The sequence below is a fragment of the Aotus nancymaae genome, unplaced genomic scaffold (assembly GCF_030222135.1).
Source record: "Aotus nancymaae isolate 86718 unplaced genomic scaffold, 86718_ANA_hifiasm-v0.15.2.pri h1tg000049l, whole genome shotgun sequence".
Taxonomy (NCBI): domain Eukaryota; kingdom Metazoa; phylum Chordata; class Mammalia; order Primates; family Aotidae; genus Aotus; species Aotus nancymaae.
The window spans coordinates 8,850,121-8,993,340 of record NW_026988463.1 but is presented as its reverse complement, the minus strand read 5'-3'; the positions used below and the strand labels follow the sequence as shown (position 1 = coordinate 8,993,340).

The 143,220-nt window shown below is 46.0% G+C and overlaps 1 protein-coding gene across 3 annotated transcripts; it reads left to right on the top strand.

The window, feature by feature from the left end:
- Positions 1-72,038: 72,038 nt before the first annotated feature.
- USP7 (ubiquitin specific peptidase 7) lies at positions 72,039-143,003 on the top strand. Of its 3 annotated transcripts, none has more exons than XM_012448285.3 (31): positions 72,039-72,732; positions 108,757-108,861; positions 114,949-115,147; positions 117,562-117,700; positions 118,744-118,832; positions 119,965-120,073; positions 121,675-121,805; positions 122,278-122,332; positions 123,324-123,404; positions 123,505-123,595; positions 126,586-126,668; positions 128,663-128,772; positions 130,797-130,953; positions 132,032-132,176; positions 132,463-132,593; positions 133,521-133,655; positions 134,122-134,223; positions 134,417-134,522; positions 135,345-135,437; positions 135,522-135,589; positions 135,937-136,037; positions 136,803-136,956; positions 137,381-137,448; positions 137,930-138,038; positions 138,132-138,209; positions 139,487-139,587; positions 141,010-141,109; positions 141,387-141,506; positions 141,681-141,752; positions 141,896-141,986; positions 142,391-143,003. In XM_012448285.3, exons 1-31 carry the CDS (start codon positions 72,657-72,659, stop codon positions 142,495-142,497), a joined length of 3,306 nt encoding a protein of 1,101 aa, XP_012303708.1. In that variant the 5' UTR covers positions 72,039-72,656; the 3' UTR covers positions 142,498-143,003. The 3 variants fall into 3 exon arrangements, with proteins under 3 accessions (XP_012303708.1, XP_064218519.1, XP_012303709.1); XM_064362449.1 differs by having other exon boundaries at positions 72,648-72,732; positions 123,324-123,401; XM_012448286.2 differs by lacking the exon at positions 72,039-72,732 and adding an exon at positions 109,605-109,779.
- Positions 143,004-143,220: the final 217 nt, after the last annotated feature.

The window sequence follows — 143,220 nt, the reverse complement described above, 5'->3', positions numbered from 1 at the left end:
CCGGACTGCCGTGAGTCTGCCTCAGTTTCTTCCTCTGCAGATTCTATTCCCCAAAGTATGCCACGGGATAGGGACTCCTCATCACCCACAGGCCTGGCTGGAAGAGGTTGCAATGCCAGCCCAGGTCACACGGTATGGCTGCAGGAGAGGTGAATTAGACCCCAGGCCCTCAGTACCCAGGAAGTCTCATGGGTCAGGGCTTCTAGAAGACTGTTTTTTTGTTGTTTTTTTGTTTTTCTTTTGAGATGGAGTTTCGCTCTTGTTGCCCAGGCTGGAGTGCAATGGCGTGATCTCAGCTCACCCAACTCCCGCCTCCCTGGTTCAGGGGATTCTCCTGCCTCTGCCCTCCGAGTAGCTGGGATTACAGGCATATTCCACCACCCCTGGCTAATTTTTGTATTTTTAGTGGAGATGGGGTTTCTCCATGTTCGTCAGGCTGGTCTCAAACTCCCAACCTCAGGTGACCCACCCACCTTGGCCTCCCAAAGTGCTGGGATTACAGGCATGAGCCACCATTTCCGGCCCTCAAAGGTGCTTTCTGTCCCAACTTTCCAGAAATGCTAAATATTGAAGCCATTCAAATATTAGCAAAAAGAGATGATTTAAGTAAACAATGGTGCGTTTATTAAATGCAATGTGATACAGCCAGAAAAAACTGTAGCAGCTGAGTTGGTTAACTACCGCCTGCAGGCTGAATGTAGCCCCTACCCCCATCTGCTTTTTTTTTTTTTTTTTTTTTTTTTTTTGAGACGAAGTTTCGCTCTTGTTACCCAGGCTGGAGTGCAATGGCGCGATCTCAGCTCACCGCAGCCTCCACCTCCTGGGTTCAGGCAATTCTCCTGCCTCAGCCTCCTGAGTAGCTGGGATTATAGGCGTGCGCCACCATGCCCAGCTAATTTTTTGTATTTTTAGTAGAGATGGGGTTTCACCTTGTTGACCAGGATGGTCTCGATCTCTTGACCTCGTGATCCACCCGCCTCAGCCTCCCAAAGTGCTGGGATTACAGGCGTGAGCCACCGTGCCCGGCCACCCCCACCTGTTTTTATTCAGTCTGTGAGCTAAGAATAGTTCCTACTTTTTTTAAATAGTTAAAAAAACAAAAGGTGTGAAAACTATATGAAATTCCAATTTCAGGGACTGTAAATAAAGTTTTATTGGAACACAGCCACACTTACTCATTTACATATTGTCTGTGGCTTTTTTCGCACTAAAAGAGCAGGGTTGTATAGCTGCTAAAAAGAACATGTGACCCGCAAAGCCAAATATATTTACTTTCTGGATCTTTACTGAAAAAGTTTGCTGACCCCTATCATAGACTATTGGAGGGCATGCAAATAAGACAATATCTTATGTACAGTCTACTATAGGAAAAGCAAATATCCAGTGCCATATTGTACAGAAAAAATGCTGGAATGAATACATGCTAACGTGAATACATATCTCTATGAGTGGAATCATAGACAATTTTTTTGTGAGACCAGAGCCTCACTCTGTCACCCAGGCTGGAGTGCAGTGGCGCGATTTTGGCTCACCGCAACCTCCATCTCCGGGGTAAAGCAATTCTACTTCAGCCTCCCAGGTAGCTGGGATTACAGGCGCCCGCCACCACGCCCAGCTAATTTTTGCATTTTTTTTTTTTAAGACTAGTCAAGTGCAGTAGTGAGAAGGGGGGAAAGAGCAGAATAAGGAGTTCAATCTGTAACTGACTGTGAACAATCAATTCAGATAACTCACTACCTTCGGACCAGCCTAATTTTTGCATTTTTAGTAGAGACAGGTTTTCACCACATTGGCCAGGCTGGTCTTGGACTCCTGACCTCAGGTGATCTGCCTGCCTTAGATAATTTTTATCTCTGATTTTTGCATGGTTGAATTTTTATACAATTTATGTACTGTACAAGTACAGGTTTTTAATAAGAAAAAAAGAGTCCTGTCCCTCTCCTCTGAACTCTGTAGTTCCTTGGCTGAACTGTGTTCACTTTGTCCTTCTTTGCCTTTCTTTTCCTTCCAGCTTCATCTTGCTCTCCACCCTTTTCCACTTTTTACTCATTATCTTATTTCTTCCTTCAAAATCAGCTCAGACCTCTTCACCTCCTCTAAGAAGCCTTCCTTGATTTCCCCAGGCCAGGTTAAGGGATCTCCTCCCCACTCTCATAGCGCCCTGGGTTATCTTGCTTGTTGCTCTTGAAGCAGGAAAGGCTGAGAAACAGACCTCCCAACACCAAACTGGGAAGGAAGGGGTGATTTATTCGGCTAAGAGCGAGGCAGCATAGTTGCCTAACAGCCAAGTTCCAGCTCACAGAGCAAGTCCCTGCCCTTTTAAAGGTTCACAACTCTAGAAATTACATGTGAAAGGGTCTTGGGCCATGGAGTAGGGTGGGGTATAGTGACTTAGGTGGGGATTTGATCCTGTTTAAAAACAAAGCCTTCCGGAAAGATTCCTCCACACCAAGCCTGCGATCTATAGGAGGGCGATTAAGGTGGCCCCTGGTCTACCAGCCTTTACTTCTCCTGTTGAAATGCAGTGTGGAAGTCAAGGCGGAGGTGGCCTTAGATGCTTAGGTCTCCCTCTTCACTCTCATTACACTACATTGTAGTGACTTACTTAAGAGTCTGTCTCCCTGACAAGACTGCAAGTTGTCGAGGGACACGTTCTTATTTATACCCAGCAAAGGCCTAGAACATGATAGGTTCTCAAATAATGGATGAATGAAAGACGATTTGAATGAATGAATAAATGAATGAATGGGACTGGTGCTGGAGATACAAGCAGATAGATTGGGAGAAGCTTTCTAGAAATGAGGCTCTTAAGCAAAGCCTCAACGGATGACCAAGAAGGCACCATGCCGACACACAAAGGAAGGAAGAGCATTCTTGACAGAGCTACAAAATTTTAATTTTTAAAACTTTATTTTTTATTTTACCTTATTTATTTTGAGCCAGGGTCTCACTCTGAGTGCAGAAGCAGTGTCTCAGCTTACTGGAAGCCTCTGCCTCCTGGGCTCCAGGTATGTTCCCACCTCAGCCTCCTGAGTAGCTGGGACTAGAGGCCAACATTTTTTGCATTTGCGTCAACGTCTTTGTAAATGCAGAGTAAAAAGGTCTGGTGAGATACAGGTCAGAGAAGCAGCAGCACAAGAAACACCCAGACATTAGCAGGCCATGAAGATTCAGCACTGTGGACAGGGATGTCTGTCTGTCTGTGTGTGTGTGTCTCTCTCTCTTTCTCTCTGTCACACACACACACCCCTACTCCTGGTGGTAAGTTAGTTCCATTTGTGGTAGAGACAGAGAGGACTAAGATAGATATTACCTTCAAGGAACCCACAGTCTAATGGGAGAGATCGCTATGTAGTTGAATAATAACTTCATAATGACATATGTGAATTACATTATTATAGCAAGAGGCCAGGCATGGTAGCTCACACCTGTAATCCCAGCACTTCGGGAGGCCAAGGAGGGTGGATCTACTTGATGCCAGGGGTTCGAGACCAGACTGGCCAAGATGGCAAAACCCCATCCTACTAAAAATGCCAAAAAATTAGCCAGATATGGTAGTGGGTGCCTGGAATCCCAGCTTCTCAGGAGGCTGAGGCAGGAGAACCCAGGAGGCAGAGATTGCAGTGAGCTGAGATCATGCCACTGCACTCCAGCTTGGGTGACAGAGAAAGACCTTGTCAAGAGAAGGAAAGAAGAGAAGAGGAAGGGGAAAAGGGGAAAGGGGAAGGGGGAAGGGAAGAAGGAAGGGAAGGAAGGAAAATAGCAATAATGGTCATCATTACCATTTGTTTATTTTTAGAAGCAAGGTCACATTCTGTCACTTGGGCTGGAGTACAATGGCACAATCATAACACTGCAGCCTCCAGCTACTGAGTTCAAGTGATGCTTCCACTTCAGCCTCCTGAGTCGCTAGGACTACAGGTGCACACCACCATGACTGGCTAATTATCCTTTATTCCTTTTTTTTTTTTTTTTTTGGAGAAATAAGGGTCTTGCTATGTTGCTTAGGCTGATCTTGAACTCCTGATCTCCAGTGATCCTCTCACCTGAGCCTCTCAAAGTCCTGAGATTACAGGTATGAGCCACCTTGCCTGGCCCATTAACATTTTTTCTTGTTTTTTTTTTTTTTTTTTGAGACGGACTCTTGCTGTGTCACCACGCTGGAATGCACTGGAACCTCCACCTCCTGGGTTCAAGCAATTCTCCTGGCCTCAGCCTTCCAAGTAGCTGGGACTACAAGTGTGCACCACCACACCCAGCTAAGTTTTGTATTTTTAGTAGAAGTGGGGTTTCACTATGTTGGCCAGGCTGGTCTTGAACTCCTGACCTCGTGATCTACCCACCTTGGCCTCCCAAAGTACTGGGATTACAGGCGTGCACCACCACGCTCAGCCCATAATCACATTTCATTGAGATACTCTTGTCATTCTGTTTTACAGATAGAGAAACGGAGGCTTAGAAAAGTGAATTAGCAGGAGTCAAAATTTCATGACCTTACAAATACATCTTACAAACTAAGAAAAACCCTAGTTGTGGTATATGGGTAGCAGATACCACGTTCAGCCCACTGATCTTGGGGGTTGAAGCATGTGTTCACACTAAATGTGCTTCTTGTTGGCTACTCGTTTATTCACGCCTCATTAAGGAACTGCTGCTGAAACTTACCTTCTACTCATTGCAGCACAGGAAAAATAAGCAGGTGTCGATTTATTAAAATAAAAAAAATAAACACAAAATGATGTGGCCGTGGTCCTCTAAGAAGTCATCAAGGGGTTGTGACTCCCTAGAGGACCATGGCCTCATCTTTTATTTTTATTTTTTATTTTTTGAGACCGAGTCTCTCTCTGTCACCAGGTTGGAGTGCAGTGGTGCGATCTTGGCTCACTGCAACCTCCGCCTCCCAGGCTCAAGCGATTCTCCTGCCTCAGCCCCCTGAGCACCTGTGATTACAGGCACCCACCGCATGTCCAGCTAATTTTTGTATTTTTTTTTTTTTTTAGTAAAGATAGGGTCTCACCATGTTGACCAGGGTGGTCTCAAACTACTGACCTCAAGTGACCTGCCCATCTTGGCCTCCCAACATGCTGAGATTATAGGTGTGAGCCACAGTGCCCGCCCTAATTTTATGGAGACAGGATGTTGCCCAGGCTGGTCTTGAACTCTTGGCCTCAAGCAATCTTCCTCCCTTGGCCTCCCAAAGTGCTGGGATTGTAGGCATGAGCCACCTTGAATGACCTATACTTGGTGGGCGGGGTGTGGGGGGGGCGTTGTTGTTTGTTGTTGTTGTTTTGAGACGGGGTTTCACTCTTGTTGCCCAGGCTGGAGTGCAATGGTGAGATCTTGGCTCACTGCAACCTGCGCCTCCCAGGTTCAAGAAATTCTCCTGCCTCAGTCTCCAGAGTAGCTGGGATTACAGGCACATGCCACCATGCCCGGCTAACTTTTCTATTTTTAGTAGAGGTGGGATTTCACCATGTTGGCCAGGGTGGTCTCGAACTCATGACCTCAGGTGTTCCACCCACCTCGGCCTTCCAAAGTGCTGGCATTACAAGCATGAGCCACCATGCCCAGACTTTGTTTTGTTTTTTGAGATGGAGTCTCTTTCTGTTGCCCAGGCTAGCATGCAGTGGCACAATCTCTGCTTACTGCAACCTCTGCCTCCCAGGTTCAAGCAATTCTCGAGCTTCAGCCTCCCAAGTAGCTAGGATTACAGGCACATGCCACCACATCCAGTTAATTTTTGTATTTTTAGTAGAAACGGGGTTTCACCATGTTGGCCAGGCTGGTCTTGAACTCCTGACCTCAAGTAACCTGCCCGCCTCAGTCTCCCAAAGTGCTGGCATTACAGGCATGAGCCACGGCACCCAGCTGGTCCTGTCTCTCAAACCTATACATATATATATGTGTGTGTTTGTATATATGTATATGCATATATGTGTATGTGTGTGTATATATATAAATAAACATATACGTGTATGGCATATGTATATATCATAGAAGTTAGGTCATTCTAGGCATGTGGTTCTGCAACTTGCTTTTCCAAACGGATGCATCTGGCAGACGGTTCTATTTAAGGGTGTTCTCTGCCTCATTCTTTATAAAGGCAGCATGACAATCTAGCCATAGTGCGGAAGTCTCGTGATTTATTTATCAAATGCCCAACTGATGGATTTGAACATTCTTTTCAGTTTTTTCAAATGACGCCGTTGGGAAAACTCAAGCTATTGTTGGACAAGGATTGCTTGTGAGAAATGAACTGAATCACAAGACTCCCGCTTTGGGTTTGGATAGGTATTGCCCTGCAAATAAGGGTGCCAAGTAACAGTCCCTTCTTCCAACACAAAATGAGATGGCCCTTTCCCTATAGCCCTCCTCCTGCCCCTGTACTCTGCATTATCAGAGTTTTTCATCTTTCTCCACTGATACAGTTTGGATATGTGTCCCTGCCCAAATCTCATGTTGAATTGTAATCCCCAGTGTTGGAGAAGGGACCTGGTGGGAGGTGAATGGATTATGGGGGTGAATTTCCCCGTTGCTGTTTTCGTGATGTGAATGAGTTCTCACAAGATCTAGTTGTTTAAAAGTGTGTGGCACCTCGGCTGGGCGCAGTGGCTCACACCCATAATCCCAGCACTTTGGGAGGCTGAGATGGGCGGATCACCTGAGGTCGGGAGTTCGAGACCAGCCTGGCCAACATGGCAAAACCCCGTCTCTACCAAAAATACAAAAATTAGCTGGGCATGGTGGTGGGCGCCTGTAGCCCCAGCTACTTTGGAGGCTGAGGCAGGAAAATCACTTGAACCTGAGTGGTGGAGATTGCAGTGAGCTGTGAGCTGAGATCGGGCCACTACCCTCCAGTCAGGGTGACAGAATGAGACTCCATCTAAAAAAAAAAGTGTGTGGCACCTCCCACTTTTCTGTATTCCTCCTGCTCTGGCTACGTAAGCCATGCTTCCTCCCCTTCATCTTCTGCCATGATTGTAAGTTTCCTGAGGCCTCCCCAGCCATGCTTCCTGTACAGCCTCTAGAACTGTGAGCCAATGAAACCTCTTTTCTTATCAATTACCCAGTTTCAGGTATTCGTTTATAGCAGTGTGACAACACACTAGTATACCAATCAAATAATAGGAATATGATTTCCTGTTACGGTATGTATATTTCCCTCCCTCCCTCCTTTCCTCTCTTCCTTCCTTCCCTCCTTCATTGTGTGTGTGTGTGTGTGTGTGTGTGTGTGTGTGTGTGTGTGTATCTGTGTATTTAGGTGGAGTCTCGCTCTGTCACCAGGCTGGAGTGCAGTGCAATGCACTGGTGCGATCTCAGCTCACTGCAACCTCTGCCTCCCAGGTCAAGCAGTTCTCCTGCCTCAGCCTTCTAAGTAGCTGGGACTACAGGCATGCCCCATCATGCCCAGCTAATTTTTGTATTTTTAGGAGGGAAGGGAGGGAAGGGAGAGAGGGAAATGAGGAAAGGACGGAGGGAGGGAGGGAGGGAGGGAAACCAGTGTCCCTGCCCCACCCAGATTTGGGAAGAAAACCACTTGAGAGATTCTAGAGACTCCCTTTCACCACCAGAGGGCACTTGTCTGATCTCTCAAGCCCAGGAAGCTCGGGAGACCAAAGACGATGCTTCCACAAGAAGGGAAACCAAAGGCATTTAAGGTCCTAGGGTTCAGGAGTCCGTAAAATCAAAAGCAAGTTAGTTATCTCGTAGATATAATGAGGGTACAGGCACTGGATAAATACACCCTTTTTAAATGGAAGAAATTGGCTGAAACGAAGGGGCTGCAGGTGCCATGCAAGTCTGAACTCCAACAGGGCAGTCAAAACTTTTTGTTGTTGTTGTTGAGATGTAGTCTTGCTCTGTTGCCAGGTTGGACTGCAGTGGCGTGATCCCAGCTCACTGCAACTTCCGTCTCCCGAGTTCAAGCAATTCTCCTACCTCAGCCTCCCAAGTAGCTAGGACTACAGGTGCGTGCCACCGCATCCAGCTAATTTTTGTATTTTTAGTAGAGATGGAGTTTCACCATGTTGGCCAGGATGGTCTCGATCTCCTGACCTCATCATGATCTGCCCATCTCGACCTCCTGAAGTGCTGGGTTTGCAGGCATGACGTGTCAAGTCTTAAAGCTCCAAAATGATCTCCTTTGATTCTATGTCTCACGTCCAGGTTGTGCTGATGCGAGAGGTGGGGTCCCGTGGTCTTGGGCAGCTCCTCCCCGGTGGCTTTGCAGGGTACAGCCTCCCTCCCTGCTGCTTTCACAGCTGGCATTGAGTGCCCGCAGTTTTTCCAGGTACATGGTGCGTGGTGGATCTGCCACGCTGGGGTCTGGAGGACAGTGGCCCTCTTCTCACAGCTGCACTAGACAGTGACCCAGTGGGAACTCTGTGTGGGCTTCAACCCCACATTTCCCTTTCATACTGCCCTGGGGATGTCATCCCTGAGACCTGAGAATTCTCCTGAGGCCCCTATGGCCACCGGAGGAGCCCATACCTGGGCTTCTTTTTCTTTTTTTTTTTTTGACAGAGCCTTGCCCTGTTCCCCAGGCTGGAGTGCAGTGGTACAGTCTCGGCTCACTGCAACCTCCGCCCCCAGATTCAAGAGATTCTCCTGCCTCAGCCTCCCGAGTAGCTGGGATATATATGCCCAGCTAATCTTGTATTTTTAGTAGAGACTGGGTTTCTCCATGTTGATCAGGCTGGTCTTGAACTCCCAACCTCAGGTTATCCGCCCATCTCAGCCTCCCAAAGTGCTGGGATTATAGGCATGAACTACCATGCCTGGCCTATTTTTGTATTTTTAGTAGAGATGGGGTTTCACCATGTAGTTCAGGCTGGTCTCAAACTCCTGGCCTCAGGCGGTCTTCCTGCCTTGGCTTCCCAAAGTGCTGGGACTACAGGCATGGGCCACCATGTCCGGCCTGCATTGGCTTCCCAGCTGTGGGTAGAATATAGGTAATAAGAGGAACAGCATTCCAGATGAGGACAAAAGCACACAAAGAAGTTACCGGAACCCAATAAAGAAAATAAATAAAAACAGAAGTTACCGGAACCCATCCCAATTCTAAGAAAGGCACTTTCACCTAGCAGTTTCACACAGACACTGTAGCGTAAGGAGAGGGACCACCAGTTAAACAGACAGGCCAGTGTTAGGGAAACTGAATATCCACATGCAAAGGAATGATGTTGGATTCCTACTTCACACCATATGCAAGAATTAATTTTAAAAGGGGCCAGGTGCAGTGGCTCACGCCTGTAATTCCAGCACTTTGGGAGGCCAAGGTGGGTGGATCACCTGAGGTCAGGAGTTCAAGACGAGCCTGACCAACATGGAGAAACCCCATCTCTACTAAAAGTACAGAATTAGCCGGGCATGGCAGTGCATTCCTGTAATCATCCCAGATAGTTGGGAGGCTGAGGCAGGAGAATCGCTTGAACCTTGGCGGTGGAGGTTGCAGTGAGCCAAGATCACACCGTTGCACTCCAGCCTGGGCAACAAGAGCAAAACTCCATCTCAAAAGAAAAAAAAGAATTAATTTAAAAAGGATTGATTACCCAGATGTAAGAACTAAAAACATAAAGCTCTTTTTTTCTTGTTGGAATTTTTTTTTTCTTAGACATTGTTTCGCTCTGACACCCAGATTGGAGTGCAATGGCGCAATCTCGGCTCACCGCAACCTCCACCTCCCAGGTTCAAGTCATTCTCGTGCCTCAGCCTTCCGAGTAGCTGGAATTACTGGCATGTGCCACTACATCCAGCTAATTTTTGTTTTTTTTAGTAGAGACGGTGTTTTACCATGTTGCCCAGGTTGTTTTAAACTCCTGACTGCTGGTGATCCACCTGCCTCAGCCTCCCAAAGTACTGGTATTACAGGTGTGAGCCACCGCGCCCAGTCAAAACAGGAAGTTCTTTTTTTTCTTTTTCTTTTTTTTTCTTCCTTTACTTATTTTTTTTAAAGACGGGGTTTCACCATGTTGGTCAGGCTGGTCAACATAAAGTTCTTAAAAGAAAGTATAGACATAGGCTGGGCCCAGTGGCTCATGCCTGTAATCCCAACATTTTGGGAGGCTGAGGTGGGTGGATCATTTGAAGTCAGAAGTTCAAGACCAGCCTGGCCAACATGGCGAAACCCCATCTCTACTAAAAATACAAAAACTGGTTGGGCATGGTGACATGCAACTGTAATCCCAACTGCTCAGAAGGCTGAGGCAGGAGAATTGCTTCAATCGATAGATGGAGGTTGCAGTAAGCCAGGATGGAACCACTGCACTCCAGCCTTGGCGACAGAGCAAAAAATAAAAAAAGAATTAATAGAACAAGTCAACAACAAAAAGACAAACTATCTGATTTTAAAATGGTCAACAGACTTGAGGAGACATCTCTCCGAGGAAAGTACACAGATCTTCAACAAAGCCCATGAAAATATGCTCAACACCAGTAGCCATTAGGGAAATGCAAAACGAAACCACAATGAGATACCACTTCACACCCACTAGAATGGTAATAATTTTAAAAATGAAGAATAGCAAGTGTGGGCGAGGATATGGACAAATTTAGAACCCTTGTGCATTGCTAGTGAGAATGTAAATGGTGCAGCTGCTGTGGAAAAGTTTGGCAGGTCCTCCAAAAGTTAAACATAGAGTTACCATATGACCCAGCAATTCCACTCCTAGGTACATGCCCAAAAGATTGAAAATAGATATTCAAACAAAAACTTGTATATGAGTGTTCCTAGTAGCAGTATTCATGATAGTGGATAAAAGTGGAGACAATCTTTATGTCCATCAATGGATGAATGAATAAACAAACTGTGATATACCCAAACAATGGAACATTATTCTGACATAGAAATGAACTACTGCCAGGCCCAGTGGCTCACACCTCTAATACCAGCACTTTGGGAGGCTGAGGCAGGCAGATCACATGAGGTCTGGATTTCAAGACCAGCCTGGCCAACAATAAAATACAAAAAATACTAAAAATACAAAATATCTACTAAAAATATAAAAATTAGCTGGATGTCATGGCAGGCACCTGTAATCCATCCCATCTACTTGGGAGGCTGAGGCAGGAGAATCACTTGAACCTGGGAGGTGGAGGTTGCAGTGAGCCGAGATTGCGCCATTGCACTCCAGCCTTGGCCACTCCATTGCCAAAAAAAAAAAAAAGTCTGTAATGTTAGTTAAATGAGTACATTCATCTATAACCATCCCCAGGTATTGACTGTAGCTTTGAAAACAAGGGGTTTGTTTTGTTTTGTTTTGTTTTTGAGATGGAGTCTCACTCTTACAGTCCAGCCAGAGTGCAGTGGTGCAATATCAGCTCACTGCAACTTCTACCTTCCAGGATCAGGCAGTTCTCCCGCCTCAGTCTCCCAAGTAGCTGGGATTACAGGTGCACATGACCATGCCCAGTGAATTTTTTGTGTTTTTAATAGAGATGGGGTTTCACTATGTTGGCCAAGCTGGTCTTGAACTCCTGACCTCGTGATCCACCTGCCTCAGCCTCCCAAAGTGCTGGGATTACAGGCATGAGCCACCATGCGTGGCCCCATCTCTATTTAAAAATAATAATAATTTAAAAATTAGCCAGGCATGGTGGTAGGCATCTGGAGTTCTAGCTACTCAAGAGGCTGAGGCAGGAGGATCACTTGAGCCCAGGAGTTCAAGGTTGCAATGAGGTATGATCATGCCACTGCACTCTAACCAGGGCAAAAGAGTGAGACCTCCATCTCTAAAATAAATACATAAATAATAAAGGAAAGAGGATTGCCAACTGAAGGTCTGAAAATCAGAATTTAACCCAGAAATGTGTTTTTGTTTGGCTGGCAAAACACTTTATTTAACAAATTGAGCCACCGGCCAGGCACGATGGCTCACCCTATAATCCCAGCAGTTTGGGTGGCCAAGGTGGGCGATCACCTGAGGTTGGAAGTTCGAGAGCAGCCTGACCAACATGGAGAAACCCTGTCTCTACTAAAAATGCAAAAATTAGCCGGGCATGGTGACACATACCTGTAATCCCAGCTACTCGGGAGGCTGAGGCAGTAGAATCACTTAAACCTGGGAGGCGGAGGTTGCAGTGAGACAAGATCTCACCATTGCACTCCAGCCTGGGCAACAAGAGGGAAACTCTGTTTCCAAAAAAAAAAAAAAAAATTGAGCCACCATTTAAAACTCAACAAACATCAACTGCAGATTTCCAATATCTCTTGAAAATTCCTAGAATGGGTGGGGCTGGTTGTTCATGCCTGTAATCCCAGCACTTTGGGAGGCAGAGGCAGGAGCATTGCTTGAGCTCAGGAGTTTGAGACCAGTCTGGGGCCCGTCTATTAAAAATAAAAAGACAAATAAAAATTTCTGGTCAGGTGTAGTGGCTCACACCTGTATTCCCAGCACTTTGGGAGGCTAAGGTGGGTGGATCACTTGAGGTCAGGAGTTCAAGACCAGACTGTCCAACATGGTGAAACCCCATCTCTACTAAAACTACAAAAAACAAACAAAAAAAACAACCTTAGCCTGGCATGGTGGGCAGGTGCCTATTATCTTAGCTGCTTAGGAGGCTGAGGAAGGAGAATTGCTTGAACCCAGAAGGCAGAGGTTGCAGTGAGCCAAGTTCACGTCACTGCACTCTAGCCTGGGGTGACAAAGCAAGACTCCATCTCAAAAAAAAAAAAAAAAAATTTAAGATATGGCAACCCTGTGCCCACACCTCTCCTGGCAACAAGCAGCCAGAATTCAATAGTAGCTGCCTCTTTAGAAAGGGCATGCAACCCCAGTTTGCCACAGTCTCCACCCCTCTCTACTGTTGCCCAAGGATGAGGCTGAAATTTGAATTTCAAATGGATTACCATAGCATTTGAACTGCTGTTTTTCTTTCAACAAAGCAATATTTCTAAGTATCCATTTCTCTATCAGAATTGAGAAAGAAAGTCAGGTGGAAAGGCATTTTGGCATTTGAAGAGTAACTGTAAGTACTGTGTTATGCAAAGAAAGATTACTCAAGGCTCCCTGGCATTTAGTTCCAGGAACTTTTGAACTTTAGATTCTTGCTGAAACCTGTCAGAAGCTGACAAGACAAAGAGGAAGGGGGCTGAGTGTGGGGGGAGTGGAGAGAACAGAAGCTTCTAGAACTTAGTTTGCAGCGTCCTGACTACAATCTTAGCTGTTAAGGAAAGAAATTGAATTCCTTGAGGCTCCGGGAAATGGGAGATGAACAAACTGCTGTTTTCTTATGATTCCTGAATAGGACCGTGGTTTTTGGCATGGCTTAATTATACAAGACAAGAGAGGGAATTTTGCAGCAGTTTGTGTTAAAAGGTGACTACAGTCATGCGCCACATAAAGACGTTTCAGTCAACAACAGACTGCAAACACAATGGTGGTCCCATAAGATTATAATATCAGGTTTTGGCTGGGCTCAGTGGCTCATGCCTGTAATCCCAGCACTTTTGGAGACCGAGGTGGACAGATGACTTGAAGTCAAAAGTTCGAGACCAGCCTGGCCAACATGGTGAAAACCTGTCTCTACCCAAAATACAAAAAATTAGCCAGGCATGGTGGTGGATGCCTGTAACCAGCTACTTGGGAGGCTGAGGCAGGAGAATCAGTTGAACCCTGGAGGTGGAGGCTGCAATGAGCCAAGACTGCACCATTGCACTCCAGCCTGGGTAACAAGAGCGAAACTCTGTCTAAAAAAAAAAAAAAAAAAAAAACTAATAAAGGCCAGGGGTTGTGGCTCATGCCTGTAATCCTAGCACTTTGGTAGGCCAAGGCAGGTGAATGACGAGGTCAGGAGTTTGAGACCAGCCTGGCCAACGTAGTGAAACCCTGTATCTACTAAAAAGAAATACAAAAAATTAGCTGGGTGTAGTGGTGGACGCCTATAATCCCAGCTACTCGGGAGGCTGAGGCAGGAGAATCACTTGAACCCAGAAGGTGGAGGTTGCAGTGAGCTGAGATTGTGCCACTGCACTCCAGCCCAGGCAACAGTGATACTCCATCTCAAATTAAACAAACAAACAAATAAATAATAAATAATGCCGGGTGCAGTGGCTCACACCTGTAATCCCAGCACTTTGGGAGGCTGAGCTGGGTGGATCATGAGGTCAGATCGAGACCATCCTGGCTAACACGGTGAAACCCCATCTCTACCAAAAATACAAAAAAATTAGCTAGGCGTGGTGGTGCGCGCCTGTAGTCCCAGCTACTTGGGAGGCTAAGGCAGGAGAATCGCTTGAACCTGGGAGGCAGAGGTTGCAGTGAGCAGAGATGGTGCCACTGCACTCCAGCCTGGGCAACAGAGCAAGACTCCGTCTCAAAAAACAATAATAATAATACCAGGTTTTTACTGTACCTTTTCTGTGTTTAACGGTGTTTAGATACTCAACTACTTCCTATTGCATTTCAATTGCCTCTAGTATTCAGCACAGTAACTGTAAGGTATATTGCCAAGGTAAAATGAGGAAACTGAGGCCAGTGTGAGAAAATGAGAATCCAATTTATTCAGCTCCCAGGCGAGGTTCTGTGGTCCGGGAAGAGGCCAGAGAAGTTGCACTGGGCTTCTCAGGGTGCGGGGTTTTATAGGGAGTGGAGGTAATTGATTGGTCTTTAGGGAAACAAAGAGCAGACAGTTTCATTGGTGAGGAGGGTTGAATGATCACTAGGGAAACAAAGAGCGGACAGTTTCATTGGTGAGGGGAAGTCAAGGTGTCAATGGGGCGAGCTGCCATTGGTTGCCAGGTGGGACTACTGGTGGGTTGACCGGCTGGGGAGGTCAATGTTAAGCTGCCGTTGGACAAATCTTTGGTGGGCTTTTTAAATTTTGAAGGGGTCGAGTGAGGAATGCAGGAGTGGGTGTGTGGAGCCTGCATAGAGAGACCAGATAGGAGTGGGTGTGGGGAGCCAGCATAGAGAGGCCGGCACGGGGAGAGATAAGTGTGTCAGCATGGAGAGGCCGGCATGGGGAGAGATAAGTGTGTCCATTTAGCTCCCGGTGAGGCAGCCGGCCTTACAGTAACATGTACGGGTTTGTAGCCTGGGAGCAATAGGCTAGGCCTACAGCCTCGCCGTGCAGTAGGCGATACTATCTAGGTTTGTGCAAGTGCAATCTATGATGCTTCCCCCAATGACAAAATTCCCTGAGGACTCCCTTCTCAGCACATGTCCCCATTGTTAAGCGATGCACGACTGTATTTGATTATATGCGTTTTTTGCTCTTCCATAAGTAGCATACTACCACTCTTTAAGAATTACTAGGACAGGCGCAGTGGCTCACACTTGTAATCCCAGCAGTTTGGGAGGTCGAGGCAGGAGGATCATTTGAGGTCAGGAGTTCGAGACCAGCCTGGCCAACATGGCGAGATCCCATCTCTACTAAAAAAATACAAAAGTTAGCTGAGTGTGGTGGTGTGTGCCTGTAATCCCAGCTGCTTGGCTGAGATAGGAGAATTGCTTGACTCTGGGAGACGGAGACTGCAGTGAGCGGAGATCGTGCCACTGCTGCTACAGCCTGGGTGACAGAGTGAGAAAAAGGAATTACTGGCCTGTGGCTCATGCCTGTAATCACAACACTTTGGGAGGCTGAGGTAGGCAGATCACTTGAGTCTGGGAGTTTGCAACCAACCTGGGAGACATGGCAAAACCCTGTCTCTACAAAACAATACAAAAAATGAGCTGGGCATGGTGGGACATGCCTATATTCCCAGCTGCTCAGAAGGCTGAGGTAGGAGAGTAACTTGAATCTGGGAGGTTGAGGCTGCAGTGAGCTTTGATCACACCACTGCGTTCTAACCTCGGCAACAGAGAGAGACCCTGTCTCAACAACAACAACAAAAAATTATTAAATTGAAAGGTATTTTTTTCTCTGCCTTTCTTTTTTTTTGAGACAGAGTCTCACTCTATTGCCCAGGCTGGAGTGCAGTGGGGTGATTTTGGCTCACTGCAACCTCTGCCTTCCAGGTTCAAGCCATTCTTCCGCCTCAGCCTCCCAGGTAGCTGGGACTACAGACACGTATCACCATGTCCAGCTAATTTTTGTATTTTTAGGAGAGACAGGGTTTTACCATATTGGCCAGGCTGGTCTTGAACTCCTGACCCTGTGATCCGCCTGCCTCAGCCTCCCAAAATGCTGGGATTATAGGCCTGAGCCACCGCACCCGGCGGAAAGGTATTTTTTTAAAGATATGACTGAAGAGTGATTAACGAAGATGGGATTATTGTTGATTCTCTAGGTAACAATCTAGCGTTCTGGGATTTTCCATCTGCTGAGTATTCTCTCTGTATCTCCTCTTCTTGTCTCTGAATTCAACCGTTCATCACCTCTGGGGAGAGGTACAGCAAGGGCTCCTATATCACAGAGATATTATCTTTTGAGCTCTTGTTTTCAAGTGTTCAAAGCACATATACGCAGTCATATCCAGGCCATATCATTAAGTAAAGTATGAGGCAGAAGAGCTTGTTTCACTTGCTAAAGTTCATGTGGAGGATAAAAAGAAAACCGTGGAGCCCCTGGACCCAAAGGGCTTTTTGGAGAAATGTTTCTGCTGTTGCTTTGTTTTTGTTTTTTTGAGACAGTCTCATTCTGTCGCCCAGGCTGGAGTGCAGTAGCGCCACCTCTGCTCACTGCAACCTCCTCCTCCTGAGTTCAAGCAATTCTTCTGCTTCAGCCTCCAGAGTAGCCGGAACTACAGGTGCCTGCCACCATGCCCAGGTAATTTTCGTATGTTTAGTAGAGACGGGGTTTCGCCCTGTTGGCCAGGATGGTCTTGAACTCCTGACCTCAGAATATCCACCCACCTTGGCCTCCCAAAGTGCGGAGATTACTGATGTGAGCCAGTGCACCTGGCTGGAGAAATGTTGGATTTAGGTCTGTGCAGGGAAAAGTACAAGGGGTGAGAGAAAGTTATCGGACTGCTAGCGTTGCATCCAGCAGACTTAGGTGGCAAGCTGAAGGGGCTCCTGCTGGCCTAAAAGGATCATTTGAGTATCTGTGAGGATGATAACTGAAATGAGTTAAAACATATCAAACATATTTTATCCATAAATTCATAATTACACTTTCTTTTTTTGAGATGGAGTCTCATTCTGTCGTCCAGGCTGGAGTGCGTGATCTCGGCTCACTGCAACCTTCACCTCCCAGGTTCAAGTGATTCTTGTGCCTCGGCCACCCACGTAGTTGAAATTATAGGCATGTGCCACCACACCCAGATAATTTTTATATTTTTAGTAGAGATGGGGTTTCACCATGTCAGTCATGCTGGTTTCTGACTTCTGGCTTCAAGTGATCCACCTGCCTCAGCTTCCCAAAGTGTTGGAATTTACAGGTGTATGCCACAATGCCCGGTTGAGGTTCTTTTTTTAAATGGAGTTTTGCTCTCGTTACCCAGGCTGGAGTGCAATGGTGCGATCTCAGCTCACTGCAACCTCTGCCTCCCAGGTTCAAGCAATTCTTCTCCCTCAGCCTCCCGAGTAGCTAGAATTACAGGTATTCGCCACCACGCCCAGCTAATTTTGTATTTTTAGTAGAGACAGGGTTTCTCCATGTTGGTCAGGCTCATCTCAAACTCCCAACCTCTGGTGATCTGCCTGCCTTGGCCTCCAAAAGTGCTAGGATTACAGACGTAAGCCACCACGCCCAGCCAGCTGAGGTTTTTTTAAAAGTATAATTACGAGGCCGAGATGCAGTGGCTCATGCCTGTAATCCCAGCGATTATAGACAGTATATATAATGCTTAGTACACTTAGCATATAGTAGATACATAGTAGTGCACATTAAAGCTACGATTAATTGTATGAGGTCAGTATTATAGACCCTATTTTACAGTAAGGGAAAATATAATTTCAGAGAACACAGTGAGCTTTTTAAGATCACCCTGAAAATAAGTGCCAAACGAAGGTTTTAATTTAGGATTATTGGTCTGCAGAGGCCACACAACTTGTGGTGTGCTACTAAACGTTTACAACTGGCCCGCCAGGTATAGTTTGGATAATTTTGGCTGATATTTAAATTTATATTAACAAGTCAGATGAAAGTGAAACAATGATTGGAACTTTGCTTTTTTTTTTTTTTTTTGAGACAGGGTTTTGATCTGTCACCCAGGCTGGAGTGCAGTGGTATACTCTCGGCTCACTGCAGCCTCAACCTCCTGGGTTCAGGTGATTCTCCCACCTCAGCCTCAAGAGTAACTAGGGCTACAGGCACGCACCACCACGCAGCTGATTTTTGTATTCTTTTTTAGAGACAGGGTTTTGCCATGTTGTCTAGGCTGGTCTTGAACTCCTGGGCTCAAGGGATCCACCGCCTTGGCCTCCCAAAGTGCTGAGATTACAGGGGTGAGACACTGCACTCAGCGAACTTTGCTCATTTCTCAATGCAAGCAACATTTTTCTTGAATTGGATCTTCAATGTTGCAAGATTTTTCTCAATTTGTTGTAATATTCATAATGTAATGGTTACAGATATGATATCCTTTTGAGTTTGACCTGCCTTATTAACATTCTCTCAGGCCAGGCCCAGTGGTTCACTCCTGTAATTCCATCACTTTGGGAGGCCAAGGCAGGTGGATCACCTGAGGTCATGAGTTGGAGACCAGCCTGGTCAACATGGTGAAACCCCATCTGTAGCTGGTGCAGCAGTACACGCCTGTAATCCCAGCTATGTGGGAGACTGACGCAGGAGAATCGCTTGAACCCAGGAGGTGGAGGTTGCAGTGAGCGAAGATCGTGCCGTTGCACTCCAGCCTGGGCAATAGAGCGAGACTCTATCTCAAAAAAAAAAAAAAAAATCCTATCACTTTCTCAAACCTGGACAATCAACTCAACAAATAAAGCCAGGATTTGTAGTGTCTGCTGATGGCTCTTGTGTAAATTCTCCCACCATGGTTGATTTTTTATTTTTATTTTTATTTTAAAGATAGGGTCTTGCTCTGTCACTCGGGCTGGAATGCAGTGGCCACTATATTGCCCAGACCAGCCTTGAACTCCTGGCCTCAAGCGATGCTCCAGCCTGGGCCCCCAAAGCACTGGGATTACAGGTATGAGCCACCGTGCCTTGTGGGCAGCCCTAGGTTAGTTATATCAACCTGGGCAATCTGATTCCTGGGCCCAGTTACTACTATGTATAGACCACAAACTCAGTTGTGCAAGCACATTACTTTCTTAGATTTCTAGAGTTCAAGTTCATTTATTTTATTTTATTTTATTTTATTTTATTTTATTTTATTTATTTATTTATTTTTGAGATAGAGTCTCACTCTGTCACCCAGGCTGGGTGCAATGGTGTGATCTCAGCTCACTGCAACCTCCGCCTCCTGGGTTCAAGCGATTCTCCTGCCTCAGCCTCCTGGGTAGCTGGGATTACACGTGTGCGCCACCACACCCAGCTAATTTTTTGTATTTTTAGTAGAAATGGGGTTTCTTCATGTTGGTCAGGCTGGTATCAAACTCCTGACCTTGTGATCTGCCTGCCTCAGCCTCCCAAAGTGCTGGGATTACAGGCATGAGCCACCATGCCTGGCCTTCCTTTTTTTTTTTTTTTTTTTTAAAGACAGGGTTTCACCATGTTGGCCAGGCTGGTCTTGAACTCCTGACCTCAGGTGATCCTCCTGCCTTGGCCTCCCAAAGTGCTGAGATTACAGGCGTGAACCACCATGGCTGGCCCCCTTTTTTTTTTTTTTTTTTCATGAGACAGTCTTGCTCTATTTCCCAGGCTGGAGTACAGTGGCACAATCTAGGCTCACTGCAATTTCCACCTCCTGGGTTCAAGCGATTCTCCTGCCTCAGCCTCCTGAGTAGCTGGGACTATAGGCATGTGCCACCATGCCCAGCTAGTTTTTGTATTTTTAGTAAAGACAGGGTTCTGCCATGTTTGTCAGGCTGGTCTTGAACTCCTGACCCCAGGTGATCCACAGGTGTGAGTCACCACGCTGGCCTCAAGTTCATTTCTATTTGAGTCATCATTGAGATAGGCCAAACCCAAGTCTTTTCTGGGACTCCCACCCCTCTCCACAGCTGTGCTATGGTCCTGGAGGATGACGTGGTACCAAAGTGCCCCTCTGTCATTTACCAACACAGGCTGCCCTGGAGACATCCACAATCTTGGTGCATATGGCCTTTTAGGTTCTAGAATATTCTGCTGATTCTATGTCTATTCAGGGCTCCAGGAAGCCTGGGTTCAGTCTTAGCTCTGCCATTTACAAGTCCCTTCACCTCTCTTGACTCTTTGCTTCCTCACCTGTAAAAGAGGGATGACAGAAGCTGTGGTCAAATCAGGCTGGTGTGGTGATGCTCGCCTGTAATCCCAGCTACTCGGGAGGCTGAGGCAGGAGACTCACTTGAACCTGGGAGGTAGAGGTTGCAACGAGCCAAGATTGTGCCACTGCACTCCAGCCTGGATGACAGAGCGAGACTCTGTCAAAAAAGAAATAAGAAAGAAAGAAAAAGAAATATTAGAGTACTGTGGAGAATGAGAAGTCTCCCTCCCTTGCCTGTCTCTCTTCCCCAGTTTCTCATCCCAGGTGCCAACATTGTCACTGGTTCCTTTTGTCCTTCCAGAAACCATCTACACATATCCTAGCAACTAGTTCTATATATTCTCTCCCTTCCTACATGCACACTGTTTTTTAATTTTCTTAAGAAAAATTCCAAACAGATGCCAAGATAGAGGGAATGGCATAACGATCCCACTTGGGGCCCCATCAGCCAGCTTGAGCCCCTGGCCACTCATTACCAGCCTCATGTCACCTCTACCCCCACCGAATTCCTACTCCCACTAGATTAATTTGAAGCAAATCTCAGACATCCTTATTATTTCAAACGTAAATATTTCAGAAGAGACCCCGAACACATAAAGACTGTTAAAAAGCGTGGTTACACCAGGCACAGTGGCTCACACCTGTAATCCCAGCACTTTGGGAGGCCGAGGGTGGGCAGATCACCTGAGGTTGGGAGTTCAAGACCAGCCTTACCAACATGGAGAAACCTCATCTTTACTAAAAATACAAAAATTAGCCGGGTATGGTGGTGGGTGCCTGTAGTCCCAGCTACTCAGGAGACTGAGGCAGGAGAATCGCTTGAACCCAGGAGGCAGAGGTTGCAGTGAGCCAAGATCGCGCCATTGTCCTCCAGCCTGGGCAACAAAAGTGAAAGTCCATCTCAAAAAAAAAAAAAAAAAATCCAGATAAGGTTCAAACATTACAACTGGTTGATGTTGCTAATCTCTTTAGTTTTTAGAGACAGGTTGTTACTGTGTCACCCCCGTGGGAATGCAGTCATGCAGTTATAGCCTCACTGCAGCCTCACACTCCAGAGGTCGTGCAATCTTCCTGCCTCGGCCTCCTCAGTGGCTGGGGCCACAGGTGTGCATCATCGTGTGCAGCTAATTTTTTTAAAAACGTTTTGTAGTGACAGGGTACTACTGTGTTGCCCAGACTGGTCTCAAACACCTGCCTCGAGCCATCCTCCCACATCGGCCTCACAAAGTGCTGGGATTATAGGTGTGTGCCACTGTGACCGGCCACCATGGCAGGTTTTTTTTTTTTTTTGAGACGGAGTTTCGCTCTTGTTACCCAGGCTGGAGTGCAATGGCGCGATCTCGGCTCACCGCAACCTCCGCCTCCTGGGTTCAGGCAATGCTCCTGCCTCAGCCTCCTGAGTAGCTGGGATTACAGACACGGGCCACCATGCCCAGCTAATTTTTTGTATTAGTAGAGACGGGGTTTCACCATGTTGACCAGGACGGTCTCGATCTCTTGACCTCGTGATCCACCTGACTCGGCCTCCCAAAGTGCTGGGATTACGGGCTTGAGCCACCGCGCCCGGCCCCTCACCATGGCTGGTTTTAAGTTACCAACATGAGATGATGGAAGGCTGAGGACGGGAAGAGATGTGCAGTGGCTCACCATGAACAGTGTCCCCATCATACAGACGAAACAGATATGAGTAACTTCAAACACAGAGATAATGCTAAAATGTAGTAGAATAATTGGAAAGTAATGAGTTTTAAGTACTTATGATCTTCACTTTTTTTTTTTTTTTTTGAGACAGAGTCTCACTCTCTCATCCCAGGCTGGATAGTGCAGTGGCGCTATCTCGGCCCACTGCAACCTCTGCCTCCCAGGTTCAAGCAATTCTCATACCTTAGCCTCCCTAGTAGCTGGGACTACAGGTGCGCACCACCACGCCTGGCTAATTTTTAGTATTTTTAGTAGAGATGGGATTTTGCCATGTTGGCCAGGCTGGTCTCGATCTCCCGACCTCAGGTGATCCACCCGCCTTGCCCTTCCAAAGTGCTAAGATTACAAGTGCAAGCCACTGCACCCAGCTTGGATATGCTGTATTTTTATCCATTTACCATCTCATGGGCATATCTTTTATTTCCACTTTTTGGCTGTTGTGAACAATACAACAAAATTTCTGAAAACTTAACAATCAGCTCTCACAAGCTGGGGGCTGGCTCCAGCACAACACAGCACACAGCAGCTGTTTCTGAATCAAGAAAAAACAGGCAGATTCATGTTAGGAAGAAAATGCCAAGAACAGTTTTCTCTCTTTTTTTTCTGAGATGTAGTCTTGCTGTGTTGCCCAGGCTGGAGGGCAGTGGCGTGATCTCAGCTCACTGAAGCCTCCACCTTCCAGGTTCTGTCAGTTCTCCTGCCTCAGCTTCCTCATTAGCTGGGACTACTGGCACCCACCACCATGCCCAGCTGATTTTTGTATTTTTAGTAGAGACAGGGTTTTGCCATGTTGGCCAGACTGGTCTCGAACTCCTGAGCTCAGGTGATCCACCTGCCTTGGCTTCCCAAATTGCTGGGATTATAGGCGTGAGCCACCGCACCTGGCCGCCAAGAACAATTCTCATGAGGCTAGAGAATCTCCCCAGCACTGAACACCAAGCTGTTGAAACCTGGAGATTTCTCTTCCAGGGCCTCAATGTGAATGGGTGAACAGAGGGATCTTGAAAGGCATCCACTGAAGACACAGAAGGGCACACACAGCAGGGTGGCCACTGGCGAGGGAGCCAGAGAAACCCAGGTCTGCCACGTTCTGGCTATAGAACTATGAGCAAGTAACTCCACTTTTCTGAGCCTCCACTTTCTCCTCTATAAAATGAGGCTAATTGGTTGGGTGCGGTGGCTCACGCCTGTAATCCCAGCACTTTGGGAGGCCAAGGCGGGTGGATCACGAGGTCAGGAGTTCAAGACCAGAGTGGCCAACATAGTGAAACCCCATCTCTACTAAAAATACGAAAATTAGCCCAGCATGGTGGTACATGCCTGTAATCCCAGCTACTCAGGAGGCTGAAGCAGGAGAATGGCTTGAACCCAGGAGGTGGAGGTTACAGTGAGTGGAGATCGCGCCACTTCACTCCAGCCTAGGCAACAGAGCGAGACTGTCTCAAAAAAAAAAAAAAGAAATGAGGCTGATTATAGTGCCTACCCTATAGGGTTGCTCTGTGCATTAACTGGAATACCATGCAGAAAGTACTGGGCACTTGTCTGAATTAGAGGAAGAACTTGATAAATACTAACTCCTAACATGGTCCTATCCTGTCCCTCCACTGATCCAGGACAGAATGATGGGGAACAACAGTGTCTCCCTTGATAGGTCCCATTCCATGTCATGGTGCATTCGAGTGCCACCCTGACCCCACAGTGTGGCCAAAATCGGGCACTGAGTAAATGAATGCACCAGAGGTAGTTGTGCTCACTGAAGTCTCCTGTCCAGGATGCCTCTGGGTTGCCAGCTATGGGGAAGGAAGTGGTGAGGCCACAGGCCATTCATTAGCTCATTCACTTTGCAGACTTGCCAGCCCCATGGATAAACATAGTTGATAAAGACAAACAATGGCCATTGTTATTTGAAACATCCAAGGCCGAGAGAGCAACACAATAATGTCTCTGAAAGCTTGGAGGGTTTCTGGAAAGAGCCCTGGATTTGGAGCCAAGATCTCCTATGACAGATCCTAGGCGACTTTCCTTTATTTTTTATTTTTTTCTTTTTTGGCTTTTATTATTTATTTATTTATTTATTTATTTATTTATTTTTTGAGACAGTGTCACTCTGTTGCCCAAGCTCGAGTACACTGGTGTGATCTTGGTTCATTGCAACCTCCGCCTCCCAGATTCAAGCAATTCTTCTGCCTCACTCTCCCAAGTAGCTGGGATTACAGGCATATGCCACCACACCTGGCTAATTTTTGTATTTTTAGTAGAGACAGGGTTTAACCGTGTTGGCCACGCTGGTCTTGATCTCTTGACCTCATGATCCACCCTCCTTGGCCTCCCAAAGTACTGGGATTACAGGCGTGAGCCACTGCGCCCAGCCATTTATTTATTTATTTATTTATTTACATTTATTTATTTATTTAAAAGAGATTGGGGTCTCCCTCTATCACCCAGGCTAGAGTGTAGAAGTGCAATCACAGGTCACTGCAGCCTCAAACTCCTGGGCTAAAGTGATCCTCCCACCTCAGCATCCCAAGTAGCTGGGATTACAGGTGTGAGCCACTATGCCGGCAGACTTGGTGATTTCTGGCAGTTCTCTCAGTAACAGGAATCTAGCATTTTAAGACTTCTTCCATGAGGGAGCCTCTCTTCACTCATTGATTCAAAATATATTGACTGGGTGCCCATGATGTGCCAGGCATTACACTAGGAGCTGGGGATTTCTTTTTCTTTTTTTTTCTTTTGAGAAAGTGTTGCTCTGTCACCCAGGCTGGAGTGCAGTGGCATGATCTCAACTCACTGCAGCCTCTGCCTCCTGGGTTTAAGTGATTCTCCTGCCTCAACCTCCCAAGTAGCTGGGACTACAGGTGCCCACCACCACACCCAGATAATTTTTTTGTATTTTTTTTAACTAGAGATGGGGTTTCACCATGTTGGCCAGGCTGGTCTTGAACTCCTGGCCCACCTTAGCCTCCAAAAGGGCTGGGATTACAAGTATGAGCCACCACACCTGGCCAAGCTGGGGATTCCATAGGGAAAAAGACACACATGGTCCCTGGCCACATAGTAAACAAACACATACAACTAGAATTACCAATTGTGGTAAGTACTATGAAGGTGTCAGAATGAAGAAAAACCTATTTTAGATGGGGAAATGTTAGCAAAGACCTCTCTGAGGAAGTGATACTTAGTATACTGAGCTTAAATGAATATGCAGGTGTTAGCGAATGAGGGTTGTTTGGCTGCTGTGACAAAGGTCAAACTACTAGGGGCTAAAATGAGATAAAGTTTTGTTATTCTCTTAAGTTACCTCAGTCCACAGTAGATAGGCCAGCTCCTCAGTGTCAGGGATCTAGGCTGCTACGTCCTAGTCCACAGTGGCTACTTCAGGCCGGGTATGGTGGCTCACACCTGTAATCCCAGCACTTTGGGAGGCCAAGGCGGGCAGATTACTTGAGATCAGGAGTTCGAGACCCGCCTGGCTAACATGACGAAACCCCATCTCTACTAAAAATGTAAAAACATCAGCCAGGCATGGTGGCAGGTGCCTGTAATCCCAGACACTAGGGAGGCTAAGGCCTGAGAATCACTTGAATCTGAGAGATAGAGGTTGCAGTGAGCTGAGATCACACCACTGCACTACAGCTTGGGTGACAGAGTAAGGCTCTGTCTCAAAAAAAATTTTTTAAAGGGCTACTTCAACTGGGCATGATGGCTCATGCCTCTAATCCCAGCACTTTGGGAGGCTGAGGCAGGTGGATCACTTGAGGTCAGGAGTTCAAGACCAGCCTGGCCAACACGGTGAAACCCCGTCTCTACTAAAAATACAAAAATTAGGCAGGCATGGTGGTGCACACCTGTAATCCCAGCTACTCAGAAGGCTAAGGCAGAATAATTGCTTGAACCAGGGAGGCAGAGGTTGCAGTGAGCCAAGATTATGCCACTGCACTCCCCCCTGGGCAACAGAGTGAGATTCCATCTCAAAAAAAAAAGGGCAGGGGGCTGCTTTAGCACTTACCATCACACTAACAATCCAGCCAGCAGGAAGTAAAAACAGAGAGCATGCTTGTTTCCTTTAAGGGCATGACCTAGAAGTTTGACATATCACTTTGCTCACATTCCATGAGCCAGAGCTTAATCAAGTGGCAAACACAGTCTCCTCTGAGTGGCGTGTGCTCAGGTAACACACAGGGACTTAGTACTGAAGAAAGAAAAGGAGAATGGCTATTAGGGGACAGTTAGTATTCATTGCCACAAGCTGGAGAAGGAAAATCTCAGGCAGAAGGAATTGCAACTACATGCACACAAAGGCTTTCAGAGCAAAAGATAATTGAGCTGGGTATTAAAGACATGTGGAGCAAGCTGGGTAGAAAGAGCAGCCTGGGTAGAAGCAAGGGGACCTGAAGGATGCCAGTGTCTGGAGACAAGAAGCCCAGTGTACCTGGAGCACTGATAGCAAGACAAGTCTTGAGATGATGCAGCTGCCACCCTCCCTGTGTTATAGGTAAATAAAGCTCAGGGAGGTTCAGAAACTTGGCCAGGATCACAGGCTGGACTCTGTGAAGCTCAGGTGAAGTCAGGACTCAACTGGTGAGGTCAAGAGTCAAACCTAGGCTCGTAGGTCGCCTACAGAATTATGGTTTTTGTCTGCTCAGTAGGGTTTTGGGTTTTGTTACCTGTGTTAAATCACTGTTTCTCAACCCTGAATCCATGTTAGAAACACCTGAGAAGTTTTTTTTTGTTTTTTTTTTTTTAGTGTCCCAGTTGGTAATAGTGGCTCATGCCTATGATCCTAGTGCTTTGGAAGGCTGAGTTTTGAGGATTGATTGAGGCCAGGAGTTTGAGACCAGCCTGGGCAACATAGTGAGACCCCAGTCTGTACAACTCTACAAAAAAAAAAAAAAAAAAAAAAAAAAAAAAACTAGGTATGGTGGCATGTCCTGGTAGTCCTAGTCACTCAGGAGACTGAAGCAAGAAAATCACTTGAGCCTAGGAGTTCAAGGCTGCAGTGAGCCATGATTGTGCCACTGCACTCCAGCCTGGGCAACAGAGTGAGAACTTGTCTCAAAAAAAAAGTCAGTGGGGCGGGCCACACCCCCCAGACCCATTGAACCTGGCTTTCTGGGCATGGGGCCCAGCCATCAGTATTTTTTTTTAAAGTTCTCCACCTGATGCCAACATGCAGTCAAGTTTGAGATCCTCCTATATCCCAGATCATGTTCTGGTGACATCGGTACTGTCCAGATGGATGTGATTTCATCATACTTCTTAATGTGAGTACCAGAAGATTCTAGAAGCAGGGAGAGGAGGGTTGCAGAATGCAAAGCAGAACAGCCAGCATTTGCTCTGCTCCAGCACGAGGCCTGGGTGATTTACTCCCACGTCCTGGCGTCCCATTTGCAAGAAAAGGAACTCAGAGTATCTCCCTCTGCTGTTTTGCTCACTATGACTCCCACCAGGTGAGAAACAGGAGCCATGCTTGGCATGGGGGCAGGCAGGCAGCTGCTGCCACCTCCTCCTCCCGGGAGCTGAGGCCCAAAGTGGTCCAGCCTCCTTCCCACCCACCCCTGCAGGCGGCAGATGGAGCTCGTGTCCTCCACATGCACAATCGCCCCAGCCAGCCCTGTGCTGGCAGAGAGGGGAGGGGGATACCAGTGGGAAGAACAGCTTCCCCACTGCTGGCTGTGCCCAGATTACTTCTGAATCCCAGGAACGCAAAGGGTCCCAAGGGCTCTCCTCACTTGGAGACACCTTTTTCCTTTAACATCCAAATCCCAGAGCTCCAGTCCCCATCTCAAGCCTACCACCTGAAATTGAAGGCCCAGTAGGCGGTGTGGTTCATGCCTGTAATCCCAGCACTTTGGGAAGCTGAGGTGGGAAGATCACTTAAGGCCAGGAGTTCGAGACCAGCCTGGGCAACACAGCGAGACCCCTGTCTCTCCAAAAATAAGTAAATACAATTTTTTTTAATGCAATTGAAAGTTTAACAGAATGCAGCCCGCTTTATCACTGTGGTCTGCTTCCATTGCTGGTGGCTCCTATACCTCTCCCACTAACCCAGGGACCTTGCCACTCTTGCCACATTCCCTTACCCCACCAGCGAGATGGAGTCTTGCTCTGTCACTAGGCTGGAGTGCAGTGGCCCAGTCTCAGCTTGCTGCAACCTCCACCTCCCAGGTTCAAGCGATTCTCCTGCCTCAGCCTCCTGACTAGCTAGGACTATAGGCGTGCACCACCATGCCCAGTTAATTTTTGGTAGAGACGGGGTTTCATCATGGTGGCCAGGATGGCCTTGAACTCCTGACCTTGTGATCCACCTGTCTCACCCTCCCAAAGTGCTGGGATTACAGGCGGGAGCCACCGTGCCCAGCCTGGAAACTTCCTAATCAACATTAGAAAGCACCCTGAAATACTCAGCACTCACTTGCCTCTGTATTTGCTGAGAAATTTTTGCTTACAAGTAAGAGAAACCCGCCGAGTGCAGTGGTTCATACCTGTAATCCCAGCACTTTGGGAGGCGGAGGCAGGCAGATCACTTGAGGTCAGGAGATTAAGACCAGCCTGGCCAACATGGTGAAACCCTGTCTCTACTAACAATACAAAAAAATTGGCTGGGCGTAGTGGTAGGCACCGGTAATCCCAGCTACTAGGGAGGCTGAGGCAGGAGAATCGCTTGAATCCGGGAACAGAAGGTTGCATTGAGCCGAGATCATGCCACTGCACTCCAGCGTGGGCAACAAACCGAGACTCCATCTCAAAATAAATAAAGTAAGTAATTAGGTAAGAAAGTAAGGAAACCTATCTGAAATGGGCTTAACCTATAAGGGGAAGCAATTGATTCATATAATTGAAAAGTCCAGGCTGGGCGTGGTGGCTCATGCCTGTAATCCAAGCACTTTGGAGGCCAAGGCGGGCGGATCACCTGGGGTTGGGAGTTCAAGACCAGCCTGACCAAGATGGTGAAACCCCGTCTTTAAAAATAAATAAATAAATAAAAGAAAAGTCCAAGAGAGATTTCAGGCCTGGCTGGATCCAGCACCCACATGAGGCTGGTTGCCTTTCCTCTCCTGTGGCCTCTCTCTTCCCTTGTTTTGTTTTGCATCTCCTCTTTCCCACTTCTATCTACATGTCCCTCCTCTACCGTTTTCCTGTGTGCGGGTTTAATTCTTAAACAGGCCCTTTCCACGAGGCAGGGAATACCACCCCTACAGCCCCAGATTCACACTGAGGGAAGAGACCTTTTTCTCCCTTGGCTCTGGAAGCAAAGCTCATAGTCCAGCCTGGATTCTGATTGGCTCAGTGATGAAGTGGGGTGGAGTCAACTGACTTACAGACAGGTGGAGACCACTGTCAGTGGGGAAGAAGTCCCCTAAAGGCAGTGATGCTGATCAAACAAACGATGCTTGTGCATTAACTCTTAATAGCTCATTTCTCTCTTCCTGCAACAGGCTTGCAATCTCAAGTTACTCCTTATGCACAGCCCTGTCCAAACCTGGCTACGGCCAGGGCACCTTACCTTTTATGACCAAGCCAAGTTTCTCCTTCTGTTTGAAAAAGTCAGTGGCCGGGCTTGGTGGCTCCCATCTGTAATCCCGGCACTTTGGGAGGCTGAGGCAGGTGGCGCACGTAAAGTCAGGAGTTTGAGACCAGCCTGGCCATCATGGTGAAATCCTGTCTCTACTAAAAATACAAAAATTAGCTGGGCATGGTGATGGGTGCCTGTAGTCCCAGCTACTGGGGAGGCTAAGGAAGCAGAATCGCTTGAACCTGGGAGGCAGAACTGCAGTGAGCCAGGATCATACTACTGTACTCCAGCCTGGGTGACAAAGCGAGACTCTGTCTCAAAAAATAAAAATAAATAATAATTTTTTAAAAAACGTTAACACATTCCCTAGTCTATGCCAATTGTCAAAAAAATTAAAATAGGCCTGGTGTGGTGGCTCATGCCTATAACCCCAACATTTTGGGGGGCTAAGGTGGGAGGATCAACTGAGCTCAGGAGTTCAAGACCAACCTGGACAACATAATGAGACCCAGCCTCTACAAAAAATTTAAAAATTAGCCAGGCATGGTGGCATGCATCTGTAGTCTCAGCTACTTGGGAGCCTAAGGTGGGAGAATCACTTGAGCCCAGGAGGTTGAGGCTTCAGTGAGCCATGTTTGTGCCACTTCACTCCAGCATGCATGACACAGCAAGACCATGTCTCAAAAAAATAAAATAAAAATAACAAATAAGAAAGTGTCAGCCAGTCATGGTGGCTTATGCCTGCAATCCCAACATTTTGGGAGGCTGAAGTGGGCGGATTGCTTGAGCTCAGAAGTTTGAGACCAGAGTGGGCAACACAGCGAGACCCTGTCTCAAATAATAACAATAATAATAATCAAGTGGCCAGGAATGGTGGCTCACACCTGTAATCCCAGCACTGTGGGAGGCCAAGATGGGCAGACCACCTGAGGTCAGGAGTTCAAGACTAGCCTGGCCAACATGGTGAAACCCCATCCCTATTAAAAATAAAAAATTAGCCAGGCATACTGGTGGGCGCCTGTAATCCCAGCTACTCAGGAGGCTGAGGCAGGAGAATCATTTGAACCCAGGAGGTAGAGGTTGCAGTGAGCCAAGATTGTGCCACTGCACTCCAGCCTGAGCAACAGAGCAAGACTCCATCTCAAAAAAATAAATATAAGTGTGACACAAAATTGATGAGATTTTTTGAGGTGAAACAAAGCAAGTAGCATTTAGTTTCCCTTCTGAGCTGAGCATTGCATGGCACGATCATGGGATCAGGATTTGGTTGTCACCTCTGCATCAAATTAGTGGCTTGGAAAGGTGCATTAAATTGTCCCTTTGATGCAATAATTGCCTTTTGCTATGGTGATGCCTCTGCTGGAACTGAAAGCCACTCACTGTTAACTCCTCCAGCCTAAAGAAAAATGTCATTTTGTCAGAACCGAAGTTCAGGAGATGATGACTCCCTGAGACTTTAAGTGCTAACCTGGTCATTGTTTTCCCAGATGTGGGCGGAGGATAACATCTGGATCCCCTTCTCAACTTAGTTCCTTTTATCTGACACTAAAGTACACTCTCGTATTTCCATTTCACCTTGAATTCCTGGAAACAACTAAACACAAGCTCAATTACTATCAAATGCATTGATTGGCTGGGCATAGTGGCTCGCAACTGTAATCCTAGCACTTTGGGAAGCCAAGGCAGGTGGATCACCTGAGGTCAGGAGTTGGAGACCAGCCTGGCCAACATGGTGAAACCCCATCTCCACTAAAAAGATACAAATTAGCCAGGTGTGGTAGCACATGCCTGTAATCCCAGCTACTCGGGAGGCTGAGGCAGGAGAATCATTTGAACCTGGGAGGCAGAGGTTGCAGTGAGCTGAGATCATGCCCACTGCCCTCCAGCCTGGGAGACGGAACAAGAGTCCATCTCGAAAAAAAAAAATGCATTGATTGTCTCTGTTTTGGCTCCTGGTGCAATTGTCCTGTCTTCCTTTCTAGTGGTTTGAAGTGATTCTTTTTTATTTATTTTAAGTTGCTTGCTCTGGGTCATTGTATTTCAAGAAGAAATCTGTGGATCCCTTTGGGGAATGTGAGTAAGCATGTGAATTGTTGAAATTTAGGCTGAACCATATGAAATTAACTTTTTATGGATCAAAAATAGCTGAATACAGCTTGGGCAACACTTCAGTGAAACCCTGTCTCTAAAAAAAAAAATTTTTTTTAATTAGCTTGAACCCAGCTCTTCCATCAACCTGGCGTGGTGGCGAGTGCCTGTAGTCCCAGCTACTCCGGAGGCTAAAGGTAGAAGAATGGCTTAAGTCCAGGAGTTTAAGACTTCAATGAATCATGATCATGCCATTGCACTCCGGCCTAGGTGACAAAGCCGGACTCTGTTTCAAAAAATAAATAAATAAATAACTGAATATCAGCCAGGTGCAGTGACTCACACCATCCTAGCACTTATAGGAAGCTGAAGTGGAAAGATAACTTGAGCGCAGGAGTTGGAGACCAGCCTGGGTAACATAGCAAGATCCCATATCTACAACAAAAGTTTAAAAATTAGCCTGGTGTGGTGGTGCTTCTGTAGTCCCAGCTACTTGGGAGACTGGAGTGGGAGGATCTAGCTCGGGAATTAGAGGTTGCAGTGAGCTACAGTAGCGCCCCTGCACTCCAGCCAGGGCAACAAAGTGAGACCCTATCTCAAGGGAAAAAAGAAAAAAAGATTTATTTTAGAGCTAATAAGGCTGGACACATGTAATTGATAAGATCGTGGACCCCTGTGCTTATTCAGCGCCAACATGCTCTAGAAAGAGACATATGAGGGAGTCATCTATTCTTTTGGGTTCTCTGTCCTGTTTGCCGGGTGGGCCCAGTGCCTACCCGGACCCAGCTCTCGAATCTCTCTGGTGAGCTACTTTTTTTTATCCCCCGTGGCCACGAGAGGGCGCAAGGACCGCAAGAAGGGGCTGAATCTGAGCCCAGCCCGGGGAGCCGGGGTCAGGGCCCCGAGCTATGGCTGGTGATTTGGCGCTGGAAGGCCCTCCCTGCGCCCCTGCAGAAGGAAGAACAGGCTCGGGAACCCAGGACTGCGGTGGACACACCCACCTCTAAGCTAGCCGCACGCACGGGGGCGCGTGCATGGGATGGCAGGAGTCCCGTGGGAGTGAGCACACTCCGCGGTGGGGCTTTGCTCCCCCTCAGCTCTGCATTCCTGAGCCTTGACCCCACTGCCCCGTTGAAACCCTCTCGGCCCCTCTCCAGACAGTCTGGCTGTGCCTGAAAGCGCACAGGTACATTACAGGCTAGAATAACCCTGTAATGGATCGGGCCGTGCTTCCTGTACAAGTCTTGGTTTTCATTTACTGTAAGCAATCCTGCTTCCCCGATGGGGGAAGAGGGAAGGAGCATAGCTATGAGTTTGCTTAAGCCAGCACAGTAGTGGGCAAGGGGGCCAAAGCTGCGACTGGACCAGCCAAGGCCTCTGAGAAGTGATATAATGAACCTGGGGGAGAGATGGCAGTGGGACATGCACAGGGCTTGAGGCTCCAGACTCAGATGTGGGCTCAAACCCAGCTCCTCCATCCACCAGCAGACTTAGAATCTCCCCTGTCAGAGCCTCCATTTCTTCATATTGATGGTACAGGCTCACACCTGTAATCCCAGGGCTTTGAGAGGCCAAGGCAGGAGGACTGCTTGACGCCAAGAGTTTGAGACCAATCTAGGCAACATAGTGAGATCACCCCCCACCTTTTCTCTACAAAATATTTAAAAATTGCCAAGTGTGGTGGTGCATGTCTGTCATTTCGGCTACTCAGGAGGCTCACAGGGAGAATGGCTTGAACCCAGGAGGTCCAAGGCTGAAGTGAGCTATGATCGCACCACTGCATGCTAGCCTGAGTGACAGAGCCAGATCCTCTCTCTAAAAAAAAAAAAAAAAGAAAGAAAAGAGGCTGGGCGCGGTGGCTTATACCTGTAGCCTGTAATCCAAGCACTTTGGGAGGCCAAGGCAGGTGGATCACAAGGTCAACAGATCAAGAAGACCATGCTGGCCCAACATGGTGAAAGCCCGTCTACTAAAAATAATAAATTAGCTGGGCGTGGTGGCACACGCCTGTAATCCCAGCTACTTGGGAGGCTGAGGCAGGAGAATTGCTTGAACCCGGGTGAGCCAAGATCACGCCACTGTACTCCAGCCTGACAACAGAGTGAGATTCCATCTCAAAAAAAAAAAAAGAAAAAAAGAAAAAGTGGGGGTGATATTGATGACAATGAGTGAGTTGAATGAGACAATAGTTCCCCAGCACCCACCATAGTAGCCCTCAACTCATGGCCGCTAAAATTGGACTGTGGCTTGGTTACAATGGTTGCAAAATAAATTCAGCTCCAACATGGAGTGGTTTGAAACAGCTATGTCATTATGTCTCTGGTTCTGCCAGTGCACTGGGCTCAGCCGGACCATTCCATCGCTGATCTCACCGGGGGTCTTTCATGCTGTTACAGGCTGGAGTCTCTGGAGGCTTCACGGGATGCTGGGAAGTCTGCCTCCTCTCACTCCTACGCTGCTGCAGGGCACTGCCTCCCCATGTGGCCTCTCCAGCAGGGTTGCTGAGCTTCATACACTGCATTTTGGGACTCCTAAAAGTACAAAAATGGATCTGCCCAGTCCTCTTAAATCTTGGGTCTGGAGCCGACACAGCACCACATCTGGCATCATGCGTTGAGGAGTTGCAGGCAGCTCCGATTCAGGGTGGGAGGGGATGACTCCAGAGAGCCAGCACCAGAGATGTGATTCCCAGGGGCCTATAGCTAGGGACTAGACAACCAGAGATGACATTTCACCGACCTAGGGCTGCTATAACCAACTACCACCAACTTGCTGGCTTAAAATAACAGACGTTTATTGTCTTACAGTTTGGGAGGTCAGAAATTCAAAACAGGATGAAATCAGGGCATAGAAAGGATGTGTTTCCTTTCTGGAGGCTCTAGAAGGAATTTTTTTTTTTTTTTTAGATGGAGTTTTGGTCTTGTTGCCCAGGCTGGAGTGCAATGGCACAATCTCGGGTCACTGCAACCTCTGCCTCCCAGGTTCAAGCAATTCTCCTGCCTCAGCCTCTCGAGTAGCTGGGATTACAAGTGCCCGCCACCACACCAGCTAAAATCTTTGTATTTTTAATAGAGACAGAGTTTCACCATGTCGGCCAGGCTGGTCTTGAACTCCTGACCTTGTGGTCTACCCGCCTCGGCCTCCCAGTGCTGGGATTACAAGCATGACTTTTTTTTTTTTTTTTAAAGACTGAGTCTAGCTCTGTCACCCAGGCTGGCGTGTAGTGGCACAGTCAAAGCTCATTGCAGCCTCAACATCCTGGGCTCAAGCAGTCCTCCCACCTTGGCCTCCCACAGTGATGGGATTACAGGGGCGAGCCACCACGCCTGGCCAGAAAATCATTTTTCTTGCCTTTTCCAGTTTCTGTTTTGTTTGTTTGTTTGTTTTTCAGTCAGGGTCTAGCTATGTCACCCAGACTGGAGTCCAGTGGTGCGATCTCAGCTCACTGCAACCTCCACCTCCTGGATTCAAGCAATTCTCCTGCCTTAGCCTCTTGAATAGCTGGGGCTACAGGCATGTGCCACCATGCCTGGCTAATTTTTGTATCTTTAGTAGAGATGGAGTTTCACCATGTTTCCTTGAACACCTGGCCTCAAATGATCTGACCTCAAGTGATCTGCCCACCTCAGCCTCCCAAAGTGTTGGGATTACAGGTGTGAACCACCACACCTGTCCAGTATTCAATATTCTAAGCCTGACATTCCACAGATCTAGTAGTTTTTTTTGTTTTTGTTTTTTTTTTGAGACAGAGTCTCACTGTGTCATCCAGGCTGGAGTGCAGTGGTGTAATCTTGGCTCACTGAAACCTCTGCCTCCTCAGTTCAAAGGATCCTTGTGCCTCAGCCTCTCAAATAGGTGGGATTACAGACATGTGTCACCACATCAGCTGATTTTTTTGTATTTTTAGTAGAGATGGGGTTTCACCATTTTGGCCAGGCTGACCTCGAATTCCTGGCCTCTAGTAACCTGCCCACCTGGACCTCCCAAAGTGCTGAAATTACAGGTGTGAGTTACCACCCTGGCATTTTTCGGTTTCTAGAGGCTCTCTGCATTCCTTGACTTCTGCCCCAGGCCCCACTTTCAAAGTATATCCCTCCATTCTCTGCTTGTGTCCTCACATCTTCTTTTTTCTTTTCTTTTCTTTTTTTTTTTAATCACATCAAAGGATACTTCAGTGCTATCTTTTCTTTCTTTTTTTTTTTTTTGAGACTCTATCACCCAGGATGGAGTGCAGTGGCACAACCTTGGCTCACTGCCACCTCTGCCTCCCGGGTTCAAGGGATTCTTATGCCTCTATCTCCCGAGTAGCTGGGATTACAGGTACCCACCACCATGCCCAGCTAATTTTTGTATTTTAGTAGAGATGGGGTTTTACCATGTTGCCCAGGCTGGTCTTGAACTCCTGACCTCAAGTGATCCACATGCCTCAGCCTCCCAAAGTGCTGGGAATACAGGTGTGAGCCACCATGCCCGGCCTTCTTTTTTCTCTTTTTCTTTTTATTTATTTATTTATTTAGAGACAGAGTTTCGCTCTCGTTGACCAGGCTGGAGTACAATGGTGTGATCTCAGCTCACCCCAACCTCTGCCACCCAAGATCATGCCACTGCACTTCCAACCCGGGTGACAGAGTAAGACTCTGACTCAAAAAAAAAAAAAAAGTTCCTAGGGCTGAGTATTGTCAGGCTTAGAATACGGAATCTTATTTGATGGCTCCTGCTATGTGAATTTCTTTGGGAAATTGACATATTTGCCAGTTTGGGTCAGGCTTGGTAATGAATTATACGAATTTAGAATCATGGCCGGGTGCAGTGGCCCATGCCTGTAATCCCAGCACTTTGGGAGGCTGAGGTGGGTGGATCACTTGAGCCCAGGAGTTCAAGACGAGCCTGCCCAAAGTGGCAAAACCCCATCTCTACTAAAATACAAAAATTAGTTGGGTGTGGAGGCACATGCCTATAATCCCAGCTACTCAGGAGGCTGAGGCACAAGAATTGCATGAGCCCAGGAGAAGGAGGTTGCAGTGAGCAGAGATGACACCACTGCACTCCAGCCTGGGTGACAGAGGGAAACTCTGTCTCAAAATAAATAAATAGACTGGGTGCAGTGTTTCATGCCTGTAACCTCAGCACTTTGGGAGGCTGAGGCAGGCGGATGACCTGAGTTCAGGAGTTTGAGACCAGCTTGGCCAACATAATGAAATCCTGTCTCTACTAAAAATACAAAAATTAGTCAGGCATGGTGGCATATGCCTGTAGTCCCAGCTACTTGGTAGGCTGAGGTGGGCAGATCACTTGAGCCCAAGGGGCAGAGGTTGCAGTGAGCTGAGATCATACCACTGCACTCCCGCCTGAGCAATAAGTGAGATCCTGTCTGAAAAAAAAATGAAAATGAAAATAAGGCCGGGTATGGTGGCTCACACCTATAATCCCAGCACTTTGGGAGGCCAAGGTGGGTGGATCACCTGACATCAAGAGCTGGAGACCAGCCTGGCCAAAATGGTGAAACCCCCACCTCTACTAAAAATACAAAAAAAATTAGCCAGGTGTGGTGGTGTGTACCTGTAATCCCAGCTACTTGGGAGGCTGAGGCAGGAGAATCGCTTGAACCTGGGAGGTGGAGGTTGCAGTGAGCTGAGGTCACATCATTGCATTCCAGCATGGGCAACAAGAGCAAAACTCCATCTCAAAAAAAAAAAAAGAAAAGAAGTTAATTAATTAAAACAAAATAATGCCAAGCTGGGCATGCTCACTCCTGTATTTCCAGTGAATCTAGAAGTTGGAGGAGGAGGATCACAAGCCCAAGAGCTCAAGTGCAATGAGCTATGATTGCACAACTGTACTCCAGCCTGGGAAACAGAGTCAGGCCCCATCTCAACAACAAATAACATAACATAACATAACATAACATAATAACATAATGCCAGGTCTTCAGGACAAATCCTAGAAATAAAGGGTAGCCCACCCTGTCCCTGCTCCCTGGAGCTTTCGTGACAAATGACAATGATGTGCTTAGAACTATGCCAGGACCAAGATCTATGTTAGACACAGCACCAACATCCCTCGATATTTGTAGGGGCCCAGGGAATTGCTTTAATTTATTTTAATACTAGAAGTAAAAAAGTAGGCCGTCACGATGGCTCACTCCCACAATCCCAGCACTTTGGGAGGCTGAATCAGGTGGATCACCTGAGGTCGGGAGTTTGAGAACAGCCTGGCCAACATGGAGAAACCCCATCCCTACTAAAAATACAAAATTAGCCAGGCGTAGTGGTACATGCCTGTCATCCCAGCTACTCAAGAGACTGAGGCAGGAGAATCACTTGAAGCTGGGAGGCAGAGGTTGCAGTGAGCCAAGATTGTACCGTTGCACTCCAGATTGGGCAACAAGAGCAAAACTCTATCTCAAATTTAAAAAAAAAAAAAAAAAAAAAGGAAGTAAAAAAATAGGCTGGGTGCGGTGGCTCACGCCTGTACTCCTAGCATTTTGGGAGGCTAAGTTGGGTGGATTGCTTTAGCTCAGGAGCTCGAGACCAGCCTGGGCAACATGATGAAAACCTGTCTCTACAAATAAAAAATAAAAAAATTAGCCAGATATGGTGGCTCTCACCTGTAGTTCCAGCTGATTGGGAGGCAAAGGTGAGAATTGCTTGAGCCCAGGAGGCATAGGTTGCAGTGAGCTGAGATCATGCCACTGCTGTCCACCCTGGGTAATAGGATAAGACTATCTCAAAAACAAATAAATAAGAAGTGAAAAATGAATATAATCCAGTCTGCCTTATATTTCTCTTTGTACCAATACAGTCATGAACAACGATATTTTTTCATGAAGGAAGGGCTCATGCAAGTTATAGTGTGGCTTTGACAGAGTCTGGCACAGAACAGACCTCAGTAGATGTGACTTGTTTGACTACTCTCACCTAGTTGCTATTATTGGCAAGAATGAGTCACTCCTTCTTAGACTATGGTCATCAGACCAGCCTAGCCAGCTGGGAGGGTAAATAGAACCAAGGTAATTATAAGGCTGGGCGCAGTAGCTCACACCTGTAGTTCCAGCTACTCCAGAGGCTGAGACAAGAAGGTTGCTTGCGCCCAGGAGTTATAAGCTACAGTAAGCTATGATTGCTATGATTGCAACACTGCACTCAAGCCTGGGACACAGAGCAAGACCCTATCTCTTTTTTTTTTTCTTTTTACTTTTTTCTTTTTCTTTTTTTTTTTTTATTTGTATTTTCTTTCTTTAAGACCCTATCTCTTAAAAAAAAATAAAAGCTGGGCAAGGTGGCTCACGCCTGTCATCCCAGCACTGTGGGATGCCGAGGCAGGTGGGTCACCTGAGGTCAGGAGTTTGAGACCAGCCTGGGCGACATGGTGAAACCTCATCTCTACTAAAAATACAAAAATTAGCCAGGTGTGGTGGTGGGCACCTATAATCCCAGCTACTCGGAAGGCTGAGGTAGGAGAATCACTTGAACCCAGGAGGCAGAGGTTGCAGTGAGCCGAGATCACACCACTGCACTCCAGCCTGGGCAACAAGAGCGAAACACTGTCTCCAAAAAAAAAAAAAAAAACAGATGAGGAAATGGAGGCCAGAACAGTGAAGCGACTTGCCTAGGATCACACACCTAGTAAGAGGGGGAGGCAGGACTTGAAACCAGGTCCCTGGGATGCCACAGCCACATCATCTATGTGCTAAGAGAGGTAATGCCCATCAGAAGGTCTTGCATGACAGTCTAGGGAATTTGGATCCACTCACGCAGAAGACAGTGCTGGCAGGTTTTTGGAAAGCAGCTAAGTGGTGCTTAGGGAGATGAGTTTGGCAGTGGTGCTTGGAGTCTCAGTGGGTTGTCATAATTCCAGGGAATATTCCAAGAGGTGTCTCAGATTGGCAAAGGGGCGGGGTGCAGTGGCTCACACCTATAATCCCAGCAATTGGGAAGCTGAAGCTGGTGGATCACTTGAGCCCAGGAGTTTGAGACAATGTAGAAAGACCTCGTCTCTACTAAAAATTTACCTTAAATAAAAGTAGCCAGGTATGGTGACACTTGCCTGTGGTCTCAGGTACTTAGGAAGCTGAGGTGGAAGGATCATTTGAGCCTGAGAGGCCAAGGATACAGTGAGCCATGATTGCACTGCAGCCTTGGTGACAGAGCAAGACTCTGTTTAAAAAAAAAAACAAAACTGGGTGCAGCGACTCACGTCTGTAATCCCAGCACTTTGGGAGGTCAAGGCGGGCAGATCACCTGAGGTCAGGAGTTCGAGACTAACCTGGCCAACATGGTGAAACCCCATCTCTACTAAAAATACAAAAATTAGCCAGACGTGGTGGCATGTGCCTGTAATCCCAGCTGCTCAGGAGACTGAGACAGGAGAATCGCTTGAATCCAGGAGGCAGAGGTTGCAGTGAGCTGAGATCATGCCATTGTACTCCAGCCTGGATGACAAGAGCTAAACTCTGTCTCAAAAAAAAAAAAAGAAAGAAGAAACAGGTGGAAATAATTTTCGCGACAAATTTTATTTAACCCAGTAGGTACAAAATATTATCATCTCAACTTAAAAAGTATTAACTAGACCCTGCAGGGGACTGAGGTGCTTTAACCAACATTTTGAAAGCTCCTTCTGGCAGGGCACGATGGCTTACACTTGTAATCCCAGCACTTTGGGAGGCCGAGCCTGGCCTCCATGAGGCCAGGACACCAGTCTGGCCAAAATGATGAAACTCCATCTCTACTCAAAGTAAAAATTTAAAAAATTAGCTGGGTGTGGTGGCTCCCTCCTGTAGTCCCAACCACTTGAGAGGCTGAGGCAGGAGAATCACTTGAAACAGAAAGCAGGGGTTGCAGTGAGCTGAGATCTCACCAATGCACTCCAGCCTGGGTGTCAGAGTCAGATTCCATCTCCAAAGAAAAATAATCATTCCTTTCTTCCCCTAGTAAGTGCTGGAGTTCACCACTGTGAGTGATTAGTCAGACTTCCTAGGTTGAAACCTCTGCTCTGTTTCATAATGCTGTATGACCTAAGACAAATTCCTTAATCTCTCTGTGCCTCAGGTTTTTCATCTATAAAGGGGGAATGATAATAATAGAACTTACCTTGGGGGTTGTTGCAAGGAGTATATGTTAATCACTTAGACAAGCAGTGAACAGGAGAATCCCTTGAACCCGGGAGGCAGAGGTTACAGTGAGCAAGATCATACCACTGTACGCCAGCCTGGGCCACAGAGCAAGACTCCATCTCAAAAAAAAAAAAAAAAAAAAAAACAGAAGAAACAAAGGCAATGCACAGTGGCTCATTCCTGTAGTTCCTGTAATCCCAACACTTTGAGAGGCCAAAGAGGTGAGATAGTTCGAGCCCAAGAGTTCAAGACCAGCGACCAGCCTGGGCAACATAGTGAGACTCCATCTCTAAAAAAATATTTAAAAGAAATGGCTGCACTCTCAGATCAAATGCTACAGTAAAAAAAAAAAAAAGAAAAAAGAAAGAAAAAGAAATGGCTGCAGTTGGTGGCTCAAGCCGGTAATCCTGGCATTTTGGGAGGCTAAGGCAGGTGGATCGCTTGAATCCAAAAGTTCAAGACCAGCCATGGCAACTCCCCACTTCGAGCCTCCCAGCCCATCTCTACAAAACGTACAAAAATTAGCGAAGCACGGTCAGGTGTTGTGGCTTATGCCTGTAATTCCAGCACTTTGGGAGACTGAAGTGGGTGGATCATCTAAGGTTGGGAGTTCGAGACCAGCCTGACCAACATGGAGAAACTCCTTCTACTCTAAATATACAAAATTAGCCGGCATGGTGGTACATGCCTATAATCCTAGCTACTTGGGAGGCTGAGGCAGGAGAATCGCTTGAACCCGGGAGGCCGAGGTTGCAGTGAGCCAAGATTATGCCATTGCACTCTAGCCTGGGCAACAGAGTGAAACTCCATCTCAAAATAATAATAATAATAATAATAATAGTTAGCCAGGTGGTATGGTGGTGCACACTTGTAGTGCCAGCTCCCAGCTAGTAGGGAGGCTGAATTGGAAGCATTGCTGGAGCCCAGGAGGTCAGGGCTGCAGGGAGCCATGATAGTGCCAATGTACTCTAGGTCAGGAAAATAGTCCTAGACCCTGTCTCAAAAAAAAAAAGGGCCGGGCGCGGTGGCTCAGGCCTATAATTCCAGCACTTTGGGAGGCCGAGGCGGGTGGATCACGAGGTCAAGAGATCGAGACCATCCTGGTCAGCAAGGTGAAAACTCTGTCTCTACTAAAAAATACAAAAATTAGGTGGGCATGGTGGTGCATGCTTGTAGTCCCAGCTACTCAGGAGGCTGAGGCAGGAGAATTGCTAGAACCTAGGAGGCAGAGGTTGCGGTGAGCCGAGATCGCGCCATTGCACTCCAGCCTGGGTAACAAGAGCGAAACTCCATCTCAAGTTCAAGACCATCCTGGCCAACAGGGTGAAACCCTGTCTCTACTGAAAATACAAAAATTAGCCAGGTGTGATGGCACATGCCTGTAATCCCAGCTACTTGGGAGGCTGAGGCAGGAGAATGGCTTGAACCCAGGAAACGAAGCTTGCAGTGAGCCGAAATCACACCACTGCACTCCAGCTTGGGCAACAGAGCAAGACTCCGTCTCAAAAAAATAAAAATAAAAATAGCCATGGTAACACATTCCTGTGTCTCAGCTAATTGGGAGGCTGAGACCGAGGGATTACTTGAGCCAGGGAAGTCAAGGCGGCAAGACTCTGTGTCAGAAAAAAAAGTAACTATTTTAAAGAATGAATGCAGGTTAGTCACTTAAACCAGTGCCTGATACATGATAGATATTCAACAATTATTCGCTCCCATTATTCTTGTTGTTGTTATGAGTTGTCTTGCAGAAATGGGGCTGATGGGGCATGGATGCTCCAAGCTAATCCTCATACTGGTGTGATTAAGGGCATTAGCCTGGAAGCCAGACAGACCCAGCTGTGCCATTTACTAGCTGAGTGACTCATTTTTATTACATAACTTCTTTGAGTTTAGTTTTCTCAAATGTGAAATGAGAGTACTATCTATGTATCCACCAGATGTTTTTGGCTGTAAGGAACAGAAATTTGTTTGAACCATAAGAGAATATATTATCTTACACAGCAAAAATTCCAAAAGTGGGGTGGCCTTCAGAAGTGGCTGATCCAAGGCTGGACATGGTGGCTCATGCATATAATTCCAGCTACTTGGGAGGCTGAGGCAGGAGAATCGCTTGAACCTGGGAGGCGGAAGTTACAGATAGTAGAGATCACGCCACTGCACTCCAGCCTAGGGGGCAAGAGACAAACTCAGTCTCAAAAAAAAAAAAAAAGAAAGAAAGAAATGGCTGATCAAGAAGCTGAACCTGGTCGCCAAGGACCCAGAAACTTTCCATCTCTATATCTAAGGTTCACCTTAAGTTTAAGGTTCATTTTGTTTTCGTTCTAGCTTTTGTTTAGAAACACGGTCTGCATATGTTACCCGGGCTGAAGCACCATGGCACTATGATAACTCACTGCAGCCTCAAATTCCTGGGCTCATTTGATCCTCCCACCTCAGCCTCCCCAGTGGCTGGACTCCAGGCATAAGCCTTCAGCCCAGCCTCAAAGTTTTGGATTTTTGTTTGTTTGGTTTTTTTTTTTTTTTTTTTTTTTTTTGTCCAAATGTAGCTCCTATAAGAAATGTGTTTCTAACCTGTGGTGGTTTGTTTTTTTCGTGGTTGCTACATGGCTTCTGGTGGTAATGGCCACATGTCTTGTTGTTCATATCCAGTGAGCAATAGAGAGTCTTCCCCCATCATGATATAAAATTCCTTCCTTTCAATGTAATTGGTCCAATATAAGTCTCATACTCACCCATAGACAGAACCCGTTTACAGGGTGGGATGCCTGAAGCTGATTGGCTTAGCACTATATACTTGAACCAATCACAGGCAGGGAGATGAGATAATCACGTTCAGTCCAATCAGAGCCCATCCCTGGAGCTGAGGGTGGGGCTGGCCCCCCTTAGTCACATGGACTACATGCAGGACTACATGCATTAAAAAATGCAAAGTGGATGCAGAGTCGTAATCCACAGTGCCCCTTACACTGTCTCCTGGGGTTCTCAACACGATTAAATAAGAAAATGTCTTTAAAGCACTTAGCACAGTGTTTCACACCTATTATTAAGCTTTTCTGTGTTGTTAGTAGGAGCTGAATTAAGTGCACGGAACTGCTAAATTGGTTACCAAAGGAGAGAACAGAGAATACCGGTGAGATTAATTTTTTTTGATACAGTTGACAGAGGAAGAGTATAAATATTCTTAACCATTTGCCAGCCTTCAGGAGCCTTATAGACAGAGGCAAATGCAGTCTGGACACAATGCTTTAGCTTAATCTGATATAATGTCCATAAGAAAGTAATAGCTGAAAACAAATGAAGTGACTGATTCTGGGGTGCAAACAGAGGTGTCTTCAGGGGAGGGTCATGAAGCTTGAGCTTTGGGATGCTAAATTGTCCCTTCCTAAGTCCTGGAAGAGATCCTAGGAATTTTTGTTGTTTTTTTCTTGTTGTTTTGTTTTGAGACAGAGTCTTGCTCTGTCACCCAGGCTGGAGTGCAATGGCGTGATCTCCACTCACTGCAACCTCCGCCTCCCGAGTTCAAATGATTACATTTCCTCAGCCTCCAGAGTAGCTGGGACTACAGGCGTGCACCACCATGCCAGGCTAGTTTTTGTATTTTTAGTAGAGATGGGGTTTCACCATGTTGGCCATGGCTGGTCTCAAACTCCTGATCTCAAATGAACCTCCCGCCTCAGCCTCCCATTACAGGCATGAGCCACCACACAGGCCAGTCCTAGAGAAGATTCTGATGGGTCCAGCCTGGGTCACATGCTTGTCTACTGAGCCAATCCAGTAGCCAGGGGCAGAAGCCACTCTGACCAGCCTTAGCTATATGAAGAGATGGGAAGAGATAGGACTACCTGAAGTTCTCCCAGAGGAACGTAGAGAAAAGGAGATGAAAATGCACATTGTGGCCAGGTGCGGTGGCTCATGCCTGTAATACCAGCACTTTGGGAGGCCAAAGCCAGCAGATCACAAAGCCAGGAGTTAGAGACCAGCCTGGCCAACACAGCAAAACCCTGTCTCTACTAAAAATATAAAAAAAATCAGCCAGGGCTGGTGGCGAGCGCCTGTAGTTCCAGCTACTCGGGAAGCTGACACACGAGAATCCTTGAACTCAGGAGGTGGAGATTGTAGTGAGCCAAGATCAGGCCATTGCACTCCAGCCTGGGTGACAGAGCAAGACTCTGTTTCAAAAAAAAAAAAAAAAAAAAGGAGTCCGGGTGTGGTAGTTTATGCCTGTAAACCCAGCACTTTGAGAGGCTGAGGCAGGCAGATCACTTGAGGTCAGGAGTTCGAAACCAGCTTGGCCAACATGATGAAACCCTATCACTACTAAAAATACAAAAAATTAGCCAGGTATGGTGTCCAGCCCCTGTAATCCCAGCTACTCGGGAGGCTGAGGCAGGAGAATCTCTTGAACCTGAAAGACAGAGGTTGCAGTGAGCCAAGATTGCACCATTGCACTCCAGCCTGGGTGACAAGAGCAAGACTTTATCTCAAAACAAAACAAACAAAAAACAAAAGAAAGAGAAAGAAAGGAAGAAAGAAAGAAGAAAGAAAGAAAAGAAAAGAGTGCACATTGTTCAGCTACACAGTCCCTGCACCAAAGGACTGCAACCACCTACTCTATGCTTGTCGTGTTATCTATCACTGAGGGTACTGTGACCTAGAGAGGCAACATTTAGATTTACACAAGATTATGCTGTATTTGCATAGTAGATCAATCCGTACTATGAAATCACGGACCTGGCCGGGATTACAGGGTGGCTCACACCTGTAATCACAGCACTTTGGGAGGCCAAGGCAGGCAGATCACCTGAGGTCAGGAGTTCAAGACCAGCCTGGCCAACATAGTAAACCCCTTCTCTACTAAAAATACAAAAATTAGCTGGGCAGGATGGCGGGTGCCTGTAATCCCAGGTACTCAGGAGGCTGAGGCAGGAAAATCGCTTGAACCTGGGAGAGGGAAGTTGTAGTGAACAGAGACGGCGCCACTGCACTCCCGCCTGTATGACAGTGAGACCCTGTCTCAAACAAACAAACAAAAAAATCATGGATCTGATATAAAATAATCCTACTCCCACACTCCCTGGTGTTTTACAGAGCAGGAAGAAATCACCATATTCACCGTGAAACTGATATGGATTCACTGTCCTGGGCATTGTGACCCAGAAAAATGGAAAAGATCTGTAGTCAAAGTGTCCAGCAGGACGCTTTTAGGGTTCATCAAAAGGACTTCTTTTAATATACTCACGGAGTCTTCTCCTTGTGGAAGCTACTTGCACTGATGCCAGAGCTGCTTCCTAGAATAGCTACAGTTCAGGGGGGTGGAGGTGGGATAGTCTCATTCGTCAACCACAAAGAGTCAAACGTCATGTTTCATCACTACCTCCAGGGACACCCAGCTGTACCACCACCAACTCTACACTGGGTGTAATCCCAATCTCACCTCCCCGGGGTTTTTGGCAAGTCTCTCCCTGTCAACAGAGGAGAATAATGGCTGTAACCAAATCCTCCATTGTTAGGCATCTGCTGAGGCAGGAATGCAGCTATCTAAAGCAAAAGAGAGGGTTTGCTATAAGGATACTGGGCATCTTGCAAAACCTAAAGGCCTCAGGAGGGCCCAGAAATTGAAGCCATCAGAAACACTGGCCAGGGGCTGGGTACAATGGCTCACATCTGTAATCCCAGCACTTTGGGAGGTCGAGGTAGGTGGATCACCTGAGTTCATGAGTTCGAGACCAGCCTGGGCAACATGTTGAAACCCCGTCACTACTAAAAATACAAAAATTAGTCAGGCATGGTGGCACATGCCTGTGGTTCCAACTAGTTGGGAGACTGAGGCAGAAGGATCACTTGAGCCGGGGGAAGTGAAAATTGCAGTCAGCAGAGATCATGCCAGTTCACTCCAATCTGAGCAACAGGGTGAGATCTTGTCTCATAAAAAGAAAGAAAGAAGGTCTGGGCACAGTGGCTCACACCTGTAATCCTAGCACTTTGGGAGGCTGAGGTAGGCAGGTAACTGGAGGTCAAGAGTTCAAGACCAGCCTGGCCAACATAGTGAAACCCCATTTCTACTAAAAATACAAAAAATTAGCTGGGCGTGGTGGCACGCACCTGTAAACCCAGCTACTCAGGAGGCTGAGGCAGGAGAATCATTTGAACCCTGGAGGCAGAGGCTGCAGTGAGCCAAATCCCGCCACTGCACTCCAGCCTGGGCAACAGAGCCAGAGCCAGAATCAGACTCAATCTCAAAAAAATATATAACAAAAAAAAAATAAAGTCAGATTGGGTCAGGCACAGTGGCTCACACCTATAATCCCAGCACTTTAGGAGGCCAAGGCAGGAAGATTACTTGGGGCCAGGAGTTCGAGACCAGCCTGGCCAACATGGTGAAATCCTGTCTCTACTAAAAAGACAAAAATTACCCGGCCATGGTGGCAGGTGCCTGTAATCACAGCTACTCTGGAGGCTGGGGCAGGAGAATTGCTTAAACCCTGGAAGTGGAGGTTGCAGTGAGCTGAGATCACGCCACTGCACTCCAGCCTGGGCAACAGAACAAGACACTGTCTTTAAAAAAAAAAAAAAAAGTTAAAAATAGTCAGCTGATTAGCAACCTTAATTTCTGCTCGCCATGTGAGGTAACATATGCACGGATTCTGGGGATTAGGGTGTGGACGTGTTTGGGAAGCCATGATTCTGCCCATCACAGCACCCCTCTGAGGAAATCAGTAACTGGAGCAGCTGCACACCAGGTCTCATTTTACATCTTACATAGAATCTGGCTCTGTTGGCTGCTGTCAGCCGGGGGCTACCCTGGGACACAGAGTGCATGTGGTTGTCACAAACTGGAAGAGACAAAAATAATCATGGTCTCTTAGAGGCATCCCTGACCTCTGCAGAGGAGACAGGGTCCACCAGGTACCAAACCTACTATGTGCTTTATCTTCCCACTGTGTTGATTTGCCTAGCGGTGTGGGGAGGTAATCATCAATGCTTATAGCAATAATATAAGAAGCAATGTTTATAGCCTGGGTGATGCCCTGCTTAAAAGAAGCAAAAGAAGTCTATTGTTTTGGGGAATTTTGTGTTTTTTGTTTGTTTTTTTCTTTTTTTTTTCCTGTGCCCCACCCCTTGTTTTGTTTTTTGAGACAGGGTCTTGTTCTGTTGCTCAGGCTGGAGTGCAGTGGCACAATCACAGCTGACTGCAACCTGGAACTCCTGGGCCCAAGCATCCTCCTACTTCAGCTTCCCAAGCAGCTACTAACTTATTTATTTATTTATTTTGTGTGGAGATGGGGGTCTCACTGTTTTGCCGAGACTGGTATGGAACTCCTGGCCTCAAGTGATGCCTGTCTCAGCTTCCCATAGTGCTGGGATTACAGGTGTGAGTCACCGAGCCTGACCAAGCCCAGTGCTATGCTCTCTGATCATCCCAGTCCCACACAAGAAATCCCACCCAATTCCCCTTTGCAGCCACCATCAATAATGTCTTTGGAATTGAAAGGGCTTCCAGTAAAAATCTCTGTTGAGCCTGGAGGTCAAGACAGAGGTCCCACCACCAACTCTCTGCTGGGAGAAACACCTCCCTGAGAGTGCCTGAGCTTCCTGGTCTTTTTTTTTTTTTTTGGCAGGCTCTTGCTCTGTCACCCAGGCTGCAGTGCAGTGGTACAATCATGGCACACTGCAACTTCAACCTTTTGGGCTCAGCGAGCCTCACACCTCAGCCTCCTGTAGCTGGAACTACAGGCACAGGCCACCATGCTCGGTTGGACTTTCTGTTCTTTGTGCTTACGGGAACCTGCCACCTGCTTAGGGTGACTAGTCGATGAAGGCACCATGGCCTGGAGGTTAAACACTCAGCCTTAAGTTCAAATCCCAGCTCTTCCACTTATCAGCTGGGACTGGCTCTTTCCTCTGAGAAATGGAGATGATCATTATAATCCTGTCTCCTGGGAGTGTTGCAAGGGTAAAAATGCAACTGCAGATGTAAACATCATGGAGATTTGCCTAGTGGGTCCTAAATAAATGTTTGCTCTTGATTTTACTATTATCTCAATAGGAGTGATTAGAAATTACAAGCTCAGGCCAGGGCTGCGCATGGTGGCTCATGCCTGTAATTCCAGCACTTTGGGAGGCAGAGGTGGACGGACCATGAGGTCAGGAGATCAAGACCATTCTGGCCAACATGATGAAACCCCATCTCTACTAAAAATACAGAGAAATTAGCCCGGCCTGGTGGTGCGTGCCTGTAGTCCCAGCTACTCAGGAGGCTAAGGCAGGAGAATTGCTTGAACCTGGGAGGCAGAGGCTGCAGTGAGCTGAGATTGAGCCATTGCACTCCAGCCTGGGCAACAGAGTGAGACTCTGTCTCAAAAAAAAAAAAAGAAATTAAGAGCTCGGACATTTTCCAGACCCAGGTGATTCTATCAGCTGTTACAAAGGTATATAAAGAGAGAAAAGACGAATGTCTTTTCTTGGGGGCCTCTGTTTCATTTCATTGCCTTATTCCATCTTCAGAGTAACTCCAGGGGGGACCATCAGTACCTCCATTGTTCCCAATTCAGACACTGAGACAGACGCAGAGGGGAGCCTCAGCCTGAGAAGCCTTGGCGCTGGCTGAGTTTAGCCATTCCCAGTAAAATTAGCCATGCCCAGTTTAGCCATTCCCATGTAAAATTAAAATAATCATTCTAAAAGCTGGACATGGCTGGAACCCAGGAGTTCAAGTACGGTCTGGGAAATAGAGGGAGACCTGTCTCTAGAAAAAATAAATTAATAAAATACCATACTGGCCGGGTGCGGTGGCTCACGCCTCTAATCCCAGCACTTTGGGAGGCTGAGGCGGGTGGATCACTTGAGGTAATTTTTGTATTTTTAGTAGAGACAGGCTTTTACCATGTTGGCCAGGCTGGTCTCAAAGTTCTGACCTCAAGTGATCCAACCCCTCTGGCCTCCCAAAATGCTGAGATCACAGGTGTGAGCCACCACGCTCGGCATACAGTTTTTAAAATCCAATAGGCAGCCAGGCACAGTGGCTCACACCTGTAATCCCTGGGAGGCCAAGGAGGGACAGATCACTTGAGGTTAGGAGTTTGAGACCAGCCTGGCCAACATGGCGAAACTCTGTCTCTACTAAAAATACAAAAATTAGCTGGGCGTGGTGGTGTGTGCCTGTAATCTTAACTATTCGGGAGGCTGAGGCAGGAGAATTGCTTGAACCTGGGAGGCAGAGGTTGCAGCGAGCTGAGATTGTGCCATTGCACTCCAGCCTGGACAAGAGCGAAACTGTGTCTCAAAAAAAAAAATCCAATAGAGCAGGAGCTACTGTGATCACCCCATGTTACAAATGACAAGCGGTGAAGTTCAAAGCGACCACATGCCTCACCCAGCCTGGGAGCTTGGAGTGGCTAAGCCTGGACTTTATCCTAGTGTGCCTGACACTGTTGTGAATGCAGAGACCTTTGTGTATTTATCCTTTTGTTCTCTCATTGAACAAACCTTGACTGGGAAAGGTGGCTCGCACCTGTAATCCCAGGATTTTGGGAAGCCAAGGCAGTCAGATTGCTTGAGTCTAGGAGTTTGAAAGCAGCCTGAGCAACACGGCAAAATCCCATCTCCACAAAAAATACAAAAATTAGTCAGGCATGGTGGTACATGCCTGTAGTCCTAGCTGCTAGGGAGGCTCAGGCGGGAGGACTGCTTGAGTCTGGGAGGTCAAGGCTGCAGTGAGCCGTGGTTGCATCAGTGTTCTCCAGCCTAAGCAACAGAGCAAGACCCTGTCTCGAAAACATAAAACAAAAAAAACCGAGTTGCATCCCTACTAAGTAGCAGGCCCCATATGAGATACAGAGGGTTCTGCAGATGACAAGAGAATGGGTTATTAATACAAAATGAGCCAGGAGTGGTGGTGCATACCTGTAATCCCAGGAGAATTGCTTGAACCCAGGAGGCAGAGGTTGCAGTGAGCCGATGGCATGGCATTGCACTCCAGCCTGGGCAACAAGAATGAAACAAAAAAGAGTCAGGGAGTGCATGAAGGGAGTTAGGAAGCAAAGAATTTCCCGGCCACAGGGAGCCACTTTTCCAAAGGCCCTGTGGCCTATGTGGCTGGTGAAGAGGGTTTGGGAGAGGTGGAAGTAGTTAAGGACTCACAGAAGTGCAGAGGCCAGATCACCACCTGGAAAGCTTCAGCTTCACCTTTGTCTCAAGAGTAATGGGGACACTTGAGGGTTAAAAGCCAGGCTGGGTGCGGTGGCTCATGCCTGTAATTCCAGCTGAAGCTGGAAGTTCAAGACCAGCCTGGCCAACATGGTGAAACCCCGTCTCTACTGAAAATACAAAAAATTAGCCAGGGTGGTGGTGGGCGCCTGTAATCCCAGCTACTCCGGAGACTGAGGCAGGAGAATCGCTTGAACCTAGAGGATGGAGGTTGCAGTGAGCCAAGATTGTACCACTGTACTCTAGCCTGGGTGATCTCAGCTCACTGCAACCTCCGCTACCCCGAGTTCAAGTGATTCTCCCTCCTCAGCCTCCAGAGTAGCTGGGATTATAGGCCCCCACCACCACGCCCGGCTAATTTTCTATTTTTAGTAGAGATGGGGTTTCACCCTTTTGCCCAGGTTGGTCTCGAACTCCTGACGTTAAGTGATCCGCCTGCCTCAGCCTCCCAAGGTGCTGGGATTATAGGCGTGAGCCACCTCACGCGGCCTATTATTATTTTGAGCATTCTGTATGGAGGTGAATGGACCTACTCCTCGGTCCCAGGCACAGCATCAGAATCAAGGCAGACGTCCTAGAAACAGGGCTTGCTGCCAGCACACTCAGGATAATTACAGTGCACACTTGGGGGCCTCTGCTTCATTTCATTGCCTTATTCCATCTTCAGAGTAACTCCAGGGGGGACCATCAGTACCTCCATTGTTCCCAATTCAGACACTGAGACAGATGCAGAGGGGAGCCTCAGCCTGAGAAGCCTTGGCGCTGGCTGTCAGTGAAGTCCAGGGCTGTCTGACTCTTGGTCCCAGTCACCTCCTACAAGATTGCCTTGGGCCCTGTCCTGGGAAGAGTGCCCTCCACCATACTGTCCTTCCTCTGCCTCCTGCTGCTCACAGATATGTTCATTTCTTCCCCACCAGAATGTAAGGCGAAAGGGACACTCAAAGATGAATTATCCCCTGCCGGCACAAATGAAAATAATTTGATTTAGGGAGAAATGAGTATAGCAGACTTGAATGAACTCTTTAAAATCATGCCACTTTTTTTTTTTTTTTAAGACAGGAGAGTCTTGCTCTCTCACTCAGGCTGGAGTGCAATGCCAATCTTGGCTCACTGCAACCTCTGCCTCCCAGGTTCAATTGATTCGCCTGCCTCAGCCTCCCAAGTAGCTGGGATTATAGGTGTGCACCACCATGCCCAGCTAATTTTTTTTTTTTTTAAAGAGACTATGTTGCTCAGGCTGGAGTGCAGTGGCTATTCACAGGCACAATCCCACTACTGATCAGCACAAGAGTTTTGTTTTCTTGTGTTCTTTTTTTAACATTTTTTTTTTTAAGACGGAGTTTCACCATGTTGGTCAGGTTGGTCTTGAACTCCTGACCTCAGATGATCTGCCCACCTTGGCCTCCAAAGTGCTTGAATTACAAGCGTGAGCCACCACGCCCAGCCTCAGCACAGGAGTTTTGACCTGCTCTGTTTCCAACCTGGGCCAGTTCACCCCTCCTTAGGCAACCTGGTGGTCCCCTGCTCCCGGGAGGTCATCATATTGATGCTGAACTTAGTGCAGATATCTGATCAGCATAGTGCTCTACAGCCGAGAACTCCTGGGCTCAAGTGATCCTCCCACCTCAGCCTCTTGAGTAGCTGGGACTGCAGAAACACCACCGTGCACAGCGCCAATTTTTGTATTTTTAGTAGAGACAGGGTTTCACCAGGTTGACCAGGCTGGTCTCAAACTCAAGTGATTCACCAGCTTTGGCCTCTCAAAGTGCTGGGATTACAGGTGTGAGCCACTGTACCCGCCAAACCATACCACTTCTGGCAGCTCTCATAGTTGCTGAGACGGTGGCTACACTTATTTTGTTCACACCTGTGTTCCCAGTGCCTAGTACAATGCCAGGTACATAGTAGGTGCTCAGTAAATGCCTGTTGAGGGATTTAATGAATGAATGGAATGATTTCAGTCTTTTCTTTCACTGCTAAATTATATCCATATTGTCCTTATCCCCTTCCCTCCTTCTTTCCTTTCTTCCTGCTGTTCACAGCTTTTGAGCCCCTACCAGATGTCATGCACCTTTATAGAGGCTGCTATAAAAAGCTAAAAGTGGGCCGGGCGTGGTGGTTCACGCCTGTAATCCCAGCACTTTGGGAGGCTGATGCGGGTGGATCACGAGGTGAAGAGATCGAGACCACCCTGGTCAACAAGGTGAAACCCGTCTCTACTAAAAATACAAAGAAAATTAGCTGGGCATGGTGGCGCGTGCCTGTAATCCCAGCTACTCAGGAGGCTGAGGCAGGAGAATTGCCTGAACCCAGGAGGCGGAGGTTGCGGTGAGCCGAGATCGCGCCATTGCACTCCAGCCTGGGTAAGGAGAACGAAACTCCGTCTCAAAAAAAAAAAAAAAAAAAAAAAAGCTAAAAGTGACATGAAGCACATGATAGTTGGTTCAATAGGTAGATATTTAAAAATTATCCCCCCTTTTTTTAAACTTTTATGTATTTATTTATTTATTTATTTTGAGATGAAGTCTCACTTTGTTGCCCAGGCTGGATGGCACGATCTCAGCTCCCTGCAACCTCCAGCCTATGGGTTCAAGCAATTATCATGCCTCAGCCTCCTGAGTAGCTGTGACTACAGGCGCAGGCCACCACGCCTAGCTAATTTTTGTATTTTTAGTGGAGACGGAGTTTCACCATGTTGGCCAGGCTTGTCTGGAACTTCTGACCTCAGGTAATCCACACTTCTCAGCCTCTGGAAGTGCTGGGATTACAGGAGTAAGCCACAGCACCTGGCCTAAAAATTCTCTTTAATATGATGTGAAGACTGGGTGCAATGGCTCATGCCTGTAATCCCAGCCCTTTGGGAGGCCTGGGGTGTGGATCACTTGAGGTTGGGAGGTTGAGACCAGCTTGACCAACATGGAGAAACCCCATCTATTCTAAAAATACAGAATTAGCCTGGCATGGTTGCACATGCCTGTAATCCCAGCTACTCGGGAGGCTGAGGCGGGAGAATCGCTTGAACCCGGGAGGCAGAAGTTTCAGTGAGCTGAGATCACACCATTGCACTCCAGTCTGGGCAACAAGAGCAAAACTCCATCTCAAATATATATATGAAAAGCACTATTTTATTTGTTTTTTCTTTTTTTTTTAATTTTTTTTTTTTTATAAAGATGGAGTTTCACCATGATGGCCAGGCTGGTTTTTTTTTTTTTTTTTTCTTTTGAGACGGAGTTTCGCTCTTGTTACCCAGTCTGGGGTGCAATGGCGCGATCTCGGCTCACTGCAACCTCCCCCTCCTGGGTTCAGGCAATTCTCCTGCCTCAGCCTCCTGAGTAGCTGGGATTACAGGCACGCGCTACCATGTCCAGCTAATTTTTTGTATTTTTAGTAGAGACGGGGTTTCACCATGTTGACCAGGATGGTCTCCATCTCTTGACCTCGTGATCCACCCGCTTTGGCCTCCCAAAGTGCTGGGATTACAGGCGTGAGCCACCGCGCCCAGCTGCCAGGCTGGTTTTGAACTCCTGACCTCAGGTGATCTACCCACCTTGGCCTCCCAAAGTGCTAGGATTACAGGCGTGAACCACCACGCCCAGCAAGTTTTATTTGTTTTTTCATCACTTGTTCTTTTCTGCGGCTTTATCATGGTATATTTATTTGTTTATTTTTTGTGGGTTTTTGTGTTTTGGAGACAGGATCTCACTCTTTCTTGCAGGCTGGAGTGCAGTGACACCATCACGGCTCCATGCAGCTTTGACCTCCTGGGCTCAAGGGATCCTCCTGCTTCAGCTTCCCGAAGTCTGCTTCAGCTTCCCGAAGTGCTGGGATTATAGGCATGAGCCCACACTTGACCTACTCTGCCATTTAATAATGGACTTGAGCATTCTTGAATTGTGGAATCAGTGGAACCAGTCTCCTGCAGATGCAAGGGCCGACTTTGTGAATTTTGACAAGCCTGGACGTATTCATATACCTACAATACCATCACTATAATGAAGGTAATAGACACATCCATCATTCCCAAAATATTTCTTGGGTTCCCTTGCTTTCTTTTCTTTTGTATGGTTTTTGTGGCAAGAACACTTAATTAACATGAGATCCGCCCTCTTAACAGGATTTTCAGTGTACAACAATGTATTGCGTATTAACTGTAGACACAGTGGTATCCAGCAGACCTGTAGAAGTTACTCTTTTGTATTCTGAAAAGAAAACTAGAGGCTGGGCGGGCTGGCTCATGCCTGTAATCCCAGCACTTTGGGATGCAGAGGTGGGTGGATCACCTGAGGTCAGGAGTTTAAGACCAGCTTGGCCAATGTGGCAAAACTTTGTCTGTACTAAAAATACAAAAATTAGCCAGGCAAGGTGGTGGCAAACACCTGTAGTCGCAGCTACACGGAAGGTTGAGGCAGGAGAATCACTTGAACCCAGGAGGCAGAGATTGCAGTAAGCTGAGATTTCACCTCTGCACCCCAGCCTGGTGACAGACTGAGACTCCGTCTCAAAATAATAATAATAATAATAATAAAGTTACCAGATTATTTCACATTCATAAACTCATCAATGCGAGTAATGTATAAACTAAGCTACTTGGGAACAACTTCTAAAGATGTAATATAAACAAATAAATAAGCAACAACAGTATACAGTATGGCCTGCAACTGTGCTATGTTAAATTATGTTTCTGTTAGCCCCTGTTCTGTAAGGTAAACAATGAGATAATATGGTGACGATGATAACGATACTATCCAAAGTGAACATGTCTGTGTAGCCACCCAAGAAACCTGGCAGAAGCAAACACAGGGAAGGGCTGAATCTTCTGGAAAACAATGCGAATGACGAAATGCAGACCATTTATATGGCAGACACTTATTTGGGCCATTGCTAAATTTATCTATGTATGTATGTATGTATTTATTTATTCATTCGTCAAATTGTCATAGCAGATATTTGGAGACTGACAGTGCTTTTTATTTTTACTTTTCTTTTTATTTATTTTCTATTTTATTTTTTTGAGACAGAGTCTCACTCTGTTGCCCAGGCTGAAGTGCAATGGCATGATCTCAGCTCACTGCAACCTTAGCCTCCTGGGTTCAAGGGACGCTCCTGCCTCTGCCTCCTGAGTAGCTGGGTTTACAGACACATGCCATTGCACCCAGCTAATTTTCGTATTTTTAGTAGAGATGGGGTTTCATAATGTTGGCCAGGCTGGTCTGGAACTCCTGACCTCAGCTGATCCACCTGCCTTGGCCTCCCAAAGGGCTGGGATTACAGGCGCAAGTCATCACTCCCATCCTTATTTTATTTTTGAGACAGGGTGTTGCTTTGTCACCCGGATTGGAATGCAGTGGTGTGATCATGGTCCAATGCAGCCTCAACCTCCTGGGCTCAAGCAATCCTCCCACCTCAACCTCCTGAGTAGCCAGGACTACAGGCATGTGCCACCATGCCCAGCTAATATTTTCCTTTTCCTTTCTTTTTTTTTTTTGTAGAGATCGAGTTTTGCTATGTTGCCCAGGCTGGAGGTGAAATTCTGGGCTCAAGCAATACTCCTACCTCTCAGCCGAAAGTGCTAAGATTGCAGGCATGAGACACCATGCCTGGCTTTATTTTTATTTTTTATTTAATTTTTGTAGAGAGGAGGTCTTACTATGTTGCCCAAGCTAGTCTCCAACTCCTGAGCTCAAGTGATTCTTCCACCTTAGCTTCTCAACCTGCTGGGATTACTTGAGACACCACACCAGGTTCTGTTTTCATTTTATTTATTTATTTATTGTTTTGAGATGAAATGTCATTCTTGTGGCCCAGGCTGGAGTGCAGTGGTGCCATATTGGCTTACTGCAACCTCTGCCTCTGGGGTTTAAGCGATTCTCTCTGAGTAGCTGGGACTACAGGCATGCACTACCATTCCCCGACTAATTTTTGTACTTTTAGTAGAGAGGGAGTTTCACTACGTTGGCCAGGCTGGTCTTGAATTCCTGACCTCATGTGATCTGCCCACCTTGGCCTCCCAAAGTGCTGGGATTACAGGCATGAGCCACTGCACCTGGCCTGTTTATATATATATATATATATATATATATATATATATATATATATATAATTTTATTTCAAACCACATTGGGGCACAAGATAAGGTCAATCTTTTACAATATTTAAATGAATGACTCTAATCCTTAATTTTTTTTCTTTGAGTTTTCAGAGGCCCTTCCTTTCTTCTTTCTGTTTTATTTGTTTTGATTCTCTCTTTCTTTCTTTTCTTTTTTTTTTTTTTTTGAGACAGAGTCTCACTCTGTCGCCAGGTACCAGTGGTTCGATATCGGCTCACTGCAACCTCCACCTCCTGGGTCCAAGCAATTCTCTTGCCTCAGCCTCCCAAGTAGCTGGGACTACAGGCACACACCACCACGCCCAGCTAATTTTTGTATTTTTAGTAGACACAGGGTTTCACCATGTTGGTCAGGATAGTCTTGATCTCTTGACCTCGTGATCCACCCGCCTTGGCCTCCCAAAGTGCTGGGATTACAGGCGTGAGCCACCGCACCCAGCATGGCCACCCCATCTCTACAAAAAACTTAAAAAACAAAAAATCACCCAAGCGTTGTGGTACACACCTATGGTCCTAGCTACTCAGGATGCTGAGGTGGGAGGATCGCTTGAGCCCAGGAGTTGAGGCTGCAGTGAGCTATGATTGCACCACTGCACTCCAGCCTAGGGGACAGAGCAATACAATAAAGAAGTAAATGGCCGGGCGCGATGGCTCACGCCTGTAATCCCAGCACTTTGGGAGGCCGAGGCGGGTGGATCACGAGGTCAAGAGATCGAGACCATCCTGGTCAACATGGTGAAACCCCGTCTCTACTAAAAAAAAATACAAAAAATTAGCTGGGCATGGTGGCACATGCCTGTAATCCCAGCTACTCAGGAGGCTGAGGCAGGAGAATTGCCTGTACCCAGGAGGCGGAGGTTGTGGTGAGCTGAGATTGTGCCATTGCACTCCAGCCTGGGTAACAAGAGCGAAACTCCGTCTCAAAAAAAAAAAAAAAAAAAAAAAGAAATGAAAACAAAGGAGCAATGGCGGGAGGAAAGAAGAAAAAGAAAGATAAAAGAGAGAGAAAGAAAGAAAGAGAGAAAGGAAGGAAGGAAGGAAAGAAAAATACAGTAGTAGTTTCTTTTTTTTTTGAGACCAAGTTTCACTCTAGATGCCCAGGCTGGAGTACAGTGGTGTGATATTGGCTCACTGCAACCTCTGCTTCCTAGGTTCAAGCGATTCTCCTGCCTCCGCCTCCTGAATAGCTGGGATTATAGGCACCCGCCACCACGCCTGGCTAATTTTCTATTTTTAGTAGAGACAGGGTTTCTCCATGTTGGTCAGGCTGGTCTCGAACTCTAACCTCAGGTGATCCGCCTGCCTTGGCCTCCCAAAGTGCTGGGATTACAGGCGTGAGCCACCATGCCTGGCAAATATAGTAGTTTCTGATAGAAATTTCTGGGGCCAGGCGCTCACTTGAGGTCAGGAGTTCAAGACCAGCCTGTCCAAAATGGCGAAACTCTGTCTCTACTAAAAATACCAAAAACTTAGCTGGGCATGGTGGCGCATACCTGCAATCCCTGCTACTTGGGAGGCTGAGGCAGGAGAATCGTTTTAACCCTGAAGGTGGAGGTTTCAGTGAGCCAAGATCACACCACTGCACTCCAGCCTGGGTGACAGAGTGAGACCCTGTCTCAAAAAAAAAAAAAAAAAATTAGTGGAAAGAAAAGAAAAACAAAGGTGGAGGCTTCAAAATTACTTTAGCCTGTTATTTTGTTTTGGGACTGCCTTAAATAAACCTTTAAGCTATGCAAATTGGGTAAGGAGTTCAGATCCAGCCTTAGTGAGTGAGTGGAGAGGGTGGGGAAGGGTGAGGAGGGAGACTTGAATTATAAGAGGCTGGAGGTAGAGAAGGCATGGATAACATTATTTTCTCTTATTTCCTATCTTTCTCTGAGTGGGCTCAGGAGCCAGGAAGGCCCCAGAGAGCTTGCTTTCCGGAGATTCCCCATGCCGCTATCCAGACCAATTCAGAAATTGAGGACTGAGCCAAGATTCAAGCCTAGCCAGAGGCGCAAAACTCAGCCCCGCAAGGCCCTGAAGTACCTTCCCCAGGAAGGCCCCAGTACCAGCCACCGGTCCTTGTGGCTAACGGCTCAGTTCAGCCACAGTGACTACAGCACAAAACAAGGTATGTTTTTTAAAATTATATTTTCCAATTTTCTCGCTGGTTCATAAGAACACTTCATGGACGTAGATAATGCCATTGGTCTCCTTAGAGAAAACAGACAGTGCTTTGGATCGCTCCTGTTTCCTCCTCTATAGAGTTTGAGGCATGCAAGCACATCATTTCCAAGTCAGTGTTTGGCCTCTTCTGTTGCAGTTGACCTTGTGTTTTCTCTTCTTGCCTTTCCTGGTGTTCTTTGGAAACGGATTGAATTTATAAGAATGGAGTTGATTGGTTTTTGTTCATTTGTTTGTTTGTTTGTTTGTTTGATTTTTGAGATAGGATCTCTCGTTGTCATCCAGGCTAGAATGCAGTGGTGCTATCTTGGCTTATGCAGTCTGAGCCTCCCAGGCTCAAGCAATCCTCCCACCTCAGCCTCCAGAGTAGCTAGGACTGTAGGCGTGCACTACCACACCCAGCTAATTTTGTTTATTTTTTGTAGAGATGAGGTTTCTCTGTGTTGCCTAGGCAGGTAGCGAACTCTTGGGTTCAAGCAGAATTCCCCTTGTCTTGGTATCCCACAGCGCTGGGATTACAGGCACAAGCCATAGTACCTGTCTAGGAGTTGCTCTTTCGAGTAACAAGTGGAAGGATGAATTGGGGAACACAGGCTAGAGGCAGGGTGGAGAGCAAAGGGTGAGATGTGACCTAGTGCAGCAAGAGTAACGGCTAAAGGACAAAGAACAGAGGTTCTGAGATTGGAACAAATGCCAAAGTCAAGTAGGATCATAATTACCCTTAAATCCCTTAAATCACCTTTGTAATCTCTTCCATACTAGAACAGATCGCATCATTGAGTGCTACTGAATTGACTATTTAGCAGTCTCATTACATCTCCCCAGCAAAGGTCTGTTGGGATTATAGATGTGAGCCACTGTGCCCGGCCCACATAATTGGCCTCTTCTGTTGCAGTTGAATTTGTGTTTTCTCTTCTTGCCTTTCCTGGTGTTCCTTGGAAATGGATTGGATTGATAAAAATGGAGTTGGTCTGTTTTTGTTTTATTTTTTTTGAGATGGAGTTTCACTCTTGTTGCCCAGGCTGGAGTGCGATGGCATGATCTCAGCTCGCTGCAACCTCCGCCTTCCTTGTTCAAGCGATTCTTCTGCCTCAACCTCCTGACTTAGCTGGGATTACAGGTGTGCACCACGCCTGGCTAATTTTTTGTATTAGTAGAGACAGGGTTTCTCCATGTTGGTCAGTCTAGTCTCGGAACTCCTGATCTCAAGTGATCCACCTGCCTCAGCCTCCCAAAGTGCTGGGATGACAGGTGTGAGCCACCACGCCTGGCTTGTTTGATTGATTTTTGGGGTAGGATCTTGCTCTATCATCCAGGCTAGAGTGCAGTGGTGCTGTCTTGGCTCATGTAGCCTGAGCCTCCCGGCCTCAAGCTGGGTCTGCTTGATTTCAAAACTCAATGTAGAATTCAATGGTTTTCAATGTATTCACAAAAGTGTGCAACCATCACTCTATCTAATCCCAGAACGTTTCCTTTTTCTTTTCTTTTTTTTTCTGAGACAGGATCTCACTCCCGTTGCCCAGGCTTCAGCTCACTGCAGCTTTGACCTCCTTGGTTCAAGTGATCCTCCCACTTGAGCCTCCTGAGTAGCTGGGATTAGAGGGGTATGCCACCATGCCCAGCTAAATTATTTGTATTTTTAGTAGAAATAGGAATTTCGCCCCAGTGCCCAGGCTGGTCTTGAACTCCTGGACTCAAGTGATCTGCCTGCCTCGGCCTTTCAATGTGCTGTGATTACTGGCGTGAGCTGCCACACCCACCTTCAGAACATTTTCATCATGCCAAAAAGAAACACCATACCAGGGTTGGGTGTGGTGGCTCCTGCCTGTAATCCCAGCACTTTGGGGGGCAGGCAGATCACTTGAGGTCATGAGTTTGAGACCAGCCTGGCCAACATGGTAAAATCCTGTCTCTACTAAAAATACAAAAATTAGCCAGTCATGGTGGCCTGTACCTGTACTCCCAGCTAGCTACTAGGGAGGCTGAGGTGGGAGGATCTCTTGAACCCAGGAGAGGGAGGTTGCAGTGAGCCAAGATTCTGCTACTGCACACAAACTTGGGCAACAAAGTGAGACTCTGTCTCAAAAAAAACCAAACACCATACCCATTAGTAGTCACCTCCCATTTTTTTCCCCCTCTTCTCAGCTCCTGGCAAAAACTAACCTATTTTCTATCTATAATTTGCATATCCTGGATATTTCTTTCTTTCTTTTTTTTTTAGAAACGGGGTCTCGCTATGTTGCCCAGGCTGGAGTGCAGTGGCTATTCACAGGCGTGATCCCACTACTGATCAGCACGGGAGTTTTGATTTGCTCCGTTTCTGACCTGGGCCAGTTCACCCCTCCTTAGGCAAACTAATGGTGGTCCCCCATTCCCGGAGGTCACCATATTGATGCCGAACTTAGTGCTGATACCCGATCGACATAGCGCACTACAGCCCAGAACTCCTGGGCTCAAGCAATCCTCCCACATCAGCCTCCTGAGTAGCTGGGACTACAGGCACACGACACTGCTCCCAGCATACCCTGGATATTTCTTATAAGTGGAAGCAGGTAATATGTGACCTTTAAGGCAGGGTGCAGAGGCTAACACCTGTAGTCCCAGCACTTTGGGAGGCTGAGGTGGGCAGATCACCTGAGGTTGGGAGTTTAAGACCAGCCTGACCAACATGGAGAAACCCCATCTCTACTAAAAATACAAAATTAGCCAGGTGTGGTGGCACATGCCTGTAATCCCAGCTAGCGGAGAGGCTGAGGCAGGAGAATCGCTTGAACCCAGAGGTGGAGGTTGCGGTGAGCCAAGATCTAGCCATTGCACTGCAGCCTGGGTAACAAGAGTAAAATACTCCATCTCAAAAAAAAAAAGTGACTTTTTGTATTTGGCTTCTTCTCTTAGCATAATGTTTTCAAGATTCATCCAAGTTGGCCAGGTGCAGTGGCTCACACTTGTAATCCCGGCACTTTGGGAGGCCAAGGCAGGTGGATCACTTGAGGTCGGGAGTTTCAGACAAGGCTGACCAACAAGGAGAAGCCCTGACTCTACAAAAAATACAAAATTAGGCCAGGCGCGGTGGCTCACGCCTGTAATCCCAGCACTTTGGGAGGCCGAGGCGGGTGGATCACGAGGTCAAGAGATGGAGACCATCCTGGTCAACATGGTGAAACCCCGTCTCTACTAAAAATACAAAAAATTAGCTGGGCATGGTGGCACGTGCCTGTAATCCCAGCTACTCAGGAGGCTGAGGCAGAAGAATTGCCTGAACCCAGGAGGCGGAGGTTGCGGTGAGCCCAGATTGCACCATTGCACTCCAGCCTGGGTAACAAGAGCGAAACTCCGTCTCAAAAAAAAAAAAAAAATACAAAATTAGATTGGGCGTGGTGGCTCACGCCTGTAATCCTAGCACTTTGGGAGGCTGAGGTGGGCGGATCACCTGAGGTCAGGAGTTCGAGACCAGCCTGGTCAACATGGTGAAACCCCATCTTTATAAAAAATAAATAAATAAAATAAATATAAATAAAAGTAAAATACAAAATTAGCCGGGTGTGGTGGTATATGCCTGTAATGCCAGCTACTCAGGAGGCTGAGGCGGGAGAATTGCTTGAACCTGGGAGGCAGAGGTTGTGGTGAGCTGAGATCGTGTCACTGCATGATCTTGCCTGGGCAACAAGAGCAATACTCCATCTCAAAAGAAAAGAAAAGAAAAAAATGTTTCATTCAAGTTATAATATGAATCTAGTTTATTCCATTTAATGGGTAAATAGTATTATATGGAAGATAGTTTATTTATTATCTTTTCTTTTTGAGACGGAGTTTCCCTCTGTCCCCCAGGCTGGAGGGCAATGGTGCAATCTCGGCTCACCGCAACCTCCCTTTCCTGGGTTCAAGCGATTCTCCTGTGTCAGCCTCCCGAGTAGCTGGGATTACAGGTGCCTGCCACCACACCCGGCTAATTTTTTTTGTTTGTTTTTTGTTTTTTATTTTTATTTTTATTTTTTATATATTTAGCAGACAGGGTTTCACGTTGACCAAGCTGGTCTTAAACTCCTGACCTCAGGTGATTCACCTGCCTCAGCTTCCCAAAGTGCTGGGATTAGAGGCATAAGCCACTGCACTTGGCCTATCATTATTATTTTTAGAGGTAGTGTCTGTGCTATGTTGCCCTGGTGGGTCTTGAACTCCTGGCCTTGAGTAATCCACCTCAGCCTAGGGAGTAGCTGGGATTACAGGCAGCTGAGCATGGTGCTCAGCTATTTGATCACATTTTATTTATCCATTCATTCCTTGATGAATATTTGGGTTGTTTCCACCTTTTGGTGACTGAATAATGCTGCTATGTATGTGTGTATACATGTATTTGTTTGAGTACCTGTTTTCAGTTCTCTTGGACATATACCTAGGAGTGGAATTCCTGGGTCCTATGGTAACTCTTTAGCTTTTGGACGAACTGCTTTTCACTTGCAGTGAGCCGAGATCACACCATTGCACTCTAGCTCGGGCAACAAGAGCAAAACTCTGTTGTGGGTAACCCCCTATATAGGCACGGAGGAATGAGAGCTAAGCAGAACCCTGGCACAGATAGATAGGGCTTGAGGAATATCTCACTTTATAGTGTTACTACACAGCGATTTCCTTTTATATAATCCTTTACATAATCATATATTAGTTTATAGAATTAGGGCTTGAAGAATCCCTTTATATAATCCTCTATATATAATCATATAATAGTTGATAGTATGAGTGCCTAAAGAATATTTCCCTACATATATACCTATAATTATACCTTAGCTTATAATCAGAGGAATGCCTAGAGTGGACACAGTACAGAGCACGAGTTAAGGAATAAGCAGCTTATAATCGGAGGAATGCCTAGAGCAGACACAGTGCAGGGCATGATTTAAGGGAAAACAGTTACACCAGGACAAGAACCCATGGCCCAGGCGGCACCATTCAGTATCGTAAAGATACCCGCTGTATGGCAGGCTTGGGGTGAGAGCCACTCCTCCTGATAAAGGAGTTGTAGGACCTTGCTCCAGTTCTTGTGGAAGGCTGCCCTCAGACCGGCAATCTACCTTGGTGACTGTGAACTTTATCAGCTCTTACTACTGTGCTGCTTGAAAAGCATCTTCCCATAGAACCCATTGGAAGCTGCCAGAAGGTGGCGGTAACCTTGACAGCTCTGTCACTGCTATGTGACTTAAAGCATCCTCCTGTAAATCTTCTTAGAAGTAGTTTGCCCATAGATAGAAGTATTGCACACTGCACCCTTTTCACTGCACACGGCCCACCTTCAAGCCTCGGTCACCTAATGGGGGTGGACCCCTTACTGCACACAGCCCTTGCCTTCATGGGAACGGGCCCCTTGCTGTGCACTGTCCATCTCCTGGCCTAGGTGACCTAATGGGGGTGGACCCCATGTTTTATTGCTCACGACCCTATCACTATCCTTAAATTACTATACACAATAAATACTCATACTTCTGGACATTCGGGGCCTTGCCTGCCTCCGCTTATAGGTGGCATGGCCCCCTGAGCCCAGCTGCATTTTCCTTGTACTTCTGTGTCCTGTTTCCTTATTTCTCAGATCCTGCACCTCAGCACAGCATAAGGCACACCCCATGACCCTGTGGGGCCCTCAGCCCTACACTCTGTCTCAAAATAAATCAAATAAATAAATAAATAAAAATTAAAAATTAGCCTTGTATGGTGGCACGCACCTGTAGTCCCAGCTACTTGGGAGGCTGAAGTGGAAGAGTTGCTTGAGCCCCAGAGGTTGAGGCTGCAGTAAGCCGAGATCACTTCACTCAACTTCAGCCTGGGTAACAGAACAAGACCCTGTCTCAAAAAAAAAAACAAAAAAAAAACACAAAGAGGTGAGCATGACCACGTGGCTTGCAGCACCCCTTATCTATATGCATTACTCTGGTGGTCCCACTTGATTGTGTAAACAGAAATAGCCGCCCCCCATTGTTAAGATTTGCTGTGAATGATTAGCTTTAAATGTTGCCAAGTCTTCAGGAACAGCACTGGTGTGAAAAGTGGAGTTAATGTTAAGAAAAGTGGCTGGCACAGAGTAGACCAGGGAAAACAATGACTATTTGTATAAATTCGGTGGCAGAATATTAATTTAGGGTTTTCTTTGGATGTGGGTTTTGAAAAATTGGTAGGCCTGGGTGAAGACAACATGAAGACTCATTAGGAACTCCAGCAGGGAGTTGAAACCTTTAAAAAAAAGAAGGGCCGGGCGCGGTGGCTCACGCCTGTAATCCCAGCACTTTGGGAGGCCGAGGCGGGTGGATCACGAGGTCAAGAGATGGAGACCATCCTAGTCAACATGGTGAAACCCCGTCTCTACTAAAAATACAAAAAATTAGCTGGGCATGGTGGCGCGTGCCTGTAATCCCAGCTACTCAGAAGGCTGAGGCAGGAGAATTGCCTGAACCCAGGAGGCGGAGGTTGCGGTGAGCCGAGATCGCGCCATTGCACTCCAGCCTGGGTAACAGGAGCGAAACTCCGTCTCAAAAAAAATAAAAATAAAAGTAAAAAAAAGAAAGAAAGAAAAAATAACAGCTTTACTCCTTTTTGAGGCAGAGACTCACTCTGTTACCCAGGCTGAAGTGCAGTGGCGCAGTCTTGGTTCACTGCAACCTCCACCTCCCGGGTTCAAGTGATTCTCCTTCCTCAGCCTCCCAAGTAGCTGGGACTACAGGCTCTTGCCACCATGCCCAGCTAATTTTTATATTTTTAGTACAGACGGGGTTTCACCACGTTGGCCAAGCTGGTCTCAAACTCCTGACTACGGGTGATCCAGGATCAAGTGCTGGGATTACAGGCATGAGCTACCACCATGGATGCCCAATAACAGTTTTATTGAAATATAATTCACCTACCGCACAATTTATCTATATTAAGTAAGCTTCCCAAGCTCAAGTTACAGAACCCTGTGTGGAACTGGGTTCCATCTGGTTTCTGAATCCGAAAGTCCCTTACCTTCCCAAACTCCTTGACCTTGGCTAAGTCCCTTATCTTCTCTAAACCCAAATCCTCATCGGTAACCTTGTGGTGTGGGATTAGGTCATCTTTCTAGGTATGGATTATTTAGGAATTTAGTTATCCCGACCAGTGGGGCGGGGGTGGGTAGATGAAGGCATGGGGAGGGGAAAAGCTGTTAATCTCTTTTTTTTTTTTTGATGGAGTCTCACTCTGTTGCCCAGGCTGGAATGCAGTGGCATGATCTCAGCTCACTGCAACCTTTGCTGCCCAGTTCAAGCAATTCTTCCACCTCAGCCTCCTGAGTAGCTGGAATCACAGATGCCTGCCACCGTGCCTGACTAATATTTGTATTTTTTTTTCTTGAAACAGACTTTTGCTTTTGTTGCCCAGGCTGCAGGCAATGGCGCGATCTGTGCTCTCAGCAACCTCTACCTACCGGGTTCAAGGGATTCTCCTGCCTCAGTCTCCTGAGTAGCTGGGATTATAGGCATGTGCCACCACGCCAGGCTAATTTTGTATTTTTAGTAAAGATGGGGTTTCTCCATGTTGGTTGGGCTGGTCTTGAACACCTGACCTCAGGTGATCTGCCCACCTCAGCCTCCCAAAGTGTTGGGATTACAGGTGTGAGCCACCTGTGTCCGACCTAATTTTTGTATTTTTTAGTAGAGACAAGGTTTCACCATCTTGGCCAAGTTGGTCTTGGAACTCCTGACCTCGTGATCCAGTCGCCTCAGCCTCCCAAAGTGCTCGGATTACAGGCATGAGCCACCATACCAGGCCTAATCCCATTTCTTCTCTGACACTTCCATTAAATAATTTTAGACCCTGACCAACATAGCTTCCAGGTAGATAAATATTTTGGTTCTCAAGAGGAAAAACCAACCCAGTGTTTATGCCAAGTCATGGCACAGCCCCAGGAGCAGCAAAATATGTTTTGCTCCCAGTAATGATAGGGTGGCCCCTCCCTGACCTTTACTGTCTCTAGCTAATGACAAGTCAGTTTCTCCAGCGGTTCCTGTCTCCCCGGTTTTTCATCTTCTCCTTAGGTCCCCAGTTTCTGAACCACGGGAGGGGTCATAAATTTTTTTTTTTTAAGTTGGCAGTGATCAGAAATGGTGCCCTCAGTCATCTTCCCCTTCAGAGCCCTCCATGTCCTTTGGAGGCATCTTGGTATTCACCCTCCGAGGAAGCAGGCATTACTCAGCGGATTCACTTGTACTGAGTCCTTCCACACACACCCTTCTGTGTGCAAATGGACTTTATAGCCAATGCAGGCACAATTCTACCAGGGGAAGAAGAAAACAGGCCAGCCGAGCCTGCTGGAATAATCAAGTTGGGCCTTTTTAGTAGGCCTCCGAGGGCACTGGTATTGCTTTTCTCGTAGCTGTGGCGCCCTAGAAATGAACTCTCCCTTCACCATCCACTCCTCTGTGAAAGATGTGGGCCAGCCAGGAAGAAGCAAAGAAGTGCTGTTTTATTGACTCCAGATGAGAGGCCTTCCAAGCAAGCAGGCACTGTCATTCCCAGCCTGTATCCCAGAGGCTCTGGGCTCCTAGCAAGCAGTAAACAGTTGCAGGGGTGAAAGCATTCATTCGGCACATCTTCACTGAGCATCTACTATAAGCTTAGTGCTGTACTGAGGATAGAGCTTTAGACAAGACAATTTATTTCTTCCTCAAGGCACTTCTAAAAGAAGAGACAGATATTGTTTATATGTATTCATATTCTATAACTGTGTAATAAATTTCCTTAAATTTAGCAGTGTAAAACAATACCCCCACCGCTTTTTTTTTTGAGACGGAGTCTCCTGCTGTTGCCAAGGCTGCAGTACAGTGGCTCTATCTCCGCTCACTGCAACCTCCGTCCACTAGATTCAAGCAAGTCTCCCACCTCAGTCTCCTGAGTAGCTGGGGCTATAGGACCACGCCACCACACCTGGCTAATTTTTGTATTTTAGTAGAGACAGGGTTTCATCATGTTGGCCAGGCTGGTCTCGGACTCCTGACCTCAAGAGATCCACCCCCCTTGGTTTCCCAAAGTGCTGGGATTACAGGCATGAGCCCCACTGCGCCCAACCTCATTCAACAAATCTTCACTGAGCATCTACTACAAGCCCAGTGCTGTGCTGAAGATAGATCTGTAGACAAGACAGTTTCTTTCTCAAGGTGCTTCTAGAAGGAGAGACAGATACTGTTTATGTGTATTCATTTTCTATTGCTGTGTAATACATTTCCTCAGATTCAGCAGTGTAAAACAATATCCTTTTTTTTTTTTTGAGACGGAGTTTCGCTCTTGTTACCCAGGCTGGAGTACAATGGCGCAATCTCGGCTCACCATAACCTCCGCCTCCTGGGTTCAGGCAATTCTCCTGCCTCAGCCTCCTGAGTAGCTGGGATTACAGGCACGCACCACCATGCCCAGCTAATTTTTTGTATTTTTAGTAGAGACGGGGTTTCACCATGTTGACCAGGATGGTCTCCATCTCTTGACCTCGTGATCCACCCGCCTCGGCCTCCCAAAGTGCTGGGATTACAGGCGTGAGCCACCGCGCCCGGCAACAATATCCCGTTTTGATCTTATATTTCCATAGATGAGAAGTTAGAGTAGGCTGGATTGGGTTCCTTTAGGTTTTCCACAAGGCCAAAGCCAAGGGCTGGGCTCTCATTTGGAAGCTCTGGGGAAGAACAACCTTACTGAGGTTGTTGGCAGAATTCCTTTTTTTTTTTTTTTTTTTGAGACAGGGTCTCACTGACATTCAGGCTGGCATGCAGTGGCACGATCTCGGCTCACTGCAACCTCAACCTCCTGGGCCCAAGCTATTCTCCACCTCAGCCTCCTGAGTAGCTGAGATCACAGGTACCCACCATCCCGCCCAGCTAATATTTTGTATTTTTTGTAGAGAGGGAGCCTCACTATGTTGCCCAAGCTGATATTGAACACTTGAGCTCAAGCAATCCACCTTCCTTGGCCTTCCAAAGTGCTGGAATTACAGGCATGAGCCACCATGCCTGGCCAGGTTTTTATTTTTATTATTTTTAATTAGGTAACACATTGTCACTCTGTTGCTCAGGCTGGAGTGCAGTGTCATGATCTTGGCTCACTGCAATCTCCGCCTCCCGGGTTCAAACGATTCTCCTGCCTCAGCCTCCTAAGTAGCTGAGATTACAGGCATGTGCTACCACACCTGGCTAATTTTTTTTGTGTTTTGGTTTTTTTTTTTTCTTTTTAGTAGAGACCAGATTTTACTATGTTGGCTAGGCTGATTTTGAACTTCTGATCTCAGGTGATCCACCCACCTCGGCCTCCCAAAGTGCTAGGATTACAGGCATGAGCCACTGTGCCCCGCCACACAGATTGTTTGTGTGTGTGTGTGTGTGTGTGTGTGTGTGTTGTTTTTTGTTTTTGTTTTTTTTGAGAGGAAGTTTCGCTCTTGTTGCCCAGGCTGGAGTGCAACAGCAGGATCTCAGGCTCACTGCAACCTCTGGCCCCCAGGTTCAAGTGATTCTCCTGCCTCAGCCTCCCAAGTAGCTGGGATTACAGGTATGTGCCATCACACCCGGCTAATTTTGTATTTTTAGTAGAGGCGGGGTTTTACCATGTTAGTCAGGCTGGACTCGAACTCCCGACCTCAGGTGATCCACCTGCCCTTGCCTCCCAAAGTGCTGGGATTACAGGCATGAGCCTCGGTGCCCAGCGATAGATTGATTTTGAACTCAGTGATGAGGCTAAGGTTGGGCAATGTGAACTGATAGCCACATACAGAACTTTCTGCCACCTCTTCCTCTGCCAGAAAGGCTCTTTCCTCCCTCCTCTAAGCTTCCAGAATACTAGACAGAAGGATTCTTTTGCATCTGAGCACTGTTGATTAGCATTTGTGAGAATCTGAGTGAATAACAATGCCTTGTCTTCAGATTCTGGGGGTGACCCAAGGGATTCCTTTTGAAGTGACTGGGCTCTCCTCTGCTCACTTCTGTGGTCTGGCAGGAAATTCACCGGTGGGAAACCTTCGAGTGTATGAAATGCTGGTGAGGGGGATCCAGTCACACTTGAGTCTTACGTTCATTCAACCAATTGATTGAATGATTGATTAACTGGCTGACTGAGATGGAGTTTCCCTGTGTTGCCCAGGCTAGTCTCCAACTCCTGGACTCAAGTGATCCTCCCACCTCAACCTCCCAAAGTGCTGGTATAAGAGGCGCAAGCCACCATGCCTGGCCCATTCTACCAATATTTATTTATTTATCGATTTATTATTTAAGATGGAATCTTGCTCTGTTGCCCAGGCTAGAGTGCAGGGGTGCAATCAGCTCACTGCAGCCTCCACCACCTGGGTTCAAGCGATTCTGCTGGGGCAACCTCCGGAGTAGCTGAGATTACAAGTGTGCGACACCATGCTGGACTAATTTTTTGTGTGTGTATTTAGTAGAGACGGGGTTTTACCATGTAGGTCATTCTGGTCTTGAATTCATGATCTCAGGTGATCCGCCCACCTCGGCCTCCCAATTGCTGAGATTACAGGTGTGAGCCATCGTGCCTGGACCAACCAATATTTATTGAGCACTTGCTGTGTACCCCAGACATTTGTGATACAACAGTGAGCAAAACATTCTTTTAGGGTGTGGGGAGATGAACAGTACATAAACTGAAGAAAAATGCAGGGAAAGTGGGGATAGGGAGATGGAGAGGAAGACAGGTACCATAATCTTCTGGCCTTGTTAGGGCAAAATTCTCTTCTCCCTAGAGATATGTAAAACTGTATATCGGTTTGCTCCATTTTTACTGACCCACACTGCCTTGGTTAACTGGAAAAGCTGAAACCCTAATCATCAGTCTGTCAATGCAGCAGATATATTCACCGAATGTCTCCTGGAATAGGGAAGCCCTGGGTGCATAATCCCAGACTGGGTTGATATGAAGGAAATAAATTAATGCCAAATGTGAGGGGTTGTGGGTTTATTTTTATATTGTTATTATTTTATTGTTTGAGACTGGGTCTCACTCTGTCACACAGGCTGCAGTGCAGTGGCGCGATCTTGGATCATTGCAGCCTCAGTGAACCTCCTGGGCTCAAGTGAACCTCCAGCCTTAGCCTTCCAAGTAGTTGGGACTACTGGCGCGAGGCACCACAGCCAGCTAATTGAAAATAAATAAATACATATTTTTTAAAAACCCCCCAAACTAAAACCTTGTAGAGACAGGGTGGTCTCTTACCCCTGGCCTCAAGTGATGCTCCCGCCTACGCCTTCCAAAGTGCTGGGATCACAGGTGTGCGCTGCTGAGCCCCGCCTGGGGTTGCTCTTGAGGAGCCAAACGTTGCCAGATTGGGCTCACAGTGAGAAAATAAGTTCTTCCACAGTAGAGACTGGGTGAAAAAGTGCAGGTCAGCGGGCGAGGGCAAATAACGACAATAACAGGAACTTCTATGCGTTGACCCCAGGCTCCCTTCCGGGCCCTGTCCTGAGCAGTCCCCGGGCAACCTCCGGCGCTCGACGCGCTCGGCTGGGACCTGAAACCTGGCCGCCGGGCGGCTTTTGGGCCCCTCCTCATTGACGCTACTGGGTCTTTCGGGGAGTTCGGCTCCCCGGGATGCGGCGGATTCCGGGTCACCCCCGCAGGGCTGAGTCACCGGGCGGCTAGCCTCAGCTCCCCCAGGCCCGGGGGCAGCGAGCGTCGAGGGTCCGCCGCTGGGCTGCTAGGCAGGCGGCGCCGGGACGCGGGGGGCGCGGCGCTGAGGGCGGGCGGGCCGCAGCAACGGCGGCGGCGGCGGCGGCGGCGGCGGCGGCGGGCGGGCCGCTCCCTGCTCCGCCTCCCGTGCTCCGCCCTGAGCTCCCGCTCCGCCCTCTAACTCGGCGCCCGCCCGCTCTCCTCGCTCGCTCGCTCGCTCCGCGGCCCCCCATGCGGATGTGACATTTCACGCCGCCGCCATTTTGAGAGCGAGCCGAGTCGAGCCGCCGGGCGCTGCGTCCGCTGCCGGAGCCCCGACGACGACGCTGAGGAGGCGGAGGCCGCGGCTCTCGGAGTGCGGCCGGCCAGTCGCCCGCCCGCGCCGCCGCTCCCGCCGGCCCCAGGGCCAGTAGGCCCGCCGCGGCCGGCCAGGCCTCCCGCGCGCCGCGCCCGGCCCGAGGCGGGGCTGACTCCGCGGCCCCCGCCCGGCCGCCCTCCGCCCCCGGCCGGCCCGCGGCCCCGCAGCCCCGGCCCGGGCCCCGGCGGCGGGAGGCGGGCCCCGCGGCGGCGGCGGCGGCCGCAGCAAGCAACGAGGCCGCCCGGCCCGGCCTGCCGGCCGCCCACCCGCCTCGGCGCCGAGATTGGGCGAATCGCGAGCAAGTACGTGCGCGTCTCCCTGCCGCCGCCGCCGCCCGCCGCGGGCCGCCCCGGGGCCGCCGCCGCCGACGACGCGCGGGAGGAGGAGGAGGAGGCCGCCCCGCCGCCGCCGCCGCCGCCGCCGCCCCGGCTCGCCGCTGCCCGCCCGCCGGGCCCGCAGCCCCGGCCCCCGGCCGCAGGCGAGGCCCAGGCCGCGGCCGACATGAACCACCAGCAGCAGCAGCAGCAGAAAGCGGGCGAGCAGCAGCTGAGCGAGCCCGAGGACATGGAGATGGAAGGTGAGGCCCGCGGGCCGGCCGCGGCGGGGCCGGGGTGAGCCTTTCATTGTGGCCGGGGGAGCCGCGGGAGCCATGCGAGGGGCTCGCCATCTTTAACCAGGCCCTGGGCGGCCGCCGGGCCTCGGCCTGGCTTCCCGGCCCCGGCACGGCGAGGCTGCAACGTCATGCCGGGCCCGCTAGCGGGGGGCGGCCGCTGGGACCCCGGCCCGGTGCATTGTCCCGACCCCGCGTCCGCCGGGCCTCCCCGGCACAAAGCGCCCGGAGTTGTAAATTAGAACGCTCCGGCTGCAGAGGGACGGAGGTGTTTCCTCGCCCAGGTTGGGAGGCGGGCTCCGGGGACCGTCCCCTTTCTGGGGCGTCCTGTTGGATCCGGTCTGGCTGGCGAACTCCTGACCTCCCCGGGCGCGGGGCTCGCCCGCACCTGCTCCTATGCGCTCCCCCAGAGGGCGCGCCGTGGCTCTGAAGCGCTCCTCCAAATCACTTTCTAACAGCACTGCCTAGCGTCGGGCTTACATTCGAAAACACCTGCAAGGAACGCAGATGTTGTCAGGCTTTGCACTGGCCCGGAGTTCTGACCAGGGCTCTTTTGGTTTCCGAGTCCACTTGTTTTTGGGGGAGTTTGGCACCTGGCAGTGTGTGGTGCAGCCAGCATCCGGTCAGGTGTGCGCTTGCAACCGTGCGAAAGCCCTGCCGCACATGGCTGCCTGCTTCAGAGTCAAACCTGACTAGAGAGGTAACTCAGTTTTCTGCCGATGTGGCGGTAATTTTCCAAGGCACTGAGTTTGAGATACGGAGTCTTGGTTATAAAGGTTGCATGTAAAAACACTGTAAAGATAAGGGTGTTGGATTTACGGAGTTGGTCATTGGAAGGCACTTTTTATTTCTCATGGCCCATTTCACTGAACAAAGCAAAGCCCAAATTGGTCTTTAGAAAGTGGTTTTTTTTTTTTTACTTGCGTGACGGGTTCAGGCTGTCGGGAGTCAAATGGAGGCCACCTGAGTGAAAAGAGCGTGGAATGCTTTATTCTAGTTTTGCTTTTAGCAAGGGATCTTGGGGTGCGTCAATGAATGAGGCTCTAAGGGAGCTCAGGAAAAGCAGCGTTTTTATCCTGTGAGGTGGCTGCAAGTGTGGGGCGCTGCACACCGGTTGGTGGGAACACTTAAGCATGATTGGTGTTCCCCTCTGAATAACTTACTGCCAGTAATTGGATGGTCACTGAAAAAATGGCAGGCTAGGTTGCAAATGGCAAAGTGACTGGGATTCTGCACAAGGCACTCCCCAGTGGTACTTAATCAGTGGTGGTAATGAGGGACAGAAGAGCGGAGTCCATGCCACGGACTGGGTTATCTATTTCACTTGGCTCCAGCAAAGCAGCAATAGAGCGCCTGGCATATGTGATTAAACCAAATAGCTTAACAGAAGTACATTACTGAGAATTTTGTGTATTCCTTTTGTGCTATATTTTGCAGCCCATCTGAAACATAAAAAAAAAAAAGGTTGCTTTTCAGTTCCCTTGGTCAAGACAAATATGCAGTAACACGAGCATATGGATTTCCCGTGACATTGTCGTACCACTTTCCGAGTGTTTTTGGACACTACTGAGAATTAATAAATAGAGACATTAATGCAGAGCATGTATCTTTTGGAAAATGACCCCCAGGTCCACAAATTTCAAGGTCTTTGCCTTTTTTTTTTTTTTTTTGAGACGGAGTTTTGCTCTTGTTGCCCAGACTGGAGTGCAGTGGCGTTATCTCGGCTCACCTCGACCTCTGCCTCCCGGGTTCAAGCGATTCTCCTGTGTCAGCCTCCCAAGTAGCTGGGATTACAGTCATGCACCACCACGCCTGGCTAATTTTGTATTTTTAGTAGAGATGGGACTTTTCCATGTTGGTCAGGCTTGTCTCGAACTGCCGACCTCAGGTGATCGCCCGCCTCGGCCTCCCAAAGTGCTGTGTGATCACAGGTGCGAGCCACTGTGCCCGTCCAGTCTTTGCCTTTAAAAGACTAGAGAGTGTTGAATTTTTAGGAATTCGCAGTCTCTATGCATGTTTTCGAGGCTACTTTTCTTTTCTCATAAAATGAAGTTTTGTTTTCATATTACAGTTTGTATTGGAAAGGTAACCCCTAAGACAATTTACCAGAATTTCAAATTGGATGGCAGAGGTTTTAGTTAATAACGCTGATTCCTTAAACTTAAGAAACTCATTTCTTCTGAGTAGGCACCTGTCTGTTTCATTATCCAGAAGATCCCTTGTCTTGTAGGGAGCGCATAAGGGTGTAGACGAGTAGTAGTGCCCTGTGAGTACTCACAGGTGTGTGGTTTAAAAAGCTACCTGTGTCTTAGGCCGTCTGTTTCAGCATTTTTACTCCTGAAATGTGGTGCTAGGCTTACGATGGGAATGTGAAGTAGGATCTGAAAGAGTGAAAGAATACTTTTGTGAAAAAGCCAGAAGAGTGAAATTTATCAGATATCAACTCATTGGCTTCATGGGCCAGGCTGTGGGTGGAGTCCGGGTCTAGAGGCTTGCACCTGTTTAGTGTGTTTGCCTCGGTTCCTACAGAACCAGCAGGTGGACACTGTCAGGGTCTGAACACCTTGAGGAAGGGAAGGGTTAGTAAACCAGGAGCATCCTGCCTGCGCCTCCTGGGCAGGGTGGTTTTGAAGGAACCTGGGAGACTGGTTAGGTTGGTTGTTTTTTCTCTTTCAGTAGGTCAGTATGAGTTTGCTCTCCGGCCTCACATTCTTGGGGTCGCATTTGCTTTTGAGTGAACTCTGCGTACCTTTGCATATTCACTAAAACAGCAGTGCTCTGGAATAGTTATTTTAAAAATGCCGGGAGCATTTAGGAAAGTGAAGGAGGGTGAAGTGCGGAGAGGGAAGAGGTGAGGGGCTGATGGCAGTTGCTGGGGTTGCGACCACACACTCCCTGTAAGGCCTGAAGCAGCCAGTTGCGTGTTTCTAGTTGCAAGGCAGATAGAGCTGTGGAGGTTGTGGAGGTGGTGGCATGATTAGGTCTGGCTGGGAATAAGGTTGCTTGGCAGTGTATTTATTGCCTCTCTAACTTTGGCCATTGAGGTCTAGGGGCTGAAGGAATGACTTACACGGTCTCTGTTCTCTGAATACTCTTTGGTCATCTGGTCCATGTAGAGGGTGTTGAATCGACAGGAAGTTATCCAGAGGCCTTGCTCCTTCACACAAACTTTTTTTTTTCCCTGGTATGGTTCTTCTGCCCATGTGAGCAGTCTCAGTTTCAGAGTGTCAGCTCTGAGACGAATGGGATAGATGTTTGACTTTTGTAAGATACTTAGACTGCTGCTGTTAGGAGCAAATTAATAGGTCGGATGCAGCTTCTGAAAAGAATTGATCACAGGCTTCTGTGTTTTGTTACAGGGGTGGTGGTGGTGGGGTTTCTTCCAAACTTTGTGCAGTTATTTTTCTGCTGAAGCATGTTTGGGAATAGAAAGTGACTTCTCTTGCACACACCCACCCATATAAGCTTGTGCTGTTGTAATTAATTATAACTAATTAGAAGATTCTTTCAAATAGCACTGTAACAAGACAAAAGTCAAATATGAGGGTGTTGACTTTCCTTACATTGGCTTATGTTGCTAAGATAATTCTTTGCAAAGCTACAAGATGAACATCAGTTCAGAGAACCCAGTACAGAAGAAATTAGGCCAAACCTAGCATCTCACTCTGGTATGAGCATGTCAGGTTTTGATATGATTCAAAGCTATTTCCCAGGCTTCAGCTCTCCTTATTTCTGGCTGCTGATGCTGATTATTAATTTTTTTCTCTATAATCAAATGATCGATACTAGCAAATAGAGGAAGAACGTATACTTTTTTTTTGAGTTAGTGTTTTGGAAAAGGTAAAGAGGTCATTAAGTTAAAATTCATTGTAGGACAGTGTGGTTAGAGTCCGGCGTGGGTTTGAATCCGGATTTTGCCATTTAATTGCTGTGGGATCTAATGCACATTGCTTAAGCTCTTGGTGCCTCAGTTTCTCCATCTCTTAAAAGAGGTCATTCGTGCCTGTCAAGGTTGTTGTCAGACTGGAATTGCCAAGCACATGTGAAGTGCCTGGCACGGAATTTGGAGCATAGGAGCTATTCAGTGCATGGTGTTGCTTTGATGGTAGGGCTTTTGCAGCTAAGAAAACATGACGCTTATGTTAGAACTAAAGTGGGGCACACACCACAGGTGGGGCCATTGAAGATGGGTGCTATGTGGAAAGGGCCCACAGTAACTGTATCCGATGTGGATTAGGGAGAAGCCTTGCGGCCTCCGCCTAAGCAATACTGTTCATGAAATCTTGGGCTTGATGTGCCTGGATTGGAATTGTAGGTTAAAGGTGTAATATATATATATTTTTAAAATTTATTTTTAGGGTTAGGATTTAAAGGTGTAATGTTTTGAGAACAATTAGCTCTGTGATAAAAGTTGAGTGGATTTGGTGTCATCTGCCACTGGTGCTTAGCCGTGGTCAGCCTGGTGGCCTTCTCATGATTCTTGAATGAATGCTAGAGCTCCCTATGATGAGTCTGGGAAGGTGGAGCAATAAACAGTGGTAGGGAAACCATGTTCCTGAGTGTGCAGATGTTGGGAGTCAGTCTTGAAAACACCTGTCTCTATCCCATATCCTGTTGCCAGGCCCGTTTGATTTTTCCAGACATCCCCTGAAAGCAGGCCCTTGCTGCCTTGTGCTACAATTGTGGTAGCCTCTCTCCTGGTCCTGCTTCCAGCCTGCCCCATCCCATGCACTGTGAAAGCTGTTGCCCAACTGGACTTCTCTCCTGTCACTGCCCTGCTGAAAAGGACTTCTTGTCCTGCCTTCTCTACAGGAAGTCTCATAGCCAGGCTCTCAGGATGGCCCCAGCCTCCTTGGTGCTACTGGCTCCCAGCACATGTGCACTTGTGTAGACACAAACAGGACAAATATCCCAGGAAAGTGGTTCAAAATCCTACCCAGGAACCACCTTTCCCCCAAGCGTTTCTGGTCACCTCTGCCCCTTGGCTTGCATAAGAACCATGCACTTTTTGCTCCAGTTGCTACTGTGCCGGTGGAATGGATGTTGGGGTGCCTCCTCCACACTCTCAGCTTATTTGCTCTGAAGGTGACTGTCTTGTGATTTTTTTTCCTTTTTTTAAGCCCTCCATACACATTCATGAAGTAAGGTTTTTTTTTTTTTTGAGACCGAGTTTTGCTCTTGTTTTGATGCCCAGACTGGAGTGCAATGTCGAGATCTTGGCTCACCACAACCTCTGCCTCCCGAGTTCAAGTGATTCTTCTGCCTCAGGCTTCTGAGTAGCTGAGATTACACCCGGCTAGTTTTGTGTATTTTTAGTAGATACAGGGTTTCTCCATGTTGGTCAGGCTGGTCTCGAACTCCTGACTTCAGGTGATCCGCCTGACTCAGCCTCCCAAACTGCTAGGATTACAGGCTTGAGCTACCATGCCAGGTCAAGGTGACCATCTTAAGGTTTCCATTTTGTTAAATTTATTTGTGGGAGTTGCTCGTTCAGGAAACACTTTTTCAGTGTACTCTGAGAGTAAACAGTGGTGCAGGAGATGGCTGGCTGGCAAGTGGCCCTGAGAAAGACGCTTAAGCCATAAAACAGTATTGCTTTGATAGCTGCTCATTTAGTTTTACTGCTTTTAACGTTAACCTAATGGTGTTTTTTTGATCTTTCGGAAGTAAAAGCCAGTTTTCCAGACAAAGACATTGATAGACTTTCATAACTAACTCAAAATTTCTTTTGGGTATTTTGTAAATTATGTTTTTGTTAGTGCTTTGTGTTTTTAAAAAAATATTTTTATTTAAGAGACAGCATTTTGCTCTGTTGCCCTGGCTGTAGTGCAATGGGTGATCATAGCTCACTGCAGCCTCAAACTTCTGGGCTCGAGTGATCCTCCCACCTCAGCCGTCCGAGTAGCTGGGACCACAGGGTCGGCATGACTGCATCTGGCTATTTTATTTATTTGTTTTTTTATTTTAAGTTTTGTAGAGATGGGGTCTTGCTATGTTCAGGCTGGTCTGGAATTCCTGACCTCAAGCAATTCTCCTGCCTGAACTCCTCAAAGTAGTGGATTATAGGTGTGAGCCACCTCACCCAGCCTGTTTATGTTTTTTGCATGAATAACCAGTGGGTATCCTGTTTGATTTCCAAGGCCAAGAAATTTTACCATGGAGAACAAGAGTTGTAACAACGTATTTCTTGCCATGTACCCCCATGACAGAGTTAAATGTTATATGTCACCTGCTTTAATTGTTCTGAACTAATTTGTACTTAAGAAAGTTGGAGGGCCGGGCACGGTGGCTGACGCCTGTAATCCCAACACTTTGGGAGGCCGAGGCGGGTGGATCACGAGGTCAAGAGATCGAAACCATCCTGGTCAACACTGTCTCTACTAAAAATACAAAAAATTAGCTGGGCATGGTGGCACATGCCTGTAATCCCAGCTACTCAGGAGGCTGAGGCAGGAGAATTGCCTGAACCCAGGAGGCGGAGGTTGCGGTGAGCCGAGATCGCGCCATTGTACTCCAGCCTGGGTAACAAGAGCGAAACTCCGTCTCAAAAAAAAAAAAAAGTTGGAGAAGCAGGGTTTTAAGTGTCATGCGTAGGCAAGAAAGTCGGTTGTGCCATTTTTCTAGTAAGTTAACACATGCCTCGGCTAATGAGAAGTCAGATGTGTTGAAATTCTTTAAGAAAAGGTCTACTTTTGAGGATTGGTAATTTTAACTTTTTATTTGTAAGTTGGAAAAAGTAATTAGTATGTTTCTTATATGGAGAAATACACCAACCTGAGCTAGAGCAGGGATGCTTCCAGAATTCAGTGATGACACCCCTGAGACAGAGGCTTGCAAGAGCCCAACATGGGACGGGAAGAGGGGCGTCTGGGAGAAGACACCCTGAGAAGTAGCGTCAACTTGTCTGTGTTGTTGCCTAGAAGGGCCGGGCTCGGCAGCCAGTAGGGCACTAGCTTTAAGGGGCTGGGTCCTCACTCTGCTCTGCCTGTGGCTATGTAAAGCAAATTCAGTTTTTTTGAGATGGGGTCTTGTTTTATCACCCAGGCTGGAGTGTAATGGGGCGATCTTGGCTTACTGCAACCTCTGTGTCACAGGTTCAAGCAATTATCCTGCCTCAGTCTCCCGAATAACAGATTACAGGCGTGTGCCACCCTGCTCGGCTATTTTTTTATTTTTAGTAGAGATGGGGTTTAACCATGTTGGTCAGGGTGTTCTCAACTCCCCACCTCAGGTGATACACCTGCCTCAGCCTCCCAAATTGCTGGGATTACAGGCCTGAGCCACCGTGCTCAGCTTTTTTTTTTTTTTTAAATACAAAATCTCACTGTTGCCCATGCTGGAGTGCACTGGCACGATCTGTGCTCATTGCAACCTCTGCTTCCCTGGTTTAAGTGATTCTCCTGCCTCAGCTTCCCAAGTAACTGGGACTGCTAGCATGGGACTACTTGGGAGAATGAGGCAGGAGAATCACTTAAACCTGGCTGATTTTTGTATTTTAGTAGAGATGGGGTTTCACCGTGTTGCCCAGGATGGTCTGGAACTCCTGAGCTCAGGCTATCCCCCTACCTTGGCATCCCAAAGTGCTGAGATTATAGGCATGAGCCATTGCGACCAGCTGAATTCAGTTCTTAGCACATCCTTTAAGGGGTGGAGACACTGTTATGAGGTCACAGCTGTTCATAGTCTCAGAGATGATCATGTGTCCTTGGAAGGAGCCCATGTTACCTGCCAGGAGCTCTGGGAGCAAGTGTTGTGCCCCAGTCTCGAGGTGGTGATCCTTGATTCTCTTTGGGTCATTGAGAACCTAAAAGCTATTTAGAAAGAGGCTCCCTTGTAAAACCAGGACAGGTCATGTGATTTTTCTGCCTGCCATAGAAGATAAAAAAATCCAGGTCCCTCTGTTTTGATTACATGCCAGTGACTAAGGTTTCCTGACATCTTGACACTGGGAGGACAGTGTCCTGTGTTATGTACCAACCTCCATCTCTCGCAATAGGTTGTTAAACTGGCATCTGGTTTGGAAAGCATGCTGTGTGTTTGGTAGGGTGACCTGTATTGTGGAATGTGGTCCCATCCCAGAGTGTGGCCACAGGTGTCTAGGTGATAATCTTACTTAAGGCTGTCATGCTACCCCATTCACAGCACTTCAGAAAAAGTTGAGGGGAGTGTTTACAAAGGACACCATGTGGCATTACTTTGAATGTGTAGGCTGAGCAAACCTTTCTACTGCACAGCCCCTTAAAAAAGCTCTAAGCCATTGACCTCAAGTTGCAAGTACATTTCATCAATCAAACTTTTGGAAATAAATTATATTTCGTGACTCTTAACTGACCCAATGCAATTGCTATTTTTTATTGTTGTTTTTTGAGACCGAGTCTTGCTCTGTTGCCAGGCTGGAGTGCAGTGGCTCAATCTCAGGTCACTGTAACCTCTGCCTCCCGGTTTCAAGTGATTCCCCTGCCTCAGCCTCCCGAGTAGCTGAGACTACAGGGGCGTGCCACCACACCCAGCTAATTTTTGTATTTTTAGTAGAGATGAGGTTTCACCATGTTGGCCAGGATGGTCTGGATCTCCTGACTTCCTGATCTGCCCACCTGAGCTTTCCAAAGTGCTGTGGATTCCAGCTGTGAGCCACCACACCTGGCAGTGCAGTTGCTTCCCCCCGAGGAGTTTCACTGTGTTGCCAGGCTGAAGTGCAGTGGCGTGATCTCTGCTCACTGCAACCTCTGCCTCAGCCTCCCGAGTAGCTGAGATTATAGGCATGTGCCAGCATGTCCGACAAAGTTTTTTGTATTTTTAGTAGAGACGCGGTTTCTCGATGTTGGTCAGGCTGTTCTTGAACTCCCGACCTCAGTTGATCGGCCCGCCTTGGACTTTCAAAGTGTTGGGATTACAGGCATTAGCCACTGCACCCAGTGCAATTCCTGTTTTGAAACAAGAACGTGAGTGTGGCTGGGCGTGGTGGCTCACGCCTGTAATCCCAGCACTTTGGGAGGCCAAGGCGGGTGGATCACGAGGTCAAGAGATGGAGACCATCCTGGTCAACATGGTGAAACCCCGTCTCTACTAAAAATACAAAAAATTAGCTGGGCATGGTGGCGCGTGCCTGTAATCTCAGCTACTCAGGAGGCTGAGGCGGGAGAATTGCCTGAACCCCGGAGGCGGAGGTTGCAGTGAGCCGAGGTCGCCCCATTGCACTCCAGCCTGGGTAACAAGAGCGAAACTCCGTCTCAAAAAAAAAAAAAAAAAAAAAAAAGAATGTGAGCCTGGGTGTGGTGGCTCATGCCTGTAATCCCAGCACTTTAGGAGGCTGAGGTAGGAGGATCACCTGAGCCTTGGAGGTCAAGGCCACAGTGAGCTATGATTGCATCACTGCACTCCAGCCAGGGTGACAGGGACGAGACAGTGACTCTAAACAAAAACCACTGTAAGTGTCTAACCCTGTGTTTTACAGTCATGGCAGCCGCCAGTCCTGTGGTGACTTAACAATTAAATGAAAAAGTCCTCATTTGGCTAGCCTCATTTTATGGGCTCAGTAGGTAGTGTGACCACCCTGTTGGGCAGTGCACATGTAGAACAGTGTCAAGTCGTAGAGTTGTATGGCCAGTGCTGGCCTAACCGTTTGGTCCGAGTCTTGCTTAGATGGTGTATCTGGTAGCATTAGGCCCCATTGAATGTTGGAAAAATGTAGTGTGCCCTGGAAAAACAAAATGAGTAATAACGTTGGAAACTTTCAGATGAATGGTTCTCAGGCAAACCCTGTAGAGCACAGCTTCTCAACTTATTTGTGGTGAAGGAGCAAGGTGTTTCTCTTCAATTTTTAGTCCATGATGGACAATACTGTCCTTCATTTCTTCATTTCTACATGCAAACAGATTATTTAAGAAGTAAAATAACATAGCCACACAAAAACAGAAGCCCCAGTTTATTAAATACAACAAATGTAAAATTACATTTCAGCAGTTACTCTTAGAACAAACATACGTGGGAAGACAGAAGAGAAATGCAGAGCTCGGCATTGTGGCTCATGCCTGTAATCCCAGCACTTTGGGAGGCCGAGGCGGGTGGATCATGAGGTCAAGAAATCTAGACCATCCTGGCCAACATGGTGAAACCCCGTCTCTACAAAAAATACAAAAAGTAGCCAAACATGGTGACACACACTTGTAATCCCAGCTACTCAGGAGGCTGAGACAGGAGAATCACTTGAACCTGGGAGGTGGAGGTTGCAGTGAAACTGAAATTTCGCCCAAAACTCCAGCCTGGGCAGCAGAGCAAGACTCCATTAAAAACAAAACAAAAAAAAACATAGCATGTTCATAGAAAATGGGTATAGGTGATTAATAGAGTGATTGGTCCAAACATCAGTGTCATTCACCTCGTGGTAGCTGAGCAGAATGTTGTGTGAAACAGCAATTGCTGTTCTGTTTTTTGTTTTGAGTCAGAGTCTTGCTCTGTCACCAGGCTGGAGTTTAGTGGCACAATCTCGGCTCACTGCAACCTTCGCTTCCTGGGTTGAGGCGATTCTCCTACCTCAGCCTCCCGAGTAGCTGAGACTATATAGGCTCGTGCCACTATGCCTAGCTAATTTTTGTACTTTTAATAGAAACGAGGTTTCACCATGTTGGCCAGGATGGTCTCCATCTCTTGACCTCGTGATCCACCTGCCTCAGCCTCCCAAAGTGCTGGGACTACAATTGTGAGCCACTGCGCCTGGCCAGCAATTTGCTGTTGTTAAACTACGCAAACCTCAGATGAATACAGACCTGCATATTAAGTAAATTTTTTGGCGAGGCGTCATCTCTGTAGAAAGCTTCAAGGATGTATCCTATAAACATATAGCTAAATTGTCTTCCATTGGAAAAAATAGATTCTGAATTTTACTTTTGAGTTAACAAGCTAATCCTAAAATCTCACAGACTGTAATGTGGTCCCACCACACGTGACCGGAATGCAGTCACGCCTCATGTGAGTGATGAGTTTGAGAAAACCCAAGCTGCATCATGCTCTGTTTAGAGAGATGAGCAAGCCCACTGAACACGTTTGGATGTTGCAGCGTAGTCAGATTTCTTAAAAGGGTATCTGAAGTCTTAGTCTCCATTTCCTTTAGGTTCCCAGAGGCAGTTTGTCTTCTCCCCAACACTCGTTTCTTACTGTTTGAATCGTTGCTCAGACTTCACTAGTCGCAGCAGGGGCGTCCTTGGTGTCCTGTGGTGCCCACAGAGGGTGGTGCAGGCTTTCCTTCACCAAACATTTCCTGACTGTCAGGAACTGTGCTGACTCCGCCCCTGACGGGACCGCCCCAGAAAGTGAAGGAGCCCTAAACTGTATGGTCTGTTGAAATGTATGTAAGGGAGGGCTTCTTGAAGGTCTCTGTGGAGTGGTGGTGGGGGGTGATGTGCTCTTGTGGCTTAGGAGAGACTGAACTGGCTTACTGCGGGGAGGGGGAGCCTCAAGTTTGGCCTCATAAGAGAAGGTGACACAGCTGAGTGTGAAAAGAAGAGGTGAGTGTGGTTACAAGCAGGAGGGGTGGTATAGCAGGATGAGTTTGGGAACTACCAGTCTCTGTGACTAGAGGTTTAGGGTCTGTGGTGGGCAGAATGATGCGCTGTCCCCCAAAGGTGTCCACATCCTAATCGTTGAAACCTGCAGATGTTACGTTACTTGGCAAAGGGATTTGGCAGACCTGATTGAATTCAGGATCCCTAGTGAGGAGATGGTCCTGCGTTCCCCAGATGGACTCAGTGTACTCACAGTCATCAGTGCCAGAGTGAGGGGACCTAAGAAGACAGATGCAAGGGGGAGTCCAAGAATGGGGTGGCTCTAGGACCTGGAAGAGGCAGGGAAGCATTTCCCCCAGAGCCTCCAGAAGGAATGCGGCCTTGCCAGCACCTTGGTTTTAGCCCAGTGAGTCACGTTTCAGACTTTTGACCTCCAGAGCTGTGAAAGAATAAGGTGTGTTGACTTACCTGGGTCACCCAGAGCAAGTGGCAGAGCTGGGATGGAACCCATGTGGTCTGGCTTCACCGTAACCAGTATGCAGCATTGGTCATAAAATAGCGGTTACTGCTTTTTAATTAATTAATAAACTCCTAGGGCTCAGGCAGTCCTCCCACCACAGCCTCTCTGTAACGGGGACTACAGACACATCACCCTGGCTAGTTTTTTTTCTTTTTTGTATAGACTGGGGTTTTTTATTTAAACACCCTCCTGCTTTCATCCCTTTTTCCTCCCTCACTACCCAAAAGTAATGAACTGCAGTTGGTCTTCCCCATCTGAAGATTGTGATGTGGTTCACCACATGCTTTGAATATAGAAAGTAGCCCACTGCTTGAATAGGCCAGAGCCACAGATACACTTCAGATGGCATTTGGTGGCATAAAAAGAGATGAAGCAAAATAATGCATGTTGGTAGATTTCTTCCTTTGTGAATCAGGTGTTCAGTAACAAGTTTTTTTTTTTAAATATATGTATTTTTTTTTTACAGAAAAGTATTTTATAAATAGTAAAGCATCAAATAAATGCCACTTTTTGTTTTAAAATAATATGTTTACGAAATAATCCTAAGGGGAAAAGGTCTGCTTTGTCGAATAAAGTAATTAAAGCATTTTTTTTTTTAAACAGAAGAAAAAATAAGGATAAAACAGGGACAGGCAGGAAAATGTCAGTGTGTTAGCATCAGTCAGGCTGAGCTGTGCTTCAGGAGCAAGCCCCAGATATCAGCGACTTCACACAGTGAACTGTGGCCCCGCTCCGGCGAAGCTGGCCCTGCATCTGTCTTCTTCCAGGGCAGTGGTCCTCCAGGCGGTGGCTGCCTGATCCCGCCTGCTTTGCTCTGCGGCTCCAGCATCTTGGTTTCTTCTGCTCAGAGCCCATTGCCAGAACTGGTTGTGGGATCCTGCCTAACTCTAAGGGAATGTGAGGGAGCCATGGAGTGTTTGGGGAGGGCAGTGTTCTCTGCACCACGTTGACCACATCCTGACCACCTCTTCTGTGGAACAGGCTCATAACTCATTCGTCTGGGTGGCCTGGGTGAGACACTGAGGCAGGAAAGCCCTCAGTTCAACTTTGTCGTCTTTAACCTGTCTCTTCAGTTCAGAATAAGCTGGTTTATACACTGGAACACATCATCTAGCAGTCCTTTCTATATATTCTGAAAGGATGTTGACTGTGTCATGTGAGCTCTGTGTTCTGTGAGCCGTGTTGTTGCTGCCAACTCTGAGATGCTGGCCCAGTGTGTTTTTGTCACCACGTGACTGTTAGCGTGATTGCTGCTGCCTGTAGTTCTTAGAGCCAGGTTGAAGACTCTAATGCAAATTTTTTTTTTTTAAATTGCATTTTAGGTTTTGGGGTACATGTGAAGAGCATGCAAGATTGTTGCATAGGTACACACATGGCATTGTGATTTGCTGCCTTCCTCCCCTTCATCTATATCTGGCATTTCTCCCCATGCTATCTCTCCCCAACTCCCCACCCCGCACTGTCCCTCCCCTATTTCCCCCCAACAGACCTCAGTGTGTGATGCTCCCCTCCCTGTGTCCATGTGTCCTCGTTCGACACCCGCCTATGAGTGAGAACATGTGGTGTTTGATTTTCTGTTCTTGTGTCAGTTTGCTGAGAATGATGGTTTCCAGGTTCATCCATGTCCCTACAGAAGACACAAACTCATCGTTTTTGATGGCTGCATAATATTCCATGGTGTATATGTGCATATATATTTTTTAAAGACGGGGTTTCACCATGTTGGTCAGGCTGGTCTTGAACTCCCGACCTCAGGTGATCCGCCCGCCTTGGCCTCCAAAGCACTTGGATTACAGGCGTGAGCCACCACGCCCGGCCCAGTAACAAGTTTTATTGAGATCCTGAGCTGAATGAATCATTACTAAAGCAAACCATCCTGGGCTGTGTGTCTCTGAGTATATGGAGTGATTTAAATGCAAAAATGCCTGAGTCTTGTCTGCTAGGGCTCAGGGCTCAGGTGTACAGCATCTCAGCATACCCAGATCTCTAGATGTGCAGAGATAGATATTACAGCGTTTTAGATGTAAGTATAGCTTCATGGGTTCAGGTCCTCAGTCATCCTTATGCCCACAAGCCCTCTGCATTTACAGATGAGCAAATAGGATATCTAGGCGCTCTCTCCAAGCCCGCAGAGCTCATTGCATCAACCCGGCTGGTTCAGGCCCTAGTGGGTGAGCCCCCTGCTCCAGGGGCAGTATTCCCTGCGGAGCCCTGGCCAGCTGGGGTGGTGTCCTTCCTGTTGCCTAAATCACCTGGTTTCTTTAAGATGGCAGCTTTCACAAGGTGGAAGGAAAACTGGGTCAGGGCTACCAGAGGCTCAGGATTCCTTAACTGAGCAGAGGTTGAAAGACTTTAGAAGACTTAAGAGGCCAGTCTCTTGCAGGTCAGTCACTCTTTAAAAAGAAAAAAAAAAAAAAAAGAGGTCAGTCTCTTTGCTTCCTTAACTTATAGCTGTGTGGTATTTATTGTTTTTGTGGCATATTTTGAATATTTTCCATGTGGCCCTCTTTCCCTGACAGTAGATTTTTAAAGATAAATATATATATGTATTTATATATATGATGTACATCTTCATAGGCAACTTTGGAAGAATATTTAGTTTGTAGAGTGACTGTAGCAGTCAAAAAACAGTGGCAAGACTACAGTTTTAAATACAGAAATTCTTGGTTTGTTTGCCTATTAAGTCACTGATTGAAGAAAGTGGAAATATACATGGCCTTTTGATCTTAGTAGTTTTCTGTATGTTTCTGCTACTCACACAATGTACAAGAGCTGTGAATTCTTCTTTGGGCATTGAATCGGATTAGTTTTTTCAGTTCATGTGCAGATGCTAGCTTGAATGGTTACTTACTGGTCACCAACTGCATGAGGTTCTCTTGGGGAAAAATAAGTTGGGAGACCTGAGTTCTGGCCCCAGTGAACTAAGTCAGGAGTGTCTGTGTGCACAGAACAAATGGCATGCAGTGCCCACTCAGATCTCTGCCACGGATTGGTCAGTGCCTGGGGAAGAGAGATGTGTGTAAGCCAGGTGACCCTTGGGTCCCTAGCCAGGAGGATGTGGCCCTCCAGGTGACTGGTTGAGCTTCAGGACACAGGGCAGCCAGGCACACAGCTTCTGAATTTTGGACACCTAGCAGTACCATGTTAGTGGCAGGGAGGGCTAGGGTGGTAACTGAGACTGTTGTCTCTCTCAGCACCCAGTACCTTTGGAAAGGTGCTGCTGAAAACTCTCTCCCCGCACAAGTGATAAAAGTCTTCAGTGTTCTAAAGTTGGGGTTAATTGCCTTGGAGTAAGGGGTATGGAGAGAGGAAGAATTTGCACTGCACATCTACCTTTACTGTTAATGATCAATATTTGCTTTGGAAATCAGAAGCTTTTAAAATCTAATTCTATTTTGATGACATTAAGTTCTATACCTTTTTAAAAGGGCTTTTGTTTTTCTTAAGATACTGTTTTTATCTTGAGTGTTTATCAGACAGCACTGGGTCCAACCTTTCTTTAGAGCAGAAAATGTCTATTGTCGCCCCTATTCTACAAGCCTAGAAACCAAGGTTCTGAGTGATAAAATTGTTTCTAGACCTTTGCTGTCCACTGTGGCAGCCACTAGCCACATGTGGCTGATTAAATACATAAATATTTGGTTTTTCTTTATGGCCATATTTCAGTGTGCTCAATAAGTACATGTGGCTCTTTAAATAAAATTAAATTGCATAAGATTAATAATACCAGTTCCTCTGTCACAACAACCGTGTTTTAAGCGTCCAGTTGCCACATGTAGCTCCTGTCTTCTGTATTTGATGCTACAGCTGTAGATCATCCTCTGACCTCAGGAAAGTTTGGTGGGACGGCACTGCTGTTTAGACAGAGCCTGCGAGTGGGGTTTTTCCTTTGCTATTCTAGGGGATAGCAACCCTTAGACCCCCTTGACCAGGATGGTTTAGAATATGGAAAGCCAAGCATTTTCATGTCATAGCTTATTAGAAGGAGCTTCTCCAATGTCGGCTTAGGGCATACTTGCTGGTAATCATTGCTTCAGGCCCTGAGGGCTTGCAGGGGAAGCAAAGATGAAGTGATAAGGTGTCTCTGCCTAAGGAACGCCAGCACAGTTCAGATAGGTCATATGAGCAAATAATTAATGCGGGCAGATGATGAACGTCCAGAGGTGAGCACATAGGGGCCTGGAAATTGAAGAGCAAGATTGCACCTTGAGAGCAGGAAGGCTTGATGAAGAGGTTGTGGGCCTGAAAGCAGGGCTAGGACTTGAGTTCAGGGGAATTGGAGGTAAACATGGCAGCATCAAGGCTTCTGGATTGATGAAAATGGAAGCAATGGCTGTCCTGGGTGTGTCCGTTGTGTCGTAATTGCCCAATTGTGTTGTGTTACTACTTTGTTTTTCTTCTCCATTAGACTTTGAGGTTGTAAAGTTCACGGACTCTGCCTGGGGCATTTTCAATGCCTAGAACTGTAGTTTCTCCCTACATAGTACCCAATAATCAATTGCACTGCATTTTTGTGTCTTAGTTTCAATCAGAGTGGAATGTGCCACGATGTTAAATGTCAATTAGCCTTAATTTTACCTTGTTTGGTAACAGTTATAAAGGATTAGATTTGTATCTGTGCTTTTTGATAAAATGCGCTAACAATCATGAATTTTTTTTTTTTTTGAGATGGACTCTTGCTCTGTCACCAGGCTAGAGTGCAGTGGCGCCATCTCAGCTCATTGTAACCTCGACTTCCCAGGTTCATGTGATTCTCCTGCCTCAGCCTCCTGAGTAGCTGGGATTACAGGCACGCCCTGCCACACCCAGCTAATTTTTGTATTTTTAGTAGAGATGGGGTTTCACCATGTTGGCCAGGATGGTCTTGATTTCCTGACCTTGTGATCCCGCCACCTCAGCCTCCCAAAGTGGTGAAATTGCAGGCGTGAGCCACCTCACCTGGCCAACAATCGTGATTTTTAAAATAACTTCATTGAGAGATAATTCACATACCACAAATCACTCATTTAAAGTGGGTTCAGTGGTTTTTAGTATCAATTGTGTGACTATCAGCAATCAATTCGAGCACATTTCCATCACCACAGAAGGAAACCCTGTACCCATTAGTAGTCACCACTAATCTATGGATTTGCCTATTCTAGACATTTCATAGACTGCAAACTTTTTTTCTTTTTCCCCCTTGGGAGACACGGTGTCTGTCACCCAGGTTGGAGTGCCGCGAATTGATCATAGCTCACTGCAGTGTTAAACTCCTGGGCCCAAGGGATCCTCTTCCATCTCAGCCTCCTGAGTAGCTGGGACTATAGGCGTGCACCACCATGCCAGGCTAATTTTTGTATGTATATATATTTTTTTCAGTAGAGACGGGTTTTGCTGAGTTGCCCATACTTGTTTTTGCTTGCTTTTAACTTAGCTTAATGTCCTCAAAGTTCTTCAACATTGTAGTAGGTATTCATCCCCCACCCCCTGCACTTTTTTTCTTTCTTTTTTTTTTTTTTTTTTTTTTTTGCAATGGAGTCTCTCGCTCTGTCACCCAGGCACGGTCTCAGTTCACTGCAACCTCCGCCTCTCAGGTTCAAGCGATTCTCCTGCCTTAGCCTCCCAAATAGCTGGAATTACAGGCCCGCACCACCACACCTCACCCGGCTAATTTTTTATTTTTAGTAGAGACAGGGTTTCACCATGTTGCTCAGGCTGATCTGAAACCCCTGGGCTCAAGCTACCCACTGGCCTTAGCCTCCCACAGTGCTGGGATTACAGACGTTAGCCACTGTGCCTGGCCCTTATCCCCTTTTCTTGAAGCGTATACTATTTCATTGTGTAGAACTTAACCATGATTTAGTAAAAAGGTGTACAGATTCTTAGGATTGTGTCATCTGTAATGGACTTATTTTTAAAGGGATTTGAACTCTTCTGTAGTTAGGAATATGCTTCACTTACTAAGTTAAGTTAACTGGGGGCCAGATTAGCATCTGGGTCTGGTGCTAGATAGAGCTGATGGATGTCTGCAGGGCGTGCAGTCTTTAAGGGGTGGTGGGTGGGAGTGGGGAGCCAGGCTGTGCTGCACTCCAAACTGCTAACCACGGCCAAGCCTCAAGGGCAGTCATGAAGCCTAAAGACCTGGGAGGCAGAGAAACCACCAGTCATAAGGGCATGTGGCAGCTGCTTTATTCCTATCCTCCACATTGCGCACTGAGGGTCTCAAAAGCGAGAGCTGTGCAGGGAGGGGTATGGCATGCCCACATAGCTGAGGCAGCATGGCACAAACCCACCAGGCAGTCCCACATCTGGAATAGCCAAGCTTTTGATGGCAGGATCCTGTCAAAGTCCTAAAAGACTTCACCCCCTGAAGAGCTTTTGGTAGGTGGGTTATATCTACTGTTATTTACCATATAGAAATTAACCTTAAATGTTTATTGATTGAAAAACAGTAAGGCCTGCTGCAGTGGTGCATACCTGTAATCCCAGCATTTTGGGAGGCCGAGGCAGATGGATCACTTGAGGCCAGCAGTTTGAGACTAGCCTGGGCAACATGGTGAAACTCTGTCTGTACCAAAAACACCAGAATTAGCCGGGCGTTGTGGTACATGCCTATAGTTCGAGCTACTCAGGAGGCTGAGGTGGAGAATCCCTTCAACCTGGGAGGTGGAGGTTGCAGTGAGCCGACATGACGCCACTGCATTTCAGCCTGGCTGATAGAGTGAGACCCTGTGGGTTTAGGGGTGAGGGGCTGTGGAGAAACAATAAACCAGTACATGGTAACATTGTATAAAAAATAATTATTTTCCGGGCCGGGCGCGGTGGCTCAAGCCTGTAATCCCAGCACTTTGGGAGGCCGAGGCGGGTGGATCACGAGGTCAAGAGATCGAGACTATCCTGGTCAACATGGTGAAACCCTGTCTCTACTAATACAAAAAATTAGCTGGGCATGGTGGCACGTGCCTGTAATCCCAGCTACTCAGGAGGCTGAGGCAGGAGAATTGCCTGAACCCAGGAGGCGGAGGTTGCGGTGAGCCAAGATCGCGCCATTGCACTCCAGCCTGGGTAACAAGAGCGAAACTCCGTCTCAAAAAAAAAAAAAAAAAAAAAATTATTTTCCAAAAGTCTAGTGAGAGGAACGATACTGCTTTAGATTTTTGTAAATTTCTTGTCTTTTTTTTTTTTTTTTTTTTTTTTGAGACTTAGTTTCGCTCTTGTTACCCAGGCTGGAGTGCAATGGTACGATCTCAGCTCACCGCAACCTCCGCCTCCCGGGTTCAGGCAATTCTCCTGCCTCAGCCTCCTGAGTAGCTGGGACTACAGGCATGCACCACCATGCCTGGCTAATTTTTTGTACCTTTAGTCGAGACGGGGTTTCACCATATGACCAGTATGGTCTCGATCTCTTGACCTCGTGATCCACCCGTCTCGGCCTCCCAAAGTGCTGGGATTACAAGCGTGAGCCACCGCGCCTGACAATTGTCTGTCTTAATAGACGTCTTCTTATCTGCTTCTGCATTGAGTCAGCTGCAGTGTAATTTTAATTAAAATGTGAAGAAAACCCAATTTTACAGAGATACAGTGAGAAAAAGGAATGCTTTAGTAGCCTTTTCGGATGATTGTGGCTATTCTGATACTACAGCAAAGCAAGTGGTAGCTTAATGAAGGCTAATTACATTCTATTACCTTAAGTTCATTGGTCTATCATACATTTTTAGTGGATTATTTTCCAGTTCCATTCAATGGCCATTTGGAAAATACAGAATCATTGAGTTATACAGGTCGGTTAAATGTTGACACATTTTATTATACAGTTACTTCAAAAATTTGAGTTTACATGCCCAGACATCAGCATTGTTAGAAACCTTGGTGCTGTTTGCTCTGTGGGTGGAGCCCTCTGCATGCTGGCAGATGGTTGAGTGGTGGAGCATGAGTGGCTGTGTGGAGGCGGTCTCTGCATCTGCGGGCATGTGGGGCTGGGGTGCAGGCCAGTGACCAGACTGTCGGAGGTGTGCATTTGCCATGCCTGTGTGTTGAGTGTTGGTTGAGGTGTTCTGACTTTTTAATTGGGTTGTTTGTCCAGCTGTTGAGTTTTGCAAATATATATTTGAGATTCCAGTCTTTTGTTGGATACCTGATTTGCAAATATTTTCTCCCGGTAAATAGCTTGTAGTTAGTGTGTGTTCTCGTAACAGCTGCTTTCTGGAGCAGAAGTCTTCATGGAGCACAGCTGATCAACATTTCTCTTTTAGAGAAGAGAACCACATCTCTAAAAGATGGCCAGGCTGGTCTTGAACTCCTGGCTGTGGGTGATCTGCCCTCCTCAGCCTCCCATAGTGCTAGGATTACAGACGTGAGCTGCTGGGCCCTGCCATTTTTTTTTTTTTAAGTCTTGCTTTTGGTATTATGTCCAAATATTTGTCTAACCCTTCATGACAGATGTTTTCCTGTGTTTTCTTACAGTTTGATATTTCATTGTGAGCTTTTTGTATAAGGTGTGAGGTTTAGGTTGAGAGTCTTGTTGGGAAGGGGCTATGGAGTCCAGTTTTTCCATGGTTCCACGACTTGTTAGAGACTTTTTCCCATTGAATTGCTTTTGTACCTCATTCAAAAATCAGATGGGATCTGTTCCTGGACTCTTCCTTTCTCTCCTGTCTGTCCCTTTGCCAGCAGTGCTGTCTTGATTGTCAAGTTTCATAATTGGGTAATGTGATTCCTCAGTCTGCGCTGTTTTTTGTTTTTAATTTTTATTTTCATTTTGGAAATGGTGTTTTGCTTTGTTGCCCAGGCTGGTTTCTGACTCCTGGCCTCAAGCATTTTTCTTGCCTTGGCCTCCCAAAGTGCTGGGATTATAGGGTGTGAGCCCTACCACCCAAGCCCCCCCACCCATTGGATCTGTGTTATTCAAAATTATTTTACCTATTCATTCTTTTATTGTTCCATATAAACATTAGAATCAGCTTGTCCATAGCTATTAAAAATCCTGCTTTTTGGCCCAGCGCAGTGACATGCCTATAATCCCAGCACTTTGGGAGGTGGAGGCGGAGGTGGGTGGATCACAAGGTCAGGAGATCGAGAACGTCCTGGCCATGCCCGTCTCTTCTAAAATACAAAAAATTAGCTGGGTGTGGTGGCATGCACCTGTAATCCCAGCTACTTGGGAGGCTGAGGCAGGGGGAGTCTTTTGAACTCTGGAGGCAGAGGTTGCAGTGAACCAAGGTAGCGCCACTACACTCCAGCCTGGTGACAAAGCAAGACTCTGTCTCAAAAAAAATCCTGTTTTTTAATTGGACTTTTGTTTAAACATATAGATTAATTTGGGAAGAACAAAAAAAAAAAATCCTGCTTTTTAGTTGGACTTGTGTTTAAATGTATAGATTAATTTGGGAAGAACATCTTTACTGTGCTGTCTCCCAGTCCATGGACACTCTATGTGTCCAGTCTCAGTGATTTTACCTATTACGAATGTCTAGCATTCATGGCACATCACTAGTGCACAGAAACGTTCAAGGTGTCTGTTGGTTTGTAGGTTGAACTGTTACCCAAGCTCCCACTGCCCCATTAACAATAAAACAAGATTTCCTTTGATACTCTCTGGACAACTAGTCATCCCAGGAACTTTTTTGTTTGTTTGTTTGTTTGAGATAGCGTCTTGGTCTGTTACTGTGGCGCGGTATTGGCTCACTGCAACCTCCACCTCCCAGGTTCAAACAATTCTTGTGCCTCAGCCTCCTGAGTAGCTGGGATTACAGGTATGCACCACCACGCTCGTCTAATTTTTGTGTTTTTAGTAGAGACGAGTTTTCGCCATATTGGCCAGGCTGTTCTCAAACTCCTGACCTCATGAGATCTATCCCACCCAGTCTCCCAAGTGCTGGGATTACAGGTGTAAGCCTCCGTGCCTGGCCCCTAGGAACTTTTCAAAATACCTTTGATGCAGGTGTTCCATGCGAGTCTGTGTAGGTCCCCTCTAGAGGAGATTAAAACCTGATTGGTGGTGTTTGTGTCTCTGCTGACCAAGAGTAGACTGGTAGCCTGTGACGTGGTGCAAAAAGAAAAAAAAAGTTTTCTTTCTGTAGTAGGTTGTTCCTGTTTGTGGTTTCATTCAGTTAAAGGAACCTGTTTGAAGTTGGTTATGTTTGACTAGTTTTAAAGGACTTAAATTAGCACAACCAAGAGTTTGTATAAAAATCTCCTTTCTACCTCTGACCTCACCCCCAGTCCCCTAACTGGTTTGTCTTTTCAAGTAGTTTTTAAGGAAAAACAGACATTTAAGAGAGGAAGTTGCTAGTTAGCTGCCAAGGTGTGAATGGACTGACAAGGCTACAGATAGCCCAGGCAGTTCCTTTGTTCCAGGACTCTGGCCTCCACCTTACTCCAGGTGGGCAGCTGTTGTACCCGTTCTCCCTCTCAGCTACCAAGGGTGTGTCAAGCCTCAGCCAGTATTTTGGGTGTGATTTTTTTTGCACCATTGTTGCTCTGCATATTTTTGCTTTTTTTTTTTTTTTTTTGAGATGCGAGTTTCACTCATGTTGCCCAGGCTGGAGTGCGGTGGTGCAATCTCGGCTCACCACAACCTCCGCCTCACAGGTTCAAGCGATTATCTTGCCTCAGCCTCCCAAGTAGCTGGGATTACTGGCATGCACCACCATGCTGCCTGGTTTATTTTGTGTTCTTTTTTAGTAGAGACGGGGTTTCTCCGTGTTGGTTAGGCAGGTCTCAAACTCAAAACCTGAAGTGATCTGCCCGCCTCGGCTTCCCAAAGTACTGGGATTACAGGCCTGAGCCACTGAACCCAGCTTTTTGCTTATAAGAGTAATACAGATTCCCAGAAACATTCCAACTTGCAAGCAAAAGGCAAGAAGGAAAGATTCTATTCCCTAGAGGGAACTACCATTATGTCCTTGATATGTTGTGGATATTGTCCCAGTTCATTCCTGTTTTTAATTTTAGAGATGGGGGTCTCCGTATGTTTTCCCAGGCTGGTCTTGAATTCCTGGACACCACATTCTCCCTCTCCCAACTTACAGTTTTGCCTTAAACCTGAATTATTGTAGAATAAGCAATAAAATAAATTTAATAGAGAAATGAAATTTTAAAAATCAAAATATTTTCCTGCAAAAAATTAAGCTTATGTTTAATTTCAAATTGTCCCTCAGTGCAGGAAGCACTGTTTGTGTTAATCCCTGGGTATGAATGCTCATTTTCTTGGGGAATGGGTTTTTGCAATGACATTTCAAAATGAGTGAAAGGATATTCAACATTTTGGTTTTGAGACATACTGCCTTTGGAAAGGACAATTTGACTATAGAAAAATGTGTTCCTGCCAGCCATTTGACACTACCCATACACTTGAACTTCAGTACTGGTGGGCATTGCCATTGCTTTTCACCATTAATCCAGCAGAGGAAGCGTGGTGTCCCATGTTAAAGAGGAAAGTGGAGCCTGTTGATTAATTGTTTGTGTTTCTCATGGCATTGGGGCCCTGCATTCTCGGTGTTAATCCTTTGGCTCTCGAGTGTCATGGATCCTCATCTAGGTGGGGGCATCCCTTGCCCTACTGTGTCCATGCCACTCGGTCCCAGCTACACGTGCTGCGACTTCCTTCCCACAGCATTTGGATTGTGCTGCACAGTTTAGCAGATAATCCCATTCTTTTATGGTACAAACCATACATGCAGAAGCAGTACAGGCATAATTATATGGTCTTTAGTTGGGCTATATTTTAAACCCCTCTTAGTACCCAACACAGCATTAAAACCAAACATCACTGTTTGGACGGGCACCGTTGGTAGGTAGGATGGTCTCTAGGGAACAGATGATTTTTACATAATGAAGCTCAACTGAAAGTTCCAAACAAATAGTTTTATTTAAGGATCACATATTATATGTGGCCTTCTTTGGGGCTTGGTTTTCATATAACTAATTTACATCAAGATTATTTCCGCATATAGAGCATGATTTTAATACAGTGGGTAGTGGGTCCACTTTGAGCGTTCAGATTCTACTGCCTTAAAGCCAGGTGGGCAGCTGACCTCAGGGCCTGCAGTGGCTGACCAAAGGCACAGGACCGAAGGCAACTGTCCCCTGGAAGTGGCTTTCCAGCCAGCCTAATGAGGGTGCATATGGCCAAATAACTGGAGTGTATAAAATCACAAAGTGGCTGAGCATGGTGGCTTATGCTTGTAACCCCAACACTTTTGGAGGCCGAGCTGGGAGATTGCTTGAGGCCAGGAGTTCGAGGCCAACCTGGACAACATAGTGAGACCCAGTATCTATAAAAAATACAGAAACTAGCTGAGTGTGGTGGTGTGCGCCTATAGTCACAGATAATCGGGAGGTTGAGGTGGGAGGATTGCTTGAGCCTGGGAGGTCGAGGCTGCAGTGAGCGATGATGGCACCACTGCACTCCAGCCTGCCCGACAGCGAATCCCTGTCTCAAAAATAAATAAGCCAAAATTTGTTAATGTGACCAGACAGATTCAGACTTACTTAGGATGGCCCCTGTTTTAGACTACACAGGGATCTACTTGCACAAGCTGGAGTGAGGCACGGGCAGTCAGGCCCTCACAGTCCTGTAGAACAGTAAAGGAGCTTGTAGGAAGACCCCTAGCATGTGATAAGGATGGGGCAATACCTACTGGTGTGATAATTGGCAAGGGCTGACACCAAGATTTCCACGCTGGGGCTGTGTCACATCTGACAGAGTTCTCCAATGGACATGACAGTCACCCCAAGTGTCACAGTTCCTCCCAAGAACACGGCTTCCTCTTCTATGGGTGGGGCACCTTCACTGTATTCTTCATTAGAGTGAAGAATCCTTATGGCCTTCAAGGCCCCCCACAGCCTTGACCCTGCCCACCTTCCGCTTCCCACCCATCCCCTTCCACTGCCCTTGTCCTCTTGTGGTTTGCTTAGCTAGAAGGCACCTCACCATTCCTGGCCAGCCAGTTTCTTGCACTTTGTGCTTGCCACCCAGTTGTCCCCTCTTTCATGGCTAAGGGACGTGAACCAGCCCTATGTCTGTCACTGTGTGCTGTTTGCCCTCTATTGTAATGATCATCAAGGGACTTGCCTCCCACTTTCTAGTGAGCACCAGCAGATGAGGGGGTGTGTCCACCCAGTTCCCTGTCGAACCCTGGGCCCAGCCATGCTTGTGGCACGTTCAAGTCACTGGACATGTCGGTTAACTTGGGAGAAGTGGGTGGGCTCTGGCGAACTGTGGTTGGAGATACATGCCTTTACCCCCTAGGTTCTTGCTGCCTTGAAAAGTAATATATTAGGTTACAGAATAAAATGTCATCTTTGTTAAAAGAGTTGTTAACCGCAGACTGCAGGATATATAGTGTATGCGCACCCTTAAGGGGATGCATGAAATCCTAGCTGATAGTAACAGCTTAGAAAGGCGCTTTCAGGATTATTTTTGAACATAGTTGAAGTTTTCCACTTAGGATCATGTTCTGGAACTGTCCCCTTCCAAGAGGTTTCAGGTGCCTAGTCAGGCCCAGAGGGTGTGAGGACTGGGAATTTGGGGTGTCCTCATGCTGCCATGGGCAGGGTGGTCTTTACGAGTGAGGTGGCAGCTTGTTGGCAAACAAGGGCAGTGTGGCCTGTCCAGCACCTACCTCTTTCTAACCTTGAGTTCCTGAGTGCTGGATAAGAAGAAGGGGCCTAGGGGCAGGAAGAGAGAGAATTCTTTTCCTGCTATTCCTGACTTTATTGCATCCTTTTATGACCTGCACCCCTACTTCATTACCCCCAGGTTATGGACATTATATATATGTCCTACTTGAGGCCAGCTTGAGCTTCGCCTAGGAGGGCCCCCCCGCCCCCCACCAGAGAGGGTTGAGCTCACTTCACAGCCTCTGATCATTCCCTGGAAATGTCCTGAAGATGGCTGTGAGGAGCTTCTTAGGGAGTCTGGTAGCTCCGTCTCTTTTGGTTGCCACTAACCCTGTTTCTGGGGATGCCTCAGAAGTTCACAGGCTCCCACCTCTCCCTTCCTGATGCAGGGGGCCTCGCTGTAACTGCTCCAACTCCCGCCCTGGGTTGCCTGGTCCCATGGGTAACCCCTGCCCTCCCACTCTGATCAACAGCCCTGATGGTGGCTCTCGGCTTCTTGGACGTTCCTAGTACACCTTCTGCCTCTCGTTGTGTTCAAGAAGTCGAAGAGTTCTCCTGAACACTGTGTGCAGGAGGCTGGTCCTGTGCTGGAGCTGGCCAGAGCTTTTGGTAATGATCTGGTTCTTGGATAACAGTGTTGACATTTGCCATTGGACCAAAGCATGGCTAGCTACTCGCAGAGGCCACATGTGTATATGATCTGGCTATAGGATATAGGATGCATGGACAGATGACCTGGCTGTAGGATGTGTAGATAGGCAGTAGGATGGGAACCACAGGACAGAGTTGTTACAGCATCATTTGGAGTGGCAAAAATAAAGAAAAAACCTGGAAACAGTCTAATTTTATTTTTTTAAGACAAAGTCTTGCTGTGTTGCCCAGGCTGGAGTGTAGTGGCACGATCTCGGCTCACTGCAACCTCTGTCTCCTGGGTTCAAATGATTCTCATACCTCAGTCTCCCAAGTAGCTGGGATTACAGGCATGCGCCACTACGCCTGGCTAATTTTTGTACTTCTAGTAGAGACGGGGTTTCACCATACTGGCCAGGCTGATCTTGAACTTCTGACCTCATATGATCTGCCCGCCTTGGCCTCCCAAAGTGCTAGGATTGATTGCAGGAGTGAGTCACTGGGCCTGGCTGGAAACAGTCTTCTGTAGGGGAGTGGTGGATAAATCATGACAATGTTTTGGAGTTATTAGACTTACCTACGTAATGTGAATATCGTATGTGTTTTCCTTCATTAGAAAAAGCGTATCACAGTATACATAATAGGTGTATATGAACATTACACTGAGAATACCTGGGGCTGAAACATTCATGGTTTCCTTCATGTCGGCACTCAGGGAAGGCTAATTTGTTTCTCCTTATTCATCTCTGCTTCATTGCTAGCTGACATTTGCTTGTGTGTGTTTCCTTCTTTCAGAACTCAAAAGTAGAAATAAATATGAAACCTGGACCTGTCACATATTTTCATAGCAGCTTTATTTGTAAACTTCCTCTATCTGGGAAGGACCCAGATGTCAGCAGTGAATGGTCAGATGGTGGTCCGTCCTTGCCATGACATCCTACGTAACAATAAAAAGGAACAACTCATTCTGCACTGTGTCGGTTTATGTAGCATTGGTGAAGTGACAAAATCAGAGACACAGAACAGATGAGGGGTTGCCTGGGATGATGGAGGAACACGTTCGCCGGGGTGGTTGTGGTCATAACAGGGCCTCCGGAGGGATCCTTGGGGTGTTGGAACTGTTCAGGATCTTTTTTTTTTTTTTTTTGAGACGGAGTTTCACTCTTATTACCCAGGCTGAATGGCACAATCTCGGCTCACCGCAACCTCCGCCTTCTCGGTTCAAGCAATTCTCCTACCTCAGCCTCCCAAGCAGCCGGGACTACAGGCTCGCGCCACCATGCCCAGCTAATTTTTTGTGTGTGTTTTAGTAGAGACAGGGTTTCACGATGTTGACCAGGATGGTCTCCATCTCTTGACCTCGTGATCCACCTGCCTTGGCCTCCCAAAGTGCTGGGATTATAGTCGTGAGCCACCGCGCCCGGCTGTTCAGGATCTTAACTGTGGGGGTGTTGGACACATACATCTACACACAATATAAAATTGCACAGAACTAAATACACAAATAAGTACATGTAAATGTGGAGACATCTTCATTGGGTTGACGGTTTATATCAGGACCCTGGCTGTTGATATTGCAGGGTGGTTTTGCAAAGGTGTGCTGTAAGGGGAAACTAGGAAAAGGGTACTTGGTCTCTTTCTGACCCTTGGTATTAACTGGGTATTGGTTCCAGGACCCCGCTCAGTTATCAGAATCCACAGATGCTCAAGTCTTCCTTATATATAAGTGCAGTATTTGCATATAGTCTTCACACCTCTTCCTGTATAGTTTAAATTATCTCTGGCTTGCTTATAATATCTAATACAATTTAAATGCTATGTGTAAATAGTTGGTAGACCATACTGTTTTGGAAATAATGACAAGGAAATCTTACATGTTTAGTACAGGATCCCCCCCACCTCCCCGGTGTATTTTTTTTTTTTTTTTGAGATGGAGTTTCGCTCTTGTTACCCAGGCTGGAGTGCAATGGCGCGATCTCGGCTCACTGCAACCTCCGCCTCCTGGGTTCAGGCAATTCTCCTGCCTCAGCCTCCCGAGTAGCTGGGATTACAGGCACGCGCCACCATGCCCAGCTAATTTTTGTATTTTTAGTAGAGACGGGGTTTCACCATGTTGACCAGGATGGTCTCGGTCTGTTGACCTCGTGATCCACCCGCCTCGGCCTCCCAAAGTGCTGGGATTACAGGCTTGAGCCACCGCGTCCGGCCCCCGGTGTAATTTTGATGTGCAGTTTGTTGAATCCACAGATGTGGAAGACTTTCTTAAGACCGTTGTGAATCTACAGTTATCTCAAAATTTAATCAAGAAAAGTTTAATCAAGTCAGTATAGTATGGTGTATTAGCAGTCCTACAGGAGTCTGGATTATTTTGGGAATATCTGTATTTAAAAAGCATATGTAGTTAACTTCAGCCTTCTCTGAGTGTTGTGCCTGTTTGCTAAGTACTTTCCTTCCATTCTTCCTGCCTAGGTCCTTGTGGCAGTGCCTATGCCAGGCCAGCCGTGACCCTGGACATAGGGAGGATATCCTGCCCTACCTTACCCTTGGGCCAGTGACAATTACCCAAGAATTGTACAAGGCCTGGCACATAATAGGGGTTCATTGGAGTTACTGATTCATGGAGTTCTTAAGCAGATAGTAGATCCTTCTCATGTGGTATTTTCACTCCCCTTCTTGCCCCCACACAGATGCAAGCTCCCTAGTCCCTTGGGCCTCCTCAGCCATTCTCTTGTCCAGTTGTCTCCTGGCACCTACGTGGGAAATGTTTTGTGTTTCAGCTTCCAAACTGCTTTTTTTGGTCTGCCTTGAATTGCTTGAGAATTTAAGCCATGCTCTGAGAGTATGTGCATAATGCTGAGGTTTTTCCCTTTCTGTTTTTTTTTTTTAAGCCTTTTTATAGACAGGGTCTTGCTTTGTTGCTCAGGTTGGAATGCTGTTGTTCAACCACTGCTCACTGCAGCCTTTACCTCCCACTTCAGACCTCCCAAGTGGCTGAAGCTACAGCTGTGCACCACCACACCCAACTAATTTGTTGTGGAGATGGAATCTCACTGTGTTGCCAGGGGTGGTCTTGAACTCTTGGCCTCAAGTGATCCTCCCACCTTGGCCTCCTAAAATGTTGGAATTGCAGGCATGAGCCACCCTGCCTGGTCCAATTTGTTTGTCTTATAAATAAAGTAGTTGAGTAGTTGGTACACCTAGTTTTCTGTTACTCCTTTTTTTTTTTTTTTTTTGAGACAGAGTCTCACTCTGCTGTTCAGGCTGGAGTGCAGTGGCGCGACCCGGCTTACTACAACCTCTGCCTCATGGGTTCAAGTAGTTCTCCTGCCTCAGCCTCCTGAGTAGCTGGGCTTATAGGCGCGCACCACTGTGCCTGGCTAATTTTTGTATTTTTAATAGAGACAGCGTTTCAGCAAGTTGGTCAAGCTGGTCTCAACTCCTGACCTCATGATCTGCCAGCCTCAGCCTCCCAAAGTGCTGGGATTGCAGGTGTGAGCCACCACACCCAGCTTCCTTAATCCTTTTTTAAAAGACGGGGTCTCACTGTGTTGCCCAGGCTCAGGGGAGTTTCTTGTCTCAGGGTCCTGAGTGCCTGGGATTACTGATGTGTGGTCAAGTGCCCTGAAAATTTTCACTTGTATCAATTATTCCTCCTGCTTCTTAGGATGAGAGGGCATTCTACTTTGCCTTTTTAAAATTAGCTTTTAATTTTAGAGTAATTCTAGATTTACAGAAAATTTGCAAAGTTACGACAGAGCTCCTGTGTGTCACCCCACCAGCCTTCTCAACAATTTATATCACCAGCGTGAGTTTGTCAAAGATTGTGAACCAAACTCAAAGTCTTTCAGGATTTCACCAGTTTTTCTATTAATATCCTCTTTTTGTTACTATCTAAATTGATGTTGCTTGAATATGTTTCTGGTCCTAAAGACAAGGCTTTTGTGGGATGCTTTAAAAAATAAAAAAGAATGCTGAGATAGAGCTTCTAGAGATTCTATGCAGTCACTCTGATGTGGATGAGAGAACCTCCCCCATCCCCCAGCATATGCCACTGCAGAGCCATGCAGAGATGGCTGGGAACCACAGGCTTGGGCTCCAAGGTGAGTCAGGGTTTCAGGTTGGGCTCCTTATGCTGGTAATGGTTGGAGATAACCAGTACTGACATATCTCAGCTAGACTTCTGAAGTATATTTGGGACTATAAATCTAGAAATAGTGTGAGTAAAGTTTATATAAAGATCGCTGTTTTCTAATTTACCTTTATAATAACCTCCATTTTAAGTCATATATTTAACCGAGTTCAGTATGGGGAAAGATGAGAGATCAGGAGAGGACCACACAGAAGCCAGAGGGAGGGTGAACTGATGGGAACAGGATGAGATGGGCTTTACAGTGCCGTGCGAGCCACCCAGGGACTAGGATTTGGCCCATGAGTTCTGTGTATCTGCCGTAGTAACAGAGCTGTAGTTTTGATCCCTAAGTTGACACTAGTGGAAGGATCGGGGCGGGTGGGGGACGGGTGGAGCCACCTGTGACTCAGAGGCTGAACCGAATCTTCATGGACAAGGCACCACCTGGTGGCAGTACATGGACTCTTAGTTTCAACATGCTAGGGTTTTATTGTGGTGTTCGCAAACCCTGCCCCCTGCCAGCTTTTTGGGGGAGGATTGATGAATCTTTGTGAACTGACAGAAAATATCAAAGCCAGACAGTTGGAATCCTGCTTATTCTGATGTGTTATCTCAGGAGTGAGATTCAGGTGTTAAAGTAGCCTACCTAGCTTCCATAGCAATTGGCAGGTGTTCTCTGGTGGGTTAGCAGTTCTATGTTATGACATCACAAATGGAATTCAGGGAGAGGAAAGCTGAGTATAGGTGTAAGTGCCCAGTAGTTAGTGCAGGTGGGAATATAAGCCCTAGAACTAGCCAGGGAGCCTACTGGATGTTTCTAAAACGTATTTTCTGCTTTTTCATATACTGCATCAAAAGGCCTAGCAAGCACAAATAATGGAGACTGTCTTCTATTTCTGGGTGGGATATGCATATTATGAGATGGCAGTTGCTTTATTTCCTACAGACATTTCTCATCCAGAGCTTGTCTGACATTGCACTTTGTCACTTGTGTTTGCCAAACATGTCCCCAGTCTTACTCGAGGTAATTTTGTGTCAAAAATAGTGTCATAGGTCAGGCGCGGTGACTCACACCTGTAATACTAGCCCTTTGGGAGGCTGAGGCAGGTGGATCACCTGAAGTTAGAAGTTTGAGACCAGCCTGGCCAACGTGGTGAAACTCTGCCTCTACAAAAATACAAAATAAATTAGCTGGGCATGATTGCGGGTACCTGTAATCCTAGCTACTCGGGAGGCTGAGGTGGGAGACTTGCTTGAATCCGGGAAGCGGAGGTTGCAGTGAGCCAAGATTGTGCCATAGCAGTTAAGCCTGGACGACAGAGTGAGACTCGGTCTCAAAAAAAAAAAAAAAAAAAAAGTGCCATAGCTCAAGTGTTTGGCCAAATCAGTCACCATGGCTTAAAAACTTCCAAAAAGGTGGGATATAAAACCTGGTATTAAATAGCAGTAAATGCATATGCATGCGGTGGGATATAAAACCTGGTATTATGTCACTCTTAAATAGCAGTAAATGCACGTGCATGCCAATCGTGTACATCTGTCTTGAACAACAAAAGAAGGCTGCCTCATTGTTTAAGCTATTTCTAGAAGCCTAGTACAAATTTTTTTTTGTGTGGCTATCCTGTGCTTTCATCATTTACTTCTGGACCAGGGATTTACCATGTCTTAATTAAAATTTTAATCCTCTTGCGAAACTCACTCATTTATGAGGAGCTTTTAAAAATGGAATCTCCTGCCCATGGATGGGAGCTGGGCTGGAATCGTCTTGGCGGCTGCTTGGACACTCATAGGGCTGTTGGTGGCTAGGACCCTCCCCTCATATGCTCAGCGGCCACTATCGGTGGCCCTTTGCCATTTCACAGCCACTGGCCTTGACCACTTTCTCTGCACCTGTCAGGTGGAAAAGGGCAGATTGGCCAAACCAACTCAGATCTGTTAATTTGGACAGAAAAGATGGGGTCTTGCTCAGATTCTGCTGCAACTGCAGAACGTTACTTGCTTTGCTTTTTCAAGGCCAGCTGCAGAGAAGACCTAACTACACTATAACAATTTCAGAAAATATTTACTTAGTCATCGTACTGTAGTTAATCCCACTGTTGAAAAACAAGGGTAGAGCTTACCCATTTGCCCCACCCCATCCTGTAAGATATTATGCGTTCTTGAATTCCTCTTGGCTTTATTATTGATGTAAATTTTGGAGACAGTGGAGTCTATCTGAAGTCATTCAAACAAGCTAATCTTTGAGCTATAATCTGAATTCACTTGTGTCTCAGTGCGATTTCACTGGACCTCATGAAGCCATAACCTGTACTTTAGGATTACAGATCAGTTACAGAGTTTGATTATTTGCCATGCTTTAGACTGCTTACGCTTACATATGATCCTAATTTTAGATGTGAAGTTTTGTGTACAGAAAATGAGCCCTCATTTTTGCATCCATACGTTATACCATGTCTTAAATCAATCGTTATAGGACAGGTTTGAATCGAGGAAGCTACTTTTAAGATTATAGGCCAGGTGTGGTGGCTCGCACTTGTAATCCCAACACTTTGGGAGGCCAAGGTGGGTGGATCACTTGAGGTCTGAGTTCGAGACCAGCCTGGCCAACATGGTGAAACCCTGTCTCTACTAAAAATGTGAAAAAAAAACAAAAACAAAAACTAGCCAGGCGTAGTGGCGCACGCCTGTAATCCCAGCTACTTGGGGGACTGCGGCGGGTGTATTGCTTGAGTCCAGTACACTCCACTGGAACATGCCATAATTTATTTAATAGGCCTTCATATTAAGGTCTTTTTCCCTATTAATACATAAATATATTCTTAAGTTTTTTTTGTTTGTTTTTGAAACGGAGTTTTGCACTGTTGCTGGGGCTGGAGTGCAATGGCATGATCTTGGCTCACTGCACTACCTCTGCCTCCCGGGTTCAAGCGATTCTCCTGCCTCAGCTTCTGGAGTAGCCGGGATTACAGGCCCCTGCCACCAGGCCTGACTAATTTTTTGTATTTTTAGTAGAGACAGGGTTTCACTATGTTGGCCAGGCTGGTCTCGAACTCCCTCCTGACCTCGTGATTTGCCCACCTCAGCCTCCCAAAGTGCTGGGGTTACAGGCGTGAGCCAAAGTGCCTGGCCCTTAAGTTTAAATATACATGCTATTTCTCTAAGTATCACAGATAGATAAGGCCTAGCCTGCTTTGTCTGTCCCCAGTCCCTTTCCCTTCTTGCCTCCTCCACTTTGTAGGGGCAGTCACTGTCTTTGGTTTACAGTTTATAAATCCCATAAAAGTTTTTAATGATTTGATGTAGTTCTAGGAAAATGGATGTGGATGAAATGTGGATTTCAGAGTACCTGATTTTTCTTATCTTTTTTTATTTAGCATGTATGTTTGATTTAGAGTGTTAGAGCTAGTTAAGAATGAGCAGAGAAGTTTTTCCTTCTCCATTCCATCTCCTGAGAAGACATCTGACTTCCTTTCCTTAACATCCTTCCACAGCATTTCTGTCAAGATATGATGGTCTAGGGTCTAGTTTCAAGTATGTGTATATGTTTTCAGAAATAAACTTTAAAAACAGTAAGTTGAGACAAGGTCTCACTGTGTTACCCTGACTGGTCTAAAACTTCTGGGCTCAAGCAGTTCTCCCACTTTGGCCTCCCAGAGTGCTGGGTTGATAGGCAATGAGCCATGATGGGTTAGACCAGAAATAACGTTAAACATCATTCTATTAAGAGACTGTCAAGGTCGAAATTGGTCTTTAATGTCTTATTCTTAAATGTCTGGGTAATAATTTCTTCTTCTTGGTATTTTGAATGTTTTGAGATGCTTGGGTGGTGGGGAGTACGATTTTATTTTGGAATTACCGACGAGGTTTATGATAAAATCCCAGCATTGGGGTTTTGGAGGGTTCCTAGAGGGGAAGTGGGAGTGGCACTGTCCGTGGTGCTGAATCAGATTGCATGCTGGTTCCAATGGCAGGAAGGCTCTGAAATTGTGAAAGGCACACATATGACTACCTGGCTGTTAAAAAGCATGTCTGCTTGCACTTGAGATGAGATTCTTAATTTCTGTCTGATGCACCAGGGAAAGCCAACTATGTAGACAACCGTGGGGGCCAGCATTAGTTGCAGTGAGCTATTCAAATATATGGAAAAAACAAGTCGATTTAAATGGGATGTATGAACCTACATGAAACCTACAAGTCCTGCTGTGGTTATTCTCCTTGTAGAATAATCACCTGTGTCAGTGTGAGAAAATTATGCTTTAAAATTAATGAAAAGTGACTAGAATGTTGTTGTAATTCACACCTTATTTGCCACTTGTAACTTAAAATGTTTTGAATCTGAACTTGAGTTATATGTGTTTTTCAGCCCCAGCATTTAGCACACATTTACAGTGATGAAACAATTTTATCCTTTCCTAAACACTTTCCCACTCTCTTTACAAAATTATACATTAATTGTCCAGTGACACCTTGAGGATGATAATTTGATGTTTTAAGACCCTGGCATGGCTGGGCGTGGTGACTCATGCCAGTAATTCTAGCACTTTGGGGAGGCCGAGGCAGGTGGATTACATGAGGTCAGGAGTTTGAGACCAGCCTGACCAACATGTTGAAACCCTATTTCTACTAAAAATAAAAAATTAGCTGGGAGTGGTGGCATGTGCTTGTAATCCCAGCTACTCAGGAGGCTGAGGCAGGAGAATCACTTCAACCCGAGAGGCAGAGGTTGCACTGAGCCTAGATTGTGCCTCTGCACTCCAGCCTGGGGGACAGAGTGAGACTCCATCTCAAAAAAAAAAAGAAAACAGACAAAAAAGACACTGGCTTGTGTTCATGATGAAAAAGTTTAAAATATTTAATGCCTACATTTGCATATGTTCAGTAATCTTCAGAACAAAATTGCCTGTAGAATTGTTTCAATTACCAGGAAACCTATTGTAAAATAATGACTTTTCACAACAATTAGATAAAGTTTCTTTATGCTGATTAGCTATTGTAAGAACTACCTAAGGAGTTTTTTGGTTTGTTTTTGGTTTGTTTGTTTTTGTTTGAGATGAGCCTGTCGCCCAGGCTAGAGTGCAGTGGCACTCTTGGCTCACTACAGCCTCTGCTTCCTAGGTTCAAGTGACTTTCATGCCTCAGCCTGCCAAGTAGCTGGGATTGCAGGCATGCACCACCACACCCAGCTAGTTTTTGCATTTCTAGTAGAGTCGGGGTTTCACCGTGTTGGTCGAGCTAGTCTTGAACTCCTGGCCTCAGGTGATTCATTCGGCTCTGCCTCTCAAAGTGCTAGGATTATAGGCATGAACCACCATGTCTGGCCTACATAAGAGATTTTGCATAAAAAGTTTTATGCAGAATATCATTGCAAATAAAGCAGATTACAGTATGGCATAGCATGTATTCAAATTCCATTTAGTGTTTTGAAATTAATGAAAGTTTGTATTAGTATAAATACTTTTTGGATTAGAATCAACTTTTGTTATGGTACAATTGGAATTTATTAATGACTAGGCAACATCAAAAGTATAAGTTTATATTTTGTTTAATCCATCAAATTCCATCAAAGCCATGAATGTAAAACACATGGAATTTCTTTTTCTTCTTTAAAGCTGGAGATACCGATGACCCACCAAGAATTACTCAGAACCCTGTGATCAACGGGAACGTGGCCCTGAGTGATGGGCACAACAACACGGAGGAGGACATGGAGGATGGTAAGTGCCTCTGGTTTGCCTCCTCACAGCGGGCGGAAACCTGCCAAAACAGATTCAGATCCATTGTTTTTTCCTTGGGTACTTCTGAGCTTGAGCATAGCTAGTTTTCAGGACGCTGTAACTGAGGAAAATCTTGTTTTGGTTTTGAGGATCAAGATTGCCTACACCACTTCCAGGTAAGTAGATTCTCCCTACCCTAGGCGAGGAGGTTGAATGTAGCTTTAAATGTAATAGGTGGGTATTTACTCATGCCTACAGGTCTCCAGCTACTGCTAGTATTGGGAACAACAAGCACCTCTGACTCTCCTTCCTGTTTGTTTGCAGCAAGATATGTGCAGCCATTGGGAACTTGGCTTTCCATTGCATTCTCATTGCAGGGTGTATATCAGTTGATGATAGCTGAGAATCCCTCCCCACTCCTGTTAGGGATGAAATCGGATTCAAACTTTGGCCTTCATTCTCCCTCACTGAGTTTTGGTCTATAGCTTCTCTGTGAGAAAGCATATACATATGTATGTGCATGGACATTTTTTTTGTGTAGGAAATCAGTTTTTTCTTTTGATACCATTCCTTCTTTAAATGTATCAGATTAGTGTTCTCAATATTTGCAAGGTCACAATATTGTGGGTAGGGAGCAGCCAGTAATTGCAATATGCAGCCCCTGGAGTCTTGAGTGTAATATGAAACCATGTTCTGTCAAAAAGCATGTCCATCAATCCTCATGAGGGTTGTGTCCTTCCCAGGGGAGTAACGGGGCAGTTGAAAGAAACCATCAGCCACGGGCTGCACCACCAGAAGGACTGCTGTTCAGACCTCCTGCCAAAAGTTCAGCCTCCATGAGAAACTGCAGCCGTAGTTGAGAGTTCTCTCACAGTGCGGTTTACCCCTGGCAGCTGGCTGAGGCAATATCTGAGGAAGGTAAAGAGGCGTGGTCTAAACCCGCTGCTTTGTTACCTGTGGAGTGCTCTTTCCACCGCAGACAAGGGCAACGGTGTGGGTGTGGTCTCGCTGGTTGTTGGGCTTTTGGAGGTTTTACTTCAGACACCAGAGATGCCGAAAGCGGTTGAGAGAGTGCATTTGGGAAGGCATGGCCAGGTCTGAGGTGACAGGTGTGCGTTTGGGATCAATTCTAGTCACTTGTGGAGCAGTGACAGACCCTGCCCAATCGGAGCATTCCCAGTCTGGTTCCCACAGAGCAATCTTTTCCAACATTTCCCCAGTGTTTTTTCTTTTTTTAGCGGGGAGGTCTTGGGAGGAGGTCTAGGGTGGAGTTTCTCAGCTTCTCATGGCATCTTGGATAATTATTGATTGTGGGAGGCTGTCCTGTGCATTCCAGGATGTCAGTGGCCCCTGTCCACCACTTGCAGTCATGGCATGTCTCTAGACGTTGACAATTGTCTACGGGGGAGAATGACTTGTAGGGGGACAATGTGGGTAAAAATCCCCTGCTTTTGAGGTACATTTCACTAAATTAGTAGACAGTGGTACCAAGCCATAGGTCCTGAAAGTGGAAATGCCTTTCTGTGACCTCCTTGATGGAAAAAGAGTATAATCCAAGGTCGAGTAATCTTCAGTAGCACCTTTTCTTGGTTTGGAACTGTGGCTGCTGTGGAAACACCCAGCGTGTAATGTCTTTCTGATGACAAAGTACAGGGGAGGGAGGTGGTCCTGACTGTAGGAGTAGAAGTTGGAGCTGAGGGCAGTGTTTTCCAGCACAATTTCCATCCAAATTGTTCAACCCTCTTCTGCAGGAGATAAATGTGTTGTGGAAAATGTACAGGATTCTAGGAAGTTGGGGATGTGCTGGGTGGGCTAAATAGGCTTTCTTTACTATTGTATGTCTCAGAGTTGTCATGTCAGAAGCAACATAAATTGCTTCTCCAAAAGAAGTTTTTGTTAATGATTCCCCCAAGACTCCAGACTGAGACCCCGCCCTCCCCCCCTTTTTTTTGAATGTCCTGTTTCCTTGAGTGTTGAGTGTCCATTTCAGACTAGGACACACAATTTGGGAAGCACTGCATTAGAAGTTTTGTCTGTAGCCACACTATCAACAACTTGACTGATTTGCACAGAAGCCTTAGTAAGGGACATTTCTTATTGTAAGAAGCTAAATAGCTAATAACACAGAAAGAGATGGGAGAAATGTATAGTTGAGGAAGAGAACGTTTAAAAATCCTGTTCACAAAGAATTATGGGCAAGTATGAAAATTACCTTTATTATATCTACCATTGTACTTTTAGTTCCTCATTCACTGTTATTTGTGAGATAATCAAGGAAGTTTTAGTTTATACATTCTTTTGAGGTAGGGTCTTGCTCTGTCACCCAGGCTGGAGTATAGTGGTGTGATCACCGCTTACTGCAGCCACAGCCTTTTCTGCTCAAGCAGTTCTCCCACCTCAGCCTCCTGAGTAGCTGGGACTACAAGTGTGTACCACCATGTGTGGCTAGTTTTTTGTAGTGACAGGATGTCACTTTGTTGCCCAGACTGGTCTCAGACTTCTGGGCTCAGGCAGTTTTCCTGCCTTGACCTCCCAGTGTGTTGGTTTTATAGGCATGACTCATTGCACTTGGCCCAAGGAAGTTTTATTTTATTTTGAGACAGGTTCTTGCTGTGTTGCCCAGGCTGGAGTGCAGTGGAACCATCTTGGCTCACTGCAGCCTCCACCTCCTGGGTTCATGCGATTCTCCTGCCTCAGCCTTCCGAGTAGCTGGGATTACATGCTTCCATGCTCAGCTAATTTTTGTATATTTAATAGAGATGCAGTTTCACCGTGTTGGCCAGGCTGGTCACAAACTCCTGACCTCAAGTGGTCCACTTGCCTTGGCCTCCCAAAGTGCTGGGACCATAAGCGTGAGCCACTAAGGAGGTTTTAGAGCAAATACAGCTTCTGAAGATCTAAATGGATCTGGATTTCGAATGTTGTTCTCCATGAAACTAATTTGTGGAGATTGACTAGGACTTGTAAGAAATTGTATTAGAGTGAATAATTGAAGTTTGCTAAAATCACTGCAACAGGACCGTTTAGGGAAATTTCAGACCAACCTTTCTGAGTCAAAAATCTGAAGAATTGTGTTTTTCTTTAACGTTTCTGTTTGCAACTGAAGCCCAGGCTGGTCCATTGGTCTTTGCCCTGGGAGGATAAAATTGGTGTAACAAAGCGCACAGTGGGAACTTTGTGCTATAATTCCCGCTGCCGCTGCTACAAGAATCTCTAGAGGCAAGATTGGAAGGTAGTAAGTTTTCAAGGAGTCTGGTTGAGGATTTGTGGTGACAGCAGTTTGCAGAAGCTCGTTGCACTGTCGTTTACAATTAAAAGAAGCATGCAGTAATGAATTGGTGCACTGTTAATGTTAATGGCATCCAGACAGATTGGAGTCTCTGTGCATGAAGCACTAATTTGGCAGGGAATGAGGGTGTTCTTCCTAATCCCTAGTATACTTGGAAGGTGCAAAACATAGTACATAGCATCCATTGTACTGTTAACTGTTTTCTTGGGCAAAGATCTCCATCACTCAGTCTCATTTTCCTCATAGGAGGAAAATCTGGCCAGTGGTATCTGTGAAAGCTGAATTCTAAGTCCACTTCTCTTTTTCGTTGGCTCTTCTGTCTTGACCTTTTGTTTTTTAATAAAAGTTTTCTTCTTTTTCCATCCCTTAAAGAGTAATGAGCTTGTAAAAAGTTTTTCTTTTTACTTAAGTTTTTACAAGTAGTGAGCTTGTAAATAGTTTTTCTTTTTCCATCCCTTCAAGAGTAAAGAGCTTGTAAAAAGTTTTCAATTATTCTTTTAGTATGAAGAGTTTTTGGAAAGCGAGGTGAAATTTTCATATACCTGAAGTGTCATCTAAACTTCCTGATTAGCAGATTTTCTGTCTGTTCTAAGAAATGTGCCTTGAGTCTGAGGCTGAAATTGAGTGTGTAATGCACCAGCTGTGAACTAACTACTGTGTGTCAGGGCAGTAACAGACATGAGGGTACAGAGATGGATGCATGGTGGCCTCTGCGGGGCTGGCCAGCAGGTGGACCAAGTGCCATGCTGAGTCTCACTATTGTTTGGTTGTTTTTAATATTTAAGGAATATTTGAGAATTTAATGTATAGGGCGAAAGTACAAAAAAGCGCTTATAATCTGTTGATTTTTGTGTACATGAAATCAAACCCTATAAAGAGCTGAATTATATAAAATAGATGAGTTGGAAGAGAGGCATAACCTCATATCTTTCAGCTTTTTAGGGCCTGCAGTGATTTTCCGTTTGGTTGCTTCTGTGCAGTTCTGTATACGTGGGCTCCATAAAGTGGACAAGCTAATAGTCTCATTTTGTTGAGGTCTGCGTTTTGTGTTATGGTAACCTCCAGCAGTGGTATTTTTAAAACCGGAGGCAGGGTCACTGTGCTTAGTGTCTTGACAAATCTTGGGTATTAAAATCTTCTGTTGTCACTTTGTAAAACAGCCTCGGCGAACCTCCATTTCCTCATCTAAAACGTAGGAATTGACATCTGTCTCTTGTCTGCCTTGCAGAACTAAACTGCTGATTATGAATTGTGTGATCCTAAAAACATGGCAAAACTCATTCCACCACGCCATTGTAGACATTTTTATCTTGAAAAAGTTTCTTGCGTTTTAGTAGACTTTTATCCCTCAAAGAGATTAGGGTAATACCACTTGAAGAGGCTCGAATAAATAATTCTCTTGGATAAGATGCTTACCATCACACATGCTTTTGATATACTACCCTCCCAGGAGGACTGATGGACATGTTTTCTTAAGACCAAACTCAGTCACAAACTTCAAGCAAATTCTATGCCCTGAGAAGTGGCTGATGCTGAGAATTCAGTTGTTAGTGAACTTTGGAGTCTGAAGGGTTGTTGGATTTCATGGTGACTTCAGGGACGTGAAGATGAAGGATGGGAGGATGTTCTTGTGCGCTCTTTACCTAAGCCTACGGAGTCTTGTTTTGTGCCTTAGGAGCCCGGTGGTCAGGGATGTCAAAGTAGCACCTGATTCTAAGCCAGGAACACCCTTCCAGGTACTGCCTGTAGAACGTGGCCAAGGGTCTCCCTCCAGTCAGTGAGCTGTGTGTAGTCTATAATGAGATAGGTTCGGAAAGTGAAAGGAAGTGTTTAGAAGCTTGTATAGCATGTTGACCTTGCTGTGGCAATTTCGTTATGTTTTATAAAAGTATTGGTCAGTAACAGATTGGTGTGGGTGTGGGAGGACTATGCCTTCACAAGAGTTGTTTGAGAAGCAATGAGCTGCTGCAGGGTTTGTCAAAGGTGATTGACTGATGACCACGTGCAAATGAATAGTCACTGTCATCAGTGAAAGATTTAATTTTAAACGGAGACCTTCAGTTGGACCTCTGCTAAGAGGCACTGTGTTGACAGAAACTTAAATTTCTTAAATCAGCCGTTGAGTCTTGTTATCATTGAACAATTGATGCTACTCATGTAGGAAAAAAAATGCCAGTTTCTTTTTTTAAAAAAATTATTCCCCCTAGGGTGTCCAGGCTAGTATTTTTGCAAACATTGTGAACTACTGAAGTTAACATTTATTTTTAGGCTAATGTCGTAGCCATCGTTTTGTCTCTAAGCAGTGCTGAGCTTCCAGGGGGATGACTGTTTCCCTGGCCCTGAAGTCCTGCCTGTGTGTTCTATGCCCTTTATTTCTCCTCTCTAAAGTCAGGCCAAGTCCCATACCGTGGTCTTTCCCCCCAGAAGTCCTGTCCTTGAACAGATACAAGCCATGTCACTCCTTCTCGCCAAAGTTTCTCCACTCAGTTGGTGCCCGGGGTCCTTGGGAATTCAGCTTTAGTAGAGTAGACATTGTTCTCACGTGGAACTCAGTCTGACAGGGAAGTCAAGTGTATGGTTAGCACTCCGAGTTTTGGATCATAAGGAAGAATTCATTCGTTCAGAAACTGTATGTCATCTTAGTCTTAGACTTTTAATAAATTAGAAGCAATTTTTCCAAACTGTTAGATTTTCGCAGTTAAATCAAGATGTGTAGAACGGTTTATTCCATGTCAATTGATGCTAGTGCTTTTGGTCAGTGCTTTGGCTCTGCAACTGATGATGTGTTTTTTTTGCAGACACCAGTTGGCGCTCCGAGGCAACCTTTCAGTTCACTGTGGAGCGCTTCAGCAGACTGAGTGAGTCGGTCCTTAGCCCTCCGTGTTTTGTGCGAAATCTGCCATGGAAGATTATGGTGATGCCACGCTTTTATCCAGACAGACCACACCAAAAAAGCGTAGGATTCTTTCTCCAGTGCAATGCTGAATCTGATTCCACGTAAGACAGTTTAAATGATGCAACTACAAATCCCCACATAGTTGTATTACATTAGTGGAAGCCAAATTTGATCAGCCTAGAGCAATTTTATCTTAAATTATTTGCTGCCTCTACGTAGTCTTTTTATTTTAAATTAAGTACGTCTATCTGTTTAAAACCCACTGGTGTATGTATAATACCCAAGCTAGAAAAGTATATTTTTGTCTATTAAGTAAAAAACTAAAAATAGTTTGTTAGAATCTAGCAGCCCATGGAATAAGGGCCTGCCTGGATTAGCTGACCATTGAGCCACCAGGCTTAATTCTTACTGTGCCAGTAACTGACTGAGCGGAAAATGGCAGCTGTCAGAGCCAGACATCCTTTCCATTGTGTGATAGCTAATTTGTACAGGTTGTTCAGAAAGTACAAGTAAAACATTCTTTGAAGGATTTATATAGTATGGGATTCTGACTTGAGGAACATTTAAAAATTCATATAATGAAATGTCTGAAAATTGAGAAATCTTGATGTTCCTTCCATTTAGATGAATTAGAAGATTAATTCACCTTTTATCAAAAACCCAGTTGATTCTGGGAGTACAGACCACTTTATCAACCTGTCTGCATCAGAGCCAGGGAAAGCTGCTGACTTGGACTGTACCTGTCCTGGTCTCCCTGCCACCACAGAGAGTGGCCCTTCGGAACCTTCAGTAACATATTTCCCAGAGTGAACTGAGTCTCGCTATTCTGTCAGTTCTCCCAGGGAATAAAATTTACTTACTTTCTTTTTTTTTTTTCGTTTTGTCACCCACGCTGGAGTTTAGTGGCGCTGTCTTGGCTCACTGCAACCTCCACCTCCCGGCTTCAAGCGATTCTTCTGCCTCAGCCTCCTGAGTAGCTGGGACTACAGGTGTGCGCCACCACACCCAGCTAATTTTGTATGTCTAGTAGAGACGGGGTTTCACCATGTTGGTCAGGCTTGTCTCCAACTTCTGACCTCAGGTGATCTGCCTGCCTCAGCCTCCCGAAGTGCTGGGATTACAGGCGTGAGCCACTGCACCCTGCCATAGTTTCATTTTTTAAATGTTTAAGTAAGAAGTGCCAAGGTAATTTTATAATGGAGCCAGGGCCTGTGGATGGTTAGTTTTCCTCTTTTCTTGACATTATGATGTGATCTGATAAGTATTTGGGCTAGGTGTGTTTTAGTCCAGTGGACAGTTTTAGCCTGAACAGCATTTTGGAAAAAGTGAATGGTCCATGCTCAGTGTCAGTGTTCCGATCAAGCAGGAAATGCTGCGGGAACAGCACTGTCCTACCCTTGTCCTGAAGAGTAGAGTCAAACCACTTCAGGGTTTAGTTGCGGTGTTCATTTATAAGGCCTTACTTTAATCGCAAAACTTAACTTTCTTTGACTTAAGTGCGTATGGTTTTTGAACCTGGATGTAGAGACCCTTTTGTGGTCCACTCCACGCATGTACAGTAGTTCTCTTGTGGTTGCAATTTTGTGCCTCATCAGTGAATTCTTCAGTGCCAGGACAGGACAGCAAGCTGTAAGGCTACAGAGCTCCCTGGCTGGTTTTGGGGCTGGTCCTTCCCCAGAGCGTGCGGGAGGGCATCCTAGGAGAGCTTGAGAGGCACGGCACTGACGGGCTACAGGGACAGGAGCGATGCTGAGAGGTGATTCCTTTATCAGCAATAGAACCAGAGGTTTACAGTTTACATCCACCTGTTTATTCTTTTTTGTTTTTTTGTTTGTTTTGTTTTGGGTTTTTTTTGGTTCTTTTTTTTTTTTCTTTTGAGACGGAGTGTTGCTCTTGTTGCCCAGCCTGGAGTGCAGTGGCGCGATCTTGGCTCACGGCAACCTCCACCTCCCAGGTTCAAGCAATTCTCCTGCCTCAGCCTCCTGAGTAGCTAGGATTATAGGCATGTGCCACCATGCCTGGCTCTTTTTGTATTTTTAGTAGAGACAGGGTTTTTCCATGTTGGTCAGGCTGGTCTTGAACTCCTGACCTCAGGTGATCCACCCACCTAGGCCTCCCAAAGTGCTGGGATTACAGGCATGAGCAACCACTCCCTGCTGTTTCTTTTCTAATAACTATTGTCTGGCCAAAAAGCTGTAGTCTTGTACAGAATCCACAACTGTTATTGAAAGCTCAGTAAATTGTATAGATACAATTAAAATTTGTTTCAATTTATAAGGAATTAAAAAATAAAACCATGAGCGAAATCACTGCAGACTACACTGGGGGAGCCCCAAATACCTTTTTCTCTATTAAAGGTAAAAATGCCTCTGTCCTACCTTTAACCCCAACCTCAAAGGAGAGAGCAATGAAAACATAAATGGGAATTTTGGTGTACTATGTTTACTGTCTTTAAAAATGTGTAACATCTGGTAAATACGTCAGCTAAGGCTTAGATTATTGTTTTTTTAAACAGGTCGTGGTCTTGTCATGCACAAGCAGTGTTGAAGATAATAAATTACAGAGATGATGAAAAATCGTTCAGTCGTCGTATTAGTCATTTGTTCTTCCATAAAGAAAATGATTGGGGATTTTCCAATTTTATGGCCTGGAGTGTAAGTAACAGTGGATTTAGTATGAACAATCGGTGCATTACTGCTTGTTGTTCCCTTAAAACTTTTTGATTCTTTAAGTCCTTTATTGATTTTAGAGTCAGATTTTTGATTTGTAAATTGGACAGGTGTCTTTGAAAACGTGTTTTCTCCATTTTCCTAGCTTAGGTTTTTAACAGCTTCCTGGATTCACATTTTACCTTTTAGTCAGACATTCAAAGGCAGTTCCCAATGAGCTAAATTTCCTTTATAAGACATAATACTGTTTGAGGTCCTTTCATGATTCAGGCATAGTTCTGAGTGGTTTCATGTAACTCCAGTAACTTTATTCAGTTTACCTTGGCTCCTTTTTGCGTAGGTGGTAGCCAGTGGAACAACCTTAGGAATGTTACTTCTTGTTACGCTAAGTCACTTAGCATTGCATTCTCGGTTTCCTTTTTTTTTTTTTTTTTTTTTTTTTTTTTTTGAGACGGAGTTTCTCTGTTGCCCAGACTGGAGTGCAATGGCACAATCTCGGGTCACCGCAACCTCCGCCTCCTGGGTTCAAGCAATTCTCCTGCCTCAGCCTCCCGAGTAGCTGGGATTACAGGCGTGCACCACCATGCCCAGCTAATTTTTGTATTTTTAGTAGAGATGGGGTTTCACCTTGTTGACCAGGATGGTCTCGATCTCTTGACCTCGTGATCTACCCGCCTTGGCCTCCCAAAGTGCTGGGATTATAGGCGTGAGCCACTGCGCCTGGCCTTCTTGGTTTCCTTAACGCTCCCCTCGCTCTGCTTGGAAGAGCCAGATTTCTCCTGTCCCTGCTGTGGCACTGAGCTCTTGGGTGCCTCTGGGGTGCCTCTGATGTGTCAAGCATTTACTGTATTTGTTGTGAGACCACTGTTAAAAGCAAAATTGAAACAGTTTAAAATTAGCAATAAAGTTGGGGTGTAATTTTAAAATATTTTAATCTATATTAAGTACAGGGCACCAGTGTAATTTGTCTCTTGGGGATAAAGAGTCTGTTCTTATTCAAGCTGGATATTCTTATTTATGTTTTATAGGAAGTGACTGATCCTGAGAAAGGATTTATAGACGATGACAAAGTAACCTTTGAAGTCTTTGTACAGGCGGATGCTCCCCATGGAGTTGCGTAAGTTTTTCTTTAATTGGGTGCTGTTAAAAATGTCTTTCGTGCTGGTGAAAGAAGCTTTATCATGCATGTAACAGAGATGCACATGTTTAATCAGTAACCATCCTCTCTGCGCTTGCCCTGTGGCACACAAGAGTCACACCTGCTTGACACTTGTTTAACAGATTGAGCAGTTCCTGTATGTTAGACCCTTGGAGCATAATTGTGTAATTATGGTCAACTAGATAGCTGTGGACAGGGAGAAAGTCCTGTCCGAATGTGAGGACGAGTGAGAGGGGAAGAGGTGAGCATCACTGACAACTAACGTGAGCAAGGAGTAAAGAGGCATGACCAGGCCATTAGGTGTATTTGAGCGTTTCCAAGGCCAGGAACTAACCCCTGGAGTGACAGGGCACTGGTGAATGGTACTGCACAGTAGGTGTCTCCTCCAGCACTCGTCATGCTTGGTGGCTGTCATGTGTTTGTGTCGTGGTGTTCTGTACAGAGGGAGATGGGCATGGAGGTGGGTGGATTGCTGTGCTTTTAGGCACCGTTCTGTATGCTTCATTTTACTATTTGGGGTGGGGGTAGGAAGGTACAAGACATGAGAATCTACCTTTCCCCCAAACAACCACCAAAACCACAGAAAAAAAAAAGCACTCGGAGTTTAGAAGTCTGAGGCAAAACTTGCCGACTACACACTTCTGTTTCTTTGTGTGGGATGTGTGTGTGTGTGTGTGTGTGTGTGTGTGTGTGTGTACAGAAAAGATGAGTTTCAGCTTTTTCCATGTTGTGCTGACCTCACAAGTGAAAAGTATAATTATGTAACCAGACTCTGTTGTGAGGCATGTTGGGTGTGAACATGTGGGACTCCATAAGTGTCTGTTCTTGCTGGGCTTGATCAGTGACAGCACTGCCGCTGTCAGCAGGCAGGTGCTTCAAGGACTGTGTGAATGTGGGGGTTGCATTTGCACCAGTTCGCACAATGGAGCAAACAGAAGGAAGTCGGTGGCCATTGAAGGAAGCTGTGTGATGAGCGCTCCTGGCCTCGGTTTCCTTAACGCTGACCTCAAGTCAGATTGCTCCCCACACACACTGCAGGAGCAGTGGGGTATCTGTGCAAGGTCCCCTCAACCTTGAACTGATCTTTCAGGTGGGATTCAAAGAAGCACACAGGCTATGTCGGCTTAAAGAATCAGGGAGCGACTTGTTACATGAACAGCTTGCTACAGACGTTATTTTTCACAAATCAGCTACGAAAGGTAAATGGATAGTGTTCCTCTCCTGCAGCTTTCCGCCTACCCTTTACTCTCAGGTATATCAGAGACAGCAGAGTCCTCTTGGCAAACATGCCAGTCTCCCTCCCCTGGCCCTGTCTCCTTAGATGGCTGCTAAGTCATCCTTTGTTTTCATTCCCCAGTGCTGGGCCACCTCCTTTGTAACCTGCCTCAGTGATTCAAAGTTAACACAGCTGACCTTTTTTTTTTTTTTTTTTGGAGACCGAGTCTTGCTCTGCCACCCAGGCTGGAGTGCTCCGTTGCAAGATCCCACCACTGGTGGGATCTTGGCTTACTGCAACCTCTGACTCCCGGGTTCAAGGCATTCTCTGGCCTCTGCCTCCTCCCGAGTAGCTGGAATTGCGGGTACCTGCCACCACGCCTGGCTAATTTTTGTATGTTAGTAGAGACAGGCTTTCACCATGTTGTCCAGACTGGTCTCAAACTCCTGACCCTAAGCTATCCACCTGCCTCAGCTTTTCAAGGTGCTGGGATTATAGATGTGAGCCACCATGCCCAGCCATGACCTAATTTTACAGACTTATAATTGTGCTAGAAATCACCTTATAAAGGTATTTAGAAAAACAAAACCATAAAATCCATTAACAGCAACATTTGTGAAGTTTTATATCAAAATTTAGTTGAAAAGTCAATGCAGCTTTATTGAAAAATTTTAATAAAAAGAATAGACATACATTAAATCTAACATAGATTAGTCAGTTAATTCTGAGAATTACATGTGATTATTAAGAAGGGGTACAGGAGACAGGCACTCCTGGTTTTGGGGTGGGCAGGGGTGCGTGCTGGCTGGCTTGTCAGCCTTCAAAGCATGTTTGCACAGCCACCAAGACAGGTTGTCGTGATATATCCCAGGGACAGCTCAGTGTGGTTAATTTTAGTAACATTTAAGTTTTCATCAAATCTTGTTCATAAGTAATGGTAAGTTAAGAAATGGTGCTCCAGTAAGTAGGAAATAAAAGTAGTTCTCTGAGGGGTGATTCTGTTTTTTGTTTCCTTCTCTATTATCTTTTTTTTTTTTTTAATTAAGAACACATGGGTGAGGCTGGGTGCTGTGGCTTATGCCTATAATCCCAGCACTTTGGGAGGCTAAGGTGGATGGGCAGATCACCTGAGGTCAGGACTTTGACACCAGCCTGGCCAACATGGCCAAATCCTGTCTCTACTGAAAATTCAAAATTAACCTGGTGTGGTGGCACACGCCTGTAATCCCAGCTGCTTGGTAGACTGAGGCACGAAAATAGCTTTAACCCGGGAGGTGGAGGTTGCAGTGAGCTGAGATCGTGCCACTGCACTCTGTTCCTGGGCAACAGAGTGAAACTTGGTCTCAAAAAAGAAAGAACACAGTGATTTTTTAAATTTATTTTTGTGTTCTTGTGTTTTCTCGTATCCCTAAAGACATTCATGATTTTGTAAATGTTCTCACCGATTAAGCTCTAGCAACAACCTTAGCCATTGTGTTATTAGAAATGATTTTTTAAAACATCAACATCAAGATTAAATTCTGTTTTTTAAGTTCCCCTGCATCTTCTCAGAGTAAATTCTTATTTCTGAATTAATTCTTTCAGGCTGTGTACATGATGCCAACCGAGGGTGATGATTCGTCTAAAAGCGTCCCTTTAGCATTACAAAGAGTGTTCTATGAATTACAGCACAGTGATAAACCTGTAGGAACAAAAAAGCTAACAAAGTCATTTGGGTATGTATTAGACATCTGCTTTTGCCATTCTGACACACCTCCCCTCATCCTTTTTTTAAGGAGAAGTGAGTAGAGAATAGAAAAGTTAGTAGATCGTACTATAGGCACTTAATTTAGGGAGGCTTGAATATTTAATGGTGTCAGTGCTTTTATCATTGTATTTTGTTTTATCTCTTTTGAAATAGACACTTTGTTTTAGAATTTTGCTTGAGCAAGAATTTAAGGCTTAAGGTTTTTACTTTTCAACACAAGAACCTATATTGCTTTCAAATTTGTTACGTTTTCTTGGAAATACCACTTCCCCTAGCAGGAAATCTGTCTTTGAAATATAACTCCCAAAAATAATCTTCACAGAAAAGGAGTTTGAGAATAATGACTGATATGTAGTTTAGTTTTTCAATCTAAGTTACTTTTAATTTGCTCATTTGAAAGTTGAACATTTAAGTAGAGATGTCTGTTTTATTTTTGAAAGGTGGGAAACTTTAGATAGCTTCATGCAACACGATGTTCAGGAGCTTTGTCGAGTGGTAAGTTTCAAGCAATACTTGTATATTTCTTACAATGAATATATGGAAGCATTGTCAGAAGTTATTACTGAATAAAACCTCAGACCTAATTCAGAAAATGCCCATCTTTGTTTAGCATCAGACTTAGGCTAGAAAAAGGCAGCACCTCTGTAGTTTTATTAAAGACTGGTAAGAATTACTTAGATAGGGATTTGAAGGTGAATTGAGAAAGCTTGAATTTTAATACCAGCAGGGAGTAGGCTTTTAATTTGTTAAATTGGTGTATATACATGAGTTATTAATCCAAGAACCAAAAGGCTGACTTTATTGGCTGTCCCGTTGGTCCTGAGTCACACTGTAGAGTGGTGACTTCTGTTCTTACTCCAGTGTCCAGATCCCTCCTGTGCAGCGAGGTTCTCATCGAGCGGACCTCAGTATGTGGTGATTACCCTCCCTGCGGCGTCACTAGTCACTAGCAAATTCTCCTCCTCCCAGTAATGATAAAAGACATAAAAACACACATACAACAAGAAATGGCTATTCAAGGTGATTGGCTGGGCAAGGTGTGTTTTCTTTTTTGCAGCACTAGCTGGATTGAATCCAGTTCATTAAATATCCATGGACAAACCAGTCAATCCTGTTGACAGGCTCAACCTCATTAATCTCTTGGTGTGGACCATTACGAGTTAAGTTTAGTGAACAATTTTACATGCTTTTCCACAGAGGTAAAATGAATATAAAAATGCTTCTAAAGGCACTACAGATTACTAATTTATCCCGAAGGCTGTATAAAAGGTTAACATCAACTGTTGCATGTAGAGATGTTTGTAAAAATCCAACCAAGAAAGAAGATTTTGTATATGTTTTTGATAATTGCATGCCAGAGGTCATAATATTTTTATAGTTTACAACTTTTTTGAACATTTATATTTCTAGTCAATTATAAAATTGCTGTATATTACTTAAGCATAATAAAAAAGGTTTTTTAAAGGGTCAAACATTTCTTTTCCAGTTGCTTGATAATGTGGAAAATAAGATGAAAGGCACCTGTGTAGAGGGCACCATACCCAAATTATTCCGTGGCAAAATGGTGGTATGTGGCAACCAGTTCTAAAAAATGATTTTTAAAAGTTTTAGAATGTGAATTTTTTGACTGTTACTACTTAAACCACTTTTACTTTCCTTATTTGCAGTCCTATATCCAGTGTAAAGAAGTAGACTATCGGTCTGATAGAAGAGAAGATTATTATGATATCCAGCTAAGTATCAAAGGAAAGAAAAATAGTAAGTGTTGTATGTATGTAATGGCATGAGCTTTTGATGATTTCTGTTGTGGTTTAATGTTTCATTGACACAATTAAATGATTTTTTTTTTTAATCGTCTAGACACAGAGAATGGCTTAGATCTTAAGCAAACAGCTCACTGGGTGAACATAGGCTTGTCACCTCCACCCACCTCTAGTGTTGGCCAGTACCCCCACAGCCCTTCACAGCCACTACCTCCCTCTCCTCAGAGGAAACCAGCACGTGGGCTTCTAACTTCCTAGGTTAACTTTGCATATTTTAAGTATCTATTTAAATAGTACCTTGTAGTAGGATGTATTTGTATATTTTGCTATTGTTTTTTAGACAGAGTCTTGTTTTGCTGTACAGGCTGGGGTGCAGTGGCGCCATCTCGGCTCACTGCAATCTCTACCTCCCGGGTTCAAGTGATTCTCCTGCCTTAGCAGGAGAATCTCCCAAGTAGCTGAGATTACAGGCACCCGCCAGCATGTCTGGCTAATTTTTGTATTTTCGGTAGTGATAGGGTTTCACCATGTTGACCAGGCTGGTCTTGGGCTCCTGGCCTCAAGTGATCCACCCACCTCAGCCTCCCAAAATTCTGGGATTACATGTATGAGCCACTGAGTTTTGCCCCCCTACATACTTTTAAGGTTTTCTCCTCTCTGGTTTTCAGCTGTTTGATTCCAGCTGCCTGAGGTCACCCGCAGCCTCCAGATGTCCCAGTCTCCTTTCTCTGGGTTTTGTGCTGCAGTTTCTGTTGCTCTGTCTTGACCTTCACTAATTGCCTGCGGTGTCTAGTTTGCCGTGAATTCCATCCATGGTGTTGTTTCATTTTGAAACTTTTTTTTTTTCATTTTTAAAGGTTTGACTTGGATTTTTCTAAATAGAAATCTTTATCTCTTCTTTTTTTCTGTGGATTTATCAATTAATTATAATTATTTGGAGACAAGGTCTTGCTACATTAAAGCCAGGCTAGTCTCGGCGCTTCCACGCTCAAGTTATCAGCCCGCCTCGGACTCGCAAAGTGCTGGGACCATGTCCTGCCCTCTGCCTCTTCTTAGTATGCTCTTGCTTTCTTCAACTTAGGGAATATAGTTGATAATGCTCTTGTCTACCAGTTCTGTCATCTGTGAGATTTCTGGGTCTGTTTCTATTGAAGGATTGTTCTCTTCATCATGGGTGGAGGTTTCAGCTTCTTTTCCTTTCTTCTTCTTCTTCTTTTTTGGAGATGGAGTCTTGCACTGTCACGCAGGTTAGAGTGCAGTGGCATAATCTTGCCTCGCTGCGGCCTCTTTGTCTCCTGGGTTCAAGCAGTTCTTCTACCTCAGCCTCCCGAGTAGCTGGGATTACAGGTGCTCACCACTACACCCAGCTAATTTTACATTTTTAGTACAGACAGAGTTTCATGTTGGTCAGGCTGGTCTCAAACTCCTGACTTCAAGTAATCTGGCCACCTTGGCCTCCCAAAGTGCTTGATTACAGGTGTGAGCCCCTGCACCTAGCCGCATGCTTGGTAATCGCTTTGTTGAAAAGAAGGCATGGTGGTTTGTATCGTGCTGGGTGTTATCAGTAGGATATTTCTAACCTTTGCTCTCGTGCACAGCTGAATGACTTGGAAATCATTTGCTTCTTTTGAGTCTTGTTTTTAAGCCTTGCTAGATGGTAGAACAGATTTTACTTGAGTGATAACCTGTCCCCATATTTCTAACCTTTGCTCTCGTGCACAGCTGAGTGACTTGGAAATCATTTGCTTCTTTTGAGTCTTGTTTTTAAGCCTTGCTAGATGGTAGAACAGATTTTACTTGAGTGATAACCTGTCCCCACATCCTTCGAGTTGTTAATTGAGTCTCCCAGGCTTTCAGAGGTTTTCCCACCGTGACTGGTGGGAACATAGACTTCACAGTCTGTCATGAGCTCTGAAGGTTGTTCCCTGCAATCCTGATCCTCTTGCTGGTTCTTTGCTTCGCCCCAGGTAATTTCCTCGAGTTCACTGATCAGTTCTCACTGACAGTGTAAGGAAAAACTGCATATCTCAAGATGTGCAGTTGTTTGGACAGCATTTTGCTTTAAGCTAGTCTGCCCACAGGTTCTGGCTCCCTTGAGCTGCTCTGATTCTCACTTCTGTGCTCTGTCTGGGTTTGCCTTCCCTGGGCTGCAGCCTGTAAACTCTCAGCAAAGCTGGGCCCATCGTGGAGCTCTCCTTTGTCTCTTTTGGGGATCCCTGTCCTGCACTGCATGTTGTCCGGAGCATGACCGCAGTGGTTTTCAGTGTTGAGCAGTTGCGTTTTTCCTTCATGAGTGGACCAGGAGGAGCTCTCCGTACACTCTGGATGCACGTTCCATGTTGGATTGAGAGCCTGTCCCTAAGCCTGTGGCTCGTCCTTTCTCTCTTAATATTACCATTCTTTATTTTAGAGAATTGCAGTGTGTCATTGTTGGCTTTTTGTATCCTATAAAAATCTGTTACCTGTTACTGTTTTACCTTTTCCATTTATCTACAATCCACCTGGAATAAGCGGGGAGTGGGGTGGGGAGATGTCAGGACCGACTTCCACCCCACCCCGTGTTGATCTCTCAGGCAGTTGAGGTTTTCCATGTCATTCTGCCATATCAGCCAGCCATTCACATTTGTGCATCTTCGGTTTTGAGACCAAGGGGTTGTCCACACTGCCCATTCCAAGCTGTCTTCATAATCATAGCTTTACAGTATGTACTTTGGTGAAATAACAGTTGTTAAAACCTTAATTCTTACCTCCATGTTGTTATTTTAATGTCCTTAAGAAAGATACTAACAGCCTTTGACCAATGAGCAAAGATGGTAACGACACATTTACTTACAGTTTTGGCTACAGGGGGAGAGTTATTGTTCTTAATTAGCATTGTTTATGTTCTCTCCTATTCCTAAATATGCCAATTTAAATAACTTAAACCTGGGTTGGCTGTATTATAATTGAAGCTTTAGCAATGGACTTTTCTCTCTCTCTTTAAAGTATTTGAATCATTTGTGGATTATGTGGCAGTAGAACAGCTCGACGGGGACAATAAGTACGACGCTGGGGAACATGGCTTACAGGTAAGTTGGGTGTTCTGTGCTAGTGTCCTGTTGTAGCTTTCTTCTTTATTTTGAATTATTCTAATTGCTAAATAAAAATTTGTTTGTGCCTTTCCATGTGTTTCTTGTATTTCGACTATAAAAGGATTTTTTCTTGGATAGTTGAATGGGGAGGGAGAGGAGGATGTTAGGAGATGGGAGTGCAGCTGGTTTATGCCATAGAAGCACATCCAGCAGGCCGGAAGGTCTCATGGGGTTTTAGGAAGTCTTCTCCTTCCCCTGTTTGGTTCCTCGCCTTACTGGTGTCACTGCTCCAGTTTTCCCTCAGTTTCTCCTGGTTATAAGTGGCATTTTTTAGTGAGTTGGACTGTGTTTAGGTTGTTTTGTCTTATTTTAAAATGTATTTTTAATGAATTTAGTTTTCTGAGGATCACGACTTTAGAATGAGGAATGTGTTCTCTAGGGTTGTGGCCCCCAGGACTCTGGGCATCTGACAGAGCAGTGAGCATGGTGGGTGACCCAGTGGCTAGCCCCCGCTTGGATAGAGGGCAAGAGACTGTCCCTGGCTGCTGGTCTGTTGGCTCTGCAATGTCCTCATGGATCCAGCGATCCAGCATTTGTTTTGTAATCTCATAATGTTGACTCATTGACTCAACTAATTTATAATTAAAAATTTTAGGCTGACCTGTGCTTACTAAGTCTGGAATTTATAGTTCGTGGTGCCTGTGTACCCATTTTGCAGTCAGCTCCAAGTGTGCTCTTCTGCTAGGTCAGTCCGGTTGGACTGAGGAACTGACGTGTAGATCAGAAAGTTGCTTTCTAATGAGAATTTTGGCAGCTTGGTGTGCTTAAGAAATATTCTGGTCTACTCACCAGAATTATTCTCCATTCTGGATGTTTTGGGTCTGGGTTGAGCAGTATGTATTTGAGTCAAAACCTCAGTGGACAGTGGTGGGGACAGAATTCTTTTATATTTCAAGTTGTATTAAAAACAGACCCTTTTCCACTGTGGAGTGGGCTCCTGAGGTCTGTTTTTGTCTTTCCTGAGATAACTCTGTCTTATAAAGATGGTCATGTATACCACAGAGCCTTAGCTTACGGGTGTGCCTTGTCATGGCCCCCCTTCCTCCAGGTCTCCTGATGGCCGCTGGGCAGGAGGGTTTCCAGCCAGAAGGAAGGTCTGCATTGGAAATAGAGATGTGAGTTGGTGTAGTGAGGCACCCTGACTGCCTGGCCGTGGTGGAGATAGGCAAAGCCTGATTTTAGTGAGGAACAAAGAGCTGGCCAAGATGGAGCAGAGATAGAGTTGTGCAAGAGCTGTAGAGTCCTGGGTCCCCAGAGAAAGCTCGTTGAGAAGTTGGGGTGTCCTGTCCCATAGAGGCGGCAGTCAGCTGGGGAAGGGGCTTGCTGACACTGGATCAGAACGTTGTCTTAGAGGTAGGATTGAACCATAAGCAGTAAGGGCGTGCTCTGTGACATACGGGTTCTTAGGCAGACATCAAAGAGCCCAAGGAAAGGAAGCTGTCCGCTTATAATCCTGCCAACCCATCACTTTGTTTCTTGCTACTTGCTCTGTTTGGGTGTTTCATGCTCATACCTAATCTTGCGTAATTGTAAGCAGAGTTTTTTGCTTTTCCATTTAACAATTTTTCTGTGGATCTCCATAATTTGCCTTGTTTAATGACTGTAATAATACAGCAGCAAACGAGTTTCTAAATTTCCTTAACCACTTCTTCCCCTATTGCTGGGCATCAAGTTAGAATATAATTCAAGGTAAGAGAATCTCTCACAGACATGCTGATGCAGCATTTCAAATAACAGAGAGACCCATCAGTAGACCTAAAGAAAACATTTCAAAGATGCCTTAAATGGATACCTAAACTTCCCTGCCTCTGTCCCCCAGAATCCCCAAACATGTTCCAGTCTTGATGAACTGCTGTTGCTTTCATTGATTGCTTCAAGGAGTAAGTAGAAAGAAGCTAACTGAATTTGCATTTATTTTTCAATGTGTTCAGGAAGCAGAGAAAGGTGTGAAATTCCTAACATTGCCACCAGTGTTACATCTGCAACTGATGAGATTTATGTATGACCCTCAGACGGACCAAAATATCAAGATCAATGATAGGTAAACTATAGTGGGATGTAAAGTTAAGATTTCATCATCATGCTGGTCTGGGGTTTAGTCTCAGTGCTTTCCTCAGTCTTTATACTTTCAGTCCCACATCTGATTTATTTAGATTTCCCTTCTACCTCTGTGTCCTAAGAGCAGCTGTATTAAAGGAATGTTTTTATGTAAAGTTTCAGAGGCCACCTCTGCCTAGTCAATTTTCCCTCAGGGATGCTTTGCCCAGTCCCAGCCCGGCTCTCTGCAGTGGCTGATTTAAGTCCACAAGTATGGGGCTGTTCTGCTTCACAGATCTTGCATTCACAGGATTTCTAATTTAATTTTGACCAGATCATAAATGTTATTTCAGAGGAGCCTTTTTTTTTTTTTTGAGACCGAGTCTTGCTCTGTTGTCCAGTCTGGAGGGCAGTGGCACAATCTCGGCTCACTGCAGCTTGGGGCCTCCCAGGTTCAAGCAATTCTCCTGCCTCAGCCTCCGGAGTAGCTGGGACTACCATGCCCAACTAATTTTTTTGTATTTTTAGTAGAGATGGGGTTTCACCATGTTGGCCAGGATGGTCTCGATCTCCTGACCTTGTGATCCACCCGCCTTGGGCTCCCAAAGTGCTGGGATTACAGGCGTGAGCCACCGTGCCCGGCCCAGAGGAGACTTTTAGTATATTTGTTTAAATAGGATTTTTCAATATTTCATTATTTCTCTGTTAGTGTCAAATATACTAGAGTTTTCAAGAATGCTAAAGCAGGTTTTTGTATGCCAGTTATAAGTAGTTTTTGTTTGTAGTTTTTGTTTTACTATGTTTTTGAGACGGAGTCTTGCTCTGTCACCCAAGCTGGAGTGCAGTGGGATGATCATGACTCACTGCAGCCTTGAACTCCTGGGCTCAAGGGATTCTCCTGCCTCAGCCTTCCAGGTAGCTGGGATTACAAGCGTGCACCAATACATCTGGCTAGTTTTTGTATTTTTAGTAGTGACAGGCTGGTCTCAAGTGATTTGCTGGCCTCAGCCTCCCAAAATGCTGTGATTACAGGCATGAACCACCCCACCTGGTCACAAGTAGTTTTTAAGATTGTCAAAATACCAGATGCAGGAGTAACAACAATGCGCGCTGCCTTATCTGATTTAAAATATGGTATTTTTGTCCTGATTAGTTTGAGCACCAGCTTTGTATGGAATAGAGGTTGGTCACTGAGCCTTCAGGTTTGAGGGAGATTGTAATCAAATCATGTTACTTGCCACCAGCCAACCTTTTGGTCACCCAATCACAGTCTTTACAGTGGTATATGCCAGAAACTGTCTCAGCCAGAATTCAGAATTGGCAGCCTTCAGACCAATTCCAACCTGTTGGTGTTTCTTTGGGTCCTCACTTTGTTTTTGTTTTTATTGGAGCCAGTGGCAAACCTTTTTTAAATTGTGAGATTTCATATAAGTGTTCAGATTTTGGCATCATTTAGGAATCAGAAGATTTGGCAACTTGAGGCCACCATTCCTGAAGGCTGCAGGGCCTGTGAGCATGCTATGCTTCGGACCAGCCCCGACCCGTCTAACTTGCCTTCCTGCCTCTGTTAATTTTGCAACCCTGATGGTGAAATTTGGTCAAGTAAATCAAATTTTATACAGCCAAGTAAAACTAAGTTAATTTAAGGACGTCTGTAGAATATTAAAAGTAAGTCAGCATTCAGAGTGGGAAATATTTTTACATGTCTTTCTGAATTTGATTTTTCATGTATCTCAGTTTGCCAGATACCTTTAGTAGTCTTAACTTCTCAACCTTCAGAATCATTTTTTTGATATGTTTGGAATTCTCCTCACCCTTAAGTATTCATAGTTTGTATTTATTACGTTGCCTAGGAATAATTATTTCTGTCAAGTAGGGATTATGTCATATAGTTATAGGCCTTCCCAAGGCAATTCATGCTTACCCCATTAAAGATGAGCCGATACACTAAATGGCCTTACTTATTGTAAAGTGTGGTATTTTATGTGTAAATTAATGCTGAATTTAAAAAAAAATGTTTTCTAATAGGTTTGAATTCCCAGAGCAGTTACCACTTGATGAATTTTTGCAAAAAACAGATCCCAAGGACCCTGCAAATTATATTCTTCATGCAGTCCTGGTTCATAGTGGAGATAATCATGGTGGACATTATGTGGTTTATCTGAACCCCAAAGGGGACGGCAAAGTAAGTGCTGGGACCCAGGGCTGAGTGTGAGCTCATTAGAAAGTTACCACTGAAGCTCTGCTTCAGCCTGTTCTGGTTCCTACTTGGGACCTTGTCAGGGACCCCTGATTGATCTGTGTATTCTCTGGCTGCTAAGTGCTGTTTTCCTGTCCATTTAATTGCTCAGGTTTGAAGGTAAATGCTAAATCAGCATTTGTGCCTCTTTTGTTAGTAACAAATGTTGGGCCCTACAGAATCCTCTACATCTCATATGAGACGTATATTTTGCTTCTGAATGCTCGTGGGGTGCTTATACATGACACCGGTGGAGTGTAGGAGGCCAGCTGATTGCATGTCCCTCTACATGCCACCTGGTCTTCTCTTGTTTCCTCTTGTGGCGATCCCTCATGCAGGCTTCATCACCACCCTTGGGAGTATAGAGGGCGCCATACTCATTTGGCAGGTGAGGGTCTCTGAATCTACCTCCAAGACCATAGGGTCAGCAGCCAGCTCCTGCCAAGGGGATTTGATGGAGGGACCCTGCAGCATGAGAGAACAGTGAAGAGTGACTGTAACAGCAGCATTCGTCGCTATTTAGTATGGCTCCAGCCACAACACAGATGGGAACATAACTGTTAGGGACATACCATGTAAACTTTTGTTTGGCCCTTACTTGATTCTATAAATGCCATGGGATAGGACAAAACAACCCATTTAATTTTATAACTAAAAGATAAAATTTGAATTCTCAAGTTGGTGTGCTCAGTATGGCCTTTTTAATTCTGTGAAGAGTTGGTAGTGTCAGTAGATTGAATCTAAGTGGAAAATGGACTACTTGAGTAAATTACAGAATTTGCCATCGGGTGAATAGTAGTAGTGCCCACAGAATGTTGAATGAGAACGAGGAAGGTCCTAATGAATTTTATGAGCCAATGCCTGAGGCTCTGCCTGCCTAGCACACCATCAGGTTGTGTGCATGTGTATGTATACACAAGTATATTTTTTCAACTAGGGGCATACCTAGAAGTTCACACATTTTAGAGCATCGCTGCCTTTTGGTGCTGGGTGCTTTTGCTAATGTGTGTTGCTTTCCTTGTAGTGGTGTAAATTTGATGACGACGTTGTGTCAAGGTGTACTAAAGAGGAAGCAATTGAGCACAATTATGGGGGTCATGATGACGACCTGTCTGTCCGACACTGCACTAATGCTTACATGTTAGTCTATATCAGGGAATCAAAACTGAGTGAGTAGCGTTCATCTTTGTTCTGTTTTTACTGTGGTGAACTTGGACAATTGTACCAGGAATCCCCAACATCCTTTTCTGTCCAAACACATTTTAGGCTTATTCCACTGTATTCACAACAATCCAGAAACAAGCGGGATTGGGTTTGCATGTTTTGATGCAGACTCATGGTGCCAAGTAATTTCACTTTAATAGATTTTCTTATTAATGATGACCTAGAATCAAGAGCTTCTAAGGAGGAGAGAGTCTATCTGTAGAGGTCAAAGAGGATGCCTTTGTTCTGCAGGTGAAGTTTTACAGGCGGTCACCGACCATGATATTCCTCAGCAGTTGGTGGAGCGGTTGCAAGAAGAGAAAAGGATCGAGGCTCAGAAGCGGAAGGAGCGTCAGGAAGCCCATCTCTATATGCAAGTGCAGGTCAGCCCCCGCCCCTCTGGGACCTTTGGGTCGCCGCACAGCAGGGCAACTGCCCAGAGAGAATCCGCTCCACTTGTCGCCTGAGCTTGATCTCAGTGCCAGAGTAGTTCCTGATGCACAAACTGGGACTGTTGTGCCCTGAGCTGCTCTGGGCAGCTGCCTGAGTATTTATAACACCTGGCCCTGTTGGTGGCGAGCAGGGCCTGTTCAGGAGTAAAGACTTGGGGGGCAGAAGTCAGGCCGTCAGAGTAGTGATCAAGTGTGCATGTCAGGGTGTGTGTTGCTTCAAAAAGTACTGATGGGGTTGGAGAATGGGAGGAGATCATCTCACAGTTGGCTGTCCAGCTAGGTCTAGTTTATAGGTGAGTTATTGCAGTGAAACACAGCCTCCTTTTTTTCTTCTTGTCTTCCTTCTTCCTCCTCCCTCCTCCCTCCTGAGATAGAGTTTCATAGTTTCACTCTTGTTGCCCAGGCTGGAGTACAATGGCATAATCTCGGCTCAGTGCAACCTCTACCTCCTGAGTTTGAGCGATTCTCCTGCCTCAGCCTCCCGAGTAGCTGGGATTACAGGCATGCACCACCATACCCGGGCAGTTTTGTATTTTTAGTAGAGATGAGGTTTCTTCATGTTGGTCAGGCTGGTCTCCAACTCCCGACCTCAAGTGATCTGCCCACCTTTGTCTCCCAAAGTGCTGGGATTACCAGCATGAGCCACCATGCCTGGCCCACAGCTTTTTTTTTTCTTCAAATACCTGATTTAGGTTTTGGTCATTTTATGCTATTTTTCTTCATCGGTTTTCTGAAGAAAGTTCTTTGGAACAATTAATGGGTTTTTAGCATTTTAGATTTTCGCGTTTAAGTTTGTTGTGTGTGGACTCATTTTTTGTCGGCTGTAAAGTCTTCTCTGTGTTTCATACATATTTTCAGATAGTCGCAGAGGACCAGTTTTGTGGCCACCAAGGAAATGACATGTACGATGAAGAAAAAGTGAAATACACTGTATTCAAAGTATTGAAGAACTCCTCGCTTGCCGAGTTTGTTCAGAACCTCTCTCAGACCATGGTGCGTGCCAGTCCTGTTGACATTCCTCACCCTGGCTCCCGAGGTCCACCTTCATTCTGTGTCACTAGAAAAGACAAGCTGCCTTTAGGGGGGTAGGTGCTGTGTCCAGCCACTGGCTAACAGTGAGAAGCGTGACCCAGCAACATTTCCTGCCTGAGAAAGGAGTACAAGAAAACCACTGAGCTGTCTCCAGCACAGGATTTCACAGACTCGTTTCCACCTCTTCCTCATCTCCCACTCTACTTCCTGCACCCCTTCCTCCTCTTTATTTTTGCAAAATGGGCACTTGATCCTGAAGCATAGGTCACAGTTTGTCCAAATCAACCGGGAAAGAATTACAATTCTTTTTGTTATAGTCAGTCTTTACATTGACCAAATGTGTGTGGGGGATGGTGGGGGTGTGCAGTATAGAGACTAAAATATGAGCTTGTTTTTATTTTAATCTATTCTTAATGTTTTTTTTCAGGGATTTCCACAAGATCAAATTCGATTGTGGCCCATGCAAGCAAGGAGTAATGGAACAAAACGACCAGCAATGTTAGATAATGAAGCCGACGGCAATAAAACAGTAAATATTGTTAATAGCGTATCTGGTTTGGAACCGTGCAGAAGGCGTTAGTCCTCTGCAGTTAGTGCAGCTTGTTTCCCTTTTGGTCCACTTAACTAGAATTGGACATTTTCTTCAGTACTTGACTGTAGTTTTTCGCTCTGTCACCTAAGTCATTAGACTCTTCTAAAATCAGCGTCTCTTTTGGAAATAGATGATTGAGCTCAGTGATAATGAAAACCCTTGGACAATATTCCTGGAAACAGTTGATCCCGAGCTGGCTGCTAGTGGAGCGACCTTACCCAAGTTTGATAAAGATCGTAAGTGCCCACGAGACGCCTGCCTGCACTTAGAGCAGTAGCGTTGGATCCTGGATTGTTGTTCTAAACACACAGGGTTAAGCCTTCTTCCCTTGCAGAAAGATCTGTTGATCTGTTCCACAGATGCTCACTAGACTTCCCGATGAAGTCAAATAAGAGTGACTTGGCTGCAAGTTTCCTGTGAGGCCTGGAGACAGTAGCAGCTGCGTGGGGCCGTCCTGTTCTGTCTTCGGTCTCAGCCGCTGTGCTGTGCTATGCTAATCGCGTTGGTCAGATCGTAAAGAGCAGGGTTGCAAAACCGTTGTCTTTTGGGGGCCAAATAGGCAGTATCTCAGGCGTTTCAGGCCATTCAGTCTGTACTAAGGTGGCCACAAAGAACATGTAAATGAATGGGCTGTCTGTCTTCCATTACAGCTTTATCAACAAACAGGTGGGTTGGAATTTGCTGACCCTTGCTATAAAATTACGGATGTTTATTGCTGTGAGTGGTTACTTCTGGCAAAGACACAAGACCATGAGCAGTCTTCCCGTGGCAACACTATTCCAGCCAGTCAGTGCCAGGTCTCAGAACTAGGAATTCTAAGTTTGCTGCACTCGATACCATCTTGACTGCCTAAATGTAGTGGGTTTCCATGGGTTTGATGTTTGGAAACTCACTCTGTGGTTATAGCCTCAGCTTTGTGAATAAGCCTCATCTGATATAACTTTTAGGTACCTTAAGCTGTCATTTCATTTGTCACTGGGCTACTCAGCTTACTGGTTTCTTTTTTTTTTTTTAAAGCATTGTACTGAGTGTTTGGATCTTGTTTGTTAATCTTGTAGATGATGTAATGTTGTTTTTGAAGATGTATGATCCCAAAACGCGGAGTTTGAATTACTGTGGGCATATCTACACACCAATATCCTGTAAAATACGTAAGTCCTTCATGCACTTAGCTCCTGAGTTGATTTTGCTTTGTACATTACAGCTACATATTTGAAATATCTTCTTTCTCCTAGGTGACTTGCTCCCAGTTATGTGTGACAGAGCAGGATTTATTCAAGATACTAGCCTTATCCTCTATGAGGTTTGGATGGTTTATTTTTCCATAATCAGTATATTCTTAGTTGTTTCTGGAGGGTTTGGTTTGTTGTTTTTACCCCGAATTTGTTAACTGTGTTAGGTCTGCTAGGTAACTCAGGGCCTCAGATGATCTTGAGAATGACATTTTTAGATTTGTAATTTTTTACCTGTTTTATAATCGGTGATTATTACTTATTTGTGGATTTATTTAGCTTTCTCCGTTAACATTTTAACTTACAACGTGAATAGACTTGGGTGTAAAGCAAATACTTAAGTACGTGGAAGACTATCTGGCCATATTAAATGTTAGACAAACTTTGCAATGTAACCATTTTATATCTTCCACTGTAGGAAGTTAAACCGAATTTAACAGAGAGAATTCAGGATTATGACGTTTCTCTTGATAAAGCCCTTGATGAACTAATGGATGGTGACATCATAGTATTTCAGAAGTAGGTACTTTGTGAAGGATTGTATTGCTTTGTACTAATTTCAGGATTTTTTTTTTAAAGTTATAGAACCAAGAAACCTAGATCCTGAACCATATTTTGTTTTGTTATGTTTTGAATGTAACTTTGTTGACAGGCTTTCTCTGGGTTTTGTTTGGAGTTAGGTGTGGTGAACATGATGATCTCATAAAGCTCTTCTCAATTCTTTAAAATGTCTGAAGTGCACGTTGCAGCTGTTAGCAGGGTGGGACCAATTGCTTTCCTTCCCCTAAAATTTATGAAATTGAAACTCCTTAGAATGTACCTACTTGGGTAATTCATTTCAGTCTGCCTTCATGTAAACCAGCAGTCTTTGGTCTTAGACACTCAGTGTCTGAAAGAGGCTTGATGGCACATGAAAACCCTAATGGACTGACTGACAGTCAGAAACTGGGCTCCACCACCTGGCTGGCCTGCAGACAAGACACTGCGTGCAAATCTGCTCCTAATAGAGGAGGCGAAGGTGGTGTTACCTCAGGGGGTTTTGTTTTGTACTGGGATGAGAATGTCAATCCGCAAGGTTGTGCCTGGCTCAGTGGATCCCAATGCATACTTGCCTCGCTCACAGAGGGTGCTCAGGCAGATGCCTGGCCCCCTCAAAGGGCAACCTGAGCTTATCTTGCAAGAGAGCCTGTTGGTGTCACTGTTGTGTAAAAGATGATGCCATTTTTACCAGCTACCCCCTGCCATGGACTTTGATTCAGACTGCAAACTTTCTCCCCCTACCAGGGATGACCCTGAAAATGATAACAGTGAATTGCCCACCGCAAAGGAATATTTCCGAGATCTCTACCACCGCGTTGATGTCATTTTCTGTGATAAAACAATCCCTAATGATCCTGGATTTGTGGTTACGTTATCAAATAGAATGAATTATTTTCAGGTATTTAATAAATGCTCCTTTCCTCTTAAGATTCCACTCCAGAAAGACCAATTTCTTTTTAAAAATGCTTATTGAAGAAGCTGTCTCATGGTTTTGGTTCAGAAGGGGTTGTGATCCCATTGCCCGAGGAAATCTCCCACTGAAGTGGATTCAGGCTGATATTGCCATGGGAGCTAGAATAATCGTCATCAGAAAATAACCTGTAGACCTCACCATTAACAGTGAAAACCCTTTTCAAAGTTATCTTCATCCGATATGCTACTCCCATGGTGATATATTAAGGAATATAGTTTATTCCTGTTGAATAAATTTCTAGGGATTAAATTCAGGCTGCTCATAGCACATTTTAAGTAATTAATCATGGAGTTTATGAGCAAGTTTCCATTTTTTCCCCAAAATGTGAATCTTCCTTTCTGTGTCCCAGGTTGCAAAGACAGTTGCACAAAGGCTCAACACAGATCCAATGTTGCTCCAGTTTTTCAAGTCTCAAGGGTAAGTCACACGCACGGACACTTGTTTGGTCTTTACTGCATGCTTTCCACAGTTCATTGAAACATCTTGGAACTAATTTTAATAATTAGCTCGCCATTTCACCTGACATGCCATTTCTTGCTTAGTTTCAGAATTGTCACCACTCACAGCTTGACCACATTACTCTGATATGTAAAAATAATTGACAGCCTCATCCAAAGCCAGACTGACTTTAGATACATCCTCAGTGCATCTCCCATGTGTCCAGCTGGTCAGTCTTGCCAGGCTGCTGTGTGTTTTGTCACTATTGTAGGGAGCGTTGAAGTGTGACAGCGAGTGGGACTTAGTTCTCGGGAAATAGGAGTATTAAGTTAAACCCCATGCTAGGTCCAAATTTCAAGTCCAGGTGTAAGGCCAGGGGTTTGCTTTTACGCTCACTCACAGATATGTGTTTTTAGGCAAATAAACAAGTCATTTATTTATATGCTGTTTTCTTGTGTAGTTATAGGGATGGCCCAGGTAATCCTCTTAGACATAATTATGAAGGTACTTTAAGAGATCTTCTACAATTCTTCAAGCCTAGACAACCTAAGAAACTTTACTATCAGCAGGTATGAGTCCAAATTAATGTAACTATGGGTAATAAAGAGAAGACTTGGGTCTTTGGTGACGGTATCTGACATGAATCTTTCTTTTCTTAATAGCTTAAGATGAAAATCACAGACTTTGAGAACAGGCGAAGTTTTAAATGTATATGGTTAAACAGCCAGTTTAGGGAAGAGGTAAGTTTTTTTGAATAGTACGAATTTTCATTTTTATTGGAACTTGCTTATTGTTTCTATCTATCCCCAGACGTTGAAAACTAAGACTACAGAATAAAACTCTATACACAATAGCACATGCCGGGGGCTGGGGGTGCCCTGGGCCAGAGTCTCTATTGCTTCCTGGCAAGACCTCCTGAGGCCTTTGGGGTGCATCACATGTTGAGCTAAGGAACTGTTCAGCAGCCAGCCCTTGCCTCCCAGGTCCCACTGTGATGTTTATGCATTGCCACTTGGCCTGGGGGAGGATCCTTCTCCAACTCTTCCTGCCTCAACCTGGTCTCAGTGAGTCCAGCTGGCCTGTGAATGGAGCAGGCATTGTCTCTGCTGTGCGCTTACTCTACAGACTGCTAGTATAGGCGGCTCCAGTATCCCATGCTTGCTCCAAACAGAAGACACACCCAGCCACATTTTAGATGGTTTTTTTTTTTTTGAGGCAGGGTCTCGCTCTTGTCATTCAGGCTGGAGTGCACTGGCACTATCACAGTCCACGACAGCTTAGACCTCCTGGGCTCACATGATCCTCCTGCCTCAGCCTCCCAAGTAGCTGCGATTACAGTTGTACGCCACCACGCTTGGCTTATTTTTATATATGTGTGTATGTATATATAAAATTTTTTTTCTTATTTTTTTTTTATTTAGAGACAGGGTCTTGATATATTGCCCAGACTGGTCTTGAGCTCCTGGGCTCAAGCATCCTTTTGCCTCGGCCTCCCAACGTGTTGACATTACAGGCATTAGGTGATTCTTCAGCAAAGTCTGTGTACCTATTTGGATGCCAGATCTCTCACCCTTTCTAGCTCTACCAGCATTGAGGGAAAATTCGAGACATAGTCTCACCTTTGTAGAATTGAGCTCCCTGAAAGCCCAAAGTCAGCCTCTGGTCTTGTATCTGGACTGGCATTCTTTTCTCATTGTGCTGCGAATTGGAGAGGCTCTTGGGTGACCCTTCCGGGGATCATTTCCTGAGAAAGTGTTCTCTGTAAATGACAAGATTTTTGCATGAAGGCCACCTTTGTTAACCTCTTGTCAGTATTTGGTTTTTTCTAGGTTAGGGCCAGTGTTTTCCCTGTGAGTGAATTCACAGATGAGGGAGTTGGGGTGGGAATGAGAGCACAAATATGGGGGCCAGCTGGGGACACTTGAGAACAGTGATACAACTTTCTCCTCTCTTCCTTTGTGGTAAAAGGCCTTTTTGGCTTTCTTGAAAACACTTATTTTATCTTTTCGTTACTTAGGAAATAACACTATATCCAGACAAGCATGGGTGTGTCCGGGACCTGTTAGAAGAATGTAAAAAGGCCGTGGAGCTTGGGGAGAAAGCATCAGGGAAACTTAGGCAAGTATTTTTTAAGCCCAAATGTGGACGGTTAGCAGAGATAGTAGTCATGCCGACCTTTGCAGTTGCGTTGGTGGAAATTGCCCAGCCAGGATCCATGTGCGTCATTGCCAGACTCGGTGGGGTGCGCCCCAAGTTGCAAAGACTGTTGCACAGAATCTCAACACAGATCAGTGTTGCTCCAGTGTTCAAGTCTCAAGGGTAACCATCAAGCTGGTGTGATGCAGGGTTTATGCATGTTTTACACTTAAGCCATGTTTCTCCTCCTTCCCGTTGAATCTTCTGATAACAGTAGCTGTAGTAAAAAGGTGACATTGCTGTAGAAAAGCCAAACAGAGGAAGGATATGATTCCATTTGAATGATGAATTGAAACTGGAAAGGGTGACTTTTTTTTTTTTTTTTTTTTTTTAAAGATGAGGTTTCACCATATTGGTCAGTCTGGTCTTGAACTCCTGACCTCAGGTGATCTGTCCACCTCAGCCTCCCAAAGTGCTGGGATTACAGGTGTGAGCCACCACGCCTGGCAAGGGTGACTCTTGATTTTGTTTTTGACAGATCAGGTCACTTCTGATCCCTCTAGCCAGCATTCGGGCTATAGAAAGAAGTTCCCGAATTGGTTGTTTATATCAGAGAGATGATTGTTTATATCAGAGAGATGGGCATGATTCTCTACTTTGCCCTGCAGTCGCTTGGAGGACAAATGGCCTTTGGGGCCATTTGGTTCCCAAATTGTTTTCTTTACTTCTAATAAAACAATTATTAAACAGTGAGACCTTCATCTGTAATCTAATAAGAGTAAATGAGGAAAATGTCTCAATCAGCCAACTCTGGATTCCTTGTGGGAAAGGTTTACACAATTTTCGGAGACCCAGTCTGTACATCTTTGTGCTCAAATGTGGCCACTTCCACTGTGTCCAGCTGGGCCCTTTAATCTTGTGCTTCAAGGGGACCCCCTCTGCTTGCTTGGCCCCCAGTCCCTATTTTGATATTTCAGATCCTCTTTAGGGGAGCAAAAAAAGGCCGGGTGCGGTGGCTCACACCTGTAATCCCAGCACTTTGGGAGGCCGAGGCGGGTGGATCACAAGGTCAGGAGTTTGAGACCAGCCTGGCCAACATGGTGAAACCCCATCTGTAATAAAAATACAAAAATTAGCCAGGTGTGGTGACAGGCGCCTGTAGTCCCAGCTTCTAGGGAGGCTGAGACGGAAGAATCGCTTGAACCCGGGTGGCGGAGGTTGCAGTGAGCCAAGACCACGCCATTGCACTCCAGCCTCTGTGACAGAGTAAGACTCTGTCTCGGGAAAAAGAAAAAAAAGAATAAGCATCTTACAACTTTCTTTCTAGAAAACCATCTGTGTTAATCATTTTCTTTTTAAGCAAATATACTTCACTTTGCCCCATTTTTTTCCCTCTCTGTTCAGGCTGCTAGAAATTGTAAGCTACAAAATCATTGGTGTCCATCAAGAAGATGAACTATTAGAATGTTTATCTCCTGCAACGAGCCGGACGTTTCGAATAGAGGTAACTGTCCCCAACACTGTTGGCACCAAAGAGAATTCATGAGCCCCGTCTGCTGCATACTTAAATGTCACAATAAATTGTACAAATAGCTGACTCTGTGTTTATGTTCCAGTAATTGGAGTATATGATTCCAGGAGTGGACTTAGAGTGTTTGTGCACAGAAATTAGTCCTAAACAGGCTGTACCCTCTGGGTTGGAGTAGTGTGAGAATTTATTGTGGACACTTTGACCATGTCATTTGTGCTTACAGAACTATGTCTGTTGTCTGTGTCCCCAGGAAATCCCTTTGGACCAGGTGGACATAGACAAAGAGAACGAGATGCTTGTCACAGTGGCACATTTCCACAAAGAGGTCTTCGGAACGTTCGGAATCCCGTTTTTGCTGAGGATACACCAGGTATGCTGCTGTTGGTGGAGTGGCTCGCATCAAAACCTGGACTTTTGAACGGCTGCTGTTGCCGAATCTGTGCTCCTGCTGGGGCTGGGCATTGATTTTTGCAGCTGCCACGTGACATGGCCCCAAGGATGTCAGGAGTGACCGTGTGAGCACGTGTATCCTTTGCCGTTCCAGGGCGAGCATTTTCGAGAAGTAATGAAGCGAATCCAGAGCCTGCTGGACATCCAGGAGAAGGAGTTCGAGAAGGTGTGCAGCTGGGGCCTCCTGGGAGCTTTGTGGGCCGCGGGCTCAAGTCTTGCCTGGCACTGCAGCCTAGGCTTTTTTGCCAGAGATGAGAGTTTTGCTGATATACAGAAATAACGGAGGAGTTTTAATTTTTTTTCTTTTAGTTTAAATTTGCAATTGTAATGATGGGCCGACACCAGTACATAAATGAAGACGAGTATGAAGTAAATTTGAAAGACTTTGAGCCACAGCCCGGTAAGGGTCCTCCCCTTGGGGGCTGGTGTGGGTTCTGAAAGCTAAGAAGCAAGTGGTCTGGGACTGAGAGGGGACCACCCCAGGGTCAAGTGCCAGCTCTTCTCTCTCCACTGGGTGACCTGTGGAGCCAGGAGCCATAGCATTTCCTAACCTGCAAGTTCTTAACAGATTCTTACACCTTTGTAATCTGTGAGTTCTTCAAGGAGAGACAGTTGGACCTGTGTTCAGGGAGATTGATTGAGACTCAGGGTTATGAGGGCAGTGGCTCTGAGGTGCATGACTGCACCTGATGGGTGTGGGCCTCCTTAGCTCCAGGTGGGCGTGCAGCTCAGGTTCTGGCTTCTACCCCCGAGAGGTTCCAGGGCTGCTCTGTAGCCTCACTTGCTTTTCTTCGTCCCCACCAGGTAACATGTCTCATCCTCGGCCTTGGCTAGGGCTCGACCACTTCAACAAAGCCCCAAAGAGGAGTCGCTACACTTACCTTGAAAAGGCCATTAAAATCCATAACTGATTTCCAAGCTGGTGTGTTCAAGGCGAGGATGGTGCGTTGTGTGGCCCCTTAACAGCCTAGAACTTTGGTGCACGTGCCCTCTAGCGGAAGTCTTCAGCAAGAGGATCGTTCCTGGTGTTAATTTTATTTTATTGAGGCTGTTCAGTTTGGCTTCTCTGTATCTATTGACTGCCCTTTTTGAGCAAAATGAAGGTGTTTTTATAAAGCTTGGATGCCAATGAGAGTTATTTTATGGTAACCACAGTGCAAGGCAACTGTCAGCGCAATGGGGGAGAAGAGGTTAGTGGATTGCGGGTCCCTAGCTCAAGGTCTCTGGGCTGTCCCTAATAGGCACGAGTGGCCCGGCTGCCTTCCTGGGGTCCCGTGCACCAGCCCTGCAGCTAGAAAGTCTTGTGTTTAGGCTCGTCTGACCTACTTCCTTCAGTTATACTTCCAGTGACCTTTTGTGCATCTGTAAAGGCAAAACAGAGAAACTCACAACCTAATAAATAGCGCTCTTCCCTTCATTGTGTGCATTGTCGGCCCTTCCTCGGGTTCTCCTCCTCCAGCTGCCTGGGGGCTTTTTAATAAACTCGTCTCACTTCGTCAGCCACTACTGTCTGCAGCCCCTTTGCAAAGTGGATGCACTGAATACAGTCTGGACAGACATTGTGGGGGTCTTTTTATTAAATTGAGAACATTGTTAAATACAATTAAGGTTTACTATGCTGCCTCGGCAGACTT

Coding starts and splice junctions, on each gene's coding strand:
- USP7 (XM_012448285.3), top strand. CDS start 72,657: ATGAACCACCAGCAGCAGCAGCAGCAGAAAGCGGGCGAGCAGCAGCTG. Junction 134,224..134,416: donor AAGCCGACGGCAATAAAACA/GTAAATATTGTT, acceptor TTTTGGAAATAG/ATGATTGAGCTCAGTGATAA. Junction 141,987..142,390: donor AGACTTTGAGCCACAGCCCG/GTAAGGGTCCTC, acceptor CGTCCCCACCAG/GTAACATGTCTCATCCTCGG.